At 37.0% G+C, this 144,179-nt stretch overlaps 1 protein-coding gene across 2 annotated transcripts; it reads right to left on the bottom strand.

The window, feature by feature from the left end:
• Nucleotides 1-34,042: 34,042 nt before the first annotated feature.
• PRKX (protein kinase cAMP-dependent X-linked catalytic subunit) lies at nucleotides 34,043-95,477 on the bottom strand. Of its 2 annotated transcripts, XM_074907674.1 has the most exons (9): nucleotides 95,010-95,477; nucleotides 65,095-65,263; nucleotides 60,669-60,932; nucleotides 54,288-54,407; nucleotides 48,057-48,152; nucleotides 44,038-44,095; nucleotides 41,442-41,519; nucleotides 38,321-38,469; nucleotides 34,043-37,795 (listed from the first exon to the last, which is right to left on the bottom strand). In XM_074907674.1, the coding sequence occupies exons 1-8, from the start codon at nucleotides 95,191-95,193 to the stop codon at nucleotides 38,344-38,346; spliced, it is 1,095 nt and encodes a 364-aa protein (XP_074763775.1). In that variant the 5' UTR covers nucleotides 95,194-95,477; the 3' UTR covers nucleotides 34,043-37,795; nucleotides 38,321-38,343. The 2 variants fall into 2 exon arrangements, with proteins under 2 accessions (XP_074763775.1, XP_074763785.1); XM_074907684.1 differs by lacking the exon at nucleotides 48,057-48,152.
• Between the last annotated feature and the right edge of the window lie 48,702 nt (nucleotides 95,478-144,179).

The following is a 144,179-nucleotide window of genomic DNA, read 5'->3' as shown; positions in this document are numbered from 1 at the left end:
GGAAATTTAAACATATACAAAGAAGGTCAACAACTCAAATATTTTTCCCACTATAAATAAAATAGATGATCTGACTTTTTAATAGAAAAAGCTGTTGTCTGTATGACCTCTGAAACAAGACTTTAATTCATCAAAGTCCTTACTTTTGGATTTGGGTCTTCTTTAGGGGTTGGAGAGCTTGATAACTGGGATTACTCAACAGAAATCACTAACTGGGTTCTACTTCTTTCTTATCCAGCCATGTTGTATTCTGCTTATCTAAGAGCTGTGGAAAATACATTGATACTATTTACTCCCTCCAGATTTGAAGACATGAATGCTACTATAGACCGGCAAGGCTCCATTTGTCACAGTCCTCTTAACAGGCCCACTAATTAAAGCTGAATTCTCTCCAAAGCTATAGGATTGGATAATACAGATTTGTAGTAACTAAACTTGTAGATTAAGATTCTAAAAATCCTTTAATCATTTTAGCCTTAACCTGCCAGAAGATTTCTCTTATTCAAAATAAAGAACCTGCCTGGTTCTTCATTCCTGGTAAAATATATTATACTTCTGAGGCATGATTTGCCACTTTTTTGTGCTACATACTTATACTAAATTATGCTTGTGTCAGTAAAGATATCCCATGCTTTTCAGGCTGTGAAATATGTAATTTTATTTTTCTGGTTTGATTTGGTTTTGTTTTGTTTGGTAAACCCTGAGAAAAGGAGGTGAAAAGTGGGTGGATTTGTTTAATCCACAACGAGAATGGACAGGAGTGCACTGGGATCCTCCGTGGTAAATATTTGACCTTAACCTTTAGAAAACAAAAGATAAACCAAGTGGCAACCTGTGCACCTTGGAACTTCAACAGACCTTGCTAAGGTGACAAAAATTAGCCCCTAGTAAGTTTGTGAGAGCTGAGTCTTTCACAATAGCTGCATGTCTGTTGGAGCTCTTTACTTCAAGACGTGAGTGCCCTGGCTGCTTCTGGAAGCCCACTGGTGGCCACGGTAGGCTGCCAGGCAGACACTTTACTTGCTGCTGGTCCAAGAGCAGAAGAGAGGTCCCAGTGCTGTGGTGTGGGCTTAGTCACCTGCAGAGCCCCATGCAGGGGAGGTCTGCTGTCACATCTCTCCTGCTATCCCCCTTCCCACTTCCCACTCACACAAATGGGCAAACTGGTCCCAAATTTTGGAGGAAAAGAAACTTGAGAAGTCTGTTTATATCTGCACAATTACATCATTTAGAAGATTAAATCTCTTCTCTTTTGATATTTGGTATATATACAACTAATTATAATTGTAGGCTAATACTCTTCTAGAATCAGCTCTAACATCTATCTATATTCCATGTCAATTTCTCCATAAAAACATCTTCCCAAAGAAACTCACCATCAGATTCCTAAGCCCTGAACACTCTACAATGATCATCAGTTAGCTGTTAAAACAGAAAAATTCTCCAGTTATTATGAAAGATATGCCTTTTATGGATATAAACATCTTTCAGATTTATACATACACTCTGTCATCCTGTGCCACATCATGAGGAAAGCCAATAAATTATGTAACAATCCCCAAAAAACAGTGGTGTCACCACAGTCCCTGGTGTAGCTACCTAGAATTATTTGCAGAAACAGTTCCAGGGATGGTATCCAAACTTTTTTAAGGAATGCAGGAAAGCAGTTTTTGGACATACCTCACATGAAATTAACACCACTTACTGCATGACAACTTCATATCTTCCAAATAAAAGATTGGAATTGATATGGGAAAAGCTCAGATTCAGAAATGTACTAGTAAAATATATTTCTACTGCACACTGAGGCATATAACTCAAAACTGGTCTCTTACAGTATTTAGGAAATATGGAAAGTGTTTCTGGCATCCCTGAATGGAAATTCGATTATTTCTAGTGAGCTTACTCAGAAAAATAGCTTGCTCCAAAGTGTCTGGGTGTGCCTGCTCGTACATGAATTCTGTACTTGCAAGTGGCCACATGTAAGTATCCAATAACACAGACCTATAAATCCTGAAACACTGAAGACTCATATGCAAATCAAATTTCCACTGTTATTACATGTTTAAAAATATAAACTTTAGAAAGTACTTATGAAAGAAAAACCCTTTGTTTTTTGACCAATTTACACAGTTTCTATGGACAAATCCATGACCAGGCTTTGCAATTTATGCACCTTGAAAATTTCCTCCTGGAAACTATGCACGTGGAAAAAAAGGAGGTGATTGGTGACTAAGGGCAAATCATTCCTAACAAATTTGGTGGCCTTCTACGATGGGGTTACACTGTTGGTGGATAAGGGAAGAACCACTGACGTCATCTACCTGCACTTGTGCAAAGCATTTGACACTGTCCTGCACGGCATCCTTGTCTCTACATTAGAGACATGGATTTAACAGAGGGATCACTCAGTGGATAAGGAATTAGCTGGATGGTTGCACTAAAGACTTGCGGTCAACATGCCAATGTCCAAGTGGAGTGCAGTGACGAGTGGTGTTCCTCAGGGGTCCGTACTGGAACGGGTACAATTTAACGACTTTGCTGGTGATGTAGACAGTGGGATTGAGTGCACCCTCAGCAAGTTTGTTAATGACACCAAGCTGTGTGGTGTAGTCAACACACTGGAGGGAAGGGATGTGCCATCCAGAGGGACCTTGACAGGCTGGAGAGATGGGCCCATGAGAACCTCATGAAATTCAACAAAGCCAAGTGCAATGTCTTGCACATGGGTTGGGGCAATCCCATGCACAAACACAGGCTGGGAGATGAGTGGTTGAGAGCAGTGCTACAGAAAAGGACTTGGGAGTATTGGTGGATAAAAAAACCTGACTATGAGCCAGAAACGTGTGCTCGCAGCTCAGGAAGCCAAATGGACTGCATAAAAATAAACATGGTCAGCAGGTGGAGGAAAGTGATTCTTCCCTCTGCTCTCATGAGACCCCACCTGCAGTACTGTGTTCAGCTCTGGGGCCCCAACATGAGAAGGACATGGACCTTTTGAAGCAGGTTTGGAGGAGAGCCACGAAGGTGATCAGGGGACTGGAACGTCTCCCTTATGAGGACAGGCTGAGAGTTGGGTGTTGTTCAGACTGGAGAAGAGAAGGCTCCAGGGAGACCTTATAGCGGCCTGCCAGTCCTTGAAGGGGGCTACAGGAAAGGTGGTGAGGGACTCGTTATCAGGGAGTGTAGTGATAGGACAAAGGGTAATGGCTTTAAAATGAAAGAGGGTGGATTTACATTAAATGTAAGGAATTTCTTTGCAGTGAGTGTGGTGAGAAACTGGAACAGGTTGCCCAGAGAAGTTGTGGATGTCCCTCCCTAGAAGTGTTCAAGGCCATGTTCCATGGGTCTTTGAGCAGCCTGATCTGGTGGAAGGTGTCCCTGTCAATCTTTGAAGGTCCCTTCGAAACCATTCTATGATTCTATGATTCTATGAGCCTGTCCTCTGTAACTATTGTTTGTCTTACACCTAAAAATACAAACCCAGTGATTTAAAAACAAACCAAAAAAAGGGAAAATATCATTTAAACAAACATATACATTGAGGTTGTGATGGATTATATCTATTCTAGTGGAGATGTTTTGTTTTGGATGTGTTTTTTTACTTTGGAAATACTGTTAAGTCTTCCATAACATAACATTCATAGTAAATGGAAACACAAAGCCTGTTTCTTCCCGGCTTTCCACTTTATGTAACCATGACGTAAAATGGACAAGCAGAAGGTGTCAGACACCTCTTAGTCACAATGGGAGCACAGTGAACTTCCTGCTGAGTGCTGTAATGACTATTCCAGGTGTACTTTAATGGAGAATCAAATGAACATCAGTCCAACATGCTTATTTGAAATATCTCTAGAGGGATTTTCTATTAGCTATTTCTTTGTCATTTTCTCCAAGTATCATTAACACCTATGCTGTATTAGAGTACAGTTTATACATATCTCTATCAGGCATTTTAAAAGATGTGGAGCCAGATAAATTTTCTGAGACAATGTCATTTCCACTACTTTCAACAGAAGGGTAGCTCACCTCAGGGAGCTGTGGGCCATGGCCAACCCAGCTAGCACCAAACCACAGTCTCTGTTACATAATTTGAAATACAAATGATGCTGGGAAGAAAATTATAATCACTATTGTCTACCACAAGTTGGAGCGCAAGGAGAATCCCATGGAGCCCATTCTCATCTATGCTGGTTATATCACCTTCACAATTACTGAAGTAGTAAACTGGACTACTGTTGCACATGGTCAGCTTCACTGGTTTTCAAAATCATGTGCTAGCCAAGATCACAGAAAAATGCTTTTGCAGAGTTGCAAGTGTGGACTTGGCAGGATTGTGCTGATGAAGATTCAAATTCGGCATCCTTAGAATGAAACTCGAATTTCAGAATTTAACTTAAGGAGAAAATCTGATTTGCAATTATTTAATTTAGGTCCAGTAGAATACAGTTTGGGAAGAAAGCACTTAGGTTACATTTTTAGCCAGGTATATACGTGTGTGTGAGTATGTAGATATATATAATTTGTGTATGTATATAAAATTACATTAATTCGCCACCTACCTCTACTGTAAAAAATGCACACAGCTGGGGTTTCAAATCTGCTGACAGATAAAACACATCTGTTTTACTACATGGCTTGACTGCTCAAAATATATCTATGTTTTTACCCTGCATTCATCATTATGCAACCTAACCAACTCTGTTTCCTTTACATATGACATTTTGAGTGTTAATATTGAGAAGAACTAAAAAACATGTTTATTTCTTCTCAAAAAAAAAAATTATGACCTTTAGGGGGCATAGGTCCCTCTCTCATTCTCTCTCCCGGCTCTTAGCAGTTTCTTAAAAACCAAAAATTAAAACAAAACCTCTCCAGAGATATTAGAGTCTGAATGCTGCAAATGATTTTATGAGCCTTGTGCATTAATATGCCACAACTGGTGCTACACAGCTCCTCCACAGAGTAGTTATAACTTTAATAACTTCTATCACTCTGTGGGAGGATGAAAAAGGAGAACAATGAAAATCGCTTATGTCTTCTCAAAAAACACCACAAAATATTTCTGAAATATTTTCTGTTAAGAATATATTTAACATCTACTCTTTTTGAAGGTAATCTCATTATTCCTGTTTAGTCAATTTTTTGTTGCACAGTCTGTAAGGTGTAATGTGCCAAATATGTCAGACAGCCCTATAACAACACAGAAGATTAAGAAATGACACCATCTTTCTCAGATTTCTTCTAGGTTAAATCTCACCCAAGTGCTGCCTAGGCTTCATCTAGCCTAAATCACGAGTTTGTACAATGTGCAACTCCAGCTTTTCCTGACAGAAACACTTACATGTAGGGAACCGGAATTCCTAAGGTCTGCTTACAGGACTTTTTTAGTTAAATTTAATCCAGGTTCATCAAGATCACCACTTTGTGAACTGAAAGGTTACACTAAAAATGTGCTTTGTCCTCTTTGTAGAAGCCAGTCTCCAATACATTTAACATGCCATTGTATAGCCAGGCATATCATGAAAGAATAATCGGCTGTTCTGGAGAGAGCTTCAGGTGATACCGAGATCAATCTGCCTCCTCAAGCTGTTCCTGGTTTAGTTTTATCATATCTAACTCGTTCTAAAAACCTACAAACTCCTTATCCTCCCTCAGTAACTTACTCCAGTGCTCCAAAAACTTATTATTCATGAGGTCTGCAGAGGTATGGGAGTGATCTGAAATAATCACTGGCAGGTACAAAAAGTAACAGGGAAACTGGGATGCAGGTACAGCCAAGTGCTCACCAGTAGTATGTGCAAGGCTTGGAAACTGCACACCTCTACTCAGACCCTCTCCTTTGCCTTTTTGTATAGACATGGACAAAAAAGCCAGCTGGAACAGCTTGTGATTTTATGTAAAATATCAGCTTACAAAATACTGATCTGTCAGATCTCTGCCAGCAAGGCAGACCTCTGCTGGGTCCCCTTGTTCTAAGCTATCATCACATAACAAACTTCAGAGAAAACTGCAGTTTGTAAGGAGTAAATACGTTTTTCTTTGTTCCAGAAAGATGCTGAATAAAAATAATGAAACAATTATTTACAATTAACTGCCAGAGTCTGTGGGAAAACTAACTTGAGGCTTCAGAAAGTAAAAACAACCACCAGAAAGTTCATAAATAAAGACTGAGAAAAAGAAAAATGGTTTATCAAGTCAAGTAATATATTTGTCCCTTTGAAACAATTAACTCTGCACTTACAGCTGCAGTAGGGAGAGGAAGAGAAAAGGAATGATCACAAATAAAAAGGAAGAACAAGAAAGAAAACATAAATGAACAACTGATACTGCTGCAATTTTCCTCAGTCTGGGCACTGAATCCAAACCTGTATCCAGATTGGAAAAGAAATCAGTAATCCAACAGGTCATTAAAAGAGAAGGTTGATAATTTTTAATGCTGCTTATTAGAGGTTTACTTTAACTGGTTCACACTCACACGAGATACAGTCTGATCTGTGAAAGTAACCCTGATGTTTACAGATGGAGATCTGCACCAACCAACTCTGCAAAGGGTGTTTACTGAATGAATTCAACAGATTTGGACTTGGTCCCGAGACTGAAGAAGAGTATTGGAAAAGGCAGTGTGACTGCTGGCTTCTGGTGTTTTCTTTTTATTTTCTTCTCTTTCTTTTGCAAGGTATGGAAGAGTTTCTGAGTTTCCATATTTCTTCTGTCTATGAAGTTTCTATTCAGAAATAGTAAAGGGACAGCATTTGCCTGAAAAATCCATTCCCTGGTCTGAAAGATTTTTTTCTTTTTGTCTTTTCTTCTTTTTGCCTTTTTTTTTTTTTTTTTTTTGAATACAGAAATGAAAAGGTTGTCTCTACAGTTTATTACAGGAAAAAAAAAAATCAGTCATAATTCCGTAATTTTTTTTTTTTTCCAAATAAAACCTGAAACATGTTTACTGTCCTAAAAACAAATTACTCTTTTTCTCCCAAATGAAATTCATGACATTACCTTATCATAGAAATGGGGCTGAGTTTCAAACATTAGTACAGACACCAAATTTCTGAAAATGTATTTTTTGCTGGATTTTTTGTTTTATTCTTTTTTCATATAGATGCCAAATCCATATGGAAATCTTCCCAGAGGTTCCCCCTCTAAATACAAAGCTGTCTAAGTCATTCAGATCCTAGCTGTGTTTTGGATGTTAGTGATGTCTTCATTTACTACAGGAGAACCCAAGAATCCTAAGCCCAAATCTTAGCCAAGTAAAAAGACAAGTATATAACTTTAGTATAATGTCTTCCACTCATAGATCATCTTTCTGTATCTGTAGATACAGTAATGTAAATTTGGGCTTTAAAAACCTGTTCTGTTTGTATGTTTTGATTTTCAGTAAAAATAAAATAAAATTCCACTACTGATATTTATTAGGAGAGGAAGTAGGATTTAGTATTAAAAAAAAAAAAAAAAGACTGGAAAAATGGATAATAAAACTATAAAAGAAACATGAAAACATGTGACAGAGAATCATTATCTTGGTGATTTAGAATTTGTGGAGGAAAACTGCTAGAAAGATGTGGGGTGCACCTAATAAGACAATGGCCTCAGCAGTAGTGGTGCAATATCAGTTTATATCTTAGTAGCTTTCTCTTACTTCCCAAACAGATCCCTGGAAGTGTAGACTCACACAAAGAACTGTTGGCCAACCTCACAAAGAAAAATTATCTCTGCAAGTTCTCTATGTTTCTGTAAGTAGGTTTATGTGGACACATGATTTTCATATATCAGCTCTGTGTACGGATAGGGATTCCCAGTGTTTTTAGGCTCAACCCACTTGGCAAAACTTGTAGTCACTGGCTAAGTGGGTGTTGTCATTTCTCCAAATTTAACAAACCATTTCACTTGAAAATATTCAAAACTGTAAAAAGAAAGACTGCTTCATTTTTGTAAGAATCAATGGTGATTCTTTTCTAGACAGATAATACATTAGCAGGCCAAAGTCTTCCAGGAAAACTTATACTGTCCAGCTTAAGATCAAATCAGCTGCCTTCAGCTTTTCCAAAAGCTTCACGGTGTTTTTAAACACCTTTTCAACAGATAACACATCATCCACATTCACTGCACTCATTGTATTTGACAAGAAAAAATCAACAGTGGTCATGCATTTATATGATACATGAAAAGAGAAAAAAAACAGTCCACATGTCAGTCAGGAGAAGATTATGCCTTATTAAAAGAGATTAAAACTATCATTTGGCAATGAAAGATTATTTGCTCAAATACTAAACCAAAGAGAACAACTAAATTGTAGGAAACCAAGAAGGTTTAGACATATACATCTGTAGGAAGTTTGCTTCTGCATCCTTAATTAAATTATTGAGTTCAAAGTTCTTTTTAATAAAATACCTCATATGAGTTTCAATTGTGTCTTACAGATTTTAGCTGATGTGTATGTAATACTTCACACAGCTCTAACCAGAACAGATGAAAACAGGTAACTTTTAGATTGCTAAAGTATTCAAAAAAGCTTCTAGGATGGAAATAGGTTTTTGTTTTTATATCCTCAATTTTCAGGAAAGGAAGACTACTGAAATCCAATTATATATAGTTGTGTCTCTAGGATGAATGTCAAATAGTGGCTCTGTCACTTCTCTTGTCATTTGACTTTTAGGGTTTTAGAATTATGTCTACAAAGAATTAGTAAGAAAACTAGCAATATCATTTGCATGCTTTAATCTAGTCTTCTATTTATTTCCCTCCAAAGTGCTACCTCTGAATCATACCTGTTTTCTCACACTGCTATAGTGGTCCTGGGCTGGTAGGAAAAAAAAAAAAAAAGCTCTGTTCTTATTTTATTTAGGCCTACTTCCCTACTCCTAGCAATAAGTTAAGCAAAACCTCCAATATCCATATCCTTTATCCTTTCTCCCATGTATTTTCTAAGATATTGATCCTTTTTAAAAACAGAGAAAAGAAAAACCTCAGTTTAAAACCTTCAGAATCAAAAATACATTTCTGTCTCCTGTAATAAATCATTTGAATACAAAACTTCAGGCTATCAAAGCATGTGATACTGAAGAAAGTCAATATATAAACATCCTAAGAAACAGTCTATAAAACAAGGTATTATGTTTATTAAGCATGACTCTTGGTAAAAATAATTTTAACCAAAGTCAATACCAAATGGAAAAACTGGAATAAAGTCGGTCTGGTCACATACTTTTTAACCTGGAACACAAAACTTCATTTTTCCCCAAAGAATAAAAACATCAGTACAATTTTGTTTAACCTGATATCAGTAGAGGTGCTCTTGGTGCCTAACCACACATACAGTAAGAGCAGCTGAAACTGTAGTACAGCTTTGCAAAGAAAAGCACTAGTGTTTCTGTGTTTCTACAAATATCTACCTTGAGTCCTACTAAACATAGGCCTACAGAGTTAGCAGTGCCCTAAATTTGGGGGAAAACAGTTGTTTTGCCTGTATAACACATTGCCACAGGTAACCTGGATACTATAAAAACACAAGTAATACAAAATAAATGTCATCTGGTCTAGAAGATCAGGGAAAGAGACAGGACATAGGTGGTTACATCAGCTGTGGCATGAAGAAGCTCTGAGCTGGGAGCTGAGGAATTGGAAGCCGTGTTCCTTCATGTAGGTGTATGAAGTGAAAGGTCTCTGCATGGATAATCCAAAATCCATATGATCCCACCCTAACTAATGCAGACTTGGCTATAATCTTTCCAGTAATCATGGTCTTAATGATGCATTTCCATCAGAGTATCTCAGGAAGGCCGAAGAAAGCTCTCAAGTCAAATGAGCATTGATCGGTGCTCTTGATCTTATTTCCATCCTTAAAAATATAGGTTTCAAGGAAGGTCAGTTTTGAGTAAGTTTAACTGTGAGCACTTCAATGTCTTCAGTGAAGTTCAGCACGTTTACAAGAGCAGAGAACTTGGTCATTGAACACAAGTCAACAACCCTTGTGTAAATGGAAAATAGTTTTAACTTTTTTTTTTTTTTTTTTTTTTTTTGGATAGTGTAGCCTTCCCCACCCCTTATTTATGTATCTGTAACTGAATTCACAAGGAATCATTTTTCCTTAAAACTGAGAAAGCTAAGACAATTAGAAAATTAAGATTATTTTTCCAGAAAAATGGTCATAAATAAAAGAAGAAAACTGCCTGATGGTTCAGAGATGCCAGGTGGAAGATCTTAGAGCAACTCCCCAGGGAACCCTCTCAGAAAATCAACAACCCCCCTAATCCTCAGAGGTAACTGTATGAAAATCATTGGATTTTGAAGAATGTAAAGGCTCTCACTGCATTTGTTAATATTTCAAAGGCCTTGTTTCCTCTCTTTCCTATATCCCAAGTTTCATGGAAGGAACATCAGAAGGCGAAGCAGTAAATTGCATTTAACTAAAACACTGTTTTCTGGAAGACTTCATATAAAACAGGCAAGAACATATAGTTAACAACAATATCCTAACAATGGACACTGTTATATGTTCATGCCCCTAGTTTTCCCCTTTATGTAGCCATATTCATCTGTCAACCAGCTATTCAAAAGGGAAAATTCATTAGAACATGCTTTATAATGCATCCACTGAGATCAAATTCATTACTATTCTTGGTAGCTATTTCAGCAATATAAAGCAGACATCATGTGACTTACTCTTCTCCATTATGCTTGGGGGTCTATTGTATTATTAAAACAGTGGAAAGTAGTAAAACCACACCTATTTTAATGTTCATATAAAATATTGATCTCTTTTGGGTAAAGGTTTTCCTTTGTAATGCATAAAATAACATTCCTGACTTTAGTGGTGGAGCTTACAGTTTAGGTTATTTGAATTTATTTGTATTTCTCATATGAAAAGAGATTTTCTCTCTCATTTCTGTGAAAGCAAGCAAAACCATTGAGACATCTATATCTTCTGGGCTCAATAAAGAACCAAAATGTTTGTTTAATAACAAATGTTTCATTTCTTAACTGGTATATTGGCAAACACAGTTCTCCTTAGTTTCCAGGTATAGAGAGGTACCTTAGCTCCCTTCTGGAAAAAAAGCTACAGGTATGCGCTATTTCCCAGGAGTCTGATTTCCATAGGAAAGTACAGCAACATCTCCAAGAGGTCCCCAGGATCAGAGGACCAAGCCTATGAAGCATGCCAGTGAAGTCATAGCCTCACTCAAGTGTAATTCTTATTAAAAGTATATCCTGGGGTTGGGAGACTTAAGCACTTCTTTCTGACTCTTCTGCCTCTCTGATTTTTCCAACTTCTTTCCTTTTCTTTTGATTTAGAGCTGGTACTTGATATACATTAAGGACAGACATATTTTTAAAAAAAAGTCAGTGGCAGGAAAAAGGAAGGGAAGGCAAGGCAAGGTCTATGAAAAGTTTTCTCCAATTCAGAAATGTTTTTAGAAGAGAGGAACAATAAGACAGTATTGCACTTTTGCACAAATGCTTGGTGGCATTGTGTAGAGAAACCTGGTGAAGTACTATGAGTGACAGGTAATCTGCATAGTAATGTCATATGTTGGACTAAACTAGGAATTCAGCCCTTGGTCAGGGCTAGAATCCAGGTTTTCTGAACACCATGCAAGTACCTAGGCAAGAAACCCTTGCCTCTGTGTGCTTGAAGCTGAGGACACCTATGCTGCTTGCTTCTCTCACATAGCCTAAGGATGGAATGAGTTAAATAACCTCACTTGGCAACCAGACCACAGATATAGAGAATCTAGTGAAGGCAATGATAAAAATCCTCATACTGTGAAGTTGTGCCCCTTGCAACTTATTCCCAATATCCTGATCAAGCTTTTGGAGCCTTTATGCTTTGCAGGCTCCCATTCAGACAACATCAGCCAAAAATCAGGAATCAAATTATAAAAATATCAAAGGAAATAACTGGTTTGTAACCCTTGACTGAGTCTATGAATCATAGATAATGACAAGCAAGGACTTAGAGCTAATGCTTGTGGAGAACTGGCCTCCCCTTTGTATTCTGTTTGTTTTCTCCACTAGCTTTTCCATATTTATTCATTCCCTTATGTGGCTTGCTCATCTGAAAGGCGGAGTAGCGTCTAACCAGGATTTGTAGCTGTACTGCAAGGAAAATAAATGTGATTAATAAAAGGATTTACTTTTACTGAACTTTTCCAATTTAAGAACCAAGAAAATTATTTAACAGGCTGTTCTGTTTACCAAATGTCGTATAACCACAGATATTTTTTTTTTTTTTTCTCCTCTGGAAAGTATATTCCTGCCAGGATTCCAGAAATACTACGATAAAGGACAGGTATTTTGGATTCCTTCATGTTATTTAATGTGTTTAACCCAATGGGACAAAAAGAATTTTTTGAATTCTGAGATATATGTCTGGTTCTTTACATAAAACTAAACATCATATGACTGCATTTAAGGAATTTACAAGTTAAGTGGGAGTTTCAGAAACTTCTTCTGAGATAAAGCTGTCATGTTAGGAGAGAAAGACAGTTCAAGTGCACACATATATGTTGGAAATGGGACAGTACATCTGGAATATGTCCTTATGCATATTACCATCCTCAACACCACTTCTGTACCAACTGTGTGAAAAACCCTACAACATCAAGGTACACTGGGAGAAGATTATCGCTTGGAAAGAATAGCTTACTGAATATGGAGTTTAAGTCCCAGAAAAAAATGGCAAGATGGGAAAGGAAATTCACAATACCTTGTAATGTACTTAGAGCACCTAAGCACTCCTGTTCAGATAAAAAACCCTTTTCAATAGGCTTGATTTGCCTATACTGACCACCTTTATTTCTTTTCACTGCATATTCATCATAGTGGTCATTTCTATTTTTAAAAAAAACTGACATGGAAGAGTCTGGTAACAATATGTTTAATTTGCATTTCATGTTTTTTACAGTGCTCTTCTTGCGGAACATGATTTTCAAAAGAGGTTGTTGGAGAGCAGGTTAAAAGTGCTCCGGGACAGGCCTGAGCAACTCAAGCACAATGGGGTCTCCTTGGGAATGATGGTAATATAAATAATATTAAAATGCTAACAATTCTGCCTGTCAGGGTTCCTTCTTCAGGATATTACTGCAGTGCATCTGAATGTGCTTTGACCTGGCCAATGCTTTTTGCTTCCATATTCTGGGAACTCTGTTCCTTCCTACACATTTGTGACTTTCCATTAAGAGAGACATTAAATGATTGAACAGATTTAACATTACTTTTGGTCAGCAAAAGTCAATGAATTGCTGAAGATTTCTTTTTAATTCTTGGTTTCACAGAAGCTTCAAATCTGCCAAGACAAAATACTATAGGAGACTTTCCTTCTCAAATCTTAGGAAAACCATACCTTTAGTCATTTACCTAAGTGTTAAGAAACCATCCAGATGCAGTTGCCATAAAATTTATAACCAGAACCTACCTTTAATTAAAACCTTACTGCAACAGCAGAGAAACAGTAGGCTTTTTGACCCAGCCAAGTGGAATCTGCACATTCTGGTTTATAATTCAATTTTTACAATGCCCTTTTCAGAGGAGAATCTCTTCTCCTTCCTGTCTGTCTTCGATTATTGCTGGGCTGGTGCCACTATCATGGCCTGCGTGCTGCAAGTCCAAATACGAGTTTACGCAACACAAAAGAGCTGGTCCAGCTCCTCAGTCATTCCAGACTTGCATCTGACAGCACTCTGGAAGCACAGACCTTGCACAAACTGCCAATAAAAGCCAACCTTCCCAACTGCATTCTTTTAAAAGCCACTATTGTTCTCATTCATGACTGAACAGCTCAGCCTTCATTTCAAATGAAAAAAATAAGGCCAGGCTGCACTGAACAACTTCCAGACATTTCCTCCACCCTCAAAGCATTTCAGTCCTATCATAAGGCTTTTGTGTGTAGTACCCCTGAAACTGGTATGGTTGTTATTATTCTCTCTGATAGGACAAAATCTCTCCGATTAATGCCAACTCGATATTTCTTTAATCTTTTAAAAGAAAGTTTCTGTATGCATTAACATGCAGAATTGGAAAAGCAGAGTAGTAAATACATGCAAGGCATAATTTTACTGGCAGACAAGTAGGTGATGTTTTAAATCTGGTGATAGTTCAGCTTCTTTGGTAATAAGCCATTTTCATTGTGATCCCAAATTGATATTCTAAGTCACATTCTGGGCTTCAAAACGCAAAATGCAAGCGGCTATAATTTATTTTCATTTTACTCAGTGTTATGCTAGAAAAACAATGATCTCCAGGAAGATGTCAGGAATGGAAGTGTTTTTAACACAAAGACATCTAGATAGCCCTTTTCACCTATTTTTGATTATGTTTCCTAATTTATCCCTTTAATATAATTACTACCTAAAAATATGCTGCTAGCTTTCAGTGTGCTAGAAACCAAAAACAGGGCATGGTCATTACTCAGGAGACATAACGATCTAAAATACAAGGCAACTGGACAGTTAAATTGGTGAGCTATAAAACAAACATCTGCCAAAGTACATATAGTTTTTAAAAAAAGTCGTATTTTACCTCAGCTGCTTTCATTTTTTGACACATTTATATTAGGAAAGGAAAAATAGGGATATAGATTACTTATACTGCCTGATATAAATTTAGATTTGATACCTATAAAAAATAAAACTGGGTTCTCTGTGGTGAACCAGCAGAGATGGAAATGCCCAATATCTATGTGCAGGTCAGACAGACTTTGGTGCTTTGCTTCTCATTGGAGCAGGAAGCAAAGCACTGAGGCCTCCCTCCATTGTGCAAGGGAAAAATTAGGTAGATTCAAATTCAGTTATTTAAAAAACATCCAACCTTGTGAGTAGGAAAGCATTTACGGGAAAACGCTAAGTAGAAGGGTGTCTTCAATCCTACCTTCTGGTGTTTAAGTGACTTTTACTACGAGGAAAACCTCCTTAAAAAAACAGAAGCCTCTGCTAAAGGTGAGTCCAGGAACAGTTTTTATTAAGCACTGCTCATGGAGGATATAAAGAAAGCAAGCTTCTGTTGAACACACTCCTGAACAGAATTAATCCTTTGGTGTAGGAGCATCGAAAGTCTCCTTCCACCTGGACGGATTCAGACCCAAAGTACCCATGAAGCTGGGGTGGGATCATGGCTCAGGCCCCCCAGTGAAGCTGTGCATAAAAATCACTTAAAGCTCACTCTAAGAGGAAGCGTGGAGAGATACAGTGAAAGTGTGAATCTATAGCACCCTGATTAGAACATTCAACTGGAAGGCAGGAGAGCAGTTATTAATTTATTTTTTGTATCATGTTGCAAAGTCAAACCCATATCCCCAGCGAAGAGCACTCCTATGAAGTGCAGGCACCTAAGCAGGAGATCCATACAGCCCTGTGGTGAGCTACTTCAGCTACCTAGTATAAAATCCCAACACTAAGGAGGTGTCCCATGTCATTGGGATATGATGTTGTCCCAAATCACCAGTGTTCATCCTCATGAACAGGCCACCTGTCCCAGCTATCTCTGGGATCCTTTTCTTTTTTTTTTTTTTTTTTTTAATTAGCTGCTTGAAATAGCCCCTTTTTACACAAAATGAAGCAACTAACATCTCTGATATCTAATGATCTAGTTGTTCAGCATTTACATTGGAAGTCATAAAGGATAACATTGCAGACCAGCTTTCTTCCATAAAAACAGATAAGCTGGGTTCCATTCCCCATTTGCTCGAGTATTAAAGAATTTTATACATAGTGTAAGTAGCATTAATTAGTAAGCAGAAAAGAACTTTCCTCAGTGTTACATCCACTGGAGAGAAGGTGATGTTGGTTCAAATTTTGACAAGCAAAGAAGAAACTGAACTGGATCCTGCACAAATTGCATGAATTTTCTCTCCAATGAAAGGCTGGGAAACCCAGGAACCACTATTTTGGGCACAGTCTAATTTAGTCTAGATACTCAGAACATATCTGAGAAACCAGTCCCTTGGACAACATTAGCAAAAATCAGTGATTACTGTGTCTTGCTGGGACAGTGACAGACTAAATGTACCTACTCTGGTTTGGCAGTGGAAGTTACATGCCTGTGAGATAAATTGGCAGCTGAAGGAGAGTTTTGTGTATCTCACAAGCACATGATGCTGATGTAAATTCCTTCATGGTAAGGAGATGCAAGTTGGCTGGGAAAATCTGTACATAATGGAATGAGTAAGATCTGCTGTCCTAATCTCTCTAGAAGAATAATATAGTAAAGCGTTGTCTATCTTCATTTAAATTTAACATGAGAGATCCTTACTGGTTTTATTTAGAGGATTAATAATTACCTTATCCAAACATCCTCTCTCACTGTTTCCTTCCCTATTATCTGTTTCTCGTCTACAGCTGGGAGGAAGCACCCTTGTCCCACAGGACAGTCCACCAGGTCACATTGCATTCAGCCAGTACCCTGCACCCCAGTTTGAGTTGAACACACATATCTTACTAGTGCCAGAAGCTTAAAATATATGGGCAATGCTAAACAAAGATTAGGCACCAGGAAGTGGGGACAGAGAGAGGAAGCCAGTCATGAAATAGTGAGTTGGGAAGTTATCCCCTCCACTTGTCTCCTGCTGTTAGGAAGGAGAGATGCTCAGGAAGGTTTCTCATTCAGTACAAGGCTCTCAGCGCTTGTACTGCTGGAAACGGGTATCTGATAAACTTCGATCTTTGTTTCCCTTTTTTGCCATCCACGCTCAGCTCAACTCTAGGTGCTACAAGGGAATGAAGTCACTCCTTCTCCCTGCTTCCCTTCCTCCCTGGACAGACATCCCTTGGCTGCTCTCCCACTGGAGCACCCTTCAGCAGCTCTGCTGATGATCCCAAGTCACTGGCATGTGTGAGGGACTGGCCTTTTTCAGAAGAACCTGGTGACATGGGGCCAGCCGTTCTGCACACAAAACCCTGGAAGGTCCTAATGTGTTCAGCATGTGCAAGCTGATTAAGTTCTGGCTACAGGGAAACATATAATCGTCTGCATATAGTTGGAGGTAGTAAGAAGAGAAGTTATTAAACATGGTATAAGCGAGTTTATTAGGAATAATAGGATGGAATTGAGAAAGCAAACACTTGAACATATGGAAAAACTGCGTGACAATGAGATCAAGTTCAAGTACAAAAGGCTAGCATAAAGAAGTGGTAGAGACCACCTTTAAAATTAGACTTAACACTGGAAAATGTGCTGTGGTGAACACGCCTGCCCTGGCAGAGAGACGTGCAGACTGGTCAAATAAATCTTTTCTCTCTGCACCTAGCATTCCTGGATCTGAAAACAGGTTCAATCACAACAGACCCAGACTCTACATTTTGAGGCTTCATGCCATCTCTGCTATGATCAGGAGAAAAATGTTGTCTTCTGAATGTATCTAATGAGCTACTGGAAATTGTAGCTGAACTGAAAGTCACAGAGAAGGTGGGGAAAACAAACAAGGGAGATGAGGCCATCTTTGCACTGATAAAAGCCAAAGAGCACCTTACAGGACTGTGATATTTATTTCCAGACTTGCAATCACCTGTGGCTTTGTCTAAAGATTTTATTACGTATCTAGTGTTTTCTGGATGGAGAGGGAAGTGAAGGGAAATCAAGCTGTGTGAGATTAAAAAGGAAAATGTTTAACATTATGTCCAGGGTGTAGGAAGTGCAAGCAATATGTTTTGTCTTTCTTGCTTTCAGCATAAGGGGAAGAGAGCTGTTGGGGAAGTCTGGCTTGGTTATTTTTACAGCTATGCAACTATTATTAAACACGTATGTAGACGCTGCCGACTGGAAATACCCACCCACCACCTATGTATTTATTGTGAAACCAAGGCAATAGCAGAAGGCATCAGTGCTGCTGTTATCAAGTCAGCTGGGAATACCAGCAATTTGCACATCCTCTCAGCAGCTGGGCGATTCTGCAGCTCCAGTTAGGGAGCGAAATCTCTTTTTTCAACTGATACGACAGTGCATATATGGGTCTAAGAAGGGTTGAATTAAGTGTCAGACATTGCCTCAGGACACAAAGATGCATAGATTTTTCCATTCTCCTTTTTTTGCAATTTCTCCGCTTAATCCCACACAGCGAAACCTGATAGGTCACTGGTGGGTTGCTTCCTACAACTCCTGTTTTCTTCCTCTGCAGACAGTCTTAAATGGAGCAGCTAAATCAGGTTTAAGTGTCTGGCAAGCAAATGCCAGAAAAGGGCAGAGGTTTGTGTGGATATACTAATCGGCATATTGAACTTAATGACTGAATAGTGCTTTTTAGGAGGTAAACATAGAAATGGCTACAGCTATTGTTGCAATTTGGTATTTTTGCAGGGTATTCTGGTTTTAGGACTAAAGGTTTATTTTTGAAAAAATTCCTCTCCTGCTCTACTTTATCCTATGTTGCAGTTAAACACCCTCATATATGGACTCTGGGGTGTCTTTGGCCTCTTGTACAATTTTTATGTACAAAGTATTTCACGGTGTAAACACACACACAAATGAGGCAAATTGAACCATTTCTGTTCTCAACCTGTTCTGTTCTTTATCTCAGAGCCCCTACAAAGCAATTACACAGCTGAATATGTCTGTGGAATTTCATGCTTTTTCATTACAAAATCCTGGCTAAGAATTTCTGAGTATCTATGTATCATCATAATGGTTACAGACTGTGGCAGCATTACACAAGGAAATCAGGTAAGGTCAGTTGTATTACTTCATTCAAACGATACACATTTTCATCATGTGGTTGGTAGAAAACATTGTAAGTAAAATGGTGTGGGGAGTTGATGAAGTACTTACTAATCAATATATCCAAAAACCAATGGCAGGTGGATGCTAAAAAAACATTCAGAAATTATGTAAAGAATTCTAAAGCTGTGTAACATCACTGTGGAAAAAGTCATTAAACTCAAACGTTGTTTTTGATATTTCTACTCGAATGCATATATAGCCAAAAAAAAAATCAGGAAATCCTACAAGTTTGTGTTTGCTTTCTGTAAGTGAGAGAAAAGACCAGTGTGTGTTTACATCATTCTTTTAAGTTATGTCTTCAGTCAGCCTGTATGTGCAATGAATTTGTCTTCGCTTCCATGCAATCTGAAACTCCCCATCTACATTCCAGATCTGGCCTTTGACATAGGTGCCATGATGTGAAATGGCTTCCTCTTAGCCACTGCAGAAGGTGGCTTCTCAGAAGCTTGGCAAGAATTATCTGAGCTGTCCTGAAGTCTTTGGTAACTCTAATCACCATCATATCTCTTGCTTTTCATTTTAATGTAGATGTATGAGAACAGAATCTACATGGTAACTTTTTCTCTGCTGTGTTCTGTGTCATGAGGTATTACCAAGAGATTGGTTAGAAAAGAAACAGGCTACGACAGGCTGAATTTAAACTTTTAATTGAGTGGCCCTCAGCAAGCGATTTCATTCTGCACATCAGTTTTCCCTCATGACTGTCATTTGTAATACCATGGATGCTGAGATTTCTGCGTGGGTGGCACTGTTATTAATTATTTGCATGACTCACATCTCAGAGCCCTGGTCACGGAGACAACCCATCTGTGTTGAACACAGTACGAAACTGATCAACAGACATATAGAGATTGTAAAAGTGTGTGTTAGGGACAAAGTAGAAATAATCCATAATGCAAACAACATTAACATTAGCTGTCTTTCATGACTCTTGCAATAGAAAATCCTGAAGGAAGCAGAGCTTTGAAAACAAGACAAATGGATGAAACATTCACTAAAAATGACTTAGTCACAAGAAGTTCACTGCTCACCAGCAGATTGTTTTGAGAAGCTGACTATCTGGATTATTTGAGGCAAAGCAGCTGTTTCCAGCCACCCTCTCCACAGTGAACTCTGCATAGAAGGCATACAGTGAGGATACGTGGAGGCAGTTAGCACCTATATGATGTTACCCTGATGCAATCAAACACCCGAGTTTTGGTTTATTTCATAAGACTTTATTCATTAACAAAGCCAAATATCATATTCTGTTATCCTGGTCCTTCCCACAAAAGGATTATAGCTGCCTAGTTTATCAGGATTCATATTTTTGCTAACAATGCCCACATTTCCTCTTTACAGAATGATAAGACACTAATCTTGATTTTCTACTAATCAGTCCAAGGGTTTTAACACTTAATACCTTATGCATGGAAGGCAAAAGAACTGCCAGCATGATATAATCAAATTCTCTCTCACTGACCTTTAAAATGTTTAACAGCACCTCTTGCAGTCACACAATTTCAGTAAATTGCAAGAAAAGCATCCAAATTCAGTCAGATCTCCTGAATAATAACTGCATTCTGCATTCCTGAACCCACAGCTGTTAGCATTGCCATCAAGATGTATTTAAAGAACCTTGAAATGGTAACAACTATATACCAATAGCAATATTAGGTAGAAAATCCTACTTAAATCATTGATGATTTGTTAGATATCAAAAACCTCCTGTTCAGAACATGGTATCTAGGTTGTAACGAAAATAATTTACTACTGTTGTCTCTCTGCCCTACTTTCTCAGTAACCAAATGTACACAAACATACAAATTACAAATGTTTCTGATTATAGGTACACAGAAATATCTCTAGGAAGAATCAATGTCCTAGACCGTGAGTTTCAGAAAAATTAATACCATCTCAGGTCATTTAGAGGCAAGATTCAAGAACAGATATATGAAAAATTAAATATCAAAACAAGCTGTCTGTCACTCTCACAGACATGGAAAGGAAGCTAGGGTAGCGACTGCCTGAGTCCTGAGACAGTCCACCCTTTATGTCTGAGAGAGTGCACCTGAGATTACTGTCACAGACACCCTAAATGAAGATTTTTCTTTTTGGTATTTGTTTAAGATAACTAACTCTCTTTTCGAATCCCTATACACAGACAATTTTGGACTGGAAAAAAAAAAAAGAGGGTTTTGTTTACTCAAATGTTCTTTTTCACAATGCAGAATTTCCATGCAGTAACAGCCAGGATCATGATACACACTAAACCCCCCCTACAAATATTGTCATTTAAAACAACTCTGAGAAGACATTGGTTTTCCATCTGCATCCTCTGCAGGTTCATTTTCTGGCTATTGATTTATCAGAAATTCCTTCCCTCTCTGAGTCCCCCATGCAGGACCGACCATGCACAACTAATTCACTGAGCGAGTGAGGCAGAGGACCTGCATTTCAAAGGACCTCAGTGCTGAGTGAGAGCAGCCACCCTTCTGATTAACACCAGCAAAGCTATGTTCTCCATGAATCTGATTTCCCTAGACTTTTCCTGCTGATCAAAGTATCACCCAGTGATAATGCAGAGCAGAAATGGAGGTTTCTTGGCTGCTGGATGCAGACACAACAGCACTCAAGGTTAACAGATGTTTTTGCTTTATCAGAAAATGATCTCAGCTTCCACCCCCTAAATTCCTCATGCTAGGGGAAAATCAGACGAAATCAGTGGAGCAGATATTTGAGGAGTGGGAGGAGAACTATATTTCCTTTAACCTAGGCACCATCAAAAGCCCCAGCCAGTTCTGGCACATCCATCTCCCCTTACTGCTGTGAACGCTTAGGATAGGCAAAAGCCATTTTCCCCTCTGTCCTACTTCACAGCGTGTTCAGGGCAGTTTTCAAGGCTGCTATATGTTTCCCCAGCCAAACATAGCAGCTGGGCCTGTGGCCAGGAGTCCAGCCCGTTGTCCAGAAATGTGATTCTGATTTGGACTTTGTGATGGGTGAGGGAGCAGTGCTGAGCTTCCTTGGGGAAGAAAGGAGTTTGGCCAAAGCTTTTGTAACACAATGCAAGTGTAAACCCCAGAGCTGAGGAATCTATAGTGATAGAAGGAGCTTTGGCCAGCCTCATTTATACCATTTGCAGTACAGCTACGACTTGCAGCTGTACCTCAACTGTATTACATACAAATGCTAATAGATCATCACCATGTTCACAACTGTGAAGGGGCACAGGAATCCTTTGACACATGACCTAGAATAAATGATTCTCACTGACCTCACAGCTGTTTGCCCCTACTTTGGAAGAGGATTAAAAATACACAGAGAGCAAGGAAAGGGGCTCTGTGCTGGTATTCTACTTGTGTGGGGCCCTCCCCCTCAGAAACTGTAAAATGTGGAAGAGCAGAAAGGCAGGCAGGCTTTCCATCCAAGAGCACTGGCTCTCAGCAGACTCAGTAGGATCTTAGGTGGATGGGGACAGCGAAACTCAGTAAGACAGCTTGTCAAAGCTTGGCAATAGAGCTGTAATTATTCGAGGTGTTTGCATTTTGTTTTCTTGATTGCTATATGATTATATAAGTAATCTTTTTTTCAATATTTATTCCTTATCTTTTCAGTTTCCTCAGGAAAGAAAGGAACAAAAGAAATCTAATAATCAAGGAAAGGAACCTGAAGTATTTCCAGGGTCTTCTGTCCTATAGGCTCAGGACTAGTGAGAGACTAAGTTCCTGAGCATATGATTACAAACTACATCTATTACAAAAGTAGTTAGGATGCTGAGAAAGCAGGGATACATTCTTCCCAGCTAGACTAGTTTACATTGCATAGAAATAATCCCTGGTGCAGGGGTGAAACCCAGATGCCCTACCAGGCTGCAAAACCCTGAGCTTTTGCTCTCTTTCTCATCCATTTATACTGGATCCTTGCCCCTATATCACCAAGATTCAAGAAAAAGCATGGTCAAAGCTGAGAAAGTAAATGGTGGTGTCCGAACTTCTGTTTTCATTTTTTGGGTAAGTAATCACTCTATTTTACAAAAGATGACAGTAGCACCATTTCCTTGGGAGACTTTACTTTCATGGTTACCTGTGCCAACCTGTAAGAGAAGATTTGAGGCTTTCACGCAGAGTGAGACATCTTGTGATTTCTGTGCGTGCCTGCCTAAACTCAAGAAAGGAGAGGAAATTCAGCCTCACAACAGCAGCCTGCCTATTATTTCTAGCAGGAGCACTTACTTGCTTTTTCACATATACCCCTAATTTTTGCCAGTTCTTACTATGTGAGTAACTGAGTGTCCCATTTTGTCACCTCTCCTAAGGCCAAGAAGCGGTGGCCCTGTAAGTGGGCAAAGCAGCATTTCAGAGAATCAAGACTCTTTCCTTAGTCACAGAAATCTCTAGGAAATTCACAGCTCCACTTCTGCAGGTTGAGTCTTCTACCAGTTATCCTGTCAAGCATCACACATCTCTTGTCATACTACTGGGATCTTTCTTGACCTTGCAGGGCCCTAAAAAAAAAGATCTTTCTTTTTAATTTGTCAGGATCAGACAGGATCTGGTTATAGCTCTAGGCAGGATATGATACTTTCTGCTTAAAAAAAACCAACCAACCAACCTTTATGTAGAGCAAGTACAAGGTCTGGATTAATTTACACAGTGAGAATGTAGGTAATTCTCTTTCTAAGCTTATCCTATTGGATCTTCAAATCTCATTTTAAATTCTTTCAAATAATTGCCCTATAACTTCTGCTGATCTTTGCTTCACTCCTCCTACCCATACTGTTGCTACCAGACTATCATTCTGTGAAAAGCAGGCACAGCAGTATTTCTGTAGGAAGGTCAGAAAAGGGATAGAGAGACAGAGCAGGTAAGAAACAGCAGAAACTGTCTTATGCCTCCCAGAGGGGTTTTGTTTAGCTAACAGCAAAACTAATTATTAGTAATTAGCCTGCAAAACCAGTTGCCTCCTTACCTCATACCATAATTTTTCTGGTGTTTTCTCCATCTCTGGCTGCAGAAAAAGATTCAGTATCCTTGGGTCTAAATAATTTTCTCTTTGCTCTGACTACAGTATTTCTGCATAATTTTATTCCAAGAGTACTGAAAAACATTCGATTCTCACATGGCAGTCAAAACTCTTAAGTACATGAATGCACTGCTAGGCAAAGGTACCAATCAGGCAGACATATTTACCTATAGGAGATACAGCACAGGTAGCAATAATATCTGGTGTCAGTATAAAAAATTATTAGAGCTAATGAGATTAAGCGATCTATTTATAGTAGGAAACAAACCATTAATTTACAGTTCTGGTGCTGCACAATGGATAACTGATACCTAATAAGAAGACTTGGTTTTTACAGGAAAATCTGTGAAAGTGAAGGAGAGAAGCATATGTTATTACATATCTAACTACAGCAATATATATGTTTAAGTCACCCACAATATAATAAAACATTATTTATTAAAAGCAATCAAGAGAGAGGACTGTAAGGAGAAGACAAACAACTGTGCATTTGCAACCTCCAAGGACATAGAAGCCAGGGGTTCCCTGCAGGGCAATTAGCTTTGCTAAGGTGGTAGCAGCAGACACCAGAAACTGAAGCCCTGCCAGCTGAAAGGAAGAGGATTACACCGCTGTAAACTGGGTGGGGTGAGACAGGTCTGTCCTTGCTCCCCAGCTCCCCTCAGGAAAAGGGGATTTCTCTGCAGACTGACCTATGCAATAGGAACAGGCCTACTCGTAGGGAGAAACACGCTAAAAACTCTTTAAAAATATTTTCCTTTTCTAAGGAGGTTGCTTTTTCATCCAAGAAGAGGCAAATGAAATCTCTCCATTCAACTCCTTTCAGCCTCATTTCTTTTTAGTTTTGGCTTTGTGACAGTTTCCCTTTGCTCCCTCAGATTGTGCCTCTTCCCCCAGCTAGTTGTCAGAGCACTGCTTTCTCTCTCTGACTGCTATTTAACATCTTTGTGCAAACCCCAGACCACAGGCCCTACCCCCACAAGTTGTCTTTTTTTTTTTTTTTTTCCTTGGACTATGCTTACAGACTCTCATCTTACTAAAATACAATGGAAAAAGACCACTCCTTCTTTTGGCTCCCATATTTATGCTACCGCTATAGAAACAGAAGAGACATGTGGGTGTTTGTGTGTTGCACAGGGGGATGCTTTGACACCTCCACTACAGATGTAGTTACCAAAAATACCCTTTTGGGTTGCATGCCTGTGGTTAGCAGGTACTGGCAGGTGGAGGGAATCGCTCTGCATCAGCTGTCAGGTCCCTGTCACTCTGGTCCTCCCTGTGTCACCACTGGCAGGCTTTTACCCTCCCCAGTGACTTCTACTTCATTAATGCTAGCAGACCCTTGTGGAGATAAAAGTATCAAATCATTTAAAGTACCAGTTTGACCCCAGAAGGTCATTTACAGTGACTGCTCATGGCAGAAGCTGGATAACCACCTGGAAGGTACTAAGCTTTGACTCAAGGTGAAATACTTGACTCTGGGTGCCAGGATCCCTTCAGTACAGCATCCAACATTGTGCAAAAATCCAGCGTACTTCAGGCCTTCAAGATAATTTTTACCAACTACTTGGATGTATCTAGGATATTGTGGGACGCTCAGACTCTAAATACCTGCAGAAGCTCTTTACTAGATCATGCCACTGTCATTGTACATGGGGATGATACATTTCCAGCCTGTTGAATCACACTTTTAATGATCATGTATAGGACCTGGATATGAAAATATTTCAGTGTATTAGTAAAGGTTTTTCTTGTCTGTGAAACCTTGTGTTGAAGCATTCTTATGAACTGAATCACTTCATCCTTAGTTTATCTCCTAGCTACTTCTCTAGGAGACTATTTAAAGTGAAAACCAGAAATTTTGACTCAGGTTTAAATATTTTTTCTTCACAGTAGTCTGCTGCTAGCTTGAGTACCATGTATTTTACCCTTCAAAATGCCTGATTTATATATTCAAAGTTAATAATCCTTGTTTCATTTAGTTAAAACAGAATGTTATGATGTTAACCCACTATGACTGGTTTAAGGGGGATGGACTCGCTGACATGGAAGAATTTTTTTATCTTGTTTTGTGAAGTGCTTTGAAACTCCTAAACCCTGACAGGAAAAATAATCTTTCCAATCTTACTATGTCAAAGCATAAGCCAAATTTACATAAGCCATTAATGTGATGACAAATTCTATTTTTCAGTGAGAAAAGGCAAGGATAGCAGAGCATAACAATGTCACAGCCTCCTTAAATCACATCAGAGCTACTTGTATGACCTTGACTTACTTGAATAGGGAATCTTTAGTGATTACTTGGTTAAACAGCTGCATAGTTTTCATCTGAATACACCTATGATTGCCACTCTAGGTTAGAACTTCTTAGAAAATACTAGAAGAACAAATGAAAAACAAAATTACCTTTGTTTTTGAAAATGCTCCCATTAGATGCCTCCCAGTTAAACAGACTATGTTTTGTGAGTGGTCTACCACACTCACTGACCCTAGTGATGCTGTCACTTTCAGAATCACTAGTATTTGCAGACATAAATATCACAGTATATGTATTTCAATTATAAAATATCAAGTTTGGCAGATTCACAAGGATACAGTAGAAAAATCTTGTGACTGAAGTCTGAAAATCCTTGAGCCTCCTTATATTCTAAGTCCACACTTAATGCTTCAAAGAAATCCTTGATGGTCCATGTGAGCAGACACAGCCCCTCCAGTCCATGCAATCTCCTTTTGTCTAAGGAAATTTTGAAGCTCCTTGGCCATTTACTTTGATTCCTGGGACAGAGTCTGCATCTCCTGATTCATTTATACCACTCATTTTTGAATCAGGACCACTGGGAGGTATCAGAGCACTTGGTGCACAACAGCTGATGTTCTTGTTATCTCACCGTGCTTTGCTGTGCTTTTGTCGTGATCAGCAGTATTAGAAGGCAATACATAATGTATTCAAAACACAGCAAGCTGAAAGTAGAATCACTTCTCTACACAGTAGTATAAAACCATTAAAATGCTTTTAATAGTGCTGTGGTTCATTCTTAAAGAAAAAAAACCAAACCTTTTATAACATAAACTGGATTATAAATTCATGCTTTTCATATGAGAAGAGGACATTCTGTGATCCTTGACTAAAAGGACAGTTCATAGGGGAGTAATGCTTGCCAAGTTCACTAAAGAGTAGCCCGAATTCTCATCAATTCAAACAGGAAATGAGAGAGGAAGAGTGTTCTGTTTTCCTGCACGTCTCTTCAATTCTTTAACTCCAAATTTAGTACTCTTTGGAACCAAGCCTGGTTGAAACAATTGAATGATTTACTATTGTTTAAAAATAAATACAATGACTCTGGAGTATACTATAAAAGTACTTCTGTGGTTATTTCTTTTTTTTTTTTTTTTTCAGAGGGAGAACAATTCTTCCTCTATCCTCCTGTCACCAAAAGGACATGGACAATTCAGGTTCTGTTAATTAAAAGTGCTCAAATGTTTCTTGACTTTGGTCTGGAATGTTTTTCTTTTTCATAACATGGCATTTCAAAAAAGGGGAATTAAAAGAATTGATTGTGTTATTACTGTACGTACATAAACTGATAACTAAGTAAATGAGAACTATATCACAAGAAAGACATTACTTGGAATTGGCATCAGTCTTTGTTTTCAATTAAACATATTCCAGCCCAACTCCCATGACACAGTTTTCAGTGGAGGGGGAGGGAGATATACGCTCTGTAATAGTAAAAGCCAAAACATTACAAGGAATTATTTTGTTGACATGAAGCATCCTGCATGAGGAATATAGTAGTTATACATTTGGGGTGCTGGAACAAAGCTGGGTGGGTGCAGACAGGTCTCTGTCTTTAGACATATCACATAACTGTCATCCAGCCCAAGGAACAGATGTGAAGCTGCTCCAGCCTTTGCCTTAAATGCCTTTCTGCCCAAGGTAACATCTCCTTTTCCGAGAGGTCTTGCTGTGCTCCATTCCTGTCAGCCTGTGATGAAAGAGTTGGCTAGCAAGTCAAACGCAATCATGCTTGGGCTCATGGTTCCTGGAAGGGCTTTTCTATGTGACACATTCTCTTTCCACACTCCAGCTAGCCATACAGAAGCTCCTCGGCATTTATGAATCATCCAGACAACCACGTCTGGTAGAAATGCAAGCACAATGATACAAGACTTTGTTATTTGCCAGCTTGTCGCATCACCACAGAAAGTACTGAGTGGAAATAAGGTTTCACCAGAAACTGATCTGACAGAGAGGTATTCTGAGCAGCACCCAGTACTCTTTTGGATTCAGTGCACATCCAGCAACATGTGAACACACTGTTTTTCTGCCTCTCAGTTTGCAAAGAGCTGGGTCCACACTGACTTCAACCCCCTTCCACAAGCCAGAGAAAGGCCACTCTAGCTTTCTAGGCTTGAGAGGAATGAGGTAAAAAAAGCTTATGAACTGCTGGAAACTTGGTTCTACACATGGAAGTCAAGGAGGTAACACTGTTTCTATTGTGATTTGGTTGACATACTAAATCAGTTTTCTTCCAAATGAAAATCCAAAGCTGTCTATAGAGACAGCAAATCAGCACCACCTCCAAAGAGAATAAAATAACTTGCTTGTCATAAGCAAGCAGCTGACATTAACACATAGTCCACTTCATGACTTCAGATGTCCATTAAGTCCAGAGAGGTTAAATAGTCCTTCCACAGCATTTGACAAGACATGGAACTGGAAAACTTCTTTAGCTTATTATTTCCACTCTGCTGAAGTTGAAGTTGTGAGAACAATTAATTTACTAGGCTGGTGGCTGTTTGGAAAACTTTAAAATGGGCAAAAATTAAACTAAACCCAAATTATTTATATTTTCTTGGGGAAAAAAAAAAAAAGAGCATTGTATATTTTATTTTCTTAACTTTTGAGGACAGTTCCAAAAATGTCATTTGGGATGAATACAAATACTATTTTATTATTTTGGCTCTAGATGGCCCTGCGTGAGCAGGGGAGTTAAGACTAGATGACCTCCAGAGGTCCCTTCCAACCTCAACCATCCTGTGATTCTATGAAATGGTCAAGTGAAATTCAAAACTTTAAGTATTTCCTCCCCTCCTCCAAATTAATTTACTTAATTTGATCTTTGATGTCCTGAGTCCCTCTGGTGTAACATAAGGCACCAAATACGGGATTCAGATAGAAAACTTTCAAAACCAAGGAAACAGCACTTCCTCTCCCATTCTTGAGACGCTGCTATTCTTTAGTTTTAAGTACTCTCTCCAGCCCTAGAAACTGTATCTGCCTTAAATCAACTACTTCATGGGTGGTGAGTTTTTTGAGTTGGTTTTGGTTTTATTCTTATAGAAGTAATAGGATACAGTATCAAAGGAAATAGGCGTTGAAGATTTTTATTTTGAATAGTCCCTTTTCCAATCTGAAAAAATTAAAACCCTGACCAAATAAAGGAACACTGTCTAACTGCACTATGGTGATACCAGGAAACAAATGCAATGCAGATTTCTTTTTTTCCCTTTTTGGCACAAGTAAACATTTGTTATGCAGTGTAACATTTCTATTAGAGCAGTTTATAGAAAATATTTTTTTTCATTTATTCCCTTACCCAGAGATCCTATTTTTCCAGCCAATTACATACACCCCTACTTAACTGACTTCCTCCTATTCAGAATGTGCAAAATCAGATCGATTGGGTAGATGGAACAAGTGACATTAATAGGAGAAACTGTCTTTGATCCTTAAGCTTTGTAGCTTAAGACCTTGTTTTAAAGAGTTTTAACTTAATCTTATTACTGGAAATCCTTTAACAGACTCTAGCATGATATGACTTTTTCTCTCTTTTGTCTGTCATCTACTCATTCATAGTCTTTCATGTGACTCAAAATAATGCATTGTTTCAATCTGTAATTTATTGCTGCTATCTCCCATAACACCTTGTGAAGAAAGAGGATCAGAGATATTTTTTCATAGAATAAACAGAAGGGAACTCCACTGAATGTTGCCCTCAGGGGAACAGGGAAACAAGCGCTTCCAAAACAATGCAGTAAAATATAGCTATGGATGTCTTTAAAGGGAAATAGCTAAAAGAAGCCACTAAATGCAACAACTTTTTGGCAATATATGAAACTTATACTGTAACTCAAACCTGATTTTCAAGGTGGCTTGTATTTCTCCTTCCAATACATCATACGCTATGGCCCTATGCAGAGAAAAAAAACCCCACACTTTTGGATAACATATGTTCTAAAAGTCATTGACTGTTTCTCTAATCTTTTTGCAGCTTTTCTCTTTCTAGCTGCTTGAAGCTATGCCAATCTAAGATCAACTAAAGAGATGTAGAAAGAAAAAAGTTATGGACTGAATTATTTCAAGCAGGATGAAATCTCTACTCGGTGTACAGAATACACTAGAATCTTAAATGCATTACATGGTGAATGTCTCCTCATTTGAATTTTTATAGTATTAATTACTAATATTGTTCACAGTTTGAAATCTGAAAAAAAAAACCCAGCACACAGAGACTTGTAACAAAGGTAAATGAGGAGGATATATTTCAGTACTGTTCATGATTTTCACACTGGCACTCTAAGAGAGTCTATTTGTTTTTATTTTTCAATTACAATGACAAAAGTCATCACTCTGCTGTTTGATCACTGAATCTTCTTATTTTATACTTGGAAATTAAAAAAAAAACCCTTTTGCAACCCTTGTCTATCACCAGAAGTCCAATGAACGCTTGTTTCCTAGGCTGATAGATTATCCTTAATGTAGGCTATTTCACTCCATCCTCTGGTAAACTTATTACCTACGAAAAGGTATCTGTTATGCAGAAAACCCAGAAGCTGAAAACTTGCCTGCATTTGCAACTTCACTTTTCATTTGACATCCATGTGCATCGCTTAATACACATACAGGGAAAAAAAAAAACCACCAAACACCCAGTAAAAAGCCCCATATTTCAAAGCTGCAATGCCTTGCTTGCCTAAAAAAATGAGATATGTCACATGTGGAACAAGTCATTTAATGTTTCACATAGATACTTAGTAATTTTGAATGTTAAAAAGAAAATATACAGTTAACACTAATAACTCAGCTGCTCCTTTTCCATCCAAGTAAACAGTGGGTTTGGGCATAAGCCAGATTTTACGATTCTATCAAAGACTTACACTTTAAAGTCATACAACAGGCATTTAGAATATCAATGAATTACAACAACCAACAATTTGTTTTCATTAGGTGACTCTCAACGTGTCTCATCAATTTCTGAAAGCACCCTAGCAAAATCTGTCTAATACAAAACAGAGGACAAGTTGAGGAGCATTCATCACGACCTGGATTGCCCTTTTGAGAAATGCCTGGTAGATATCTCTGCTTCACTCTGAGACATCAACTAGTGCTGTCGCTACATTTTTTTCTACTACATGATTTTTGACACCTGAGTGGAAGAGAAGAATGGGTGCCAACTTCTTCCTTTCATTACTCATTCAACAGTTTTGTTTTAATCCCCAGCTGAAGAATTGAAATCAGCCCACCTTCCTGATATCTATTTATTCAGACAATACTTCCCTATTTCCAACCTTAAAATATTTTACATCAAAAGCTTTGATATTTTTAAATATATTGTTCTTAAATTGAATGCACAGGTTTTCTTTGACTGCCAAGCCAGTGTATTAAAGTATTAAAATTAAAAAAAAATTAACATACTAATTTCAAACTTGTCATATTTTGCATGTAAATAATCACTAGCTGTAAAAATAAAATTAAAAATGGTAAATTACTGGCAGAATCTACAGAGTCTCCAGACTTCACAGACATTTTCACAATCCAAAGATTCATTATCTCAAAACCAAGGGTCAACAAGAAAATCTGACTCAAGACTAATAGTCACTGATGTACTCATGGCCTGCCTAGAAATAATAATTAAAAAAAACCCCAAACAGAACCCCCTCCAAAAAAAACCAAACCCGAACACTCTCCTTTTCAATACCCAGACAGTGAAATTAAAGAACATACTTAGTCCCTAACAACGCTTACTTAAGTGATCCACCATCACTTTCCTTCTTGCATCACCAAGATTTTGCTGGGGATTACATGAATCACAGGAGCTTTATGTAAATATTGTTAAATGGGTTCAAAACATGCTGTTTGAATTTTGTGTTACTTTACAGCTTACTGCAAGTCTTGCTCCCCAAAGGCAAATACCTGCAGAGAGAGTAGAAGGACTTCAGCTACACTCAGTTTTTGGAAATTCCCTTTCAGATCAACTAAGCAGAAGTAGAGCTTTTGACACAAAGTTCAGTTGACCGTTCTCATAGATCAGTTGTGTAATGGGCTCACTTACTGCTGCTACGTGGATGATGGCAGACTGGCAGCAGAAAGCAAGTGTCATGACACAGGACTGTGGCGCTGCTTTGAGAGAGACCAGTAAGAAAAACCCCAAACCTGAATACGCTCAAACCATGAACGCATTAATCTGGAACAAACTTTGCTGTTCCTTGATAATGCATTTATATACATGCTCACATAACACAGTTTAGTAGCTCCGCTTCAGTTAAATATTTTTGAAGTAACAATTAGAAGAGGGTCCTAAATAAACTTAAAATTTAATTTCTCAAAAGAAAATGAGGTCAGAGAAAGTACTAGATATGACACACAATTTGAAACACTCCATATTTATGACATTTGTTCACTGAACTTCAGAAGCACTGAAGAGTTGAGAATTTATTTTTTTTTTTTTTATCCTGAATCAAAAATTAAGTTAATGCTTAACTTCTGAAGAAATGTGGACTTAAAGAAATCTGCCACTGGAAAGCTCGGTTTAAATAGTTGCTAAGTTACTCGGCTACACTCTCACAAAGCTGCTGAATGAAAATAAACTTGGTCCTTCAAAGTGAGATAAATATGAAGCTTGACATACATTCATGCATAGCATTTTTTTGAAGGGCAGATGAAAAGGAGGAGTGGAAGACAGAAGGGAAACTGAGGACAGTAGAAGAGTCTTTTATTTTCCCTGTGAAAATCTGCCTAAATTCTGAAACTGAGTTTGTAGCAGCTATCAGGAGTTTGCAAAGGAAAGAGCTCGATATGTGGATTATATACCAATTCACAAAGTACTGTGCAAGACTGAGAGTTGCATCAGTGCCAGTTGCTTTCAACCATTTCTCATCATACTGTTACTGGTTAACAGTAGGTCACAGAAGGGTGGGTTCTTGTAAAATGCTGCTTTAACAGTGTTTTGCAGTAAAAAGGGCTAATGAACCATGGAAGTGAGGCAGATTTGGGAGTAGTGAGTAATGCTATGTGAGTATGGTCCTGAAAGTCGTTCACCAGCAAAACTTACCTGCCCTGCATGAGTGAAAAAGCATATTTAAAATAGTCTTTGTTGGGTAAGATCCAGAGTTACATGTGCAGCCAAAAAAGATATAGTACTCACATTAGAACAAATGAACAAAAAACTCTACCACATGGCAAAAGGCTAGGGTAAGAACAAGAAGCCAAACCCAATTCTTTACAAACACCCTGAACACTTGATAACATTCAAAAATTTGTTATAACTGAGCAGTTCTTTTGATTCATGTCAATGACATGACTAAAAGCTTGCCAGGGCTCACTGCAGCGTTCCTTCACTTTTCCATCAGCAGTTTCTTGAAGCACATGACATCGTGGTTTAGAGAAAAACATCAATGCACAAAATTTAGAATTAAGCCAGACAGAAAGGATAAAGTTCTGTGTTAAGAAAAAAATCAACCCTGAACTCATCTAATCTGTATCCAATTGGTTCTATGCCTACGTAATTATCTCTGCAAGATTAAGCTAGTGGGTAAGAAATAGAATAAAATTGACCCAGGCAGAGTAATTTAACACCAACAACTAAACAAATTTTGTTAAAAGTGGACTTCTGAAATTCTTGATGGAAGATGAAATAAAGGTTTAGTTAGGTGTGCCTGACATCATAAGAACATTTTCTGATGCTCAAAGAAAAAGAGTGAAATGAGTGTTCTGGATAGTGTTCAGGTCATTAAATTGTGAAAATATTGAAGGAATTAGGGTCATATAATCAAAGTTTAATGAGAAGTCTGAGTTAACACTTTTCATTATCAGTGCACTACCTGAAATGAATTTGAAAATATGCTTTCTGGTGTTTCCTCCATGCCAACTGAAATAATGTTCCACCACTTGTGTCTTGCTCTGGAAAGACTTAACTCCTGAAAAGAAGAAACAGTTGTTTTTCTACTTCAGACCTCTTCATCATTTTTTTGGATGAAGAACTTCTACCTCCTCCTAGCATAAATGGAATCAAACTAGGTTTAAACATTTAAAAAGATATAAAGGTTTATTAAATGAATCCAGATTTGACAGATATTACATAAATTAAACAGCAATAAAATTTTAATAGGGTTTATGTACAGATCACAGTGATTTTCATTGTGCAATGAGGGCTGACTTTGTAACTTTGAACAGTACTTATACATGTGAGCTACAACAAGCAACCAGCAACACACAACATTAGTCCAAGTTAACCTTGCAAATCTAGCAGTTCAAACTGATTATGCAGTACACAAATTCCTGCTACCACTATCACTACTTACTACACAACAGAGTATTTATAAAGCAGTCAAGGTTTGCCATAGAAAAGTGCAAAACATGGAAAGTCTGTACACAGTACAGTACAAGAAGGAATCATGCTACAGTCATTGAAAGCTGAAAAATAGTTCTATAGCATAGGAAGCACTGCATCACAACTCTTCTGAATGGCAAGCAGATGGGCTGAGGAACAGCCGTTATCTTAATTGCTTTCAAAACTGCAAAATCCCTGTTCATCCATTTAAACATAGTTTAGTACCTATATTTGATCCATTAACAATGACTGTCTACAGTGGAAGATCACATCAGTTAAAGCTCAGTAGCACACATATTCATTGATAAGCTAATTTACAGGAAAATCTACAGCATGTTCTCCATTGAAATCATGAAGCATTTACATCATTTGGTTACAAGGCAATTGAGTTTGCAATGCACGTTTATCACTTAAAACCTCAAACTGGGCAATTAAAAATATATATATATATATATATAAAACTCAAAAATAAAGGTTGTTTTTTAATGTTTAACATTCTTGTTCACTGAAGCAGAATAACAAAGGCCTATGGGCTCTTGCAAGAAAACAGTCCTTATGCAACAGTCTATATGCAAAAACACATGTTAACAGAATCAACCAGAATAATCTGAACTTCAGAGAATACCATACTTGAATAGAAAATTAAAAAGTGTACTAGTCTGCTTAAAAAACCTCGTAAATCCAGAGTCCTTAGTGCAGTGTGGATCCAGGGGCTTCTGCATGAACACTCAGACAGAACTACGTTAGTGGGCCATGAAGTCCCAGAAAAGACTTAAAATAAACCAGACTCACTTGTGCAAATAAATAAAATGGGCAAATAACAACAGCTCATTAGGCTCAAGACTGTAGAGAAAAATAAATGATCACTTAAAATAATGCTTTAAAAATGTTTTGTTTTTTTTTTCTAGTTAAGGATTTTAATTAAAAAATTTGAAAGCAGTTTTGTACTAGAAAGCATGTTGACGAGGTCAGTAGTTAGGCATATGTACACATGGCTCTGGAAATAATGTAAAGTCAATGGATTAGCATTATTCGTAAGATTGTATTTGTTTCTTTCGTCTCTATCATAGTGAGTGTCAGTGCATCCACTGCCAGCAATGGATAAGATTTATAAAAAGAAAATCCACTATCTCCTGTTGTTCAAGCACTCAAAACTTCTAACCATCAACGTGGCACACTAGTTAAAAGCAACTTCATTTCCTCAGCTTTGAAGACATAAACACAGTGCAGTTTTTTAATTTGAAAAAAAACAGTCTTATATTTAGCACACTTGCTTGTTGCGTATGTACAAATTTAAATAAGAAACTGCTTTTGCAGTACTCAGATTCCATAAAATACTGTAAGCTTACTCGTTAAAAAAAAAACCCCAACCCTGAACTGTGCTTCCTTCCCTTAGACAAAGTAAGCTGTGTTTTATGTGCTTCAGTTTTTCTGTTTGATTTGGAATAATTAATTCCACAAATACAAATACAATGAACCAGATTCATTTTTTCTAGAGAATAAGGTATTTTTACCAGGTTAAAACAATAATTTTCTATGGATTTTCATGTATTTCATTATACATTCCTACACAGTATTTACTGAGAGACAGCTGGGGTCATCAACGTGGGGCACTTCCGTAACATCAAGATGACTTTGTGATATTCCAGAATTACCACTTTGAAGTATTTTGATTTTGTTACACATTTTGCATTTTGGCAGAGAGTTATGCAGTCTCTTAAAAGTTAAACTTGCTTTATGAAGAAATACATCTAATACCCTAGGATACTGCAAGTTTTCAACAGCACTTCTGTACTGTTTAGAACTAAACAAAAGCAAATGGAAGTCACTTCTCCACAAGGAGACTCCAGCTGCAGATCTGTCATAAAATTATAAACATGATCATTTCGTCAGTGATTACTAGAGTGTCTAATTCATAAGCATTCAGGATTTAGTTCAGAAAAATGAATCTTTGGCCTACATTTCTTATGGCATTCCAGATCAAAAACATGGAAAGCAGTTTGTGGGAGAAACTGTCTATATGATCTGCTTCATCAGTTTTATGTAGAGCCATCAGTCACAGCAGTAGGACTCCAGTGAGCTAATGCGCTTTCGAATAAAATATTTTTGGTCTAAACATTATAATTTCACTAAAAGTTATCTAAAACCACAACTTCTGAAAGACTGCAATTACTTTTTTGAAATCGAAGCACTTCAAAAATCAATTCCCTATACTAACACAAGTATCACGTAACATGAAAAAACCCTATAGTTTCCTGACTTGTTCCTACCTTCGCGTTTTTGTGTGTTTATATACACAGACACATACATATGCACATACTGATATTTGGTGTTACTTAAAATGAAAATAGTTCCTAAATACAGTGTACTTAAGCTGCTAGAAAGATGATAGTACAGAATGAAAACTCCTTACATCTAAGGTTTGAACTCTGTACATATGGAATTCCTGGCAACTTTAGGACATTTCCAAAAGTAGGAGGCACAAAAATCCAGCTCTGATTTATAACTCAGTCTTCCCTCTGATATGCTGAAGCATTCAACACCAACTATTTCAATAATGAAAAAAAGTCTGTTATGGCTCATGCTTTACCTTTGGAGAAGACAGCAAACTTGAGAGAGAACAATTCCTGTAAGAGCTAGTTAGAGCCCTTTTATCATATGCACTGAATTGCATGTTTACAGAGAGTCTTCACATGAGGAGTCTCATTTCAGACAGTGTATAATCACTCAGTATCCTGGTTTGTAAAGAGACATCACTGTAACAGAACTTCATAAATTAGCCATTAAGATGCATCTTAACAATAAAACATGCCCTTGTCTTTCTGCTTTCAAGTACTACGGTTGCAAGTGAGGCATTGGAAATTTTAGGTACAAATCTTTTTTAAAACTTAATTATTTTTATTTTTTACAAAGAATTATAAAATGTATATAAGATGATGAAAAACTCATTTATCCTTTTAAGATTTTTATTCCTAGAGAACTTCTTGAAAAACATTATTTGAAAAATAAAAATCATAGACTCTGCAAAGTACAAAAATTTACATCTCTGCACAGTTCCTGTGCTTTAGTTGTATTGTATTCATTATATACATATATACTAATTTGTGCTTTTAATTACACAAGTTTAGTATAAACTTATAAAATTAAGTCTATGAGTTAACTATGCAAAAAGGATCTGGGAATAGCAGGAAACTTAACTAAACCATAAGTTAAAAAAAATCCTAAAATATAATATTTTAGTGAGTCTACTTCAGAGCAGACTATCAATATTACAATTTACTAAACTAATGTCAGATGTTTACAGCAAAAAATTATTCTTGCCTGCCTCCAGCTCTTTAGATATCTCTTATATACTAATATGCATATCTGAATGCAGTATCATTCTTATCCACAAAAGAAGTCTTCATTTACATATGAACTCTGCTTTCTTCAGATTTGTTCTTAGCACTGCCATTTCCTTCCAGTTTCTAAGATAAAAAAATAATAAAAAAGGAATACAAAATACAATGTAGAGCATGTGAATTGAACGATAAGTATCAACCTATGACAGTTATAAGACAGAATCCAGGGTACAGAACTAATCTGACAATCTTATTCCTCTAAAGTCTTCATTATTAATATAAAGATCTTACAATCATGAACAATCACATTTCCTTATCTGTCAAATCAATCTAGATATTTGCTTTTGATACACTATTTTAAAAGTTTTAAGGACAGAAGGATTTAAATATCTGTAGGCGAATAAATCTTCATCACATTGTAGAACACCAAAACATGTGACTTAAATTAACTTTGTCATTCCATAAGCCTGCTTTACAATATTTTATTTCAGCAGTTTACTTTGTACTATCTATTACTGTGATTCATGTTGGTTTTACAAGCTCTAAGGAAGTATCAGTCGCTGTTATGAATCAGAAGATGTAATTTCTGCATACAGCTCTTGCTCACAGACCTGTAATGTTGTGAAGAGGTCTCCTGACATTTGGACATACCTCATCCAGTGTAGATTTCGCGTTCAGAAGTTCTTGAAAATTTCTAGATCTTTAGGGGGTACCGGAGGCATCTTGTTCCAGTCATCTTCAGGATAAGCTTCAAAATTGGAAGTATCCCCCTCATTGGATACTTTTGGTACTATGGGAGGCTAGTCAGAACAAGTACAACAAAAATGTTAGTACAGTTGCCTCAATGAGCTCCTCTCATGGGAGCAGAAATTCTGTAAAAGACTGATTAAACAAAATGAGTATATATTTATAAAAGTTTACTTTTTTCACTAATAATGAATGGCATGAGAGAGAGAAGCTTGCAGTGACAGACATGTTCCAAAGCTTTTTCTATATTGTCGTTAAATATTGTGATTAAAAGACGCTTATAATACAGACAGTATTTTATTTAGCACAAGTTCTAGCTGCTTTGAAGACTGAAGGTAACTACTGCAAAAGACTATTACAACTACGCTTCCAGGCATGTGCTATTACAGCATGATCTGCCACTCTCCTTCCTCACTCCTCCCCTCTTTTGTGGCCTATGTGCAAAAAGGAGTGTAATCGCATTAGGTTCCTTTCAGCTAAGAATGAGTCTTGATAACAGTGTGGGTAACTACTTTCTGATGGAAGAAAAAAGCTTCCTCTTCATTGCTTTCCAAGAGATTGATTATTTTTAAGGAGGCTGAATTGACTAACCTGTGTATGCACTACGTACTATGCTTTTTCCTAGGCTAGCAATAAATTCAAACAGGTATAGAAATAGCTGCACTGTAAAAAACTCATTTCACAAAGATGTTTGTAGAAGCATCTGAATTCAGATGGACCTTTTTAAAGGTAACTTGGAGGTGCCACGAAAAATATTTGTTTCCTATTTCTCTCCTCAGAGGATCTTTTGAATTGCTAGTATTGCCCACCAGCTTCACAGTACCTGTAGTTTTTTCTTGTCTTGTATCTACCATTGAGACTACTTTGCCCTTCTGGTCACAGGCTATGAGATAAAGCTCCTTTCTGGAATATTTTATTAGTTGCAGAGGTTAATGTGGAGCAAAACCCTTTTATTCTGTCAAGGTACATTCATCTATTCCCTTCTCAATAACAGAGAGCTTAATTATTGTCATGAACCCAACAAAACACTTTAGGATGAGAAAATCTTACAATCACCAAACTGGTTAGTCAAAGTCATGCCAGGCAGAACTATAAAGTACAGCAAAAAGTTACTCTGCATCTCCTCAAAAACATAAAAGTCTTGCTTCTGGTAGCTCTGAGATCTTATTTGATCTTTTGGACTTCTCAGTTTGGAACAACACCATCAGCAAGTTTTCAAAGGGAAAGAAAGGGTCCTAAGCTTCTAAGTTTCAGCCAAAAAGCATGTGGCAGTCACAATATACTGCCCAGATGCTTAAGCAAACATGCAGAATGTGCTCTACCCTAAATGACTTTCTGCTCCCCTGTGGATAATACCTGGTACCCCTACTTCCCTATAAGCATTCTGGCAGGAAAGACAGTTTTGTGAAGTGACAACACAGAAAAATTAAAAAAAAAAAAAAAAAAGGGAAATCCTCTATTTTAGATTAACAAATTATTTTCTCTCAGCTATTACTATTATTTATATAATACTGTTATGTAAGATCTTATCAGGACGATGAATCAATGCTTCATTTGTACAACAGGTCAATTCACACTTTTTACAGGGAAAATGGAGCACTATCCATTATTTCATATTTTCAATCTCTTCAGTATGAAATAGAATGAGATTATGAAATATAATTCTGAAGGGTATAGTTGCCTCCAGAAATAATGAAGTAAATTTCTGACCCAATTCACATCCCTGCTCTGAAAAATAATTAAGTAGCATCTCATCTTCTAAGAGCTTAATGTAGCCATCCCAAAGAAACAAGTTTTGGATTCATAATAATCTGAATGCCATGGTGACTATCTTTTTAAAACAAAAATGCAACACAAAGGATGTTTAGACCTGAGGCTTTGATTTGTATCACTAAACATCCAGTTTTTAGTACTATGGGTTTGTTTTATTTAGTAATACAGTAGGTTGTCATAAACTTCAAGAATTTAAATACTTACAGAACATATTATCAACAAGTTTGTGTTCTCTGCAGATTTGTGTGACCAGAATTTACAGCAAATCATTTGAAAAAAGTGACTTCATTACAACAAATCTATATAAAATATGAACTGGGTGTAGTAATGATTAAAACAACCCTAAACCCACACATTTAAAACAATGTTGGGAGTTTTTTAAAGAAAAAAATCACCTACAGCTTTGTATTAGGTTGTTTACAATAATACATCAAGAACGTTTTCATATCTTAGCTATTTTGCAAGAACTCAATTTAAGATACCTACCCTGAAATGCTTTGTAAGAAACTAATGCAAAGAAATGGAAACCAAACATCTAATTGGTACTTGACTGAGCGCACATGGCAACCTATATTACTGAAAACCACTGCTGTAAAAAATCATACTAGTTAGAACTTTGAGGAAGGAAAGAAAAAAGGCTGTTTTACTACTAAAGGACTTTAAAAAGCATTTTGCAGTGTTGATAGCTTTTGCAAACATCTGCCATCATATAATACTAGAATTCAGTGGTATTAAAAAGTATGTTAGAATTACATTCATAAATCCTTCTCTCTCACCTTCCTTATTCTTCCTACTCCTGTATGCTTTACATTTTATTAAAGCATTTACCCGAATTGAACTTGGCCCAAACATTTAAAACCCAGAGTAAAATAGTTCCACAGATATAAAAACAAGGAAAATGAAAAAAAAAATCAAACAACAGGCCACCAATCCCACCTCAGACCCCCAAACAAAAAAATCATCTACAACAAGTAGTTACTTACAAAACCCTAAATCTGGGAATTAAATATTAACTAATCAAATTCAGCAAAACAAATCAGGGATTTTGACAAAAATGCAAGTAGGCATTAATTTAATTAATTCTGCATTGTAAAAGATCAAAAATGCATGTAATTATTGACATGTGCATATACACATGTGCTTATATACACATATGAACACAGAGACACAACAGGCAACAAAACATCAAAACACCAGCTTAAATGAATGATTTCTTGTGGTGATGTCCTATACAGTATTTTTCAGAATATACCTTCAGTCTCCTTTGAGGTACAGCGTCCCAGTCTATAGACCTGAACCATCGATGTCTCTTCACATCATCTGCTCCATTCTTTAAAAAAAAAATAATAAAAATTTCAAAATAAGTATTTAGTAACTTATATGTATCCCAAACCATGCATTTCATCATAAGAACTGTGGTATCAAGGCAGACTAATGGTTTGTCTAAACTTTTTTTCCTTTTCTCAGGTGATAATCATTAAGATTCTATAGGGGAAATTAGTAGTGTTATTTTCCTAGCAGATCCTGAGTGACAGCAATAAGATCCAATTTTTATTTTTTTTTTTTTTAGCAGCATTCTTCCAACACAAGGGAGATGAAGAATAGGCTTTAAAATACCCACAAAACCATTCCAACCTCTTCCAATTTCTCCAACATTTTAGAGAATGCCTCTTATTCAGATACACTTTTTAATTCTCATACTAACAAAAAAAATAACTGAAGGTTGATGGTGTCTTGAATAAAAATCGTTGTCTGGGAAGCACATAGTTCTGTCAAATATTACAGACATTTAGTGCTGACGAGGTTCTCAGTACTGTGACAAAAGTATATATATGAAAACATTTGTTTTCATTTTCAATATACAGTTAAAGGCGTATTTGTCTTGTAATGATTACTCTCTCTGGGCTGACTGCTTTGATTATGTGTATAAAGAATGAAAATGTCTTGGTTTTTTTTTAGCTAGGCTGAAGCATGGTTCAAACACAGACTCATTCTCCAGGCATTAGGCAGTGGGGAAAACCAGCTGTTTCTCTGTCTCAGGCCTGATCACAGACTGTTTTAATGCACAGCGCTCAAGCTCATGCAGCTCCATGGAACGAAGCATACCACCCATTTTTCTTTTTTTTCAGATTTATATGCAGTGGGGCTATCCATGCTCATATTCAAAGAGGCAACAGAGAGTAATTTATCACCTATTTCCCTCAAAAGCAGATCTGATTGAATGCTTCACCAGAAAATGCCCAATGGGATTTAAATCTTTTTAAACCAACTGTGATTATGGAAAAGGATCACTTAGAGGACTGACCTACTGCCCCACTCCAAATCCCACTTCTAATTAGAAGTATTTTTGATTTTGACATTTTAGACAATTGTAGAGAAAAACCCCAAAACAAACTAAAACCAACCACATAGGAAAAAAACCAAAACAAACACCACAAAAGCCAGACAAACACATTTCCCAGAACCCATGCTTAAAGGTTTGGTTTTGGTTTTGTTTGTCTTCAAAACTATCAAAAGACAGTTTTCACTGGTCAGCAACTTTCTACATTTTCAGCTTATGGAAATTTGTTTTTAATGCTCCTGCTGACCCCCTGAAAAACACTGCAAAGAATTCTGAAGGATAAGGAAAACATTTATTTCCTAGCTTTTCTTACCACTCTAAGTTTGTGCCATAAAAGGCTCTGGAAAGGAATTTTGGACAGCAGGTTCTAGCACTTATAATTATATCAATATGTTCAAGGAACCTGGATGACTGTGCATCTTTTACCTTCTTCACCCACGTGCAAAAAAGCAATCCTCTAACCTCCCCTGCCCAGGGAAATGGGAAGTTTAGCTGACTCTGAAGAACTAAAAGATTATACAAGCTAATTTAGGTACCTACAACACTGCAAAACCAAGTCAATTAATAAAGGATTAACTTATTCTGCCACAGGGCAAATTAAACTACACTGAGTTTTGTATGGTGCTTTGGTTAGCCTGTAAAAGTACCTGAGTTAGTTCACATGCAGCTGACTTCTCACTGCACTACCAAACCGTAGCTACAGCTGTTATCTTCTTGGCCTTACAACTATACATCAAGACATCTCACAGAATTCACACGATTGCTTGGTGTTCCTCACTGACATATCACAGATACAGAGGGTTCTGAGGTAGGCTGGAATGCTACACGAGACACGTGAGCATATTTTTGACTAGTAAACTATTGTTTTCAGAGGTCTGTTCAGAATAGGATGAATAATTCTTCTTGGTAAAAAACTATTTGACTGTGCTTAAATCAGCCCCACCATCAAACTATCAGCACAATGACCAACCATCATGGTACAACAATGCTTATACTCTTTAAAATAATTTTTAAGCTTCCAATCTGGTTAGTGCTCCTTCTGGGATTAAACAACTCCAAAGAAAGAATCTGATAAATCAGCTGGTGCCATGTCCTACAGGACTGAATACCATGTTTCTGGTCTGATGTAAGTCTTCAAATTAATCAGTAAACAGGCAGGGGTTTTTTGGGGGGGTTGGGGTGGCATTTTTTTTGTTGTTGTTGGGTTTTTTTTTTGTTTGTTTGTTTGTTTGTTTTTGGGGGGGGGGCAGGGGGGGCACACATAGGGAGGGAAACTATCATGAAAGATAGTATTAATGCAGACAAACAGAAGTATGATATCCAGAAATACACACCACTTAAAACACTGCTTTTAGGATTGTACAACTGAAATACCGTATGGGAAAAATATATCTCAATTTCATACTTATGAAAACAAAAGTTATGGAAGAGTGGTTCTAGATCTCTCCTACAGAACTCTTTCAACCTTGTGCTGTGTTCTTCACTACACCTAACATTTTATACTGACCTTCATATTTCCTAATCGTCTTGTCCTATCAACCACAAGCAGCTTCTTAATAAGGTCTCTGCAGTAAAGAAAACATGATCTCTGTTAAACAAAAGTAAATTTATATTTGACTGTCATACAAGTGTTACAGAATATCAGCATACTTCCCTTTGAATAGTTAAAATTGTATATAATTTACCCATTCATTTCCATCATATTTTATACACTTAAGTGTGAATGATAAAAAGGAATAACCTGCTCAAAAAGGAAATTTCAGAATTCTTGCAAGTTCCTTTTAGACTCTCTCAAGAAACAAGAAAAACTTTCTCTCCTCCCCTCCCCAAGTAGTACCATATCATTGTATTTTTGTATTTTCCTGGGCATTCAAAAATCTCAAAATGGATCTCAAACCTATTTTGCAGAATATAACTGTAATATATATAAAAAATACAGATAAAGCTGCACCCTCAACTTTATACACGGACATTTGAATTCTGCAGCAGCTAAATATTCAGAGAAACTATGGAAGATCTAGTCATCTGCTTAAAACTCCTAACATCTATAAACTTTAATTTCTTTGAAAATGAAAAGTCTCCCCTGAGATTCTAGTTCATTGAACAGTTCTACATAAAGCTAAATCAACACTTTAAAAGATAAACCTAACTTCAGAGACATAAAGTACTTCCATTTTAATAGCAAAGCATTTTAAATATTAAGCACCAAAAACCTAACATAAATCAGTTACTATCACAATTTCTTAAATTAGCTTGATTACTTATGAATTCAGAGAAAAATCTGGCTTCACACTTCACTATAAGCAGTTACTTTTTATCTCAAAGATTAATTTGGTCTTTATTTTTAGAATAGCACATTCTGGTCTCATTACATAAAGTACCAATGACAGGAAAGAAGTTTAGCCATCTTTCTTTTTTCTACAGCTTCAAATAGACCTGAGAGATACAGTACTTCATTAAATGCTGGGGATCTACAGAATACGGCCAATTCCAATTTTAAAATTTGCTGAAGGTTTAAGAAAACCTGACAGCTTTATTTACAGAAAAGAACGCAAACATGTGACACACCTGCCTCTCTTCATCCCTAACTATAACACCTACTATCACAAAACCAAACCAGTGTTCTGTCATCTATCCTTGAAATCACAAAAGCATATGCACAAATAATATATGAACTGAGAGTGAATGTGCTAGACTGTTTGAAAAGCTGCTGCATTTGGCAGGGATATAGTTCTAAAACTGAACTGGAAAAATATTCAATAGCTAGATAAAAAGGAGAATAAAAAAGTCAAGGCAGAAAGCAATTTTTAAATTGTTCATGAACATTCCAGCCCATCAATGTTTGGATTAGATTAAGTCATGTGACTGACACCTTTTACAGTCACCTTTGCAGATATACCTGCTTCTAGTTCTTCATTGAAAAGACTACTCCTTACAGAGAAGGCTACAAGAACAGCTATAACCAGACTTTAGAATAGAAGTAGGACTGAAAAGAAATCCAGAAACCCAGACTAGATTCACAGGTTATATGGCCAAAGATAAATCATGGAGTTTCCTATTCTTATATAACCAGAAAACATGCAATGGATCATTCTTGACTTGCTTCAAAAATTCATCTTAGGAAAGAAACTTAAGGGATAAGCTTGCTCAGTGATGTGTTATTTGGTATTTTCCAAAACTGTCCTTGCAAAGTAAAGCTTACAAAAGAAAAAAAAAAAAAAGAAAAAAACCCAAAAATAAATAACTTATAAATTCATTAGTGGCCAAAGAAATAGGTGGAGCATAATTAATACTTAATGTTTCATCAGAAATGAAGTAACACAAAGCTCTGTTAACAGTCTTATTTTGGCATTTCTAGTTGGTTAATTTATTGTCACCATCACCACGGCAGAAGCTCCTCTTCAGAAGAGATCTGAACTAATGGTCAAATACGTCAAGGACTTCATGTATATAGGACAAAGGACTTGGAGAAAACATCTGATCAAATTGCAAGATGGCTAATACAGTAGAGAGCAATGTGAAGAGACGCTAGCTCAGGGCAGAAGGAACAGCACTTATACAAGACACAGAGCAGTTACACAGCACAAGAGGCAGTGAACATCATGCAGCAGGAGGGAAAGCAAAAGTGGTACAAATACAAAAGTGCGGGAGGGTGATGGGGGTAGGCGGGTAGAAAAACGTCAACCAGTAAGTTTATGTAGTGCATCTAGGTAAGAAAGTCTTCTCAGAGTTCAAAAACAGTTTTGCTGCCTAAGAGCAGAGCTAAAGTTCAATTGTTATAAACACTGTATAGCACTAATATTTCAGACACAGCCTGGATGTGACAGGACCCAAGATAGTCTTCATCCTTGCTGAAGTACAGACTTATAGGAAGAAGAGAGAGAAAGCAAATGGGATATAAGTAAGGTATGAAGCAGACTGTCTTCTTAGGTCAAAATAATCTTGGCACTTTCTTTAAGCTAATGGTTAGAGATGTCAAAGACTATGCAGTTGTGCATACTGTGACTAAAAAAAGAAGAGGGGTTGACAGAACAAGTGAGATAGATTATGCTAATGACTCACTGCAGGAAGTAGGTGAAGCTATGCAGATGAATGAGATCACCCAAAACCAAGGTGTGAAAGGAGGAAAGCCCAAGCTAGAATCTCATGAGAGCCCTTAGAGGCAGCAGTGTAATGGGAATAAACTGACAAGCACACAGTAAAAGAACTTCTAGGAAAGCGGTGTATCAATAACTATGTCGATTAAGGTATCCTACAATTCATGGGCAGTCATGTCCAGACTGAAGAGCAAAACCTGCAGAGAAATCAGTGTTGGGTCTGTGAACGTCAAACACAAACAGAAGCTAACAGCCTCTCTTCTCTACTTTTAAATGCTTTCACCATGTTAAATGGGCTGCTAGTGATAATAAGCTAATTTGAGTTACTTCTGGTTATACTCTTACACTTTAGTCAATACAATACTATGTGAGATACTCAGTTTTCTAAGACAGTCTCAGGTATATCAGACAATGAGACTACAGCATCAAGATAGTAAGGGAAAACTCTGTTAAGAACAGACACAAATATGAGATACTCATCAGCCTAAGGTGATGTGGACATGCTTGGATCAGAGAGCACCTGATGATTCAGTGGAGGCTTGAAAAATCCCCTTCAAATTATTATTTTTGCAAAAGAATTCATAACAGTTCAGAGAAAATTGGACAAATTTCATTAGATTTGCTCTACAGCATTTTATCTATTTACCTAATTGTGACAGTAAGCAAATACCATCTCTAAGGTCATGTCTTCAAAACACCTTGAATGATTAACCTGGGAATGTTAAGAATAATTTCCTGTCCTCGCTCGCTCACATCATCTCTGCTTCTGAGGAGAAGCTACACAATTAAAAATTGCACTTACTCTGTTCGAACGTTTACTAACAATTACTTCAATTATTGAATTTCAAAACAGAGAAAAAGGCATTTAGTCTGCAATATACCTGTAGCAATTTCAAAATACTAGAAATAAAACCTACAAATGCATATAAGACAGCATATTGAACTGGGGCCCTACTATCAGAAGTAGAAGTCGATTTTACACTGGAACTTCTGAAATATCAGAAGTTAATTCAAGTAGTTACATTGAGAGCGATTTGACTGGTATGTATGCATATAAAGGCACAGTCTGGTGTTTGCGTCCTGCTCTCCTAATTTTTACTCATCTTTAAGTCTCTCCTGATATTTTTCCGCTTTTCTTTCTTTCAGGCACCAACCTGGTACCAGAGAGCTTTGTACAAGGTGGAAAATCATTTAATATTCCAAAATATGCAGAAAAGTAAGAGGCAGATACTATCTTAGAACTGTATCTCCAGCTTTAACTCTACCAAACACATCATTTTACTTGGACTGCAAGAATAAACATAATCTAAAATATGTTTCCAACATGGTGTTTTAGAAAACCTGATATCTGGTCTTCTACGAAGATCCTTTAGAAACAGTGCTCAGGAGGTGTTTAGAATATAAAAGACAGTGGTAGTCGTGGACTTACTTTACATATAAATCCAAATGCCTCGGGAAATCTATTTTGCCAGCAAGAATCTTCTGATATATACCAAATGGATTGTCATCAAAAAATGGAGGAAACCTATACATATATATACACACAGCAAATTTTTAGAGGTTAGAAAAATACTTTCTAAAAATCTTATAAACAGTATTATGCTATAGTAATTCCCTTCAGAAATCATTGATTATATAGTTCTTTTTGGTAGGGTATGATCAATCAAACACTAACTTGAAGAATAACTTCAGGCTGCTACTTCAAGACAGAAAACATTTTTGTACACAACACATTGAATAAGGAATTGAACTACTACAAGAGATTGTTACAGTAATACAGTTAAAATATCAATTATGACACAAATTTTCAGTGGTAAAGTAAAAAATTATTTAGCCTTATGTATAAAACCCAAGGGTATACTTTCCAAAACAGCATTACCATTCTTGATCTTGTCCTGTAACTGCAGACATGTCCTTATTCACTAGTTTCTAGCTAAAGTGTCAAAGGACCCTCATATGAATTGTCCAGTTCAGTCATTTATTGTACCTCTTGAATTCAAGTATGTTTTGTTAGAGAAGATTTGAAAGAGAGACTGTTCAGGACCTGAAATTCTGTTGGAAGTGCAGCTGTCTTCCTATGTCGGACAGATAAAGTACTTATTTCATAATCACAGAATCATTCAGGTTGGAGAAGACCCTTGGGATCATCGAGTCCAACCATCAGCCTTACTCTACAAAGTTCTCCCCTACACCATATCCCCCAACATCTCATCTAAATGACCCTTACACACATCCAGGGATGGTGACTTCACCACCTCCCTGGGCAGCCTATTCCACTGTCTGACCACTCTTTCTGTGAAAAATTTTTTCTAATGTCCAGTCTGAATCTCCCCTGTTGCAGTTTAAAGCCGTTCCCTCTTGTTCTGTCACTGTGAGAAGAGACCAGCACCAACCTCTCTACAATGTCCTTTCAGGTAGCTGTAGAGAGTGATGAGGTCTCCCCTCAGCCTTCTCCTCCTCAAACTGAACAGTCCCAGCTCTGGGGATCATCTCCCAAGATGATCAGTAAATCAAGATGCAATTAACATTCTACACTTGCTGTTTTCTAGAAAGTTCTTCATAAAGTTATGCACTAACAGAGAGACTACTTCTTGCCTTACAGCTACAGTAAGAATGGAATTTTCTGTTGTGCTTCCTTCTCTAGTATAATACATACCCGCATTACTGCAAGAGGCTCAGAGTATGGGTGCATAAGTACGGTTGGTATAAGTAAGCAGTTTAGCCCAAGAGCCAGCAAGTTTTCCGATGGCAGTCACCTTTTCACAAGTTACCACAGGAAACCTTTTAGAGGAATACAATAACTAACTACTCACTCACTAGTCTCAGTCCCACCTTGACTTCCATAACATGACCAAAGCAACCCTCTTACTATCCTTCTGTCTCAAAACACTACAGAAGAAAAGGGATCTTGGATTATCAATCATACTAATAATGTCTAACCACTATTATAGTCCCCAATGTTTTATAATTACTTTCTAAGAGTAATGTATACACACATGCATACACACACAAATATAGCGCTGGTGGCTTTGGAAACCATTAGTAGCATAAACAAAGGGTGAAAACAATATTTCTTCATTTTACATTCTTTCATTAATTTTATGCTACTCAGCTTATTCCTCAATAAGTACTACACATTATTTCCATCATGTGTTTACAGAAGTACTAATTCCTTCAATATTCAGCTGATGGTCAAGTGGATTAGCATTTCCTTTGAAATACTGTAAAATTCAGCCTCAAACAAAACCAAATTCCATCTTAATAGTTAAGTGAAGCTCTTGGTATGCATAAGGTAAAACAAGTAATACTTCAAAGCACAGAAAAGCATGACCAAACTATCTGTGTTAAGGAAGACTGAAGAACATTTGTTGGTGTTGTTCAGAAAGCCAGAGTAGTTTATTTAGTAATTTAGTAGTTTAATTATGAAAAACTGAATAGTCTCAACTAGAAAGAAACTGGAAAATATAAGAATCTCAGGAAAAAAAAATATTAGTGTTTTTTCTAAATTCCTGCTTTGACACTAAAGAACAAGGAAAACATGATAGATATTTAACATGCTTAAAATTTTTCCACACCAGAAAGCCTATGATATGAAGTTTCTTTTTCAGTCAAGGCAACATTACATTCCCAAAGTTGATAGTATATTCAATTCCAATTTTGTATTTTTTATTACATAATAGCATCTGTAAATGCATAAAGGAATTAGAATGAGACTTTTTAACTGCGTATTACAAAGGTGCCTGCTGCTGTAAACAGATTGGTATGAAATGCAGGGATTTCTTCCTCTATCTCCAAACATTCTGTATACTACCAAGGTGTGAAATAAATAAAAAGTATGTACAAATGTACATATTTATACATGTTTAAATTGCTTTTTGCTTGCCCAATTTGAAAATCTGAAATTACTATTGCTTGAGAGAAATTTAAATCACACTTGGCTATATAATAATTTAATGTAAATACTGCTTAAAGTGCATTTGAACTGAATGCAAAAGGAGAATAGCTTGGAAGGACTGCATGGTTTTCTTATGGACAAACCAAACAACTTGACTTTGATACTACCTGTAAATGTCAATCCTCAACACAGTACAGATTTCAGACAACACACAACTACTGTGCTGGAAGCTAGCTAATAAATCAACAGACCCCACGCTGAGTTTTAGACTGTCTTCACACTGTAACACAAACAACTGCTTTTTTTTCCACCAAGTGAAAAGAAGCTTAAAAAAAAAGTCTCTGTATATGGAACAACAGCTGCAAACCATTCCTTTTGCTAACTGATGCATAACAATGGCACTGACACTAGTCTCAAAGATAACTGATAGTTTTATCACTGAAGAAGAGAAGCTGTAAAACCTCAAAGGAAAACACACAGGTCTGAGAATATGAAACCATAGACAGGAACTATTAGCTACCGAAGACCGGTACATCACATATGACCACGAAAACAAATCTGAAAAACACCAAGTCCTCATTAAATGAGAAAATTCAGGTAGCTACACATCTAAAGACAGTACAATTATGACCTAACATATCTAATATTAAATAACAAGTTATTTTCCTCTATGGTAGATTGTAACAGAACACATTTAATCAAAATAAATAGAACTTTCAACTCCTGTTTAGATTAACTCTATGAACTTGATATTACTGATCTATTCTGTAAAAATTTTTTCTCATCCTTAGTTCTTCCGTTTTTTCCCCTTCCTATATTTTACTATGTTAATCCTAAATGGGCCTTTGCCTTAAATCTAATATGCGCAGAACTAGAATTCCATGGGCCTCTAGAGATTAAGTTAGAGAAATAAGACACTGCAGAACAGGAAAGTGTGGTTTTGTTTATTTGTTTTTAGAGACACCATTTCCTTATGCATACATCTACCAATTCTTTGGGGTTCAGAGAGAGAAACTTCAGGAAATAACTACCAAATGTCTTAAGTAATTTACTTGCAGACAATAACTTTGTCTTGAAGTCAGGTTTTGTTCACCTTCAAATAATTTTCCTATTTCTTAAATTTTCCTTGAATTTAAAGGAATTAAGTTACCTAGGACTGTTTTTACATCAAAAGCCTTGTTAGTAAATATCAAGCCATGTCTTGAGTTGGTGAGTAAAAGTATTTTAGAACACTATTGTCAGCAACAACAAAAATCTGATTAAATGCTAAAAGTGTATGTCCTATGTGACAACCTGCCCTCCTAAAGAAAACACACACAAGCCACAATCCCTGCACCCCTCAGCCACCAAATCCCAGAATTTTAATAATCCTAAACAAGTAGGATCAATCCATGACCTGACCTGCCCCACCCCCTTCCAAACAAAAAACAAAACCCCAAATAAGTAACAAAACCAACAATTCAAAACCAGACCAAACCTCCACACAAAAACCACCCCAAAACGAACAAACTCCACCTGAACAGCAAAGAATAAAAAGCAGCATCCAATCATTAGGAAGAGCATGTCTACACATGTACTGTAGTAAAAGCCATTATCAAATTACTTGCAGTAGACAGCTGCTCTGTCAATCAGCCTTTTAGAAATGTGTAATTTATCTCTATTGTTTAAGAGTCTCTATAGCCAAAGTGTTTATATGAAGCTTGGGGGAACCCAAATGTCATCATTTGAGCCAGACAGTGTCAGGACACAGAAGATCCCACACAGAAATGACTGCAGCTACTCCCTTTTTTTATGAAGAGTATCTAGTCGTACTTCAGTAGAATACATAGCAGTCATAATTCAGTGCCCTGCAGTCTTGAGGTCTCAGTGACTCCAGAGATGAGATCTTGCTTGGCTATCACCTGAAGTCAGTATGTTAACTTCAGAAACCATGTTTCTATTACTGTTCTAGTAGAGAGAACGCTAATCAACATCTCTGTAAGGCACGGAAGGGAAAAATGCCCAATATCCACTTACACTGAGACCACAGAGACCAAACAGAAAGTGGTTCCATCAAAACCCATGGTGGGAAGGTAAATTTACAGTTGGGAGGCTGCAGCACCCGTGCTCGTGTTACAGCACCAGACACTTTTATCTATAGTCTTTATGATGTGTTGGACTGACTAGTGGCAACAAGGCTGCTGGGAATCTCTTGCTCCTTTCATCCCTTTGAGAAGGCTTCCCTTGACTAACTTAGGCCACTCACCATTACAGGAAGCAGTGGAAGAAAGGTGAAGCCTGGCCTCTGCACAGATCAACTACATAAATAATGACTTTTTATTAGACCAGTCACCTGAGCCTACTTGGGTCAGTAGGGAACGATTAGTAGATTTTTATACTTTTTCTGTCCAAATTGCCTCAATACTCAAAGTAACTGCACATGTAAGCCTTCAGAACATGAGGAAAGCAAGCAGTGGGCAGCCATGCTGTCCTGGGATAAAGTTTTGATGCTATTGGGTGGACTTCACAGCAAATACATGCGATAGATTGGAACTCTGAAGTGATCATCCATTGGGGAACTGTCTGCTCAGGCAATCTGACAAGCTTGTCCAAACACCAGAAGAGTCAAAGTTACCCTGAACTGACAGTAATGTATAGAGAAAAGGAAGAATAAGTCCATGCAAGGACATTTTTATTTTGACCACTCTGTGGGGCTGCAGATCCAGAATGAAAAGTGATAGACGCAATCCAACACACACTCCCAGAGCAAGAAGGCACAGAACACGCTGGGCCTGGTACTGAAAAGAAGTTTTAACGACTATGAAACCAAAACTCATGAAATATAGTATGTTTCTTCCGAAGCTATGAAAGCCTTGCTTTTGCTTGCATTTGTTCTAATGTACCAACTATGGCAGAATCACTGTTTTTTTCAAGATGTCCACTTTTTTTTTTCTGCAAGTACCTTCAAAAGATACATCCAAGACAAAAAAACGAGGAAAAACATGCAGATTTTCAGTGCACAAACAGAATTTCACATTCTCCCTAAACCAGTTATTTTACTGAAAATAGTATTTCTTTTTTAAATCAGAGAAAATTCCAACTATCTACCTAATACTTAAGGTCAGAAACAGTTAATTATATTGATGTCAGAATTATCTGCAGTTTAAATTTGTATCTTTTGGAAAGATTACTTAACAAGCAGATTTCAAAACATCGGAAGTAGCATTTGAGCAACCTGATTTCCAACTGGATTTTTTAAGCTTTTCCCTATTCTTTTTTCTTTGGTTTAAAGAAAACCAGTTCTCTGCAGTAATATAAGCTCTACTAATAAAAGTCTTCCTATGTGCCACTATGCACTTTTACAGACTAAAGCTCTCACTGCAAATATTATTTCACTATGCCAGGAATTAATTACAGAAGTTTCAAAGAAAACCAGTAGTCCTCTTCACCCTTTAAATATAAAGATTTTATGTATAAAAATCTAGACTTCAACAAAACCTGAATTTCCAAAACAGATAAGGAAAAGAGCAGCTGCTAAAAAAGTTAAGACAAAAACTCAATGAAAAAAATCAAACTCAAAAAACTAAAAAATTCCCATAACAGTGATATATGTTCATTTTGTACAGCCTCCCAATTCCTTTCTTCAGAGACAGAAATAAAACTGGTGTATCAATAATAAATTTAGCCCAAATTTGCTATTCCGAATATCATAAACAGAATTAGTAAATAATCCTGTATTACTGTATTACATAATATTGCTCTAATATAGTAATCATTATCACTTACCCTGACAACATCTCAAATATAAGAATTCCTAGGGCCCACCAATCCACAGCTCTTCCATGGCCTTTGCTTTGTATAACTTCTGGTGCAAGGTACTCAGGAGTGCCACAGAGCGTCCATGTCCTGGGAGGAAAAGAAAGAAAACACCCCACAAAACAAACAACAAAACCAGACTGAACTGAAATGGAAATAACAGCAATAGGACCCCTCCCACACGCACACATATAAAGTACACAACATATATGTAGATATTTACTGTATATAGGAACAAGAGAAATAATAAAGACCTCTACAAGCTCTAAAAAGACTGCTTTGATGATCCTCTCCAATTCTCCCATAACAGAGATATGTGAAAATTAAGAAACTTTCTGACTGCAGGAAATATCTGTACGCTGAGTTTCCCAACTGCTGATATGGTACCCTATCCATTAGGCTATATGTTGCTCCGAAATTATTAACAGTGGTTTTCATCCTGCAAACTGTGGACCCTGAGAGTTCACAGACTACTTCTGATAGGCCCAGCAAAAGGCAAGCTTATTCAATTTTCCCAGCAAAAGGGAAATTTTTTTCTTTAGAAAAACATCGAGAAGAGGGGGGAGATAAAAAAGTAGTAGTTTAAATAAGTAAATAGCTGCAGACATAAGATTCCTTTTACAATCTAAGTAACTTTTTTCAAATTGTATTGAAATGTAACTTATCATCACTTCCACAGTAGCCATTAGAAGTAAAACATTTTGTATTTTTAATTATTTAAAATATTTACAAGGTGTTTTTAAGCAAGGGTGAGATATGTAACTAACACTATTTTTACACTATTAAAATATATATTTTAATGTAATTTTTACTGATAGCTTTCTTAATACAAGCTCAGGATATTAAGTGTTACATTACTACCTAACTGAAATGTGTATTTCAAGTTATATAAATTAATGAAATAAACTCAAGCTAAGCAGTTAGTGTTTATAAAGAGCAAATTACAATTTGAAAAAAAGTATTATGAAATGATTTCTTTCAGAAATGTGAATTCTTCTTTGTAAAACTACTCATGTAGAATTTGCCTGGCTTCACTACCTTGACTTATGTTTAACTAAGTTCTAGAGAAAAGAAGATTATTTCATTCTAAATAAATTACACTTCCCTGGTAGCAAGTCAGAAGATGAAACTTTGAAAAGTGCTCACCAATTCAATAGTGGATGAAATAACAGCACAGAATAAGAAAGAAAAAAGCATACTGCATTTTAAGAAGAGTTCTAGTAAGATATGACAAAGAATACAGTCCCAAAATTAATGGTCACTGCACATGATTTTTATTTTGTAGTAAAAAAACCCCAAACTCTAATTGGTTTATTTGTGAGTGCAGGATGAATCTTCTCCAATCAAACTGGTAACATGGTCTCAAACAAATGTATTAAGATGAACAAAAATCACCTTCAGAAGTAATACATACTCCTTTCATGTTCTAGTTTTTCCTACCACTGTTCTGCTAAACTTAACAAACCTTCTTTTTCCTAGACATAACTGGATATTCAAGATGTACCTTATGGTATCTCAGACTGTCAACATTTTCTTTTTTTTTTTTAAAGATTAAATAATACATTTCTCTGAGATTGCAGGATTATTTTAAACAGAGCTTTTGGGTGCTTCTTCTTTATTTCCTTTAGTTTGGTTGGGGTATTTTAAGCCTTGGCTTTGATTCATAAAAATATTTAACATCAAGGAAGAAGAGCTGTACAGTCAATCAAGACTCTAAATCAAGATTTATGATAAACACGGAATTTCTTTAAACTTGATTTTAATATGGCAAAAACTAAATTACTCCAGCTAAACTGCCAGAGTGTGTTAAGACACACTATGCACGCATGTGCTCCACAGTTCTTGAAACTACATTAATTATTGTAAAGAATACATCTTTAATTTTTTATCATAAAAGGTTGGCATAAATTTTTATTGTTAGAAAATCTAAACTCTCATTTTCCAAATCAAGCATATTAAAGATAACTCTTACATACACCACTGCTTTACACACTACTGCCATCTAGCAGTTGCATAGATCAGGACTAGGTAATTAAGAAAAGCTGCAGAGTCCTCCCTCCAAGTTAAAAAAAGCTGTATTACAATCCATTGCATGAATTTTTATTCATACTGATTTAGCCAGCTCTTCAAATGAAGCAGCTATCAGTTTTACTGTATTTGGGAAGGAGGGCTGTACAAATAAAGCAGACAGGGCAGGAACATTCATTTTAATGGTGAAGCTAGATTTTCAGGACAATGCCCCATAACGGTCATCCTTTCCTCCCCAGAAACTGCCAACTCTACCAATGAACAAGCTCAGCAAGGATGCAGTCTTTGGTGGTTTTCATCCCTTACCAAGGTCATTTACATAAAAAAATCCCCAACCAAAAAACCCAAAACAGTCTAACATTTGACCATGACTTTCAGGATCCACAATAATTTCCTGGTGACAATGAAACTAAAATGACCCTCAAGCTGTGTATTTGTGCCATAAGATCATGACTTTTATTTCCTCTTTTGTTGGTTATGAAACAAACTATTTAATATTTTAGAAAATGCATCAAATAAATTCTATAAAAGATCAGAATTTTTTTTAAATCATTACTATTTCATAACTTGCATATTCATCAGAAAACACAGATAATCCTCTTCAAGATTAATCATAATGCAGAAAAATAAGAATAGACTGTTTCCTTCAAACTCCTACAAAAGGTCCACTGATCTGGGTTTTCAAGATAAAAGCTGAAATACAAGTAAGCAATAGCTGATATGAGTGAACATGCAATTTTAAAACATGAAAATAAGTTTACTCTGGTCACAAAGATAAGCTATAAAATAGTATTTGTAGGACTTGTTAACAATATTATTTGAAGAAATTAAGTCTTGGTGGTTAATATTTTATGTTCTACACCATTCAGTATCCACCTCTAGTCCCTGACAGGTTTCTTGCATATGAGTGAGCCAGAGATTAACAACAATGACCTTTTTGTTACTCTCTTCTGGAAGTTTCTCTATAATTAAATCAGTGGAGACTGCTTTGCTTCCAGCCCACAAAAGTTTGTTCTGCAAAATATTCTTGCTTCTACAGTGATAATACATTTTGCAAACAAGACTTGCTGTGTCTTGTTTTGTTTTTTCTCTTCAATCCACTCTGCAGAACAGTCATGAAGCACATCCAGCTTAAGCAACAGTACAGAAGTATCCCCAGTATCTTTAAGGTTAATCACTTCTCAAGTTTCATAGTTCAATTTTATTTTTTTTTAACTAAAGTAATGCAGGAGATGAAATTAACAGTGAATAACATTCCTCAAAAAAAAAAAAATCTTGAAAGTCCTAACTTCACCTAAAACTTTCATAATATTGAGTGAAATCTGTGCATGAAAAAGAATACAAAATTCTATGAACTTTACTTTTGTGCCTCTCTGAAACAACACCAGAATTAAAATTAAAAAAAACCACAAACAAACAAGAGAGAAAGACCAGAAACGTGTTTAACGGATATACTACACCCAAACAGTGGTATATGATTTCCAGAAAAGTCAAGGTCTAAACATGTAATGGATATAAAGTTCAAAGAAAATCCTTTCAGTACATGATTGTTACCTGAAGGATGTAAACAATCTGTCCCCATCTTTGTTCTTGACATTGCCCTTTTTTTAAAGTTGTGGCACATCTATTTGATGTGAATATACTTACAAAAGTTATTAAGTCTTCAGTTAAGCAACACCAAGGTGGAAAAGAAAAGAAATAAACAGCAGCTGAGGCAAAGACACACTGTTTAAAATTTAAAATATTTTTAAAAAGTATACTATGACCAAAAAAGAAGGACCAAGGATAAACAGAAGGACCTATCAACAAAGAACAGAAGGAGACAAGAAACCCTCCTTGCTTTCCTCTTTCTCTAGAAAAAAAAAAAAAATTGGAATGTCACCCTTTAGAAAATAAACTAATAAGAAGGTAAATGTGCAGGTTGCTTCCCACAGTGGGAACATGAGCTATGAGACAGCCCCCTCCCTAAAGAGCAGCTTAACTGTAGATGGACGTGGTGAACACTTCACCCTCTCCAGTGACATGTGTACAGAAAAATCTCATTTAAGCAGCTACAGAATAATTCATGGTAAGTATTATCAAGAATGTGTAATTGTATTGAAGGCCTCCTAGAGACCATCTTTTATTCTACATGTCATGTCTTTTCTTCTCTAGGAATACATTTGTTGGTCCTATGTGGCAGGCTTCCTCACTGTTTGAAAAACATCAATACTTGGTGTTTTATTTTCACAATTCATATACACTGTGTATGCGTATATCTGTATACACATACATATATACACACAAGGTTTATGTGTACAGACATTTGCCATGCATGAAAATGGCAAAACATCTCCTATACTTTTGATCAAATAGTGTAAGAAACAAAATAACCTAGTGGAATGCATTAGTGGATAAATTGCTGACAACTGTGTACTTTTACAGTGACACAAACAACATTGTGAAAATGACTACTGCTAGTGGGGAGAATGCTGGGTAGTACCAAAAAACCCACAAACAATCAAACAAACAAAAACAAAACAAAAATCCCCCAAAAACCCCAACCTCAACCAAACAAAAATCCAGATTTGCAAAGATAAACACTTGTGCTCTAACTGATAAAGTCCTTACTCCTTCCAACTTCATGTTCTGTATTTATAATTACCTGTTGTATATTTATAGGTAAATCAGCTCTGACTATAAAACTATTAGTGTTCTATGATACAATTCAACACAAACTGATCAACTTCACTGTTCTCCCCAGCAATACAAGAAGCAAAAAAACCCCAGTTAAAATCAGTACTGATAACTTGTTTTGATGTCCTAAAATGTATTTGAACAGATTTGCTCTAATAGATTCATCTTCCAGATTGAAAAATATACTCCGATGTGAATTATCACCTTATTTAATGAAGGGTTACTTCTGTTGTGCCTTAAACTGAACAGATATCCAAATTAAGAATAACCACTAAGTGGCAGTATTTGCATGTAAAAAAAGTCATAAGAATTTTATGAAAATGTCTTATAAAGAGAACATCCTGCTTGCTTACATGGAAGTAGCCTTACCTCTTCGTACAAGTAGTTATTTTGATTTAAAAACATTAAAAAAAAGCCAATGTTTGTAGACCTATCTGCTTGCCCAGTGGAAACTGAATTCAATCAAACATGTTGATATTAAAATACTGTTAAAACTGACTTGTAGACTTTAAGGGTGAATAGAACCAGTGTAATTATTAGTCGTGTACCATTCTGCACTGAGACAACCCAGCACTGTGAGAAAGTAACCCACAGGGAAGGAACCTTTATGACCTCTACAGCACAATTTGATTTGTCTCATCTGACTTCTACTTCATAACAGATTCATTAAGAGTAGCTCCCTCAGATCCATCTTAATTTCAAATTGATCTTGTAGAATTTCACGCACACAGAGTGAACTGCTGCAAAAGCAGCACCAAACAGGTAAAGCAAATGAGGGAAGAGGATGAGCACACATGTAATGCCTAACTCACTCACTAGGCTGCCTCAACCAGAACAATAAGATACGGTCTCCCTCAAGAGTTGGCATAAGGGCATAATACGAAACCATGTCACACCACCTTTCTAATATGACAGACGATTTTTTTGGATCCTAGTGACAGCTCTTGCTTCCTTTCAAGAGCATGTGTTACAATCTTGGAAGAGTAGTTCAATCAGAAGAGAACAGAAAAATCACTTGGGAAAAAAACCTCTGCATTATCAAAAAGTTTCCATATGCTAGTAATACGGACATAAGGTTGATAGTATTGTAGAAGTTACAGTTAAATAAATCACTTCTGCTGAAGCTGGCTGTATTGTTTCTGTCTAGATTTTGCAGTTTGATTTTAGCAACAGGCTAGTAAAAATGCAGTATCCAGTTTTAAAATGTTATTTGGAAATAAATAACATGTCCAAAATCCCTCTACAAGGAGAGCAGAAGGAAGCAATATATACAGAGGATTCATGTCTCACTTAACATACTGATGTACATACACCAATATATGCTCAAATCACTTTGACACAATTTGCACAAATCACTATTTAGAAGATGACTGCTGAAAACTTAAATATCCAAACCTACTTATACAAAAATATTTTTCTACAGTAGCTTATCTGTAATACTGCTTCTAGTTATATCTAAGGTGTAATGCTGGTTTCCATGCAGCCATTTTAAGACTATAATTTCCCTTGTATTGAAGGATTTGACATGTGTGAACCACACAGAGTATTAGGTAAAATGCTGAGCTCTGAAATAACTTTTTTCTGAAACAACTTTTTTCTTCCAACTGTGTTAACATGCAATAACATGCATAACAAAAGCCCACTTACCTATCCACCAGTTTTTTAGCAAATCCAAAATCCGTAAGCTTGATATGTCCTTCTTTGTCTAGTAATATATTTTCAGGTTTTAAGTCTCTGTAAACTATTTCTTTGGAGTGCAGGTATTCTATTGCACAAATAATTTCCGTTGAGTAAAACAGTCCTGTGCTGTTGTTGAAACGTCCCATGTTGCGCAGGTAACTAAAAAGTTCTCCTCCTGGCACATATTCCATTAACATATATAAAAAACGTTCATCATGGTTGGTCCAAAATCTGAAATAAAAAGTGTTTATTCAATAAACAAATTATCTCTCTGATTTGTTTTAGAAGTAGATTTCTGTAAAATGATCTGTTGTCCCAGCTATGTACACAATTAATTTATAGTTGCTATTCTGCAAATACTAAACCCCCAAGAATCTAGCAGAATTATGTAACAGACATTCAAGTAGCTGACTTAACCTGAAAAGTAAACCAGATAGTTAAGGATGCATGTAGCACAGGCCAAGAAAATAATCTTTCAAAAACCTGATACTCAGTTGTGTTGTACAAAACAGGTCACTGCTAAGCACCTAACAACTGACTTACTACACTGCCAGACTTCTAAGACCAAACAATTCTTACACACCTGACATTTTATTTAATCAAATATTGCCAAAGTGGTGAGAGGAGTCTGCTTTTGTAACGATGTTTATGACAGTATGTTCAAAAACGGGACACCAGAGTTCTTCCCCTCTCCTATACATCCGTCCACAGAAATACACAACCCCAACTAAAGCATCAGATCACAATGCTTGCTCTCCTACAGTACCTTCAACAAAAGCAATAGAAAAGCAAAACTGAGAGCAAAACAAGATTAATTTCTGTACCTCGGAATTAACCTAATGTTAAGTACCTTCCATTCCTCAGCCTGTTGCCTTTAATTTAAGAACTATTATTGTGGTACAATCATTACTAGAGTGCAGTAAAGAGCGGCTAAGAAAGAAAGATCATTCCACAATTACAGTATAAAGGAATTCTCTCCCTGCCATTCCCCAAAACTAAGCTGTTTTTCTTTCTACCCATATTAAACAACTCTTATACCACACACCCAAATGTAACTCAACAGTTAAGAAGAAAATAAGTATCTGGTAACATCTTGATTAATATTCTACCATTTTAAAACAAACAGCTATCCCTATTACTATGATAATAGATAAGGAACACTGTACCCCTACCTACTTTATTGATACAAGAATAGAAGTTACTTTAGCTTCTGCATTATCACAAGAATGGAAAGATCAAGTATCCTTTTTTTTTTTTTTTTTTCTTTTTCCTTCATTAGCTGGTTCCTACCCAAGGAATAGTCTCTTGAGATAGATAAGCAGAGCAAACTGAGCTTCCAACCCATGAGTGACTTTTGCTCGGTATGATTTTGTTGGTACAAGCACTGAGGCAACCAAGAAAACGAGACAATCAGACATCAGCAACAGCTCCTCCATTTCTTCAAAGCAATGAAGAAAGCTGAGCCCAGGCTCGCCTTTTGCTTTTATGGCACTACTTCTCTATCACAAAGTCATCAGTATCATGAATTAGTTACTGATGATGTTCATAGTATCTTTATTGACTACGTAAAACAACCCTCTTGGGATGTATTTTAAGTAATTAGGCAAAGTTACACCTCCAATAAACAAAAAAAGAGGAACAGAAGTGGGCAAAACAAAGCAAGCCACATATTTTAAAACACACATACAGAAGAGAGGAAGGGCAAAATCTGACAAAGAATACAGAGGGAAAAAATGGAAGGCCTAGACCATTAAAACACAGTATTTTCACTGGAATTAATTTCTTCAAGAACTGACTTTTAAAGGTTTGTCAATCCACAGAAAAGTGAATACATTATTTGGTATACAGGAGAAATAGGAAAATAAAAAGAACTTTATTATTTGCAATGCAGATTGCTTTAAATGGTATTTGAATAAAAAAAGGAAAACATCACAGAAGCTGTGATTAGAATAACATGCATGGTGTCATGCAGCTTTACAATTCAGCTACACTACACAAACTTTAGATGCCATTGTGCACTCTTACAGTCAAATAACCTATTTTAGTTTATAGGAATACAGATATAGTTAATTTTTATTAATTCTTGTTCTCTTGAAAAAAAATCAAAGGTACATGTCAAAATTACAGCACACCCGCAGAAGTATGATACGTCACTCAAAAGTATCAGTAAAGATTGCCTAGGAGTCCTCCAGTGACCAGTTGTTGCAAGAGCACCAAACAAGCACTTCCAAAAAACAGGTTAAAAAATAAGTAGATAAATAACTTCACTATCTACAGAAAAACAGGACCTCATTATATGCAGGAAAGGCATTTCTCAAAAGTAACAGGGACAGAACAAAGAGATTCTTATATAAAATTTGTCTTTATAAATAGAAAGGTATATGAAGGAAGAACACCAGAATTATGTGCAGCATTACTTTAAAATTCTCCATTATAAAGTGCTAAAAAAATACAGTATTATGCTGCACTGGCATATAGTCCATATTTTGCAACCAGAGAAAGATACTACCTATGTTTAAGATGGTGGCGCTAATTAAAAACATAAAAGCCAGACCATCTAGATAACACGGTTCAAAGAAATACATAGAAATACATAGAAATTTTTTCCCCCTTTTTGTTGATCAATTATAGTCAGAAAAAAACCAGGTATTGGGTAGGGGAGGAGGTGCCTGAGAAAAGTTGTTAGCCACACAAAAAGCTGCAGAAAGTTTTATTTGTCATACAGTGATAATCGTCCATGAACGCTTATTTAACACACAAATATTAACATGACTTAAGATTTAATTGCCTCACTTCAGCTAGGCTGCTCTGAATCTCCTTCGCCAAGGGACAAAGGCATCTCACAGACAACTAAATGAACATAGCTGATGCAGCATCTCACTGAACACTAACAGAAAAAGGCAGAGAGCTAGAAGACATGAAAAATATTTGCCTTGCACACAAGTGAACTTCCACTTGAATTGCTTCCCTCCTTCGGTGATTTTAAAACCTGACATTCTGGAGATAAGGGATGCATGAAATCCTAAAGAACTTATCAGTTTAGATTTTTGATCACTTCTGTATGGACATGGACTGTTACATCCCTGTCTCTGACTTCTCACCCAAGTCTGTTTATTTCCACACTTGATGCATGGTTCCAGAGTTCACAGACATACTGTGCTGGGTTTTTTCTTTGTTGGTTTTGGCAGTTGTTTGGTTTTGGGTTTAGTTTTTTAAAGAATTTATGTATGTACATAGATATAAAATCCTGTTCCCCCTGTTTGGTCCATATTTTAACCAATCTAACCAGATGCACTCAGCCTCTCCATCTTGCTTTCCTGCACGCATCTCAAACTCACATACCATAGAATTCATCTTACACTATGCCACGCACAGGATTCCTGAACACTGGCTAGAAACTAATAGCATCACGATGCTGGAAAAAGCAACAACGTGCCAGGGAAAAAGCCTCCTCCTGCAGGACTCTTTCCATCTTTCGGCTGACAACCATGTTTTTGCCTCTTCTTTTCCCTCTGATACTTTCTTAGCCCCATGAGAAGGCTGTGCTCGCTTCAGCTAGAGATTAACCAAGACTCATTTTTCCCAATTTTATGTAAAACTGATTAAGGTCAGTAAATACAAAACAAATCTTGGTCAATGCCCTGTATCCATGCATGAGAAAATATAAATAGAAATTAACTATGCAATTATCCACAGGTTTAGTTATCACATCAATAGATAGGGACTCAGATACATAAAAGGCCTTGTGGTGCTGTGAACAGAAAAGTGTGATGCCTCCTTTCCATAATAAGGGAATCACTGGGATCACTAGAAACTCCATAATTCCATAAAAAGAAGCATTCTTTATGAACTTGTGTTTAAATCATATTTTGCAATTGGTTCCATCACTTAACCTCAAATATGGGAATAACAAACCTCAAGAAGTGCTGCAGGCATTTAAACTCTTTAAAGTTTGCAAAAGTAAAATTCACAAAAGTTTTCAAAAAGCAGATACTTTAACCTAATTATATCTTTATCTAGATATCTACAGGACATATGTAGAAGTAGTTTTTTTCTTGCCATTCTAACATCAAGAATCATTCTAGAAGTCATTTTGATGAGACAATTCTAACATTACTTCATTAGTATTTTCCCCTCACTTAAGGAAATTCTCTTCTGCAGTAAAGCATCTAATAAACTATTGCTTAAATGTTTAAATTATGCCTCTCGATTTTAAATTCTTGATTCTTCTATAATAAATATTTTGGTCTGAAGTCTATTTTAGTCTAGATTACATAACAGAAATTAAATGCATGGTGTTGGTTAAGTACACAAGAACTTTCAGTGAGACTGGAACACTTTAACTGTACTTTACATACGAGTTAAAGGAATTAAAAAAAATACAACCACTTACAATCTAATCAAAAAGGGGTGGTTGACTTCTTTCAAGACTGACTTTTCATTGTGCACATGTTGCTCTTGCTTCAGTCGAATGACATCAGGAATGCTCATTACTTTCAGTGCAAAGTAACGTTTGGCCATTTTTTCCTTCACCAGATGAACACGCCCAAAGGTACCTGTGCCTGAAAAGTTAAAGAGAAAAGATTTACTAAATTAAAACCTACAAGAACTCATTTCCTGGTTTGTTTCGTTTTGGTTTTCCCCCTTCATCAGTCTGCCAGTATTACTTTTTTTTACCTGTTTTCAAACTTTTTTCTTGAGATTTCTCAGGTTTTAGTGATAATTTAATAAAAATAACAGTGTTGTGATACTGCCACTCTTTGGACAGATAGTGTAAGCTTTTCTTGCAAAGAAGAGAAGCGGTCTGGAGAAAGGGTAAGGGAGATGGGAAAAAAACCCCCTATGTAACATGTAAGATTCAAATGTAACTAATATAAATACAACAAGGAGAACATTCCCAAGTGCAGAAGAAAGTCTAGGAAACATTCTCTTAAATTCCAGAGATCAGTCTTAATTTAGATTAGGTGGGGAGGGCTAGGATAAACTCAGCATTGAACTTACACATATACACAGTGTGTGGCATAAAATGAAAAATAAAATTAAATCATCACTGATCAAGAATGTAATATTCAATGGTAATGGATTTAATGATTCCTCAACACAAAAAAACCCACTGAACTTTCCATATATTATTTATTAAAACAAAGCTGAAAATCAATCAGGACTTAAAATGTAGGAACTCATAATACAAAGAGTACAGAATATACAAAAATAATGAGAAAAAAATAATTCAGAAGTCATCTACCAAAGTTCAGTAACGGAGAACACCTGTCTGCAATTATTCAAGTGAGGAGGGAGATTATTCTCTTAAATGTACACAGAGAGATGAAGTGATTCAGTAAGGTAGGAGAGTGATGGGTAAAAATACTTAAAAGTTGCTGACCCCTCTAAAAACAATTTTTTAAAAATATGCTTATAGTGCTGTACTGTAGTATCACATGGAAACAGCAGATCTCAGGCACCCTTTTTTTGTAGTTAATATATACCTTTTTTCAATTCATTCTTAAAAATACCAAAGGAAAATTTAAACATTAAATAATGTATTATGCATCTCTACCCGATACAGCAGTCATTAAAGTTCCTTTTAAGCGCATTGCACTCCAGACAATTATACATAAGTGAACTGAGTATTTCTTTTAGTTTGAAATGAAAGTTAAAACTAGCACATTTAGCCACACTGCTATGCGTACTGCAGCACAGTGTTATACATTTGAAGATGAACACATATTTCAGCTCATTGGGTGGTTACTTGTTGTTGTTTTTTTTTTTCCATTAAACAATGCCATGTATGTTCCATTAGAATAGTACACCAGATATTTTTAATCCTCTTCTCTGGCAGAAATATGTCCTGCTATAAAGGATGCTTGGCATCCAAACCAATTGCTTAACTTGTAAAAGGTCATTCTCTTGTTGAGAAATACCTTCCAAAAAAGTAAAAATCTTATGCTCAAAATTATCCCCTTTTTTGCATATATCCTAGAAAGGCAGCCCATAGACCTGTTTCAGTATTATTAACTAGTATGTGAATTGATTTCAGATTGTGCTGACTGGTTATGATCAATATCTACAACAAGACAATTTTCTAAGACATGTAGTGAGTGCAGGAAGATGAGTAGGTATGTGAAAGAAAACATATTTTGGAGAGAGGCAGGGAGTAGAGCAAAAAAATCAAACTTCCGAAACTCCATTACTTTGGGAGGGGAGAAAAAACAAGGGAGTTTTTGCCTCTAGTAGGTTCAAGAAACTTGAGAATTCATAAAAATGTTTGTTTTCTGTATGGTATTCTCACTTAGAACATTTACATTCTATTTAACAGTTGTTCTTTCCAGTCACTTGTAATATTGTTTAAGAGTATGGCATTTACTAACAAAGAAAACAAAATATATTACAAACTAAAAAGTAACAACTTCAGCAATCCAGTTTTATGAAACTTGCAGCTCCATTACAGCTTTCAAACTCAGCTTTCGAGATAAAACTTCTCACTACACAAACCAAAGATTACAGTTGTCCAAGCACAAAAGATTCTATCAAAGCAGTTTTACATTCCCACCTGTCCTGAGTTACAGTTCTTTAATCATGAAAACTGTAAACAGGTCTCAGATAAAGCCTGCTGTTATAGTGAAGTAAGCCATCAGGTTACCCTGGAAAATTTATCATGCAATTAAATCCCTTAACAATGCAGACACATTACATGACTATAACAGTAAACAACCTTATTTGCAGGGGGATGGACTTTTGCAGTAAAAAAACCCTATATAAAAAACAGCCCAAAAGCTTCCAAACAGAGCCACCTGCTCAAGCTACTTAAAATACTGATTGTTTACATCTATATTAAATGCATAGAGAAAAAAATAGGTTATTCAGAATCAAGAGCTGAAGTTTTAGTTCTGAGTAAAAAACACAGTCAAGAATCACTACAGTTATAATGCACACCAGAACTAAAAATCATCTTAAGTTTTTAAGACTTCCAAATGTGGACTGGGGAAAATTAACATTACCAACCCCATAGGTAAATGCTGGTTTTATATGCATTTTGATACTTGTATGAACAAAGTGCTTCCATGGACATATTCAACAGGAAAGTCAGAAATGAACACATATCTAATTGTTACTAGGTCTCTATTGTTCTCATGTTTCATGGACTTGTTCTACTTGTTCTAGAAATTTTTATTTTAGAATGCTTTTATTTTCCTTATGCCATTGGTCTAACTTTACAAATGGTGTTGCTCAGAAATAATAACAGTAATAAAACTAGCAATCACAAGTTTAATCCATTTTCAAAGAAGTACCTGTCAGGGACTTACTTAGCAATAGGTCTAACTTTGGAAACATGGCCTCTTTAAAAACGTTTCTGCCAGGAACCACAAAGCCTGGCAGGCTATTCCAGAATAATGGTAAGCACCTAATCTAGAGAGCCTCCAGGAAAACCAAAAGACCACACAGACAGGCAAGAACATACAGCCTCCCTAACCAGTTTCATTGTTGAATTGGTTGCAGGCAGTCTTTTCTCAAACATCTTTAGCCCAACTTCAAGCAACTATGGAAATCGAGAAGACAATACAGACCAAGAAGCCATGTAACATTTGTTTTCAGACATCTTTTCTCATAATATGAATTTTCTCCCATTCAAGTTTTCTCAGAAAATCCATTAGGCCTACATCAGTTGGTAGTAACATTATCCAGACACACAACCACCACCCTTCCAGCACTTTTGACAAACAATATGCTCTCTTAAAGCCCTAAAGAAAAATAATAGTGATGTTCTGGAATTTATGTACACCATTTAAGCTGTTCAGTCAAACTCCTCTCACTACAAAGAGAAGCAAAGAGCAAACATGGTGAGTACTATGTATTTTATGAACCAAGAAAAAAAAAAAAAAAGGCTTTAACCATGGGGGGCCATTAACAAGGGGGAGCAGGGGAACTTGCTGAAACTTAGAAACAGTTGTATAAAATATGCAAATAGTTTAATTTATGCCTTTGCACAGTCACATACAGAACTAATCGTTGAGTGGGTTTTTTTATTTAATCCTTAGCCAGGTTTCAGACAACCAGATAAAGTCTGCATACAAAGATGACTACAATTCAAACATCTCACTTCAAACTTTTGGTCTGGATGTTCTGCTCGTGCTTTTACCCGTTTCTGCAAAGATTTTAAAATTTCTCTTTTTTGCAAATGGGGATGGGAGGGAGGAATGGGATGGGATATGACAGTCAAGGTGGGAGGCTGCAACAAGGCGTTGTGTAATGGTTGTTTAGCAGTCAAGAATCCAGCTGTTTCATCAAAACAGGTCTTATTGTTGTGACTAGGTGGTAATTCTACCCCTCACATTCATGGAAAGAAAACTAAAAAAACCGAAGGAGCAAAGTGGCAGCATGTAAGATGGAAGCCAAGCTCCAAAAACTTGAGAGAAAGCTTTTGCAGGCAGAAAAAGGCAGGGTTACTAGTCTTCTATCAAAGCACCACTGCCTTCTGCCCTCCAGGAAGGAGACACCAAACTCATGGAACAGTTTCTGTTAATTGCTGTGAAAGAATTGTTCATTTTTTTTCCCTGATCGTCTCAGAGCTCAACTGTATGAACTGGCTAAATCTGACCTTCTGTGACAGATTTGCACAGTATTCTACTAACAGTTATTCAATGTTTAGTTCAAACCAAGAGAACTTCAGAGACTGTGTACCTTTCTGGATGAGTCCTGGGATCTACCAAGTACCACTGCTGAAGGAAGAGCAATAGCTACACACACACATGCATATTCCTACCTGTCCTCTCTTTATTATAGCACGTAATGAAAGAGTTTTAGAGCAAATATGTGCTTACATCAGAAAATTATACCTCGTGAAACACTTGTTATTAGAAGGTCTGAAGGAGGCTTTGTAGTTTATTTGCACAGTCCCCTTCTCTCTGCTAAGGCATATAGCAAATTATGGTTTCTGCCTACCAGTAACGAAAGCAAGTGAAGAATGCCTGTGCTATTTGCAACATGCAACACAATTCAAGATTTTCAGGACTAAATGGGCAAACAGAATAAAGCATGCAAAATGCTAACCACTAATCCAGTATAATCTGTTTACAACAGAAACAAAATTTCTCGATCCCTTTGCAAATTTAATGTGGTTGCAGAACTTGAAGAAATGCCAGTAACCTTCTCAATTAGGTAACCTTCTCATGTTAAGCACACACAAAGGAAGGAGGCCAAAAACTGCAGAGGACCAGCTTGGCCTAGGTATCAAATTCAAGAAGGGCATTCTCAGTCCTACAAAACAAGCTGGATTCCCTAACACCACGCCAAAATATCATAGCCAGTTTCCACAATTTTACTCTCTTTGAAGCCGGGTAGTAAAGAATCAAGAATGTGGGAATATTTCTAATGCAATTTTAGATACTTTTAATGCTAGGAAAACAAATCCTCTGACTTTTGATCAGCTGAAACAATAGTCATGCAGTGACTATTTTGTTATTGATGTAGGTGACTGATTTAATGCTTAGTTTGCCTCTTTATTTGCTCCCATTAATTAGGCCCAGATGTTCCAGTTTCCTATCCTTTTAATCTCCAGCTCTTTCTTAAAACCAAGTTTGCCTTGCTTAGATAGATACCATCTGTTTTAATGAAGAATAAACTAGGTCATGTGAGATCCATGACCTCAAGGGCTGTTTCTGCATCCCAGAGGGGTTGGTCCTGACTTCCACAGATGCCTACAAAAAGCATCAGATGTATCTGCTTTTATTTACAGCTAGAAGAAATGTTTCCTACTATGCCACATATTAGTCTTTATTGGTAGTCACAAGCACAACAGACTTAATTTTGTTGAGTATCAGAGATAAACTAAGTGAATTGTATCAGATTACAAACTCACTGCGGAATGTGAAATTTGTCTGCCATTTAATCTCTGTCTCATTTTGGGATGGAACTTGACTAGCCTAGCAATACCTGTCTTAAAAGGGAGAGTAGTGGTTGTCAATAATTCTTGACAAAGAAGGGGAAGAAGTGGCACAGCAAATGAAACGAGACTACCCAAACAGACTGATAATCAGAAAATTAACACTTGAAAGAAGGATATGGGGAAACCCCATGACACAAGCAGCTGTGGGCTTCTACAACAGAAGTTGTGGTTGGAACATGAACAGGGCAACACAGAACAAAGATAATGATTCTGGACATCATAGTAGCCAAGATCACTTTTTAAAATTTTTTCAACCCATAGACCAGCATCAACTGAAAATGCCTTGCAGACTACCACTCAACCTTTTCAAATTCCTCACACTGTTCCAAAAACCAGCTGTGGATTGCTCACTTTAACTCTCAGACCACTGCTTCTATACTTTTGCACCACTCTAGGGGGTTCTGATCTAAACCTGAAAAACATGCTGCATAAATAATTTAGAGGAGATTTTACAGGCTACGTATTGTTCTGTCCAGAACTGCATATCTCATACAATTGAATATAAGAAGTAAATGTCAGACAATGCTTTTTGCAAAGCTTTTGTATATTCTTTCAATGATCATATATCGGAGGAGACAGTCCAATTAAAAGAGCTTAAAAGCTCTTAAAATAAATTAGAGATGCTTTGTTTAGTGTTCACCATATGCAGTTCTGCCAGAGCAGCTCGCTTCTACGACTTTGTTCATTATTTCATTGTGCTATGATTCAGTTTACAACAGGAACTCCCTGGATAGAGAAAATGCCTTTCTACTTAGCAATAATGTGAAATACTTCACAGTAAGAAATATGCCCGCTGTATTTCAGGCAAGATCATAACTTTTCAGACTAATTGTCCCAGAAATATTACTGCCAGTGTCATACCAGTGGTCCTCTCCCACTTCTATTCTGGATTCTAGACTCATCCCTTGTCAACCCATTTTTCTGCTGAAAGCTCAGTATCATTATTTCTTTAACCCAGCTGAAATTGGAAAGAACGTACCAATGCATGTTTGAAGTACAGCCTAGCTTTTGACCCAAAGATGCTGCTGTGAAAAATTGTTACCTCTTTGCCACTTTCTGATTCCAAAGATCTGACATACTTTCAGGTTCCTTCTTTCCTGGTATACCTAGAACCTATAACAACACACCACTAAAACTACATTTAACAATCTGGAATTTGATACGGTCTCTTTTCAACTTCGCACAAGATTTGATATGCCAAAGAATACTAAGCAATTGTGTCAACAACTCTTGTTGCTGACCCACCCATTTAAATCTTACTGAATTACAATCCTCAAGAATTAAGCACACAGGAATCATCAGGCTAATTAATGCCCATCAGTCAAGCTTCCTGTTTTTCTCATAGTCCAGAGACAGGTTCCTGATTTCCAGTAAGTGCTGTTCAACAGAACCCCCATGATGGGAGTTCCTTTCTAATTCCAGGTAATTACTTATTTTGGCTCACAAATTATTGGGTCTCTATAAAAATACTGTAAATATCAGGGTGTCTTTAAACAAAATAAGCAAAATGCCTGAAAGTTTCTCCTCTCCCTTTATTCTTTACTTATTTTGAAATAGCAGGGATGAATAAATGACACCAGAAGGTCATCAGCCTGTTGTTGATAAGACAACCTTTAATTCTTTAAATTTCTAAAAAGCTCTTAGAACACTGAATTGAAATGCATGTCCACGTCCTTTCACAAAACTTTAACATCCACACTCTTCAGAACAATTCTCATAAAACTGGTATTTCCCCACTTGATTCAATGGAATTTTTGTAACTCTTCCCATGCCTCTGCTACCTGTGATTTGTCACACAATGATATGAAGAATATAAACAGATGAGTGGATGAAAAGTTTTTCTTCTCTATCGAGAAGAGGACATTGCAAAGTCATTACTACTTTTTTACCTAAATATGGCATCTGAAATGTTAATGGACCTCAACTGCAAAACTGTTTTTTTATAAAAACAGCTGCAATAGAAACCTTCAAAAATTTATTCCTTTTTCACCTACAAACTAATTCCTATACTACTTTTGTTGAACTAAATTTAGGAGGCCTGTTGAAAAAGCATAATTTAAGTGATACCAAATCCCTGCTAAAAGTGAAGTCTATCAGTCTGTACTGACCCGACTTGAAAAAAACTTGGTCTATCACATTTTAGAAGACATTCAAATCCTATTCACAGAATTGCTTATTTCAGGCAGGGAGAGATGAACCAAGAGCTCCTTGGAATGAAAATATTAAAGTATTTTTTGGTGGTTTTTTTTTTTTTTTTTTTTTTTTTAAAGTCTCTCAACAAAAGTCAGACATACAAAATCCAACATCTAGCCACCTCCTGTCTATTAACTGGTGCTCAAAATTCCCATCAAGTTTAGAGTAATTCAGGATTCTTTCTAAATGAATTTGTGCTCAAAGTTCATATTTTATAAGTGTTTTATTTATTTTTTTCCTTTCAGTGTTTAGAAATACTATGTAACAGATCCCTTAAACTTAAATCTAAAACAAATTGATGGAAATTTAGGCTAAAAATCAGTATTTTAAGTGTGTTATGTTTTTGCCTACCACAAACAAAATAATAAATGAATGCATCACAAAGTAACCAGACTCAGGCAAAGAGAGGGACAACTACAAAGATGAGTACAGTATTATTCTAGGTATGATCAAATCCCAGATGGTAGGCTACAAGATTCCTTTTCACTGCCTAAAAAAAAAAAACACACCAAAAAATGCTATGACAGTAACATTTTATTTTATAACACAAAACAATGAATCCTGATCTCTCTTCAGATACTGTTTAATTTTAGGTCTGCTGTTGCGAATACAAGGCTCCTACTTCTTGAGTTGAGATTAATACTATATTCAAAATCTTGAACTGCATGTCCTAGAAGCATTCTCAGTCAAAAGGGATTGACATCTAAGTTTCTATGAAGACAACTAACTTGCACTTTCTCTCTGGCACTACATAAAGAATCAATTCCAGTAAATCATTAATATACCATTTTCCACTTATTCTACTCTGATGACGAGGTAGAAGTACTTCCCAGTATTTTTTTTTTTTCCCCCTCCCAACGAATATGTGAAGATAAATGGTGAGTAAAACCTATGCAGGGACATACTAAATTGGAAAAAATAGCTCTGTTGCTAAGTTTAATTCCCACAATCAAATCTTTACCCAAGAGGACAGTAAAGTTTCCTCTCTCATCTTTTGTCAGTACTTCCACCTTCACTTTCAATTTCCCTGTTTATAGGAAGCATTTGCAAAACTGATTTGGCTAGCTGCTTTACTCAAATTCAGCATGGACATATTTAGTTTGGTTTTCCACAAAACCCCAAAATTAAAACCAACACAACCAATTTGCTGTGTGACAAAGTCAAGGGCAGACTTAAAACCTTTTCAAGTAACTTCTACTAAAGGAAACAGTCATTAAGGTCTTAAAAGTTTAAAACAGCACCTCTGTAGAACAATTCAGGTACAACCCAATTCAGGTACTTAATAGGTGGTTCCAGTAGCTTTTGTTCTGTCAGTTGCTAGAGTTGAACATATTAGGCCCTATATGGTGCTGCAAAACTACTGTATGGACAAAGCTTACAACTATACCCAATGAAAATGGAAAACCTTAAAATAGTTGACCAGCTAAACAACTAACAAAAGATGGCTGTGACCAAAACTCATCTAGGAAAAATAAAAATAACGTTTTGATGACTAAGAAACACACACTTACAAATGCAATAACCCATGAATGATTTAATGAGTCACTTTGTACCCTAAAAGTTAAAAGTTAAAGTTACATGGAGCCTGATAAAGATCAGAGATATATGCAGCAGCATGGGTCGAAACTTTAACAGCAGCCCCCTCTGAACTATATGAGACTAAATAGGGGTACTTAGTAGGTATAGAACTCCTGTTTAGCCACTTTCTTTTTCAACCCAAAAATATGTGCCTCTACACACTTCTGGGATTTTTACGTAATCAGCGTATTTTTGCCTGTCCTGAAACTCAGCTCCTGTAGATTTATTCCTTTGTTTTCTCGAAAGAACTACTTGATGCAAGTCAGGCCCATATTAATGCAAAGAAAGTATCAGGCTTAATATCCTTGACTGTGTCCTTTTAAAAAGCAAACAAAAAAACCCACTTGTTAAAGTACAAAGGTTTATTATTGCCAAACGAATGTAATAAAAGCCACATTGTTTGTACTTGTCCGATTTCCTCCTTCACCAGTGCTGGACAGAAGCCTTTGAGGGACTGGTACCTCTTATAATACATTCCTTTCAATTACATTTCACTTCCTTCTTCATCTAAAGTAGTGCTAAAGGAGAAACAAAGTGAGAGGGACATTTCACATAGTGCACAAAACCAATATTTTAGAATACTTTTGAAACAGCTTGTCCATTCACTACTTAATATGGTATTTCTACAGTGCTTTTGAAGTATAAGATCGAAGAGTAATTTGTGTTGAAGAGTTTGTGGATGAAGACAGATCAAAGATTGACAATTTAAACACACACAGCACTTTTCAGTTCTCTCCTGTGTTTTAGGAAATAGCTAAATAGGCAAGTAATAGAAAACTGTTCAAGATTACCTATTCCCTGCCATTTTGTGTCACCACGGCATTAGGAACAGAAGGCCCTAGCCTAGAAATGCACTTCCATATTTATACGTATGTATACAAGCATAAGTGTGATGTAGCTAGAAAGGTCAGGATGAAATCCAGATACACTTCTATTCAGAAAGCAACCTGCATCAAATTAGCAGTGAAATTGAAGTTCAGTGGTGGCCAATACCTACTTATCCATTTTTTTAAAAAAAGTTTTACCTTTTTTCAATTAGACTTTTGACTTTCATTTTTAAAATTTCACTGATCTAAGAGCTAACTCAAGATAAGAAAGAAAAAAAACAACCAACCTCTGGACATTCACATTTAAGACAAAGCCCGTCCACTGAGTAGTAGTTAACGGCCTCAAAGCATCAGAAGTTTGTTCCTCACATTATACCTTCAAACCCTAAGTTTTTTCTTTTTGCCTTAAATTCTTTCTTCTTTCAAACCTAGATTACCACAGAGGACCACATAGCCCCATATCATCTATTTATGGCTGGACATGAAAAGATACAACAGATATTATGTCCTGAAAGGCTGCCATTGTTCTTGGCCTGTTGCAATTTATGCAGGGAACTTTAAAAAAGTCTTTTCACAATACTAAAAAGCCAGTCGCAGGCTAACAATGTACAAACAGTAACTAACCAGCTCATTTGTATCCCAAACTGAGAGACAGAACTTCTCCATCTTTTAGGCAAACAACCAACAGCATCCTCAGACACCTTGAGCATGAACTTCCTCACTTATTACAGAGCTTACTTTTGAACCAGCCAGGTGGAATCCCTTCCAAGTCAACAGAGGGGAAAAAAGGCACTTCTTCAATTAATTGAGCAGTTTTTTGCATCCAGTTCATGAACTCAGAAGTTCCTATTTCCCTCTGATGATTATAAAGTGATTCTACACATGCAGGTTTGATAGTCATTTATACTTCATAGCTCTATATTCAGAGAGAAGAAACTAACCTAAGTTATACGGTCTGATAAGTGCACATGGGATTTCATGATATGGAAATTATTGACACAAAATAATTCTAATTTGTGTAAGGAAGTATACATTTGGGAGGTTCAGAAAAGAATTGTTAGAAACTCACTGTATCGTTCACACACATCACCAAAATGATGCCAATGATACCTATAAAACTTCATAATCTTTAGCACTGTGACCCAAATAAAACTTACTAGCACAATATCACAAATGTGCTATTAATAAAGTCAGATCATTGATCTAGCATTTTTTAAAAAATACTGATATAGTTAATAAACAGATATCATAAACAAGAAAAAAGATAGTTTTTACAAACAATCACAGGTCAAACTACATCCAATTTGCAAGCTTGTATTTACCCATATAATATGAAATTTTACTTATGTCATTCAAGTTTACAGAGCACTAGAGAATCTTAGAAGGTACTTAAAACTATTGTTATGTTTACCTTACACTTGAGCTGTTAGACAAAAATAGAAAAAGATTTCTGATACCACTAAGTGCTTTTCTGGAAATTTCATTTAGTCTGATCTTTGTTATAAATGGGTTGCACTGAGTACTAGAGATATTATAATATGCACAAAGGACTTGTGTTGGAACTGTAGCCCAAAGAGTGTGGTGAACAGAGTTAAATCCAGTTGGTGGCCGGTCACGAGTGCTGTCCCCCAGGGCTCGGCTTGGGGCCACTCCTTTTTTAACCTCTTTATTGATGATGTAGATGAGGGGATTGAGTGCCCCCTCAGTCAGTTTGCAGATGACACCCAGTTGGGTGGGAGTGTTGATGTGCTCGAGGGTAGGGAGGCTCTGCAGAGAGACCTGGACAGGCTGGAGCCATGGGCTGAGGCCAACTGGAGGAGTTTCCATAAGGCCAAATGCCGGGGGCTGCCCTTGGACCACAACAACCCCCAGCAGCGCTACAGGCTTGGGGAGGAGTGGCTGGAGAGCTGCCAGTCAGAGAGGGACCTGGGGGTGTTGATTGACAGCCTGATGAACAGGAGCCAGCAGTGTGCCCAGGTGGCCAAGAAGGCCAATGGCATCCTGGCTTGTGTCAGCAATAACGTGGCCAGCAGGGACAGGGAAGGGATCTTACCCCTGTACTCGGCACTGGTGAGGCCGCACCTCGATTCCTGTGTTCAGTTTTGGGCCCCTCACTACAAAAAGGACATTGAATGACTCGAGCGTGTCCAGAGAAGGGCAACGAAGCTGGTGAAGGCTCTGGAGCACAGGTCATACGCGAAGCAGCTGAGGGAACTGGGGGTGTTTATAGTCTGGAAAAGAGGAGGCTGAGGGGAGACCTCATCGCCCTCTACAGCTCCCTGAAAGGAGGTTGCAGAGAGCTGGGGATGAGCCTCTGTAACCAAGTAATATGCAATAAGACAAGGGGTAATGGCCTCAAGTTGTGCCAGGGAAGGTTTAGACTGGATATTAGGAAGCATTTCTTTCCAGAACGGGTTCTTAGGCATTGGAATGGGCTGCCCAGGGAGATGGTGGAGAGTCAGGTCGACTTAGCTCTGAGGGATATGGTGTAGTTAGGAACTGTTAATGTTGGGTTGATGGTTGGACTGGATGATCTTCAAGGTCTTTTCCAACCTAGACAATTCTGTGATAGCAAAATTAATAGCTTCCTGAAAGACTCAAGTAATTTCTTCGCATCTATAAGCTATGAACAGCATGCTGGGCCACTGAGACACTGGATGCTATCTTCTGTAAATAAGTTCTACACATCAAGCTACAAGCCAGGAAGAATCCTCTCCTAAAACCCTATTTCAAACTGGAACAAGCACTGTAAATGGATTTATTTTTGGTTAAGGGTTAATACACTGAGAATTCATGAGTGGAACAAAGTTTTCCTCAAAGGGAAGGCTTTGTTTACATTCATAAAGCAGTAACAACTAATATTCCTGAGAGACTACAGAGTAAAGATGCATTATGCATTCAGAATTTACTTCACATGTTCATTACCTTTCACAATTTTTCTCATACTATACCATACAAAAACTAGTATAACACTGTCTAAGGTGAGGTGATGAAATCACTGTTGTTTGGCACTAGAATGTACATCAGAATATTCTCCACATAAAGAGCTACTATGCAGGAAAGAGGAAGCAAGTCTAGAATATCCAAATAAAGTTATATCTGATATGGAACTGGAAGAAATACACTAACACAAATATTAAGTTTCAAAATCCCAGTCTCCAAAAATATCAATCAAACATTTCAGAAGAAAATGTCTACAGTGCCCAGGAATTACATTATTGATCTAAGAAAAGACTGAAAATATTCTTTGTATTAATACCTAATGTTACTGATGACATGCCAATGTGAATTTAACAACCACATTTAGTGTAAACACTTAAAATACTCTAGCAGAAAAGGTCTGTGGTCTTTAAATTTTTCATGCTATTCAGGACTGTATGGGCCACCTCATTGTTTTTTCTGTATAATACAGAAAAATAAGTCTTAACTCAATTGAAATTCTGCTCTGTTTTTTAACTTCATTTCAGCCTACTATGCAACCAAAACACAGAGTGGATAGATTAGCTTTTTTTATTTTAACTATGCAGCTCCTAACAGGAAAGAAAAGTCACTCTACCAAGTTAAAAGACAACTGCCCTTGTTAGTTTTAAACACACAATTTCCCTTCCCTCTCATGTCCAAACTGGGATCCAGTCTCTCTCCCATATTATACCTCTGAATATCATACCCAAGAAACCCATCCAAGACAATAAATAAGACATTAAATACAAGGTGGTACATAACTGACAATTATTTAAATGGACAAAGATGAACCAGGATGAGAACATTTGAGAATTTATGAAACAGACCCAAACAACCTACAAATAAATTCCTTTCACGAAATAATCTAGATTTTCAAAGTGACTCTCAAGAAACTAATTGTACAAGAAAACAGAAATTAAGAGGTGAATGGGTTGCTACAGTCAAACTAAAGTAAGTTTCAGAGGCTATGGCATATATCATAACAATATGATTAATTTTGCAACAGTTAAGGATAGATTTTTAGCTGATACCAGATGGCATTTTTGTGCTGGACATTATTTTTTTTAAAGCATAAAATCATCTAAGGTACAATATTTATTTTAACACCATTTGCATTAAATATAGGTTGCTAATTTCACACTGAAAACATAGGTGGGAACATGCAGTATGTCACAAACTGGCAAGTATATAGGTAAACTCCCTAAACAATAAATTTCTCCTCATTCAAAACCAAGATTAGCATACTAGGTTATGGAAATAAATCTCATTTGCCACGACTATTAGCTGCTCCTGAACAAAAATATTTAAACGGTAAATATGTATGTATAATACAGAATTTATCATACTTTAAAGTATTCATGAGTCACAATATGAAACTGACAATTCTTCGTACAGTCACATGAAGAGCAAAGAGAAGTATGGTAAGGTTCAAAATTAAGCACCAATGACATAAGGAAATAAAATATCCTACAGTACATATGCTTCAATCACACATAGGCCAAGGCTTTTAAGATTCCCAATCAGATGCTTTGTTTGGAGAGGTAAGCACAATTTAGCTTACTTCAATTTATCCTTACCAAACTGCAATATTCACTCCTATATTTCCAAGCTAATATAAACACTGGAGAAGAGCTAAGCTCGTTATTTCTTAGAATATTTATATGAAAATGCAGGCAAGTGGTTTCAGACCTGTTTTTCTACTATTTGATAGCTAGTTTTATAGAATGACCAACTTACCCAATATCAAAGTTTATGTAGTGCAAGAAGACTTAAATCTAAGAAAATCAAAACCTGTATCACAGAACACTACTAAGTATATGCTTCTTTAAATTGTATATAATCTTTCAAAATACAGATCTCAAATGTAATTTTTGTTGACAATTGTGTTCAAATTTATGATTTCTAAATCATTTATGAGTAAGACTTTCTTAAATATTATCTGTCAATTCAAGGACAGGCTCCATTAAAATAATAAAAATTAAAAAGTCACCTAATTCTCATGTTGTAGAATTGGAACAATATCACAAAAAAAAAAAAAATCCATATAAATCCAAAAGAAGGAAAACAGTAGGCACATACCCTACACAAATCCTTCCATAAGACCTGAGAACCTGCCATGAAATCTGAAAGCACTTCAAACACTGTCAAACAAATTTAGTTCAGTTTTTAAACGCACTGAGAAGAAAAGATCACATAACTTCACATGTATTGAGTCTGGGTCATTAATAAGGATGAAATATCAACCCAGTGTTCAAGACTCACCTCAAATTGCAGAATCTCAGCCCAACAATTCACTGGATTCACCCACGAACCTGAGGTGACTAAGCTCAAAGTAGTACAGTGGCAAATCACTTAAGATATGTACACAAGAAAAGTCAATTGAGAGTTTAAAAAATGCATTTCAGGACAAATGTTTGGACAATACACTAACTCAATACACGTGCACAGGTCTCCATACTAACTGAACTGCCTAATCTAAAGAATGACTCAAATGGAAGACAAAGCTGAAAAAAACCCCAAAACCACCACACAACAAACCAAACAAAAAAAAAACCCTCTCCATTATCTGTGACAGTCAAAAGCATCAGGAGATCAGAACTTTGAGATCTAAAACCCATCTGTCAGTCATTAGTGTTACCTGGTTACACCCTTTCTCAAAAAACCCTACTCTAGACACAAAAGTTTAATTTTTATGTATAGTTTATTCACAATACTGCATGGAAACCAATTCTCAGCATTAAAGTTTATCAATTGCTCTACTCCATAGGCCATAAGGAGTTATTTCTCTGATCTTAACTTATAATGCTCTGTACGGTCATAGAGTATCAAGTGTATCATATAGTAGTAATAATAGTGGACTACTACATAGACCTCACAAACAGAATTTCCAACCCATCATGTCACAGTTACAGTTATGAGCTAGTCAGCCACACGCAGTCCGTTTTTATATCCCCAGAATTCTCACTTTCCAGTCACCAAAAGCTATTAGTCATTAACAGACAAACCTTGAAAATAAAACCAAGTTCTTTTTTTTCTAAGAATCAGTATTTTCTTTCAGATTTTCAGTTATTTCACTCTGCTTTCCTATGTATGACTTCATCATACCTCAAATTTCTTAGCAACATATACGCAATATATGGGCGTATAGTATATACGCACACATATACCCATTTACCCAACCACAGGTTAATTTTTTTTGTTGTTTACTGATATAGTTGCTTCTCACTTCTACTCTCTCACCCATAAAATCTCAGAATTAATTATCTGAACCTAGTGTGATATATTTAAAAACAGGATCACAGTCTGCAGTAGAGAGAACAATGAATAGCAAATCCAACACCACTTTGATAGGATAAATTACAGCTAATTGAATTCATGAGCTGTAGGTCACATGCCAAGAGTACTTGACATGCCCTTGTAGACCGTTCCTCCAAAATTGTAGCATCATTGCTTACTAAGAGGATCCCTCACTATTAAGGTTGACATAGCACACCTTTCAACAAAAGGTATTCTAAATTATTTATTTTCAAGAATAAGCATGTCAATATAATTTATAATTCAGGACTTACTCTTAAAGAAATAGCACACAAGCACATATGTGCTGAAATTAGAAGGCAGGGGCAGATATAAAGATCAGAAATGAACACAAACCCAGTTTATCTGGGGCAGGTCATCGGTTCAATATAACCCAAATCAGTTTTAACTGAAAGTCACTGGTATCTAACAGTTATTAGTTTATCATCCATTAACCTTTTTACAGAAGCTGAAGCATTTTAAGTTTTCAGCAGCAAAGATAAAAGGCATACGTCTGCCCTGAAGAGAGATTAAATATGCCTAATAATTTTTCTGATTTGGCATATTAGATAATTCCTGTTCTATAAACTGCCATTTGTTTCAGGTGCTTGCATGTTTCCTAGGAACAAGTAACAGTCTCAGAAGACAGGACAGACACCGATGAAATTATGTCATATATAAGAGGTTCTCCTACATCACTGATGAAAGAGGAAATTAGCATTGCACTATCCAAAATATATGTCCCCAGGAGGTACCAGAAGAAAGCCATGCCAATGATCAATATAAACATCTTACTTCTTGACATAAGAATTAAATATAAAGGATTTGCCAGTACACAAGTTAAGTACCATGAATGTTTGGAGTCCCTAAGCACCTGTTTTCACTGTACAGTTCTTTTTAGTGAAGTTTACTTAGTTCCTCAGTCTTTAAAATGAGGTCTGTGTAAGACATGAAAAACTCTTTAGAGACGAATGTACTTTATGGTAAATTATTGAAGAGCTTGCACCAAACAAAGGACTTGTCTTGCTTATAAAACTAAACCAACTATGCTAGGGAATGATCTCCAAGGCAAAGTGATCAAACAGCACAGCTTTTTTTTCCTTCTCTCTGCTCTCCTTCTCCCCCAAGTGTCCTCACATTTCTAGGTTGTTTTTTCGTTTGTTGTTTTTTGGGGGTTTTTTTTGAACTTCCTATTACTACAATAATTGTTTAATTTTATTTCAACAATCGTATTTTAGAGAACCAAGGGAGGCCAAACAACAAAGTTGTGTTTGTTCTCAAACAATGCAGCTCCTAACTTCTTTATCAAAAAGGAAAGCCAATTAGGCTAGAAATCACAACTAGTCTGGGAGTATCTGGAGTTTTGAATGTCTCCCTAGCTTTTACATCCAATTGCCAGCAGGAGAAGTTTTTCCTCCTACAAATACTTTAAATGCCAAAACACGTGAAGATTAGAGAGGAGTTTATCAGTGTATTTTATTACAGGAGATAAACTGGCAATATTTCATGCAAGAGCACCCAACTTCAGGATATCAGTGAATCCATAGATGGCTTATTTCCAGATGAAGCAATAACATAAAGATGCTGATGTCGCACAACAGTGTTAACTAGCAACAAATTCAGATCTACCTACCAAATCAAGCATTAGTAACATTAGTTTCTCCACATACAACCATTTAGGGTGCTCAACCATATTCCTAGCCAGACTTTCACACTATTCTACTTGTTTTGCTCCAAAAAGACACAGTATGAAGTAAACACAAACCTACCTAAACAAAATGGAAGTGCGTCTCAAACCAGTGTTAAATCCCCTTGCCCTACTTTCTTTTTCCGGCATCATTTTTAAGCAGGAGTTCAACATTATGAACCACAGGTATAGCTTCAACTATGCATTCATCTCCACTACTGCCTGCCAGCCTTCTCTGACTTTTCATCCACTTTGGTAGTCCCCATTTCACTAAGAACCCTCTTTAAAATATTAAAATACAAATAGCAACCATGCAAAAAAAGTAAAATTCAAGAATAAGTAAAATTAACACTGAGGTGTGAACCCTCATCTCCAATTACATAGTGTCAAAACATTTTGCTTCCAATTAACCATTTAATAAGAACAAGATTCAAAGACAAAATCATTTATATTGCAGGTTTTTATCACCAAAGTATGCTCCTAAGAAACTCTTAAAAGCAGCGTGAAACAAGCATACTCTAAGCTATGAAGCCAGTAACTATGTAACCAACTCCTGCTTTAGTTTTAAGGTAGATGGGTTTACCTACAAACCTCTCAGAAAAAAAATTAAGATTGCTGAGGGACTGGCTAATTAGCCACAAACCCAGTTGTCTTCTGCACCTCCCATTTCACAATGTTGCTTCTCTCTTTACTATTAGCATGTATTGCAAGTTCTTCTCAACAGATAAAAAGAGTTCACTGATAAGTAGTATCACCTGCAGTATAGTACAATTCATACGTATTTCATGTTAAAAGAAATCCCTACTAAACAGGATCCAAAATACCTTTTTAGATTTCACATGTTAAATACTGTTATTTCACAAAACACACAACCTGCTCAAACTGTCCTATCACAGGTTTCCAGAGCATTGTTTTCCCAGAATTATCCCAAATCAAGGCAACAAAGCTCTACTCTGCCTAACTTACAATAAACAGTACAGTAGGAATACTGACAAATTTAGGCCTACTTAAAAACAAAGGAAAAAAAAAATTATCTCCACCACCACCCAAATAAATCTTTTAGCTTACAGTAAGTGTTGCAGATAAAGAGTTAATTCTAAAAACTCTCTTCAGATAGACATTCAGAACAAACGGTATAGTTTATTTTAGTAAAAACTTAACAGGGATAGCTTTCATAGGTTTTTCACCATCAGGAATGGATGTGCCCCTATTTGTTTCTACTTTTCAACTGATGAAGGATGAAATGTATACAGCTGAAATCCAAAAAAGTAATCTCAAAACCCACGGAGTTTTTTTCACAGAAGAAATATATTTCTATGTCTTTTAAATTTTTTTTGCATTAATTTCGGTGTTACTTCTTTTTTTTCAAATTCTTCCTAAATCTCTTCTCAGTTACTTTGTTTTCCTTCTAATGGTTCTGCCTTGTAGGACACACTGTCTTCCTCACAGCTTCTTCCCAGATGCCTTTTCTAGCAGAAAAAAATAAAAAGTAACAAAACCAACTTTATTCAAGGAAAATTTTCCATTAACAGATCCAAGGAATCACAGCTACTCACTGTGAAATTACCAGAAGAGATGCAGAAAGCTTGTAAACAGAATGATTTGAATTTAAAGCTGTAATACTGGGATATTTCTAAATATATAATTTTTATTATAATTTATAAAAAAAGTATTTTTAAATTTATTATATCCCAAATTATATTATTTCCAAAGATGTTAGAGAATGAGCAATTTCTACATACATGGTTGCTAACGTGAATTTATTTTAAGTGGATTGAACTATGTTGGTCACTAAAAAAGAAGGAAGAACAATATTGTTGATTCAGTGTAACTTCTATATCCACCACTTGAGTGTAACAACTGAGTGGGTTAAATAAAGGCATACTGCAGAAGTCTTCATAGGCCTCTGAAAGTCACAAAAGTCAGGGAGAGTTTAGTGGCTTCATAACACAAATTCAACATACCAACATGCAACCTCAAATATTCCGATGGAAGAGGGGACAAGAATCCCACTTCAGAAAGAGACTGATCAGCAGCTGTCCTCACTGTTCATTCTCCAGGGACAGACAAGGAGTTACCCACTAATCTTCCTGAAAACAAACTAAGATTTTACAATGCATACTCTGAAGTTATTTTTGGCAGGTCATGCAAATTAAAACTGTACAGGCTATCATCTCCTGCACCCAAGAAGCTGTAAGAAGCCAATACAAAGCTAGGGGGAAGAGGTCTGAGGCAAGAAGTCTGTCATCAGTTTTGGGGCAGGTGGCTAGAGGAGTCTGCTATTACAGCACCCAGAAGTTTTACATAAACACAGTCAGCTCCCAGTCTCTTGTTTTATATATTTGCCATCCATATAGCTATTACAGTGCATCCTAATTAGTAGATAGATCAGCAAAGTAAAATTTTACCCATGGTTTAGCCTGTTTTTGAAGAGTCTACGGAGGGATAGCTCTCTCAAGTAACATCTACCGAAACCATTTTGGAGCATTCAATTTACTGACTGGAAGCACTACTGGAGAAGCACAAAAAGCAACAGTATGTAGATGTTTTGCTTTAATCCAGAGAGCTCCCTGCACCTTTAACAATAATGGCAATGTCATTACCGTAAATATTTCAGATTGCTCAGAGTCCCCGTATTTCCCAATACAAACAGAACAACATTTAAGCAAATGCCATGAATGCTGTGTAAAGAAGCTAAGTTTTAATGAAGAACCCTAACAAAACTCAAATACTGCATGGTGGGTGCCCTAAACAGTCACTTTATATAATTTTGGTAACAAAACCTCCTATGTAAGAGTCACATAAAAAAAACTAAACAAAAAAACAAACCTTGGCAGGTCCACATGCTTTCCTCTTCTATTAGACAATGTAAAACATTATATAGTCACTTTTTCCAGGCTAAATAATGTATTGCATTGATAGCTTTAGTGCTTTTAAAAAATACGTGTAAGACAATGCCAAGTGTACACATGAAAAACAAATGCATGCTTAAGTCACAGGTTACAACTGCTAATAATAGTTTCTATTATACAGCTCATCTGTCTTGAGTTGCCTTTTCCAAGTACTCCAATAAATACAAAATACACCCAAATTCTTGCAAATTGTATGGTAGAATCTAATAAACACCAGCTATGTGAGCTTTCATGAAAAATTAGTTCAGAATCAGTCTTTTAAGGAAGTCAAAAATATCCTAGTTTGAAAAAAAAATGCCACATGCTGTAGATACTGTATGAATAGTTTGCAGAAACAAAGAACTACTAAGAGCAATAGATAACTAGTTAAAAAGTCCTATATATATGCTGACAGAGAATGAGCAGAAAGAAGTTTTCGTATTCTCTTTCTACATCAAGCTGTAGAATTGTAGTACTTGTTTTATGAGTTTATATAAATGTACATATATACGCATATATATAAAATTTATAATCCAATAGAGAAAGGTGTAGGTGATATTCAACCTGAATAGCCAGAAGAGAAACAAAAGCAAAGAAGATTTTATGTAAAAATTAGTCTGTTTCAGACACCATAACCTGTTGGCATAAGGGCTATGAAATACACTGCAAAATAAGTAAAAGCATATAACCAATCTACTTTTACTTTGGTATTAAATAAACACTACCCAACAAATAGTCACAAGACTAAAAATCCAGATACTTCACAAAGTATTCTCATTGCCGAGGGTGCAGTTCAGATTTACTTAACTATAATGTAGGTCAAATTGAGCCAGACTTCCCCGCTCCCTCAGCAGACTAAGAAAGTTAAGGGTCAAAGCAAGACTTTGGGCATGGTTCCACTGACCAAATCATCCCAACAGACAAGTCGAACATTGCCATTGGCATTATACAGAAATATGTTATACCATGCAGTTTAGTCACATGGAGATGATGCTTCCTTCATTAATTTTTATGTGTTTCAGTTATAAATAAACACACACACTAGCAATTTGTCAGAGGTGAAGTGTACAGAAACAGACCAATTGATTCTCTGCGAAAAAAATGACAACACATTTACACAAAAGTTACTGTCAATCAATTAATAGACCAGTTATCAACCGCTCCAAGCTGGGATGGGAAAGAATAAAGAGGGCAGCCAAGTGGAAAGTTTTCATGAACAAATGCCACAGATCACCACAATTTAAGAGTGGATAGGGCAGCTGTCAGACTTCACCAGAAGAAAATCTGTGTCCACACATTTGAAGCACAACTCTGCAATGCAAACACCCTCAAACTACCTTGAAGTAGGTATAGATATTAATACAAATCCTTCAGCATGAGCATTACACAGCAGCACAGCAAGTTTATTTCATGAACCCAAAAGCACAAGCATATTAGCAATACAACTAGCAGTTGTATTGAAATAAAGTGAAAACAGTTTAATTCTAGTTTAGGTGTGTCTGAAAAGGAGAACTGTAATTATATATTCTACAACACAGATATGTCCAGAAGAGTACATTCCAAACACTTCCAGTATGCTAGTTTCAACACTATTTTCCCTGCTCCAGTCATCTTTTGGCCTGTCAGTGAAAGATCTTGGGTATTTACACAGAACAGTTAAGTTGCTTAAATTGAACTGTAAAGCCACAATATTTAGAGCTCAATAAGACTGTGGCCCTTAAACTGTGTAAAAACAAATGCTTAAATTAATCCTTGTAATGAGATTGCTATTCTAATATTTTCAGAATGCTCTTCAGAGTAGAACAAGATGTTTTCTTTAAGTTCAAAGAAGCTTTCCAAAATGATAATCTGTATTATTCTTGGATTTTTATTTTTTTGTTTAAGATTATCAATGGGTTCAGGGCAAAACTGGTCACAGAAACACTTATACCTTGTCCCTCTAAATCTTTAATAAAAGAAAATAAACATCACTTACTACTTCAGAGGTAACAATTTCAAACACCATCCCCTTGAAACCCCTCAAGAAGTCGCTAATTTGCCAATTTAAAGTCTTACCATCACAACTGAAATCATTTCAATACCCTTAAAATATATTATTTACCCAAAATAAAATGGTAATCTACTACAAAGGGAAAAAATCTGAACTTTTTTTTTTTACCAAAATTAACAAAGCAGGACTATAATTATCCACAGAAATACCAAAACGAGACTGACATAAGTGTTTTTTGAATATTTGCTCATTCTGTAACATTCCAAATATAAGTGTTTTGTTAACTACTCTCACAATTTACTCACCTGTCTCCCAGGTGAATTTCTTTAGCACTCTAAATTTACACCCTATAGAAGAGGCTGTACTACGGGAAAATTTCTAATCAACCTTCACTATTAAAAAATAATAAAACCAATGCAATAGATATTTCAAAAATAACTGAACCACAGCTCTAACATGAGGTTCAAACAGCGGTTAAAGGAATGATGTGTCATATACCTCCCCTCTTTTTAATTAAAAAAAAGACACCTTTGTTCATTCATTTGAGAGATAGTCTTTCTTTGGGAAAACAGAAATACAGTCTAATTTTGAGAACTGATCTTCCCTAGCATTTGAATATCCCAGGTGCACACTAACACACAGTACTCAGCAAAATTTTACTTACCAACATCTTTGAAGCTGCTAAAAAGCCTCTAAAATTGTGTAGGAATGGGAGGATGCTTTCCCAGCTAAAGACATCCTATTAAACAACTCTGAGTAGTGCAAGTTAATGCTGAAGATGTTTCACACTAAGTATCAACAGTAAGGGAATGGTATTGTTTAACGTAAACTAATTTGGTCAGCACCCAGACAGCTTATGCCCAGACAGGCCCCTGCAAGGTTAACACAGAGTTCCCATCTTTTATTTCACAAAAATTCACCCTTTGTTTCTGTACACGTCTGTGCCTCTCATAACCAAAGTGGTACATAAACCACCCTTTCCCTTCTGTTTACATACTGCCTATCACCCTTAAAGTGGATCAAACCAGGACCGAATGCACTTCAGCTTGGGATTTGTTTCCCTAAGTTTTCATGATGTAAAAGCCAAAATATCAAGACGTCTATCTCCAAAAGGCTGCTATCCCTGTCCACGACAAACAGTCCAGACATGTAAACTCAGGAAACTAAACATAGAAAAGGTGAGTCAAGCCCTAAGAGCCTACACGCTGTCAGCCACCAGTACTTCAAGTTCATATTTCCTCCCTTTGAAGATGGGAAAAGATAAAAAACATAATTCAAATTTTTTTTTTTTCCAGTTTGTGCTGACACACAACACTTTTCATGGAAGAATTTTTCAACAGTATCTTCACCTGGAACATCAGTTGGTTTTAAACATAAACTTGGCAGGGGGAAGGTGTGATGTTAGATGCTTTTGATTTTGTGGGAGACGAGTTTAGCATCCTTCTTATTTCTGAAATATTAGCACTAGTTGAATTCCAGATTATTTTTGACTATTTGCATTGCAACAGGCAGTTCTGAGCATCTCTGAGCTATTTATAGGACTTAACAAATCGTTTATCTTCAAGAAAAATATATTAAAGCTCATTCTATAACATACCATCAAGCCCACAACACCAGACAAAGTATTCTGAATTTCTTTCCACAGTCAATTAGATACCTAAGTAAGATTAAGGCAAAAGAAACAGGTGATTACACACTAGCCATCTACTTGACACTGATTTTAAACATTAAAGATAGAAAAGCAGAAATGTGAACTTTCAGTTTTCACATGTTCAGACTTCTTCCATATACACTCACTTTTCTGACCTTTCTGAAAGATAAAAAGGAATATTTGTTTCAATCCATTTTTCCAGGCTAATGAGAACAAGAACCTTATGGGAAGGGACCTGTTGCTGCCTACTCCACAATAAACGTTATGCTACTGAAATCCACCTCAGCAGTGGATAACAGGAAAAGCAAGAGAAGAAAGCTGAGTCACACCTGGTCATTTTCTCTCTAAACATCAGCTATAACAATAGTAAGGACTTATTTTGGGACAAGTATGATCTTGTAGGAGCAAAAAATGAAGCAAGAAAGACATTCCACAGACAGAGAGTGAAAACAAAATCCAAGTCATTCAGCTTTATGACTAAAGTCTTAAAGATGTACAAGTGTAATGGTGAATTCAGGTCAACATTACAGTCACAACATTCAGACCATGTTTTCTTTCAAAACTTGTGGTAAAGACACTGCCAAGTAAAATCATGAATTATTATTTATCATTTCCGTATCAAGAAAAGGTGACAAAACAGGAAAAAAATGCTCACACATCCCTCAGAATATAATATTTTAAAATAGGTGAGGACCTTGGTAGTGAAACCAAAAATAACACTTGGTAAGAAGCAAAACTAATCCAAGCCCCTTAAAAAAAAAATAAAAAAATAAAAAAAGGAGAAAAAAGCCACCAGTGTTCTTCACTAGCAAAGAACTTAGCTATTCTGGCACAGAATTTTTTACTTAGATTATACACAGGGAAAATTGCACTGTAATGTCTTCTATGGGAGCAGATTCCTTCTTTCAGCATCAGACTGCAGCTCTGCACCTACTGTCCTGCTGATATGCCATTTGAAATATATTTGGCTAGCACATTTTACGTGTGAACACAGTGAAATTAAGTATTTAAAAACATGTTGCACCTCATTTTTCTCATGTACTTTGTAAAATTTTCCCATGCTTATAAAAATTAAAATACTGGTTTGCCCAATTTTTTATTCTGCATTTGTTTAGTGTAATGCACTTCATGGGAACAGTTGTTTAAAAGAATCTTTTCGAATGAAAAGACTATTATGAAAATATTTCAATCAATTGAATAGATTTAGAAAACCCAATTTACATTTATAACGCCTGCTATGGAATTCATTGCACTTTGAAAGATGTGCAGGAAACATCTCACAGGAGAGAGGGCAAGAATAAATTTGTCACCTTTCTCCTCCTAGAGTTCTCTTCCCCTCCACCCCCCCTTCCCTAGTTCCATACATCTCATTCAGGAGCATAACATTTGGTCTCCCAACTTCACCTACACAAAAGTGAAGGAATATCTTCTGGTTTTCTTGTACTTATTTTTCTAGTTTATCTGAATTATACTTCATCATGGCATAATTAAAAATGTAGTATCTCAATTTCAGGATATATGTCAGGTGTTCAACTGCAGCCCCTCTGGTTACTGAATAAGAAGGTTGTTCTTGTTAAATGTTCATCAAAACCAAAGATGATTCAGAAACTATGCCACTAGTGCTCATAATCTCTCTCTTTCACTGACCAGACCTTCAAAAAGTTTGAAATGTGTTCAGATAAGCATGGGTGGGCCATGAACTTTCAGCAGTTAAGTTTCAATGAACATGGTGGTCATAGCATATTAATTTTTGCTTCTGTACAGCACAGAACTACTTCAGTCTTGCACAGCCGAGCACGTAAATTCAATTGAGATTCACATAATATTACAGCCTGGTCCAAGCAGCAGTTTCCAAATGTGATGAGCAAACATTTTTATTTCAACCCCCTTTTTAAGGAAAATTAATTCAAAACCAGAAGTGGTCATCCAGGCACTTCCAGCAGCAAGCAAGAGAGCAAGAGCACTCACCTTTCATATAAGAGGACTAGTTAAAAAAAACATACACCTCAAAGGTTCAAAGCCACATCTTCAACATCCCAGGAAGAACCCTCAAAGAAATACTCTTCCTGTTAAACCTCTCTTAGTGCCAGAAATAAGTATGTATCCCATTCCTGTGCCCTCCTCCAAACCCATAGTTTCACTTTACCAGCTAAATATTAGGGCACTTTCCCCAAAAGCATAACTGCACACTAGTCTCTGCTCCCAATGCCCTTTACCAAAGGGCCCACAAACACCAAAACAAAGGTCAAGTCCTGGGATGTTTGAGGAAGGTAAGTGCCCTCTCAATCATTATGCTGACCTGTTCCCGCTCTTGCTCTTCCCTCACAGTGAGTTCTTTGCTAAACCAGGCAGAGTTTTCAAGAGAAATCTCAGAGAACATGCCAGATCCAGCCTGCATTATGGTGACTGGGTTAACAGAGAGATTTTAAACCTCTTTGACTATTAAGGATATTTAAAACAATAGGTATTACACGCAAAGCAAGTACTGCTTCCAATTATTTTTTTTTTTTTACATTAATTTTATTCCATCCTCCAAGAGAAGGTGCCTGAAGTCTGGGATGACCACAATCTCACAGACACCAGTGTAATTTTGTTACCTTAAATATTACTCATAAACAGCAGTAAGAGCATGGAGGTCACCTCCTTATTTTGCCACTTTCTCAAGTTGATAGTTTCCAAAGCCATACTGTTTCTAAGTCTGGGTATGTCTACAAGCAACAACAATTCTAGTAGAGAAGTTACCAGAACTTCCTGTCCTGGGTATCCCCCTCCACAAACATCTCCAAGCATCTCAGATAGAGCATGTAACTTTTGAGAACATCAGCAGAAAGAAAATGGCTATTCTTATCACAGCAATCAAACTGCACATGACTCTAAATTGCTGTAGTGAAATTGATGACAATACATTAATCTCATCTGCATTTGTGTAGGGAGATCAAAATGGAAGATAGGATAATACTGACTTTAACCACTGCTGAAAAGAAATTCCAGATATACTCTTCCAGTATGTGAGATATAAACGTAAACTATACTTAATTAATTTAACTAAAAAATGTTTAAGCCAACAAAAGAGGAGTTCTTTCAAGCTCAAGTTACACATCTACGTATTATTCTGCAGTATTCTGCACTTACTTAACTTGCAGCCCATTTAACTCAGGAATGCAATGCAGCATGTTAGTAGGTGCATACTGAGCAGCCCAACCTCATGCAGAGTTGTTGGTTCACATCTCAGATGCACTACAGACACATTAGCAGGACACTGCATCTTTTATGAACTCTGCCACTCAGAGGCAGGTACCAATGTGTTCAGTTTCAGTATCACTTCGAGGCTGCTGTATTGCTTCCTGGTCAGGAGCGAGATCCCTTCCCTCCTTGCAGCCTTCTACTGAGATCCATATCCATGTCACATACTCATTTTAAAACCAACTTAGAATTAGCCAGCTCAGCTTCTCTGATAAGGTAAGGTCTTATAGTATTTATCTGTGCACATTTTTATACCCTTCAAGTTTTTCATTTAGTCTTCCTTCTCTCTATAAAACAACCAATGGCACCGTTCATAAGAGATGCAAAGAACGGTCATCTTCTCAGACAGACCTATGTGAGAAAAGAAGGAAAAAAAAAAAAAAATCAAGCTGGGGAAGACAGAAGAGGAAAGACTATTCTTTAAGTATCTTGTCAGTTCCCCGATAGGCAGCTATCTGCTCCTTTTACATTTTATTCCCTTCATATCAAGCAGTCTCACTTTTTTAAAATCTCTCTACCTTGTGGAATTACAACTTTCCTCTTCCTTAATCTCTAAGGAGCACCTTAAAGAACCTTCAAAAAGATAGGCTGTTTAAAATTTGACACCAGGATTATTTCCACATTTCTTTATTGGCCTCCAGAACATTTCATGACTGTTACGCCTTCTCTAAAAACTAGCATTTTTCTGCACCCTATGCTTCACTTGAAGTCATAATCCTCTGTGATGACATCTGCATCACAGCAACTAGTCATGATGTAAAAGATCAACCGCTTCTGCTGAAAACAAAACCATCACAAACCTTTCAGGCAGTCTAATAATAATCTCAATTAATTTCTCAGTAAAATGCCTGTTCACATTTCAAATTGGAAAAATTATCTCAAAAAAAACCAACGCACTTCAAGGGAAGTTAAGATGGTCTTCACCAATCACAACTTTCTCAGGCCTTTCCAACTCCATTTTTAAAGACCCATTAACACTATTAACTTCACTGAGAAAGGGTTTAAATTGCACCTTTTTGGCTGAAGAGAGCTTAGAGGAAATCAAGAATTACAGCACTTCCTGGAATAAATCTATCCAAAATAATTTCAGTCCTATAAAGAAAAAAAAAAGAATAAAACTTTCATATAGTTGAACATACAAGCCTTCAAGCCAGGTGCTAAAACGTACGTGTACTACGATATGTACGTGTGCTCAAACACAATGCACTGACAGGTACAGCGGCTATGAAGACATCACCACTGCTGCTGTCCGAAACACCAATTTATTAAACATACGTGTTTAGTCTTGCCACGCCGCTGATCACAGGCAGCTTTCGGTAAGTGTGGTCGATGTGAGACGCAACCTTGCCTTCTACCAAAACGCCGCACACGCGAAGCATCTTTGCATCAATACCCAGGGCGCTGAGGTTTTGAAGTACACTTAGCTGTTCGGTTAACCCGTCCGGTCTCTTCACCGGCCCGACAACCACATTTAAATGATGACTTTTTTATCACGATGCAGGTAAAGGAAGTTAAACCATATAAAAGAGGTTTCACACCAAAAGGTCTTAAGGCTTCAGCAGCGACCGTCCCCGCCTCAGCGGGAGGCCAAGCCTCATTTCAGGCTCGTTCAGCCGCAGACCAAACCCCGCGACCCGCCAGCCCCAGCCGAGGCCACGGGCAGCGCGGGGCTGGGCCGCGCTCCGCACCGGGACAGACAATGCCGGCGGCCCCGCCGGCCCCAGGCGCTGCTCCCGAGCTGCGGGCAGGCGGCGCCTCCCCCGCCCCGCGCAGCCCCCGCGGCCCCCGCTCCGCGGCGGGGGATCGCCCCTAACGGCACCTGCCGGCCGCTGAACGGCCGACGGTCCGACCCCGCGGGCTCAGAACGGGCCCACAACCGGAACGAAAGGAACGGGCGGGGAGGGGAGGGGCGCCCCCCGAAAAAGGAGGGCGCCCGGGAAGGGCGTTCGGGTATCTCCCGGGGCCGCGCCTGCCGGTCACGGCCGCGGCGGGCACCTGGGCAGCTCCTTTGTTCCTCGCTGTCCCGCCGCCTCGCCCCTCCCGCACTCACCCACGGTGGCCAGGGTCTCCAGGTCCTCCAGCTTGTAAGCGGCGGGCTCGGGCGCGGCGGGCGAGCCGGGACCGGCAGGGCTGGGGGCCGGCGCGGCGGGCTGAGGCGCGGCCAGCCCCGCCGCCGCCGCCTCGCCGCCGCTTTTCGCCCCCATTTTGGCCTTGGCGGCGCTGAAGGCGTCCATGGGGTCGAGCGGGCGCCCCGCGGCCGCTCAGCGCATGGAGAAGGGCGAGCCGGGCCGGCGAGGGGAAGAGGGAGGAGAGGGAGCGGCGGGGACGCAAAGTTTCAGTCTTCAGCAGGCGGGGTGGCTGCTCGCCGGGGCCGGAGCCCGTTCCCGCTGCCGGCTCTGAGGGGGCGCGGAGCCCTTCAGCATCGCGGCCAGAGCCGCCGCCCGCCCCTCGCAGCAGGGACCGCCGCGCAGGCAGACAATGGCGAGGGTGAGCCCGGCCGCGCCGCGCCGAGCCGAGCCGCGCCACACGCGGGGCGGGGTTTGCCTTCCTGCCGCTGCGGCACGGTCCCGCAGAGGGCCGGCGGGGCGGGGACAGGGGAGGGTGGGGTGGGGGCAGGCGCGGCCCCGCCGCCGTCGCACGGCGGGAGCGCGGAGCTCGCCACCCGCCACGGGCACAGCCCGGGGGTGTCCGGTCACGCCGGTGCCCTTTGCTCGCCCTTCCCCCGCCCCGTGTCCCGCCGGAGAGGCGGCGCTGCCGCGGGGGGGATGGGGGGATGGGGGGATGGGGAGGGGGAGGGCGATGGAGCGGGGCGGCGGCGGCCGCGGTGCCCGGCGCTGCCTCGGCGCTGCGGGGGCCGGGGGCCGGTCCCGGGGGCAGGGAGGTGGCAGGGGGCTGACGGGGCCCCGCCGAGCGGCGCCCGGCCCCGCCCGGCTTGCGAGCGAGCGTTGGGGTCCCTGGGCTGGCTCGTGCTTAGCGAGTGCCCCTCACCCGCGCCTTTCAAAGGGTTTCCCAGGCGTTATTTTACTCCCCGTTTTCGAGTAGGTGGGGGCATCGCAACGGCCACGGCCCCCCCGTGTTCCCTGCCCGAGCCTGGAAAACACCGAGGTGGCTGGAGGGGGCTGGCGGGCGCGCCGGGCTCCGCTGGGAAGGCACCTCACGTAGCAGCAGTCGCCTACCGAATATAGCTCCTTCCCCAGCGGCCAAGAAACTGTTGACAATTATGCTGAAAGACAGGGAAAATGGGTGTGTGAGCCAAGTCACTGAGAAGCGTTCGTGTCAAAATTGGGACGGAAATCCTAATCTTTTCCATGCCTTGTTGTGGCCCGGTTTTACACCGTTCTCAGCCCCTACCCTACGCTCCAATAAGCAGGATATCTGCAAAGCTCATGTGTAAATCGAGTCACACAGGTGGCATTTTACATCTTTTTACTGAATGCGAAAACGTGGGGATAGAAGGCCTACTGGTTTCTGTGTGGAGTAGGTTCCATAACAATGAGAAATAGTTACGTCTACGTATACAAAAATGAGTATAAATATATAAATTATAAGAATTACAAATGTATGTACATATGTCCTGAATTTTAAGAGAGCCTTGCAGCAGTCTCTCACGATACTCCGAGAATATAACATGTATTTTTATCTTTTTGCTTGTTGACATGAAGGGTTATGATTAATCTGGAAAAATGCTTGGTCATCTCTGTTTCCTGTCAGCCTGTGAAAAGAATCACCAGTCGGGGAGGATGACATCACTTTTGCTACAAAATTTCAAATTTCATTTGTGTGCTCTTTGGAAGTTTTGTACTTCTGTTTTGCTTTACTACGTTACTTAATTTCTTTTTGCATTATGTTTTGTGCATTGTGTACAAAAATTATCATGATTCATGCCTTGAATGGAATATTTTACAGATTCTGTAAATTGCAAATTGTAAATGTTCTGGCAGGCTGTAAATTGAGTTCCTATTTGGTCAAAAGATGAGCAAGCCAACAAAGCTCTCTTAATAAATAACAGAAAATTTTGTTTAAAGTAACAGTTTGAAAAATAAACATTCATACTTTGAGGAAACCTCAGTGTATATAAAAATGTAACTTTTTTAGGCAAATAATTGCAAATTGAGAGGATTTTTTAGGAAACGGTACAAGCTAATTGTGGTCATAATTTTCAAGAGAGTACCTTAACTTCAGTCTGTCCGAGAAGATCCGTATATGATCTTCCTGAAACCTTTATTTTTTCATAAAAACTAAGAAATCATTCACTACTCGGATATTAAAAAGGACAGAAAATACTTTACAGAAGATATTGATTACTTTCAACTGATATTTCAATTTGTTCTGTGAATTGTAGTGATTAAATTACTTGCATTCAGGAACTTAAAGCTTCTTTGAAGAGCTTCCTACGGCCGTGCTTCAGCAGTTGGTGGCCTGTATGACAGCACACATTCAAAAAGGCCGTGATTCAGCAAGGTTTGTAAGCACAGGATTAGCTCCCTTCAATGCAGTGTCTCTTTTCTTATGATTAAAGTTAGCTTCCTACCTTACTGGACTGGCATCCAAAGCATTCGCTAGTTGTAGTTATAGCAATATAATTGTAGTGTTTATATTTAGAATGTCAACATATTATTAGTGTTCTTTAACCCTTCTGTATAACCTACTTAGAATTTATCTTCCAGATACTGATTATTATTCAGAATATTTCAGGGAAAAAAAATGCCATTCTTTCTAAATATGATGAGACTGAGAATCAAAACTCATAACTTCATAAATTGCACGTGGAAGTAGAGCTGGCCGCTGGTTGCAATAGTGGATATGAAACCTATTTGCTTGCCCAGTTTGGTCACACTTCGTAGGAAAGTCTGCAGCCCTGTTCTCCTTTTTTCTTTCATTTTTGCCACTACTGTAACTGAATATGTGAACATTTGGTCACAGGTACTTTTTGAATAATCTTAGCCTTTCTCTTGCCCTTGATAATTCATAGTTCTCATCTCTTTCATTTTCTCCACACATGCAGTAGGTTCCTGCACCAGGTTCCTTTAGCTTAAAGGAGAGTTGAATGCCTTACGTTTCTATTCCTTTATCTGGCAAGTGCTCACACCAAGGGTAAGTTAATTTTCCCTTGGAGGTATCGGGTGATTCTTTCCAAAGACAGTGAATGCCTTACTAAAAGAGATTGTATTAAAAAAAAAAAAAAAAAAAAAGGAGAAAAGTAGTTTAAATAGCTTTCTCAATACTCATGATTTTAGATGGTGGGGTTTTTTTCTTCCATTTCAGCTGCCAGAAGTGTTCGGTGTACTTGTATTCCTTTATAAGGTCAGAATTTTGAGAGGCCAAAAGGTCCCTGGTGTCAGTTTGGTTACTCCATGCTGCCTTTCATGTACGTACATTTGCCGAACTTCAGTCTGCCACACATACAGCCACACCGGTAGTTCAGTGATTCTTTGGGTGCTAAATTACTAACCTACCTCCCATTCCTTCCTTTATGTTTGTTTGTAGGTTTTTTATTTTCCCCCAGGAAAACTTTTGTTAACAATTTTAAACTCATGGAACGGATTACAGACTTTCTACCTGACTATATTAAATGATATAGTGTTTCTCTGTCATTTCAAGGGGACACTGTGATATGCATATCATGCAAATGGAATATGATTTAAGCACGTAACTCTTGGTCTTTTGGTTCTCTGAGAAAGGAATCAGTCATTTAAATGTCTCCATGACTGCAGACAAGAGAGTGTCTCCTGTGGTCTGAGCAGGTTTGCGTTTGTCTACCTGAAAGAGTGCTTTTTTCTTCTCTGCAAATATATAATTTTCCTTACAAATCTTAAAGCCTATCTTTACCATCACTCTCACAGTAAAACCACTATAACAAGTTTGCTAGCGAACCTGTTCCAACCTGTAGGGAGGAAATGGAGAAGTCCTTCAATGGTGGTTATTACTAATAAATAGCTCAGTATCTTCTCGTTTTGTCACATTATGTACAGTGCCTAAAAATGTGGGACTGCTCTGAGGAGGAAGAATAACTAGTAAAGATAATTACTACTGGTATGTGTTTTTCATTTGTTTTGTTTTGCTAAAGAAGCTCGTGATGGGACAAGTTCTGTGAAGTAAACAAGCACCCTTTCGCGCAAGAAATCCCTGCCTGTGACAAAGGAAGGGGGAAACTGTTCCACCTGTCTGAAGTAGTTCCTTGATAATATGGAAATAAGACCATTCGTATAATGAACGATCACACATCATGTGAATGTATCTACACATTCATAAGCAACTATCACACTTGTATTTTAATATGATTATATTTAATGTCTTTTAAAAAACATTTAAATGATGATGAGTATAGTGGCTGAATCCAAATGAGAATTTAAGCACCAAGAATATAACGCAGATGCCTACCTCCAAAACTGTGATTCTGTCGAGTCTTGCTGAGTTGATGCCTCGCTTCGGAAGTGCATCGATTTAGCCAGTTCAAACATGGAAATGCTGTTACTAGGGTGTCTAGACTTCTGCCCAGTCTGAGCAAGTTTTTGCCTAGCTTCTGCCAAAACTAGATTGAGATCTGGAAACAAGATGTTGCTTTGCCTACGTTTGCAGAGGAACTTGTTCTGTTAAGTGTTCTGAAAGCATATCTCACATACATGCAAAACTGCTGCCCTCACAAAATTAAGTCGTGGCCAAAGATTTAGAAAAAATTGTTGGATGAACTCTGTGTTATCTAATAGGAGACACTGAAATACTGGTGTGCTGGACAAGCTCTTCAAAGACAGATGGGGATGTTTTCTTCAGATGGAAGACAAAGTAGAGTAGCAATGCACTAGGACATCTTTTTGTTCATTCTGTTCCCCCCCCAAAATATGTATATTCGTACCAGCACATCTCATTTTGAATGCTCAGGATAGCATGCTGGCTATAGCAGTCATTCAGCAAATGGAATATCGGGAATTTTTGACCTTAATTGTATGAAAGGAGTTCTCATTCCAGCCTCCTTCCTTAAATTACATCAGTCAACTGCAGGACAAGTTCTTCCATATTGTTCATTCCAGCTTCACGAACACTCCTTTTTTACTGTGCCCATGAGATGAGGTGTTTGGTTCACTGCTCCGTGGAATGCTGCAAGTCGTAGAAATTATATACAGTACAAGTCACATTTATTTATACAATTTACGGTATGTACCTGTGGTGTGGTTTTATGAATTTTATCAAGGTTGTGCAGAGATTACTGTAAAATAATAAATTCTACAAATTATTAAATTGGTATGGGCTTTTTTTTTTTTTTTTTTTTTTTTTTTTTTGTAGCAAGACATGCATTACATGAACTTCATAACATTCAGGGTAGTCAAACAGAATAATAAAGCCTGTCTGTTGCTACCAACCTCAGGGAACTAAGCTATCTCATCAAGGAATCCTCAGATAAATGTAAAATTTCTGTGCTAAACCATTTTTTCCACTATATTTAGAATAGTTAAGGGATTTTTAAAGTGCAATTGCATATAATGTCTTTTCTAAGGCAGACGCATATAAGACATAAGCAGAATCAATCTTTTAATTCAATATTTTTCAAAATTCTGTTTGGTTTCATGTTGGTATCTTTGTATCCAAGACTAAGGACTTGCACGAGGAAAAAGAAACAGCTAAAATATTCCTTTAGTCACAGGCATCAAAGTGAGAAAGATGCCAGGCTTAACAGTCCATCGTATCTTCTTTGATTTAGTGTCAGGTTTTCCCCGTATCACAGTTTATGCGGGCTTCAGGCTTGGAAAGGTGTGGTTCATTTTAAACTGATCCAAATCCAGGCTGCCACAATTCTGTCCTCCCTCTCTCACATCAGCAGTCCCACCCATGCCCTTGCTTTTGCATTTGGCATTTAGGTAGCTCCCTGGTGAGCCAGTTCAAGACATAGTTCAGGGATTTTTTTATACAATGAAGTTGTTAGGGTTTTTAGCCACAGCAGTTCCCCAAGTCATTGCCACGCACAAGGTTTTAGGGCATTCAGTGCCCTAATCACTCAGCTGTGGGGAATTCTGAGGCAGGCTGTATTTCCATCAAGCTGGTTTCAGCTTCACCCTTCACTTTCTTCTGCTTATGCCTTTGCTGTCTCTCCCATTGCCCCTTGAAATAAAAAATCAGCCCTTTGAATACTCTGTGGATGTACATGGCTGCAGCTGAGGTTAGTGTTTCCTATGAATGTTTTTTAAAGAGACCTTCATTCAGTGTTCTGGGCGCATAAATCACTTCACAGTAGCATTGAGGCTGGCCATAAAACCAGAGGAAAGAGATGGTCACCCCATTTAGATTATCAGGATTTCTTGTATTCTGGAAGTATCTGCCTAGCTCTATCAGGAAATACGTAGTTAGATTTAACCCAAGCTAGCTCCAGGCAAGAGGCTGGCATTCTCTCTTACTTCTGTAGCACTTAAAATCAGCTAAGCAAAGTCTGACCCATGCTCCAAGTGTAGGCAAATCTCTACAATCTTTGCAGTTTATCTCTAAAACGGAGACGACACCACAGTCCCCAAAGTTTTACAGATACTATGTAGATATGTTTTATAAATATTTGTCTTCATGGTCTAAATGTAAGCAAGTCTTGATACTTTTTTTTTTGAAAGAAAAATGTCTGCATGCATGATAGCTGCATCTTTAAAAATAGAATGGAATTGTGAAAAGAAAGGACATTATCAGTTGAATCCAGCAATGTTAATTATGCCTTTATTATCTATCTCTGAGATATTCTGCTGTGACAATATATTATTTTCTTATTCTGTTCTCTGGTGTTCTGCAATTCATTAATTTTATTAAAATACAATAAATTCTGTAAATTCATTCTGTAATGACACACTACTTTAACACTCCACACTGGCCTGATTTATACTTTTATCTTTCATTATCAGTTAATATCCTTATAGAAACATGAGCTAAAGCAGATTGAAAAACCTTCAGAATATTTCTGCTGATACAATTGGATCACTACTGAAGATGAAGAAATAGATTTTAGATTTCTTAGAATTATTTTTTATACTCTTATGTATGAAATAAAATTTATGTATGATTTTCAAACTCCTTTTCTGCTAATCAAATATATATTTTGCCAAAAAATATAAAGTGATATAACTGTGATTCATTCTTCTGTTTACAGTTCAGTTCATTAACTGTTCAGTACATGAGAGTCACTGCAGACTCTTTAAGGAAAGTATTTAAGCACCTACTTAATTTCTATTAGTTTTAAGCAAGTGCCTAGATTCTGTTAAAGCAAATGGAATTAGTCACAAGGGGTAATGTTTTAGTGCCTACGGTTGAGTTTACATGCATACTTAAAGTCATGCATGCACTTACGTGCTTTTATGAACAGGAGCATAAGCCAAAAAGCATAAAACTGGTCAAGCAATGAAACTGAGAATGAATCTATTTTCAAATATAAATTGGAAATACATTTGACTCAGGCATCTTACCCATTTAACTATGAACTTCAAAAAAAAAAAGCATTGTGGCTTTTTGGAAAAGTCAAGTTCATATATGATCATTATAGATCTGTGCAAACCCTAGGTGATGTCCAAGCATATATACTACATAGGTGGTCACATTCAGTCCTGAAGAAGGACAATTTACCGTCAGAGGCTTTATACGTTAATTCATTTAGTGCTTTCACAATTTTTGGTAATTTATGGTGCATTTTATTTTTCCTTGTAGACTGCTTTTGTGTAGTATAAAATCTGCAAAATAGTCAACGTGACAAATACATAGTGCAGTGAATGTTGTGCAATAGAGAATATAAATGTAGATGAGTTCAGGAACATATAAGCAGACCAATAGTTCATTGATCTTGCAAAATACCTAATTACATAACTCCCCTACTCTACTTAGCAGCTGATCTATGGCCTTTGAGCTGATCTTGTTTCCAGTGTTTGTTGGAAGGCAATGGATCATTTCTCTGGAGAGCTGGAGTGGATGACTTTGTCATAGTTCTGTTAAGGATGAGAACTTTTAGAAAGCCAAGGTTCAGTGCACAGCCATTCTGTTGTCCAGGTTTCAGACTGATGTAATTTTGCAAACTATACAGATGAAATTAGGATTATTTAATTAAATGTAAAATCTGACAGCTGGAATTCAAGCTAATAGCATTTCAGGAGAGAGATAACTGCATTCAACTGACACACTGTCAATGCAATTTCCTGCAAGTCCGAGGAGAATGAGTAAGACAGTGGCTTGATTCAAAGGAAAAATTCATTTAGGAAGAAGAGGTGCTTTAAGTCAGCTAAAAATAAATGGAAGCATTCTTTGCCAGCTTTGAGTTGAGTATATCTAGGAATCAGATCACATCCATCGTGAGGCAAAGAAGTTATTCTCATCATTAACAAATCCACTTTATTAAGGCTTGTACCCAGTGTTTTGGAAAGTTTCGTCACATGTTTATTTTTGCCATGATTATTTTTCTTCATCCACGTATCTACTCCTTATATGCACAGACGACTGTGATGACAGAGGCTTTTGTATCGGGTATAATCTACACACACTTGGGGCTGGTTGGTTGGTTTGTGTTTTTGCTGTGATTAGTTAATAATGACACAATTCAAGTATTAAAAGATGGTTGTTTAGATACTGATTCATACCTGGTGGCAATTAATGTGAATCTTGCACTTACTGGTGTCCAAGATTAGTATATAATGTCATTTTGTAAAAGAAATTATTTTTGGGAGTCTCATCTTACAGGAAAAGGATCATTAGTTCTGTTATTTCCCTCTCTCCATTTTAGTAAATTTTTCAAAATGTATTATGTGTTTATTCACATTTCCTATAATTATATACAAAAATATGACAACTTTAAGTTGTATTAAAAATTTTTTTATTATTGTAACTTGGAATCCGATTTTAAACAATTACCATTTAAACATACCAAGTGCTTTCCTTGCCATTAATAAGGCAATTGTTGTAATACAAACAAGTGTGTCTGAAATGCTGTGGATGCCTTTTTGCATGCATGTGGACATTCCTCTTGTGCAGAAGGCTCTCACTGGCTCTGACTGTAGCTTTTTTCCTGTTTCGGTGTATTTGCAGGTAAAGGGAACTGCAGGTAGAAGATATGTTTAGGAGATTGTATTGGAACTGCAGATAACCTTTTGTACATGCTTCTGTCCTTCATAAATGTGATGGGAATGTGCTGCTCATGTTGAAAACAAGAGGAGTTTTGCCATTGATTTCACCAGGCTCACCATTCAGGTCAGCACACTACAGAGCCAGAGACACCTCTCATTAATTTTCTGTTGGAATTAATTGTGAGGTTTTGTTTTCAGCCATGGCTTGTCTCTTCACAGTGCCCAGCTGCTCCCAACAGGCTTCACAAGGCAAACACTTGGGTCTGCAGCCTCTGTTGAACATCCTACTTTTCCATTTCTAGCCATGCTTGAAAGGGGACACAGCAATCCCCTAGAAGCCCTGTTCCTTTTGGTCTAACGCAGCGATGCATAAATGGATACTGAAGAATAAAGCAATGACCTTCTTTTTTGGCATAGTATAAGGTATGACATTCTCGTATTTGTGCACCCTTAATATCATGTATTAATCTTTTAAATATATTTTAAATACATTTTACATAATGTAATCTATTTTATCCAATATTGCCGTGCTGACTTTTTTCAATGTATAATTTTAATTCTTGTTGCTGTTCTGCTCTCTCAGATGTGCCTGTGCATGTATCTAAGCTATTAACTAGAAATATAAGGGGGAAAAAGAAGGATTAGGGGTGGGGGACAGGACAAAAACCATAATAATGCTCTTTCTGCACTTATTTCAGAATTATTTTTTTTTTGCATTGACTCAAATTATTTTAATTTTAAGCAGTTCTATTTTCCTTTCTCTTTTCTGTATGTTATATGTGTCATGAAAGCCACACAGATTTATATAATCTTTTTTTTACTAAAAAAACATATTCTGACTATATATATTTTTATTAGAATATATTTTTTCTATTACATATTTTTGTTAACACGGTTTTTAAATTGGGCTGCATTTAACTACTTGGTAGATCCTGTAGCATGGGGATAAGGTTTTAATCTTTGTTTGGTTACTCCTTTTTTGTGGCTGTTATTCTTCAGATACTTTACTGGCTTAACCACTTTATCAGTGGTGCTGCTTTCATGTTATAAGAAACTCTTCTCCTCATGTTTATATACTGTGGGTTTCTTATCTGCTTCTGTTTTTACACACCCTTTCATCAGACAGCCAAGCAGTCTCCTTGATTAGAACAAGGTTCATATCTCCCAATGACACTTATACAGCCGAGAAGTTTACTGCTCAAAAATTAATAGAAAACTGTGCCGGATGGCTTAATGTTTTTCACATTGTCCATTAAAAAGGATACCCAAATTTGCTGTAGAAAAGCATGGTATGTGAAAAATAATGTAAATAGTAAATAATAGCACACATATAGGCCAAGGAGAAAGAGTGTTCCTGTCTGAAAATGGAGTGAAATTCAGGGTGGGTAGGGTAGGGGAATCAGGGCAGCACTTCCAGGTGTCACTGCCGAGGAGGAGGGCTGCCAAGGACGTGAACCTCAGAGACAGCCTCTCGAAGGAGAGCATTTGTCAGGGTTTCCTGTTTCAGCTTCCTTCTGAAGTTCTAGTTGGGAACAGCAGATTTACATTTCACTGGGGACGGAGAAACCCCATCTATAGAAACTGCTGAAGAGATAAATTGGATTTGAACATACCATGGCTCATGACATGACTTTCCTGGCCAGCTCTGTCCATATCAAATCCCATAGATGGAACGGGCAATAAGTGCACATATGGAAGCACATGACCTTTTTTTTTTTTCCTGTGTGAAGACATCTGTGCTGCCTATAGTTTATGTAAGCTTTGGTTGATTTAGATTCCAGATATTAAACTGATTCTAAAATTGATGGGAGAAGGATGAAGTTCTTTAGCAATGACTTACCTGGGTTCATCAGTTGTTTTTAGTATCTGAATTTGAACAACTGGAACTTGAGGAATATTGAAAATTACCGTAATTCAGAAAGAAAGGTGGGTAAGGAGATGCAGGGATTTCACAAGAAACAGTGGTGAAGAGACAGAAGTGCTTCCCTAAAAATGCAGAGGTACAAGTTTTAGAGTACAGGTGACTAGGGGAACACCTTGCAAGGTGTTTCTGAATGAGCATATGCTCTTTAGGCTGGACAGCTGACCACCGCATTTTTCTGTCAGTGGTAACACCTGACTGTGCCAGCCTATGCCCCCAGTGGATGTCACACAGGATGAGAGAGTATCTTAACAAAGGGACATGCAGGCAAGTTTTCAAAAGTTAGGAAATCGAGCTGAATATGTGGAAATCGTATTATGATGGTTTTACAGATAGTAGAGTAACAAGGCTAAATTGGAAGATGGAGACATCAAGTGTTTCTTCAGGTTTATTCACTGCTCTTCTACTCTTTTTTGTGGGATAGAGTAACTTTTGCGTGACCATTGATAAATATTTCGTTCACTATAAATATTCAAGTCTTCAACAGTGTAGCCTGCTGTTCTACCAAAATTATTTTATTTATAATATTTGATGGGGAAAAAGAAAGACAGCGCAAAGATGGCTTGTGCATATGAGATGTGAGAATAATTGGTGACACTTTCTGAGATTCAGTGAGAAGTGGTTATCACTAGCTAATTTGAAAAGCGCTACTAGCATTTATTTGGCAATATTGCAAATATTGCTTATCTTAATCTCATTACATCATGGATTATTTTTATTTCTTAAAAATCAGTAGCTATTTGCTGAACATAATATGAGAACTTTAATACTTATTTAAAGTTTTTTGACAGAAACGTTTTAACTTTAGATAAGGTTTCAAAGGTTGACAATTTAATCTCTCCAGCTATACTCAGGGATTTTGAGCAGGGTAAAATTAATGAATTTTAATGGACTCATATGACAGCCTGAAGCTTTTCTTGGATAAATCCATTTAAAATGTATTTCTCAGTTTAGCTTTGTTCCATGAAAGCAAATATGTGTGTTTTGATTTAAGTTTATATATGATTTGAAGTCAGTAGGAATGAAAGAGATGTTTAAGTGCTTTGTTGACTAACAAAAACCTTAGCACATACTAACAGTAAGTGCTTTACTAGATCGAAACTCTTATAGTTTAAACATTTCCTCCAGTTGTGATGAGAGTAGAGTGAAAGGAGAAAAATTACCTTTGATCTCACTGAACCATTTAAATTATAGGCATGGCTCTCTAGGAACCATTTGTACCAAATCAGGCCAATTCAGCAGAATGAAGCTTCAAACTACATATTCTTATTACACGTAATGCTAAATTCACTGGGTGTGAAATTATTTTCTGCTAATCCAAAAGCATGACATAATCACAGAGCAAGGAATAATACCTCATGAAGTACCACACTCATAGTTTCTGAGAGTGGGTAATTGTTTGACAGAGGAAAAAGGTGCACTCATGACAGGTTTGCTGGAAACTCAGAAATTCACTTTCAAGTATTTCTTTAGCATTTCAGTTTACTCTGGTCCAAAGATGTACTAAATTTTAGTTTCAAAAAACAGGGAAAGCATCAAAAGTGGAACTATTAATACAAAGGAAATACAATATTATAAATGTATGTTTTTGTGGGTTTATGCATTTCCTGAAAATACAAAATAATTTCTTGCCAACTGAACCCTACAGTGAAGTGCAGAAATAAAAGACTAGCAAATGGTACATCACTGACACATGTAAATCTCCGTGAAAAGGGCTTCCAAAAACCGAAAATGTTTTCTATTAGTCCACATGTGTTAATATAATCTAAAGAAGTGGGTTTCCCCGTATTACAGAAATATCATAAGTTGTCATCAAAAGTGATTATGCGTTAGATACCTCAAAATAAAACTGCAATGATATAAATATCCTGGAAAGATTATTCTTTGCATGAGAGGAAGGTCTGCAGCTGTTCTGAGACATGTTCCTGCTGAAGCTGTGACAATCATTCCTTGAGAATACCTCCTCTGCAGTGAAGCCTTGTAAGGTCTAAGTAAGGAACTGTTTTAAGATGGGGAAAACTATATAACCTCTGGGGCCCTTCAAGACCTCTTGCTATACCACAGAAAGTTTTTCTGATGGTATCTGTCTTTACTTAGCAAAGTTTCATATCATTACAATAAGGAAGTGCTAATATAAAAACTGTTATGAGAATTTTGTATGTTGCCTCCAAAAACCAAATTATTAACTCAGCATTTTATTCTTTAGTTTTTGCTTTTGTAACATGTAAACATGAACATAAAGTAGTCTACCATTTACTTCAGTCTATTTCAGTATTCCTGGTTTTATCTAATGTTTATATAATGATTCCTGGTTTATGCTAATGAAAATCAGCTATTTACCTGACACAATTCATTTATGTGGCACAGGGAACTTTAAAACAATGTTAGAAACAGAATTTATATTGCCATATTTTAGTTTGAAACCGAATGTTTTGAATGTAAACCAAACTTGCTTAAGGGTCTAACATTTTTCTTCTAGAGACACATTTGATAATTACCTGAGTTCCTCTATGACAGTTATGCTTTGCACCTTCTCAAAAGCATATAATTACAATATAAAATGCCATGCTGTATCTTTGATTCTCTTTTATAAATCTCATCTAAAATTGAGTTTTTTCTCTGTTTAAATTTTGAAAACAGGCACATTTATTCAAGATAGCACACAGCCTTCTGAACAAAATTCCATTTCTTGAGTGCAGGGGAATTACCTGGCTCTTATTTTCACTCTGCAAAATTCTCTTTCTCTCTCCCTGAAGAACTAAATTATTTGTGTAGCATAAAAAGAAGAAAGAGTGAGCACTGCTAACTACACTAATATACTACTGAAACCAGAGTTGCGGAGCCTAGTGTACTGAGTGGCTAACTAGGAGTCACCCATGAGTGAGTGGAGATGTGATGAGGCAAGGGCAAGTGCTGCGGTGTGGGTAAAGCTAAGACTTTACCTTTGATATGCAGATTAGTAGTATACAAAATCAAGATGGAAATGCAGATGCCTTATCACCTCAGTCATTGGGGAAGAATGGGATTCAGGCCAAGTTAAGCTGCCCTCAGCTGACTGTTTCTTCTTCCCCCAGCCCCTTCCACTTGTCCCATCAGTTGCACAACCACCCAGTGAACTATCCTAGCAAAGTCATCAGGCCGAAAAATGATGTAATAGAGAGTGCTTTATTTAGCTTCACCAGTTCCTTGGTTTGGGTCACCACATAGCTGCAAAAGTGGCTTTCCCGGAAAAACACAAAGAGGCTGTCAGAAACCATTCTATGGTTCTTTGAATAGAGGATGTATGTGAGCCATGTGTGATAGTGCTGCAGCGCAGCTGAAGAAAACCATGTAAGATGATGACCTCACAGATGTATTTTTGTCAAACAGTTTCTTACTATTGACTCACTACAGAATATAGTGGAGTCACAACACTTATGTTTCCTCCTGAATCTAGATATCATCTAAAGCTGTTTCATAAGACCACTGTTCTTCAGAAAAAAACAGCTTGCATTTTCTTACCTACATTTAATTATGAAATTAGTTGCTTTACCTAAGAAATAATCTGATTCATCAGAATTCATGAGAATAGTCAGAAAAGACACAAAGATAGTGAAACCTGTCTTTGGTGATTTCTAGCATTCTTTGGACTGCATTCATAGTTGAATCTTAAACTGTAGTCCTTGACAATATACTCAATGAGTTGATTCCAAGTGATTTATTTTGTATTCCTATTTCTTTTCATTCCTATAGTGTGTTATCTACCTTCTATAACATAGACATGTCTTTTGTTGTTGTCTTTTTTTCTTATTTTGGCCTTATCCTCACAAGTATTTGAGAATAAACCCATTTTCATACAGTTGAAAAAGAAATCTGTCATTCTAATGTCTGTTTGTTTTGTTGTAATCTTATTACTTCAGTCTCTCATCAGAGCCTAATTCAACCCAAGTTCTTACCAATCTTAAGTTCTTTTTATCAGTTATGGTTTTTTACTATCTTTATTTGAAACACATTGCCACAAATATTGGACAGGTCCCCATATGAATTTCTCAACAGTGATTATCAAGGTGCCATATCTTCTCTGATTTTTGACATTTTTTCATTACTTTTTCCATTATTTCTCATCTCTGTTTTTCCTGTCTTTAACAATCTCTTTTCTTTGTTCTGTAATTGCATCTCAGCATTTATAATATATGTGAAATCTGTCATGGCTATTAGTTTGAAGACTAGACCTTGTGCTACTGAAAAGTACATCTTAAATGTGTTAGGTTTTGGTTTTCCTCATGACATATTTAACATTTTATGTCTTCATATTCCTCTCTATCTTTCATCTACTTAATCATTCTGGATGGAATACAAACTGTTTTGGAGCTCTTGCTACTTTTTGTGGTTTAGTAGCCTACAAACCCTCCATTCTTTCTCATATTTATTTCTGTAAAACATGTAACAATTTCTGGCATATTTCACTCATTCTCACTCACAACTATCTTCCCTTCTGCTGTTTGAGATTTATTTCACCTTCTGTAGTGGCATTTCTACCTATTCTGTTTATGTCTTACATATGTGTCTTAAAAAAGTTATTGATCCCTAATGATTCAATTTTTTACTCGTTTAGTATTGTCCTATGCCATTGTTCTTCCCTGTCCTTCTCATCCACTTTGCATATATTTATTTTATCAGCTGAACCCGTAATTTTTTTCAAAATCTGTTTGACAAAAATTCCCTTTGAGTGAGTAGTGGGTTGATTAATTGTTGCTGTGATTGGTGATAAACAAGCATAAGGTAAATACAGCAGCTGGATTTCCCTAAAAATGAAATAATGAAAAAGTTAGAATTTGTTTTCACTGTGAAGGGTGGAACCAAGTACATAGTTATCCTCACTCAGGATTCTGGAAGCAGTGAAGTCATGCAAGTACCCAGCTGACAGAGCTTTTTAACTCAGGTGCAATGGTGGCTAATGCAGCAATGATGCTTCTATGTTGTACCAGGTGAATACATTAACACTATTGGGCCCTGTAGCTGTGACCTTAGCATGGTAATGTTTTTAAGAAAACATCAGTGAAGACCATATGGAAATAAAAATTCAGCCAAAGAGGAGAAACATGATGACAGAGTATGATATAAGCTGTATAAATCTGCTGCTTTAACTGAACCTCACAGCCCAAGGTATCCATTTCCACCTCTGGCCTCACTGTGCTCTTCACTGCAATATTGGAGTCATTTCACTGCTAAGCTTTGTCTAACAAAAGACCCTGCAGAAAAGCCCTGCAGAGAAGGTGTAAAATATTAGCAGAAAATTAAAAGAAATAGCTTCAGGCTTCCTAATCTGTTTTTTTGGTGTGTGTTTTTGGTTTGTTTGGGTTTTTTTGGGGTTTTTTTGGGGGGTGGTGGTGGTTTTTTTTGTTTGGGTTTTTTTTTGAGGTTGAGAACAGCCCTGTTTTTGATCCCTGCATCACTAGCTCCAGAAAATGGGCTACTCAGTAACCATTTCTTCTCTGTATAATTCCTTGGCCCATGACATTTCTGTACCGGTTTAAAGAGTCTGGATGATGCCAGAGGGGCAACCAAGTCAGTCTTCTGTGCTGCAGGAGGAAGAAATGTATGTGCCAGGTCTCCTCCCAAGCTGACTCTCAGAAGAAATCAGGCAGTTCTAGTTTCAGAAATAATTCTTGCCTTGAATAACGAAAGATTCACAGAGCAAATGCTATATGTCCCGATTCTGTAAGTGCTTTTCATAGTTTATGAGAACTGCTAATTGATAAGCAGAATTCAGCCTTTGTGTAAGAAAGACTTTCTGAAGCATCTCCCATAGGGCTAAGCAGCACTGGACGGTTTAATGTTCTCTAGCACATTCCCAGGTCCTTATTAATATGAGGATGAAGCATGCTATGTCAAATTGTTCACTTGAGAACAAGTCTTTTGATCTTGTTTAGCATTTATAACTAGAACTTAAAAGTCAGGCTAGTTTAGGCAGCTACAAGAGTATGGTCCTCACTCTTCCCATGTTATTTCTCATTGGATGTTCTTTCTCCCACAGTTTATTCTTTTTACTAGCGTTTAACTTTTCCATTCTTCTAATTACATTCTGCTGAGTGTATGCTTTGTTCTATTACCTCTCTTGATCTGTTTTCATACCTGTTACAGAGTCTCTATTGATTTTAAAGGTCATTGTTACTGTTTTGGATTGCAGTAGAAAGCAAACATTGATAATAAATGAAGGAGTGGATATGGCAGTGGATGTACAAATGTTCTCTATTGCCCAGAAATTACCCACTCTTCTGGTTTTCCCAGGAAATAAATTATCATTGTTTTACAATAATCATACTAAAATAGTGCTGTATAATAATTTCTTCTGAGGATTGTTTTTAAGTCTGTCTAAAGAGTGAAAATTCACTTTTGACTCTTAAAGTCTGAGTTTCATTAATGCTCAACCTCCAGTAGTTTCATCCAAGACAGTTCCTGCATACCCTACCACATCAGAAAATCATACTATTGGTGTCCCTATGTGGACACAGGAAGCCAGTTTTATATTTGGTTGAATTAGAAGATTTCATAATTTTTTTACATTTTCAGGAAGAATTCACATTATTTTTAAGTTCTTAAGGATGTGCTTTCATTTGAAAGGACAGAGATTGTCCTAAACATTGCTCACTAGAATGACTTAGGAGTGACAGTCACAAAAATACCATGTGTCCATCATACTGCTTAATCTTTCAAATTTTCTTTGAATTGTCCTTTTTCCAAATTAGTGAAACTGCTGCAGATGTTCATGGTGATTCAGCAAATCATGAATAATATTTTCTACTAAATCTTGTGCTGATAATCTACCTTGCGGTTCTTCAAAAATATTATTTAGACGCCATATTTTTTTATTATTTTGGAGAAATGGATAAATAATGAAAAATTTTTGTTAAATTGATATCCATCTTTCATCATGTATACAATATTAGGACATGCTACACCTTTAATTTATGTACTTTTTGCCAGATGATTCCATGGTCATTAGCATGCCTTCAGATTGCTACTATAATTAGTCACCATGTAATCTGGAGCCTAATAATCATATATAAATTCCCTACTAATTACCCTGTAATCTACTATTTGTTGATTAGAAGAGCATCGAATGAGTATTTCTACTATTATTAATCTCAATTTACATGATAATTATAGGGCTGTTACAGATTTTTCTTGTTTACTCGCTTGGCTATGTTGTGTGGCATTTTGCTGTGTTAATAAAATACTGCCTTTTTATGTTCCTCCATTTTAATCGCTATTCAGCCAGCTTCTCCTTATATGCACTTCTAGTCTGCATTGTTCTTGGGCTGGTACATGCAGGTCACTACAATAGGTCATCCTTTGTTTTCTCCGAAAAGTACCTGGGCAAGTTTTGAGGCTTCAGGATATAAGTCAATGTATGTGTGAAATAGTTACAATGCTCATGTCTAGTTTAAATATAGGGTGAAACTCTGCCCATGCTGAAGGAAAAACACAGGGAACTGTTGCTCTGTGGATCAAGAATGTACACATACCTGCTCTGAAGTTCAGGAGGAGGCAGCGTGGTTGGATACTTGGGTGAAGATGAAAGGGGAAAAGAATAAGGTTAATTTAATGGTAAGGATTTACTATAAACTGCCAAACAGAAGGAGTAGGTGGATGAGGCTATTTTTGTGTAGCTCTGTAATACATCAAAATAGCAGGGTGTTAGTAGATGGTTTTAGTTAAGTTTGTATCTTTGAAAGAATAATTTTACTTTTCACACAAGGAATAACAACTTGTCAGATGGACACAATATTTTTGTTTAAATAAATGTTTACTCCTAGCTGTTTTAGACGTGATTTTAACTAGGCAGACAACACCACTTGAAAATACAGACAGAAGACATGTTGATGTAAGTAAGTGATTACGATGTTTCTGAGACTCTAGGAAGAGGATGCACCATGGAAGAGGAGGATAAAGGCTGACAGAAGTGTATTTCAACAAATAAGACAAAATCAAAGTGTTCTTAGGTAGGGTCTCTTGGGAAGATAAAATGAGAGAAGGATAACTATCAGGGTAGAAAGCTATAGCTCACTTAAAGAATTATTTAAATTTTGCAACAATAAAAAAGGTGAGAATTTAACAAATATAAATTAGAGAAATTATATGAAGTCAGTAAGATGAAATCCAATAAAGAAAAATGCATATTAAGGCACTTGGGCATCACACACACCCCACCCCCCCACCCCCACCCCCAATTCAAAATGGGGAAACACTCTTTAGGCAGAAGAATGACAAAAAAGGATTTTAGAGATATTGCATACCTCAACATAATAAATGTAAATCAACAGTGTGATGTGGTTAAAGAAAATGCAAATTTCAGTCTAGGGGATATTAGCAGACATGTTATACATAACACAGGCAGTAATTATTTTGTTTTTTCCAGATCTAGTGAGGCCTCAGCTAAAATGATGTGTCTAATTTTAGGAATTAGTCTTTATGAAAGGTGTAGGCAGGTTAGAATGAGTTCAGAGGAGAGCTAAAAATGCTAGAAGATTCAGACAGTATGATCACTGAGGACAATTTGAAAGCACTAAGTTAGTCTAGAAAAATAAGACTGTTAAAGGATACATCCTCCAGTGTACACAGGCTGTTACATAGTGGTATTCAGTTATCTTCCATGTACACTGGTGGACAAGGACAACATTGACTGAATTTGTAACAAGAAAGGTTTAAGTTAAATAGAAACATATTCAAAACACATTGATAATTACAGGAACAAGCTGCCTAGTGTAAAAAATAGTATTTCTATTATTGAAAACTTTGAAATAGAATAGTCTAGCCTATCTCAGTAGAGGGAGATGGACTCAGTAACTTTTTTGTTCTTATGCCATTTTGACATTTGCAGGGCTCTTTTAAATTAATGCAATAATACCTTGGACTTTGGAGAAGTTGTATGAAAGAGTGTATGTGGCTAAGAGTGGAGCTGCAAACTGATGTGCTACAGCTGGACCCTGTGGGGAATAGAAGGCTAGGGATTTGGTTCAATACATGGAAAATGTAATGGCTGAATACATGAGTGAGCTTTATGCCTTCTTACCTCTTACCAGTTTTTATACTGGATCACAGGATTTAGTGTATGATCCCCAGAAACTAGATAATTAGATGGAAAATACACTGAGTATGTAGTATGAAATTGCATAGCTCAGCTACATCACAGTATTTGAAAATTTTCATAATTATAGGGGTTAAGATTGATGCTAACAATTTAAAATAAAATAATTTCCACTTCAGTGCCTTCTTTCAGATGCAAATTATAAATTGTCACTATAACTGACTCATTCTAATAAGTTTTTATTCTTGTGGGTGATACATTATCAATCTTATTGGAATCATCAGGAAAAAATGCAGAAGTTAACATAAATAAATGAATAAATCCAAATGAAACTATACCTTTGGTAATCAGATAATGTTCTAAATAAAAAAACTCACCCACCTTAAATATTGAAGAGAGACTGACTTTCAAGAAAATACTTGGAAAATTTGAACGCTAGAGCCTTCCTCGTCTTAATTTTTTTCAGTGTTAAAAGAAAACTTTACTTACATCTCCCTATCAAATCAATGTCACTCATGAATTACAGAGAAGTCATTCACTCAAGACCTAGCCTTGTACAATGGAAGCCATGAGTACATAACCAGTGTTGCAATCAATACAAGGATTTAACAGCCCATTCAGATCATCATCTGCTTTTAGAGAGGGTCAGAGCCACGAATTATCTGTTAGTTTTCACACTTCTGAGATTGAGTGTCCAGTGATGCTGACTATAAGATACTTTAGAACTTTGCACCTGAAAAATAGATGTCGCCCAAACACATTTCAAATTACAACACTTCTCATGAAAAGAAAAAGCCAGTATAAACCAACAGTAAACATTTCATTACTAATGGAAAACAAAACTGTAAAGTGTAATGCCACAAATTGTTGATTTGCTCTGTATAAATAGTAAAATGATAGTTTCACCCAGTGGCAGTCTCTATGAAAGTAGTGATATACTAATGTACTCTTATTGTATAAGATGTGAATGATCACACTAAGATAGCTATCTAGAATAGTTTCCCATTAACTTCTGTTATGTAAAAGAAAACATTAGGGATATTTATTTTTATGATAACATAAATGAGTGTCTTTAAAACCAACACACTCATTAGTACCAGGGTGTGAAAGGAGCAAGAAGAGATGTATCCTTAAATTGCTGTAAAATCTTTTTTCCTGCAGGTAACTAATCCATATGTGCAGTTGATTGTTCAGATACGATAACAATATTCAGAATGTTCCTTCTTTCTGAACCATTGCTCATGAAAATAAAGGTAGTCCATTGTGCTAAGTTTCTATCATGTTTTGCTGTCCCTTTCGAAATCCAGCCATTCTAGGTTTTGAAAAACTGTTGTATGCAATCACTGGGTAGATTTCTTAGATTTCATCAGTAAAAAACTTAACATTATATCCTGGGATAAATAAGAGATCTGCCACTACTGCTGTCAGTGCCCCAGGCACTATGAATGATGTATATACTACCTAAAATTAGGCTTGTAAGTTACAAAGCCATTTTGCTCTAAAATCCTGTAGAGTTCATGAGGAGAGAGAGGCTTCTAAATTAGGCCTCCTCTCTGAACTGGAGGATCATTCTAGGAAAATCTCTCTGATTACCTGCCTCAAATATAGAGCTGGAAAATCCTGGACTGTCAGCTGGAACTGAAGGAGGAGGCTGTGATACACAGCTCAGCAGAACTGGGACAGGGCAGGGAGAAACCCAAGCTTGGTGGCTGGGATCATCAGGGACAAATCCGGTTATTAGTGAAGTATTGAGACAAGATGGACAAATTGTGGGAGTGAGATGCTGAAAGAGTGAAATCATCATTGTGCAGTCAGGAAGAACAGAAAAGGGAGAAAAACAGGTAACCCATGGGATAAAGCCTGATGTGGAACCAATTGGAGAAGATGTACAATAAAAGAGCAGTTAAAGACTGAAAAAGGCTCTGTCACCACAGTTACATGCTCCTATTCAGAAATTAGGGTTGAAGTAGATACTCTTTGAGTGCCATCAACTCTCTCTTGTAGATCCTGATTCTACTGATGACCTATACAGACCATCACTATGATACATCAGTTTCTGTTTTATTTTGTTTTACTTCAGTTTACACTTTAGAAAATTCATACAGAGAAGGACACATTAAGGAAATACAATGTTTCCAGTACTCAAAATTAAGAAATGCCAGACAGAGGCTTGCCTCTTACGCTTCGGCATTACCATTATTTGCATGATCACAGGACCTGGTCCAATAGGCCTGTTTTTGTAATGGAGATGTTTGTTATCACAGCATCTTAAGTTTCATTTTCATTGCAGTTGGAGGCTTTGAAAACAGTGTCTTGCTTTCTATTAAATAAACACCATCTACTCTGTGTACTGCAATTATTCACTGAATGTAGCAAAAGAATAATGAACGTGTAATAACATCCATGCTAATACAGACAATTTAGTGGCAATCTGCATCAAGGTGGCATAGGTAACCTTAATTTAGTTGCTTGATTTTTTCTGAGAGCTTGATTTTGTCCATTGAGTTCTAGTCTGGGCTGTTCTTTGCCTTGACTTTAGATTCAACACTCTAAAATTGCCTGTGAAAAGTATGAATTATCATGGTAAAATATCTCTGCAATCTAACTGTTTTTTTGTTTATTCTGAAGAGGAAAATTTGCTTTTAAATGCTGCTTTCTCATACAAGTTTCATTGGAGCTTGTTATCCTAATTTCTTGGCAGTTTTCTAGCAATATTATTCATCTCTGTGATTATTTCCTTTTCTGTTTATGTTCATCCCTGCTTGATGGGACATGGTTTCAGTTTCATTTTTAAGATATAGGTATTTTTTCAGTCAGGATTTCAGATTTATTTTGCAGTGTGTTCTGTTCTTGGTATTGTATGATGAAAATATTTTTCTCCAAATACAAAACATTTTATTAGTTCTCTTCTGATATTTTAGCTATTTACCTTCTCTCTATTCCAAACCAATCTACAGTAAAGCTTTTCAAGACAGCTAGAAACATTTTGCCTGACAGCCATTTTACCTCGCTGCCTGATTTGTATTATTCTTGCAGGTTTATTGCTGTGGTTATAGAGTTCTTATTAGTCACACTTTGGATGTGCATCTTGATTGTAACTAGACAATCAGTGGCAAGATTTTATTCTTATAAACAATTCATTAATACAAAGCAGATTTTTTTATTCAGTTGTGTTCTTTATCCTTTGTATTTTCCTTGACCTGCCCTCCTAAATCTTGGAGTGAGAAGTGATCTATTTGTATATTTAGGTAAAAAAGTTCCTCATGATTCCACCTCAAAATTTGGAAAATATATAGTTGATTCAATGAAGAAGTATAAGCATTTGAATGAAAATGTCTTTAAAATGTAAGAACAGGTAGAAAGTAAAAGTATAGTTGAAGAAAAGAAGATGAAAGAAACCTGGTGAAAAGGCGAAGGTGTCTCAGGAAGAGGGAAGAAAAAGGGGAAACAAAGAGTGTGAAGGACTCTGTCTCAATGTCTGGAGGCCTCAACATTTGCAGTGTGCAATTTTACCTTTTTCTGCACATTTCTTCTGTACACAAGTGGGAAATGACCCGTGTCCTTGGAGCTGTTGTGACAAGACAGGTAAATCCGAAACACAGTCTAGCAAAAAAAAAACTGGTCTCTGGAAGATGTATAAATTCATCCTCTCCAAGGCTTATCACCCTTCTCTTTCATCTGAATGTCTCTGCCTTCTGGGAATGCTGCTGCCCCGGGGCTGTAACTGTAATCCCAGAAGTTTGCTCCCATTGTGATCTAGTCCTTCATTTAGTGGTGCCTGTATCTAGCTTGTAAACTACTTTGTTCAATTCATCCTCCACAATTATAAGAGTTGCAACGGATGTGACAGGGCAAATGTTCAAAAATTCTCCGTGTAATGCAATTTCACTCATGGTACAAAAATAGCTACATGTAAACCCTGTGGACAATAAAGAAATGAATTATTAAATATTGCCAGAATAATTAATCTACTGGTAGATATGCTACCAGTATATATGGGAAGAATGAAGCTGACTGGATATACTGTGATAGCAAAACACTACTGAACAGGAGACAGACAAACAGACAGAAGCTTACTTGCTAATTATCACTACTAAGGAACTGTTAGTGAGTTGTCTATGTGCCAAATGCTGCTTTCAGAGGGTAGGGTACAGTTTATTCTACATTGCCTGTTCCCTCCTTTTCCCCCTCTTTCCCTTATGTTACCCAAATGAAACCAAATGGTCTTCAAGAAAAAGGCAGCATATGTTTTTAGTAAATAAAAGTGTTTCTGTCTTTCTTCTCCCACAGGCATGGTAGCACATTATGGGTAACCTACCTGGCTGTTCTTGAGGAGAGTGTGGTCATAAATTTGTCAGGTAACAGGAAGGTGACTATGGCACATTCATTCCATGCTGCAGTATTTGCTGCACATTAGAAAGCTGGAAAGTTCTCTGGGGAGGGGAGAAAGGTTTAAATGGTGTCTCTGTGGATCCAGCAATAATGTATCCCTGGAGCAGTGTCTATTCGTGGATATCACTGACAGTTGAGATACAATAGATAAACAGTGATTTCTGACAAACACTGGATTTTAAATGTGTGGTAGGCACCAAGAATTTAAGTAGTTGGGTCAGTCAGTGTGTTTTCCACTTTCTTGCACAGTCCTGTTGAATAGGTGCCTGTTCCTCTAGTATTACATTCATATTAAATATCATTTAATTAAATTCAGCAACACAAGACATTTGAGAAACTAAAAACCTGAAGGTTGGCAGTTAGAGAAAGGGTAATTGGCATCTAAACCAGCAGAAGACAATGTTTGGTTTTTGGTATCAGGGGACCAGTTTGATTCGGAGGAGACCTATTTCTTCATTCCCTGACTTTGCTGGCCAGGCAGGGAATTACTTTAAACATGCAGTGAGAAGATGTGAATGTCTTTAACCTCTCACAGTAAACATTTGCCAAAAACTGTAGGTAAGTCCAGTGTGGGTGATTACCTAGTAGTGTTCTAGTAGAATCAGTGAATCATCAAATAATTGATGTTGAGAGAATTGTCACCAGACTTCAGCAATAACATCCTGCCAGGAAATATGAGGCAATTTATGGCATTTCAAGCCATTGTTCCAGACTGTAAACTCGGAGAGACATTGCTGTATTGATTACATACTCATTTTATGTTTTAATGCACGGGGACTAGAGATGTTTTAAATATAAATCATGTATCTGGAAGATGGCAGTTTAAAAACACATCTGACATAGTACAGCAATATGCCTAGGTCTGCAATCATATTATACACATTCCCTGGCAATAAGACCTAGCCAAAGTGGATGGGATATATCTGCCAGTCATTACCCTTGGCTTTATGAGTGCGATAGAAAAATGAACATCATTATGACGGGTCTCTCTGGTCTTAATGACTTTGTGGATCTTGTGGCTAATTATTGTCAGGTCACTGATGACTTTTTTAATAAACTATATAATGTTTTGAAAAACTTCTTTACATTTGGACACTGCCCCGGCAACCAGAAACCAAATCCACAAAATCAGATGCTTGTCTCAGTGGAGGTCCTGTGACCTCAGTAACTGGTGATCAGGTTTATTACCTGTCTAAGCATGGATTTAAATCACTAGTGTTAGGTGCATGAGCCTGACATTTTAGAAATGTTTGGTTTTTCTCCTGACTTTGCATTTCACTGTGGTATGATTTTTCTCTGGTGGATCAGAACTATAGTAGTGGCCAAATACCAAGTGACTTTTTCATTCCATTTGCTTTCTGCAACCAGGAGAGAGCATACCAGTATGCCAAAGCTTATTATCATCTCCAACTACTCCTAAAATTATCTAGTTTGTAGAAGGATTTAATGGGTAGATTTTTACACTATTAAACAACATTACATAGTTAGATATAAATCATGTACTGAGATCTATTGCTTGCAAGTAGAGTAGGTACGGCACGTACCAAGCTGGAAGGTATTTTGGACTAAGAGCTCCTGTTTTGTGCACCTGCAGGCCTGGAGCAAAATAAAATCAAGTCTGATAGCTAATACCAAAGAACAGGAGGCACTGTGTTTTGATGCATACCACATGGCAGTGTCACCCTTCTTGGCCTTTTGAAGGAGCACAAAGTGAGCTGCTTCCACATCTTTGCTGGGCTGGTTCTTCTGGCCAAGGCAGAGGCAGGCAGAGCCAGGATCCTGACCTTTATTTCTACATCCATTTCTTTGTAAGAAGTCTCTGATTGTTTTCAGTATTAGCTTTAAACAAGCTTCATGAGGGGGAAAACCACCTTGTATCCTGACCTCTATGCGTTTTATGGGATTGCTGTAACTTAAGGTATGATGTTAGGTTTATGACTTAAAGCAGGAAAGACTGGCAATCTCAGAAGCACATGTCAGAATTTAGAATGAAGATATGTTATTATTAGACATTTTTGTATTCTCTTAACTACAAGTATGTTGTCTTTCAAGGCTGATGTTTACATTAAAGCTCTATCAGTGCCAACAAAAGCAAGACTTGCCTCTCTAACAATAGGAACCCTGTTATTACATCTTGATGAGTGCTAGGAGAAGAATGTCTCCCTGCTGCCATTGCTCAGTTGGGCAGGAGCAAGCAGTGTGAAAGGAAAACATGTGACCCATCACAGCTTATCTCTGAACGTGACCATATCAGGGAAGTGAGGATATTTTTTGCAGACTGTCACACAGAAATACTCCAGCATCTCTGCCTATTGTTAATTTACTGTCAGCGCCATGGTAGCCCAGCTCCACTGGGTGGCTGCCTGGAGAATGTTAGCACTAAGGGGTTAATGTAAAAAAAAAAAGAAAAAAGAGATGGAAAATGAAAAACAAGATGAAAGAAATGAAAGTAACTAAGTCAGCATAAATGATGCTGAGCCCCTTTCCAAAAATAGCAGATTTAACATTTCTTACAAGCAAGAGCAGAAATATCTCAGTGACATTGGCTTTGTGGTAGGAGAGATATAAATAGAATCAGGCAGTTATGAAAGCCATTGAAAGGAGAACTAGAAAACACATGAAAGACCTTGGAATCACCTAATCTGATTACAAAGAAGTAGGAACCTCAACATTAAAGCTAATGTTAATATTCTTAAAATTAATTAACAAAATAAAAATAATTAAGATGAAATAGGAAACAGGCAGCCTTACTAGTCTGTTAGCCTAATTTGGTTGGAAGAGGGTTTTTTTTGTTTGTTTGTTGTTTTTTTTTTTTTTTAAATGAATGAGTTACAAAAGCCAGAAGAATAAATGGACTTGACTTATTTTCTGTCTTCCTTCGTCTTATGTGGACTGTAAACCAGTTGTCTGATTACCCCTTCTCATTTGGGTCACCTCTTTGTTCAATGGGAAATGGTTTAAAAAACTCCTTCATTTTCTTTCTGTTTCCTGATGGATTGTATCACTGCAATTTTATTTAGGAAAAAAAAAACAAACAAAAAAAAACAGAACAAAGAGAAAGATGGTAAACACAATGCAGAGGCTTAATTTTAGGTCATTGGTTTGTTTTGGCACAGTTCAAAACTGACAGTCAAGTCTTTGGGTGTGAGCCAGCCCTTTGAAACTTTTGCTGAGGTCTAAATCTGATGAATCCTGCCCTTAAATGCTACCCACACACTTCAGTTTGTGCCTACATTTCTCCCATTATATCTTGAGGCAAGATCCAGCACCTATCTGGGAAAAAAAGAGTCTTACATAGAGCCGCTAGCTTCCCCACCATAGGAAGAGGTAACGCATTTTTATTGGTCTTTTTTGAACATAGTCTGAAGTTTGAAAAGTGATTTAACTTCAGATGGAAAGCAACAAAAACAACTTAGAGTTGACATGCTTTTGGCTGAATCTTTGGCCATAGATTACTTTGGCAGAAAAGCAAATGGCTCAGACATACTAAAGATGCTGTAGGGAGAGTATTCAACTGATCAGCATTTGTGGATGTGGGTGTGGTATGTTCACAGGAAGTATGGCTTCGGGTTTTTTACTAAGGTACTCCTGGGGTTTGGACTAATAAATTATTCAAAATAAAGGACTATGAGCATGTCAGTTTTCAATGCAAGAAATACAGTCTCTTCTGCCAACAATAAACTCACTTGTAATATTTAAAAGGCTTGCATTAAAAAAAGGAGAACCTAATAAGTAGTATGACAAACCTAAATAAAAACAGGGGAAAAAAATTACCCAAAATCCATTGCGGAAGGAAGTACTAATACAAGTAGCAGAGCAAAGAATTCAAGGGTATCCAATGGATGGAAAGTCACCATAGAAAAATAGCTCTTGTTTTCTCCAGTGATGAAGGACCGTCAGGCAAATGCAGCCTTAAACAGGAATGGAACCCAATATGAGGGGTGTGCTCTATGTATCATGTTGCAGAGAAGCCACAATGATTTACCATAGCCTAGATTTACTGAGACAAGCAAGGGTCAGCCTAGGGTCATGTAAGGACTCCTGCATTCACTAAAGCTTGGCAGACTGCAGGCAGCCAGCTAACTCTGGAAGATAGCTTCTCATGGCTAGAAATGAGGGGGAAATGCAAGTACTTACAATTGCAGAGAGATTAAAAAAATTAAATATTGTTTGAATATTTGAATAATTGATAAAATTATCAAGTAATTGCCAACGACTAAATTATAGGACGATGACCCAGAAAAAGTTCCAAGATTTTCCATTAAAAGTGCTGTTTGTGATTGATGAAAGGAAGCAGGCAAATGTAGGCTCTGTGTGTTTCTGCTCAGGTAATCCAGGTACTGCATTTTATTCTAGATTTGCAATTCCTTCTGACTGCTCTGACTAGAGCTGAGTTTACACCCTGTGCTGGGTGACTGAGGCAGTTAAAACTTGCTGCTGGGACAGGCCAATGTGTTCAGAAGGCAAAACTTTTAGGTTTTGTTCTCTGCTTCCTGTCTTTCCATAGAAAATTCAGGAAAAATTATAGGTGACAGGGAAATCCGTGCAACAAGTTGATGTTTAATAAATTGCTGTTCACTTGAATGAAATGGAACAATTAACCTCACTAGTGTGACCTGCAATTTGTCTCATTCATCCTGTCATCTAAAGTAATGCATTTTTGCTATTTAGATAAAATTAGTTCTGCTAAACTAAAATAGAATTTAGTTCTGCTAAAATGACATAGAACAGTACTGCTGGCATATAATACTTTATATTTTCACATATAGTTAATAAGAAATTTTCAGTTTCAAATAGTACAAATTTCACTACACCATCATTGCACTTATAAAGGGAAGTAAATGGTGTTCATGGACATCTGTTGCTGCCTTGTATTAGAGCTGCAATGCTCTACAATGTAGATAGCAAAGAACACTTTTACAGTAAATGTTTTGCTGATTAGAATATGTCCACTGTATGCAAATGGTTCTTTCTTTTTTCTCAGAGAAATATTTGAGGTATGACCTCCAAACTAAGTGACAAACACTTTAACACACTGAAGCCTTAAAAAAAAAAAAAAAAAAAAAAAGAGAGAAAACCAAATTTGTTTTGGACTTTTGTCTCCCGTTTCCATTGCTAGAAATAGTCATTCAGCATCAGTACATCAAAAGCCACCTTTGCATTCAATGGATTATCAGCTCAAATCCAATTGCAAGTTTCTAAGCCATTTTCCTGTTAAAAACTATCGCGGGCATGTAATCGCATTAGTTGTTGACTGGCTTCTATTTGGGCAAGGCAGAATGTCATGATTGATGCAGAAACTTGGCACATGCTAGCTTAGGCCAAAGAGCATTTTTAAATGGATTATCCACAGACCAGCTCTTGATACAGGATCACAGAGGAATCCACAGCTGTGTTTGCCCATCTCTATGCCTAATGCTTTTTCATGGCTAGTCAGTGGAGAATTACTGAAAAGCATTTTGTAGAGCTATTCTCTATCTCTTGTGTATGTTTTTTTTGGCTTTAGGCTTTCTTTGTAGATTTAAAGTGGATCTGCTATACCAGCAGATACTCTTTTTTAGGTATATCATTGCATGCCTTAAGGCAGGAAGAGCTAAGAAACTGTATATTTAAAATATGTAAATATTTATGTAAAATATACTTATATATTCACAAAATAGAGGAAAAGTTGAATTCATGATGCTGTGTAGATTACTGTCTAGAAAATAGCTGCATGGTATAGGGTAACCCACATCAAAGGTGCAGCACGGATCAATTTGTGGTCATACTCTTAAGATATGAGGGTGACTTAATTACATACATGTTTCCATACATTATTCCTTCAAGTTTAGTACCAGAACAAACTCTGTGAGCATATGTTAGCATATTCTGATACACCTCACACTAGCCTAACTCTAGCATTCCTTTGTAACAATACTTTCAGGGGGACTATCAGCCACATTCTCTGTTTTTTATGGTGGTGACTTACATTTGAGAACATCTCCAAGCTTCCTTCTCCTTTTGGGGTTCTGCATTAGTATAGTTTTACCTGTGGTCTTCATGTGGGTTAACCTAAATCAGATACCTTGATCCTGGCAGCTTCAGATACATTAACTTCCCAGGCCACACCTGTAGACCTGAAACTATAATGTGAGCACTCCACCAGCTCAAAATTGTCTGCATATGACTTCTACTTCAGAAGTGTGGTATGAGGAGAGTCCGTTCTATTCAAGGGAGCTCTAATAGGAATCAGGATGCAGCCTGTCAGGATGGATGACCCTCTTTTCTCCAAGGCACAGCATGGGGAAGAACAAAATTACATAGGAGACACACACACAAAAGAAAAAAGCAGGTCAGGAGAACATATGGAGCAGAGCAGTAGGCATACAGAACATCAGAGGCAGACAGAAAGCCAGTACACTAGCAGGATATTGGAATTACATCTACGCTTCAAGGGAAGTGTGTGAGAAGAAGGGAATTTTTAGTTCCTGTAGCAGTTTCCTTGTTGAAAGAGCTTTTATTATGCTAACTCTGTGATCACTGCCCTCTAAAAATTACCCAAAGAATGTATTTGGAATTACTGGGTGAACTTTGTTCTGTGTTGCCAGCATATTTTGTTTGAACTTCATGCATGAACATGCCCGTTTCTCAATATAACACTCTCAATTTTCTTTCTCTTTCTGTGTAATTCTGCAGCTGCTTGGGAGAAAAAGCAAAAAGCGCCATTTGGTCTTGACACTTACGAATGCCTTGTTCAGTCACAAGGAGAAAAGAAATCAGTGATAGGACACTCAGAATGTGTTTAAGTCACCCAAGTCTTTAACTAGATCTTGCCCTAAAAATAGCATCCAATCTAGTGTGTGTTTATGGGAATAATTTACATTATTCTATGTGTGTATAAAAGAAAACACTTAAATCACTGATTTTACAAGAATAGAAAACTTATTTTCCATCCAACATTGCACTTATTCTAACTATTTCTAAATTTATATCTTTGGCATAAAAATCAGAGAACAAAATTAGGTGAAAGGATGAGAGAAACTTGACTCATCCAGTAATGTGATTTTTCAAGGTTCAGCATGTGGATGCTCTGGCAGACAGAACTGGATTAAGTTTGTCTTTTGAAATGCTCTCCAAAATATTTTGAAAACATTTATGTTACAATATAATACAAATCCAAATAATTCAGAATTACATGATAAACATGATTAACTTTGTAGTGGAAGCTATTCAGAATGTTTTAGGCGAAAACTGTTGCCACCCTGCTGAATTAAGAAAGGGATAATATCACTGTAATGGATATTTTCGTATTAGTGTATGTCATAAGGGTTTGTATTTAAATAGTCTGTGATGAAATTGTGTATGTCTGTTTTGACAACATGTTGTTTTAAAAATAAATTCCCTTTCATCATTATCTTCAGACACCTACACACTGATAATCTGTAGATAATTTTCCCCTCTGCCCCTCCAAAAGGACCATACAGAAAACATATTTTTTCCTCTATCTTCTTGATCAAGACCGTATTTTATCCCCCCAAATTACCCTTTAGGTAACTGTACTTTTTTTTTTTTTCTTCTGAATGATTTCTGTTTTCTTTTGATATGCATACAGACAGATGGGCAATTTGATCAAAGATATGCTCCATTTAAACAATGAATGTGAATCAGAGTCAGATTATCCCAGGCTTTTTTGCCTGTATATATATATATATGAACTATTGTAACAGATTACAGCTAGTAAAACTGTAGAGACTTCTTTGCCCCAGAGGTACTTGTATTTCAAGGTGTCCTTGTGAGATTGGAGACCAATCTTGCAATGAATGTGATATTATCTGGTGCTAATAAAATGAGCTGATTATGAGCTTTCACTCATGTCAGTTCCACTGGGAAAATATCAGTGCAGCCTCATGTGGCTAAATCTTTCCATTCTTAACTGCAGAAAGAAAGATTTTTCCTTTATAGTATATATTAGTTTCTTCAGTTTGTATTACAGGGAGTTAGGTACTCTCTCTATAAATACACAAAGCAGAATAAAGTGAATACCAATTGCAAGTTTAACTGAATTTCTTTGCTGTGATGGTGTTATACTTCAATAACAGGTGAATAATAAATAAATGACCATGGATTCAGAGTGGCTAAGAATGTGAGGCTGGACCAGTTGCCCACTGAGGTTCTGGAGTCTCCATCCATAGAGATGTTCTAATCTGTGCTGCACAAAGCCAGAGCAACCCCACCTGTCTTGGAAGTTCACTCTGATTTGGGACCCCCAGAATTCCCTTTTCTTTTACATACAGTTGTGCTTCTATACACGTTTGTATGTGTATTTCTTAATTGTTCGTCATGACAAAATCAGAAATCTAATGATCAGACTTTTCACACTTCCTCTTTTCAATTATGTATGCATCTGGATATTTGTAATGAATACAGTTTTCCATAACAATTTTTATGATGATTTGTAGTCACTCATTTTCCCCACTACTGTATGTGTTCCTCCTATCCAAGTAGCGGTCAGTGCTAACAAATAATCTCATGCTATTTTTACTGACCATTCTTTTCAATTATTCCTATAGCTTTAAGGATCGTAATACCTACATTCAGTCACAGAAGAACACAGAGATATTTCGGCCATGCAGTTCAAAAGACTATTTCAAAGAAGTTACAGCTGGGGTTGTACAGCAGAAGTAGTCTACTTCTTACAAAATTCAGCAGTTATACAATGTTACTATCACTCCTGAGCTCTGTAACAGAAGTGCCATAGGACTATCCTTAGGGTTTGACCCAAAACTTGTGTGTATAACAGAAATCATCCCAAGCTATTCGATAGTTTTTGTATATGGCCTTATGCCAAGCTGGTAATCTATCCCTTTGTTGTAGTTCTGTTTCCATGAAAAGTGACAGAGTTATGGCAGAGGCATGACTGACTTTTTGGATGACAGAAATATTATCCTGCTGACTTGGCCATCACTGAGAAAGATATTCAAAGGGAAGAACAGATATTTCTTTGGTAATGTGAAGTCCTTGGGCAGAAGAGGACTGCTTCATTATTATGTCATCTCTTATGAGATGATGTTTGATTCTGCTACTTCTCTAAATTGTTTTCAGCACAGAATAAACTGGATGCAGTGCTCAGTGTTGGTACAAACCAATTTTGGAATAAAAATTTGTTGACAGGGAATAAGAGATGAAAATAAAGTACAGAAGTAGAAAAGGCAGTGATGAAGGTAGGCTGTTACTTCAATATTCTGCCTGCAAATGCAATATGATACTGTCTCTAATGAAATAAATACACACAGCGATATTTCTTAACAAGGCAAACCCTAATTTTGTTTTATTACAAATACAGGGTTTAATGCAGAAGTCTTCTCCCTCACTTCCTTGCTCCCTCCTTTCTCCCTTCCTCCCACCTGTTCTCCTGCTTTCCTTGAAGCCTGCACCTCAGTCTCCCCTACTCAGGACCCACCTTTCCTGCCTCCCTACATTGCTGGTGTCTCTGACTCTGTTCCTGATGGCCACCCTGAGGGGCTGCCCTGTCCCCCAACTGGGTTTGGCCTCCCTCACCAGCCGCCCTGGCTGCCCCCCCTGCCCATCCTCCCTCATGGCATGGCCTGTGACTGCAGCCACCTCTCACACTGATGTCCCTCACCCCAGCAGCCTCCCCAGGCCTCCTGACAGGTCTCTGCCATGGTGTCCCTCACCTGCCAGCCCCATCACTTGCCAGGAGCAATTTTGTCAATGGGATTTCATTAAGACATGCCACGTCGTGAGTGGACATTTAACTCCCTGTGTGCATCTGGCATGTTCAGGGGCCTGGGGATGGCTGCTGTGCCGGGAGCAGCTGGCTGGGGTGGCAGCGTGTGGCTGGGCTCATAACCCAGCTGGAGTGGGGAAGAAACCCTTTTCCTTGTGCTTGCTGTGACAAGCTAAATGGTCAAGGAATTAAACTAATTCTACTCATTAATTTCCTTGATTTTCTTAAATAAGTAGCACTAGACAAATGATACATTTCCACAACTTACTGCTTATAGTGACCTAGGTATGCATAAACTGGGTGGGAAAAAGGTAATTGTATGACAAAGTTTCTAACTACCAAATAAAAACTCTGCTTATATTTTTTATATTGAAGGCATTGAAAAACAGAATTACAGCTTAAAAATACAACCTCTTTTATAAAACAAAAGATGAAATTTAAGACTGTGACAATTGACTCTGCCAGATCAAAGAAGGTAGTTGTTGGACTTACTGTTCTTCATCACCAGTCTGAGCCTCCATGGACAGGTATTGGCCAGTGTTATATAAATGATACTGCCTTATTTTGGATTTGAATAAAAAAAGGATGGCCTCAGTCTAATATTTAGGGATGTATGCCCTTGTTGCTTGAATTTTAAGTTAAAATGATATGTCTTGTTGTATTCATTAGAGGACAATTACATCCCAATGGGATACTTTAGTTAAAGTAACAGGGTGATAATGATTATTTGGTGCCATCATTCCTGTGTTCTTGTTTATCTTTCTCTAAAAGTTTTAAAGATATTTCATACTGTTGATCTTTATTATGAAATACATCAAAATCTGATACCAGACAATTTTCAGTTCTGCAGTCCTTGTGACTGAATTGAGTTAGTCTGACCTCTAAAGATAAAAAACAAAGCAAAAAAATAAAAAAAATATATATTTGGAGCAGTCTAAAAGGGAATCACCTACTCATAAGTAATGACAATGCATCTGACAGTCTGACTACCCATCCCTAGCCTTGTGGTAGCCTTCTGGCAACAGCTGGTGATATCAGTTTAATGAGTTTGAATTGCACAAATATGGAGAGAATTTACAAACTTGACCCTTTCCAGAGGACCAAGAGGCAATAATCTATGATCACTGTGTTAAATGAAGTTGTCAGTGGCAAAGCAAGACTATAACTTTCCGCCTTAATCTGAAGAAATTTTTCAGAAGAAAAGACATAATAAAAGTGCAGCATCTTTCCTGCTGCTGTGAATGGGCATATGCAAGTTTTAGTAATTTTGTAGGAAAATAATATTGAATATTCTTACTTGTGAATCTACCTCTACTTGACTACTATTTCTTCTTTTCACTACTTCAGAAATCTTCATTCAGTGAAATTTGTATGAAGTAACAGCAAAATTCCATTTGACCAATCCAAGTATACAATATGATGCATAGTGCATGCCAGAGCCTGCTCTATTTTGCAGTCCTCTGTGCTTTGAAATAGGTTTTGCTCTTCATTTATTTCAGTGGTACAACAGACAGCACAACTCCTCACAGCTGTTAGAACATTTTCATGGCGATGCATATTATTATGGACCCATAATATATGTCTTATGTGCATGACAGATTTTTAAAAACATCCTCCATCAATAGGATTTTATCTACTCTACACAGCAGAGCACTTCTAATCCATGTACAGCAGGTATAAACATGCCTAATATTTTAATGAAAAATGGTCTCTGCACAGTGATCCTATTATTTCATTTAAACACAAAATAATTTTGCCCTTGGATTTTAATTTATGTTCTGAAAAAGTTTGCATTCTCTTCTTCTGGCTTTCTGTTCCTCATGTTAATTTTCTACATAATTTAATATGGAATTGCATTATTTAGTATAGCATTCTTAAACTTTCCCACAAAATTTTCCGAGACAGTTATCTACTACTTCTTGATTTAATAACAGCTACAAAATATGTTCATTATTAATAGAAACATATGTACTTAATTTCTAATACATTTTATCAGGTTTTCCTGTCAGGCACAGTACACTAGGGAATAAATAAACATAAAGAGAGGTTTATTTATAAACAATAAAGTCTAAAGCAAACACCAAAGTGAAACATTGATTAATTATTCCTTTCCACGTATTCTGAGCTCCCATAGGAGTATCTGCAGCTGTGAGGCATTTCTGAACAGACATGTAAATGATTGTTTGGGTTTTCTGTTTGTTTATTTGTTTTCTCTGGAGTCAAAAAGCTCATTTCAGCCTCTGTGCTGCTCCAGTGGAACCCTCTGTGTTTCTTTGTTTTTAATGGAAGCAAAATGGTGGCCTTCATATTTCAAAATACTTTTCAACTAACCTACTTCTAAAAACTACCCCTTCTAAATCTGTTTAGTTGTTTTGGTGATAATATGTAAATTCATTTTGTTAGGAGAAGTTTTAAAATAGTTGATATGCCCTGTTTATGACTGGAGCTGTATTTCAGGAAATATAAAAGCCCACAAGCAAACCTCTAAGAGGAAGCAACTCACAATTATAGTACTTTTATTTAGACTTACTGGATATTAATTCAAGTACTTTGCCTTGTGCATGCTTTAATAATTGGGCATTTAAAAAACCCGAAGATTTCAGCATCAGAAATATATATCCATACTGCTGTCTGACACAAATATGTGCAGCCGTGATTATTTTTGTTTGTTCATCCATGAAGCTCTGCAGATTTCAAATATGCAAATACTTTGCACTCCTGTAGACACAATGCAGCTTACATCTCCTCAATAGGCTGGTTTGTAGGGAAAATGAATCTACAGTGTTACAGTACTAGTAAAGCTATATTTCACTTTCCTTAAATAAAAAAGCCCCAAACTGGATAGCTGCCTACATTATGCAATTATATGTTTAGTTGATCAAACAACTATTAATGCCATGAATTTAAACATGCAGAGATAAAATGCATTCTGCTTGAATAAACTGCTACCTACAACAGTTCCATAGATGAGGAAATACTTTAAGGAAGTTCTAAACAATTTTTTGTTTTGTTTGCCCCTTTCTCTTATCCAAATACTTTAAGCATTTGTTACTGCAAGAGCTTGAAAAATTAGTGGGACAGCCTGATAATCTGTAAAGTAGCAGAAATTTATATTTAGATGACATATTTGTCCATCAGCAATCTCTGAGGAGATTAAGAGATGAGTCATTTACACATTAGAGTGCCTCATATAGACCGTTGTGGATTATTTTTCACTGTGTCACTTTGAGTTCATGAAAGTAAAATTCCTTTTTACTTTGGCCAAGTTAACTGGTTTAAAACTACATTCATACAGAGGGGATGCAAGTATACCATTTTGTATGAATGTATTGCTTAAACACAGGAGAACCATACCCATTTCTGGCTAATAGCAGCAGTCAGCTCTGCTACTGTCCAGCAGAAAGTTTGTAGAAATATATCTATAATCCATGGATTTTCACATGCTCATTTTCCTTTCTTTGTTCATTACTCTTCAGAATGAAGCTCATCCATACAGCACTTCATAGGGAAGCTATAAAACACTAACTTAAATTCAGTACAGCCAAACCCATATTTCTTTTTAAAGGAAGTCTGGGTATAATAGTATATTTCAAGACCAACTGGAACCAAATTGACACTGAAGCAACAAGGAAAATGATCTCTAAAAATGTTTGTATTTCATAGCTTCTGTAGAACATACTCTGGTATATAAAAAGCTCGTTCAAAAATCAGAATTATAAATATTTTGATACAAAACACAGGTGCTGGACATATTTTCTTACACAAATTTTTCAGAGATATCAGAGAAAACTTGAGAAAAATTTTAAGTTACGATTTTGCTTAGTAGATGCAATTGTTACTCCACTGCAAAACTGTTCTTTGGGTGTTTCACAGAAAACTTCTATTATTTGTGTGTGTGAATATCTATGTAATCAGCTGTAGCTGCCGTTAATGGTAAAATTGTTTGCAATGATGTTCAAGGTGTCTTTTTTATACCTGAAGGTATAAGAAGTCAAGCAAAAAGAGGCTATGAACTCTTCCATTCACAATGAATAAACCACACTGCGTGGCTAAAAGAAGTAGTGCAGATTGAACAGTGACTGCTTCCACTGGAGTTTTCATGGTCAGCTCTAAGAATTATCAAGATCTGAACCCCCTACCCCCCTCGGGTGGTCCTGCTTCAGCAGACGGGTTGGACCAGATGACCACAAGGCGTCCCTTCCACCCCCAACCATTCTGTGATTCTGTGACTCTATGTGTGTTTTCTCTACAGGATTTTGGAGTTACGGCTTGTTTTACTGAATCATTGTTACAGAGATTGATATCTAGCTCTTAATACCATGAGGCAGGGAGAAGTACGACCCAAAAATATGCATGCAGCACTATTTTTATCTTATAATTTAAATAAAGATATAATCTCAACAGTTGGCTGGGTTTCTTGGGCAGGAATGTATCTGCTAAGTAGTGCAATCATTGGAACTAAATATGCTGTGCAAGTTGGAGCAGGGATTAGGACAGGAAATGGGATGGGGTTTCCCCCTTCTGAAGGTGTGGCAAAGAAATGGTTTTCCAACCAGTATATTCCAAATTAATGAGATTTTAATTTATTTTCATTCAATATTTTTAAAAAATATTTTACATTAAATTCTTAAACATATTTGTATTGTATGACCAACTTGAGCTTTACATTAACCGTATTTCATTGGCAGAAGTCCTCTAATGTTAACCACTGAAGCATCATTAGAAGAGGCACAGTGTGAAGCTGGTGTTTGGTTATTGCAGGTTGAGCTGCAAACAAGAAACATCTCTACATTGCAAATGTCTGTGATTTTTGCATATAAGTATATGGCAATTAAATTCTATTACATATTTCCATCCCTTAACATGCTTTTAAATTTTTTTGAAGTATTTTTCATTGCTGAAAGTTCTGATCTCAAATACTCTCTGCAATTTCCTTGAAATGTCTTTGCTCTTAATTTGCTTGCATATATTCTTAGTCACAATTCTGTTTTGCCTTTAAAGCCAATGGACTATGACTTTTCTTCAGTGAGGATCAGTTGCATAAACTTTTCTTAAAACTACCAGTAAACAGGACAGAACTTTCAGACCAGTTTTTGGTTGACAGACCAGTAATCTACCACACTGAAGGCACAGACAGACCCTGATAAGCAGAGGATGTACCTTTTTTGTAAATACTCCAGTTTCAGTAATGTGGATCACAGTTTTTTACCATCCATAATTTTTCATTACTGTATTTTGTAATTGTATGTTTTGTGAAGAATGCAGTATTCTGATTTTAAGAGAGTGTATGACTGTCTAAGCAGTGTTTACTGGCTTTGGTGAAGTTATTTAAAACTCTGCAACATGACCACAAAATGAGAGTGATTCATGATAGCTCTGCTTGGGTAGAGTTTAGCATCCTGTCCCACCTGCTTCAAAGAGGCATAAGTGATCACAGAGGAACAGATTTACAAGCACTAAGGGATTAAAAAAATCACAGAAATTTTTTTTTTTTTTTTACTTAAATAAGACATGCCAAATAGGTGGAGATGTAACATTTAAAAAAGTTCCATTATACATGTGATTTATCACTAATAATCATAATTTTACGATGGTGATTTAAATAGTATTAGGGCATATTATCACTCTATACACTCCTTGCATATGTACACTCACAAACATACATGTGGACATCTGTGTGAGAATTGGAGGAAAAGACAGAGGAACACAGTTCTTCTACTGCATGAGAATGCCTAAGAAAACAATGTTCCTTACTGTGGTTCAAAATCTGACCAAGCATCAGACTCCCCTAAAGTCATGCTTTTTGTCCGCATGGTATTCAAGGTTTGCTGAATTCACAGTTAAGATATTCATGAGCAGCTGGGCTCGTGGGTGAGTGTGATGTGTGTTTCTACGTGCATGTGATTTACACAAAATGTGATGCAACGCAGAAAAATAAAATAAGCCCTCAAGAGCAACCAGCTCAGCAGAACAGGGTTGGTATGACTTTACAAGAAATGCACCTAATGCAACTGTTTCAACAGTGAGAACATTTCAAAACATTTGGCTGTGGCTTAGAATACTTGTTAATGAGATCCAAAGAGAAAGCTCTGGGTTTCTGGTTTTGTTTGTTTGGGGGTTTTGGGGAGTTTCAATCCCTTACACTGGTCTTAACAGAGACAATTGCAATACTGACATTGGACATGCAAGATTTTCACTTTGTGTGAAAATGTGTAAAGGTGTAAAAGAAAAGGAATACTATTGTTCCTCAAGAATAACATAATTTTAAGCAGTTGATTTTTTGCCTGTATTTCCTGGAAAAGGAGGAGGTGTAATGATGTAGTGACAAAATTATTTCTGTGTAGGGTGTGCTGTGGAGACTTACTTAATGGGTAATGTGCAGTGAGGTGAGAACAGAGCTGCTGCAGGTGTGCAGCTTTGCAAGGTGCTAATCAGAAAGCAGGAGAACATAAATAAGGAGCACAGATGGTACTCATAGAAGTGATTGGGAACAAAGGTACAGTGTAAACTCAACCTCTTATAACTTACAATGATAAAAGGGTCCTGATTCCTCTCTGTTTCCCTGAGTTAGCCATAGCTCAACCAAGTTGAGTCCAGAGTACATGTTCAGTAACTGATCTTAGAAACCAGTGATCCCTACCCTATTATAAAATTCTGAGGAGAAACAAAGAAAAACCTTCCTTGTTAATTCACATGTGGGAAAGAGTGTCAGATTTTAAAATCTGTTGGGGGAAAGGGAATGTTGACAAAATTAAAGAGATTACTTTTTCAAAATTTGTGCAATAGGCTGTTTAAGCTTAAACTGTCATTTGAATGCCAGCTGCCAAACAAATCTAACCTGATATTTCCTGGGAGAGAAAAAAAAAAAAAAAAAAAGCATTAACTGTATCTATTATTAGGAAAACTAAATAGGAAGAAATTCTCTCCCATACTTAACTATTCAAGTCTACAATGTTTCCACTGAGACAATAAATCAAAGTTCCAAACGTTTTCATGATCCAGTAACCAAACAGAAAATTGTGATTGGGCAATCAAATACTTCATTTTGATTGTCTGAAAGTCCTGAATTCCAGTTTTGATAGCTATTTATTTTTCATGAAAATAAAATTGACATTTAAAAATCATATTCTGAATAAGAAAAATGAACTTTTTATTGAAGATATGTCTTCTGAAATATAAAGTTCAAAAAATATGGAAACATGGCATTATTTCTTCTTTTGAAACTTCATGTACATCAGCATCTGTTGTACTTTTAGAGAGCTCAATTTTGAAATGAATGCTATCATTGTGCTTTGATGAGTAGGCAGAATGTATTTCCTTTGGTGTGTATTCTTTGTGTGTAATGTTTTCACATTCAACTTCTATAACAGGATTTGGTGAAGATAACACAATGCAGTAAAGCAATTATTTAGTCCTCTTTTTTTTTTTTTTTTTAAATATTATGGAGGAATATAATCTATTATATTTTGCAAAAATTTATTTGTTGCTGTCAACACAATTTGATTTACTCAAAAACCTGTGTGGCTTGGCTATGTTTGAATGTTTCAGAGGATTGTTAATTTGTGTGGACTGTTTGTAAATTTGCCAAATTGCAGCACTTGGTTTTGTTTAGTTATTCAAGTAAGTTGTTTTCAGCACCTAAACTCGATTAATGTAACTTTCTCAGATGAAAGTATTTTTATTCTTGCAACAGTTCAGTTAAGTAATAAAAGTCACCATTTTCTAAGTCAAGAAATGAGGCATGGAATGATTTAAATTCTGTGACATAGAAATCCATTTAAGGATAGGTAAGTACTGGAATAACTTTTTGTGAGAAGTAATTTCCTTAACGAACTATCTAATTTCCTAATGAACTGTGCAGGTCAAACAGGTGGCAATACTAAGCAAATGTCTGTAAGTAATGCAATAGATGTAGATGGTCTTTTTAAGGGAAGTAGGGAATATTCTGAGCTATCATAAATCCCCAGTTATTTTCATAAGGTTATTTTTAGTTCTATGATTTAGTCAGCTGACTGCGATTGAATGAGATTTTAATGGCAGATAATGAAATACCTTTCAGAATCTGTGTATATGCAATTCATACAAAGTCACGGGGGAGGAACCTAGAAAAGCAAAGAGCTGAGTGGCAGTCTCCTGAGGCCCAGATTAATGCTCACTCCATTGCACAGCATTTCCTCCTTCAGGTAAATTAACAGAACTGGTCATGTTTCTAATTGGAGGGACATTAAATCTTTGCCTTGTGATTAAGAGTACATTTCACCTTCAAGGTCTTGTAAATATGAATTTGAAATAAAAGCCTCTGAAAATTTTGTCTATGAAATCTATATATAGTTAGAGTTTGATGCAGATGTGTACTGCAAGCTTCCAAAAAGTGAAAAGTTTTTAATTCCCATTCATGCAACTAGTATTGTGTATCATTTTATAATCTGTGAAATCTGAGGATCCCCTTGTATTTTACTCTATTCTCAGCTTCTCAGGAGTGTGGGTGTGTTTGCATGTGTCTTTAAGAAGGTCAGAATGCAAGACTGAAGGGTCTTTCATTTTCAATGGACTAGAAATTGAAGAGAAATAAAGGAATGTGGTGCAGAGATCCATCCAGGTGGTCAGTAGCTGATTGTGAATTGCACCTATTGTGAGGTATGGATTGCTTTATGAACTTGCATGCTGTTCTTAGAGGAGAGTTAATATTGTGTAGCATTCCTTTTCATCAGGATGGGAATACCTACCTGCCTGTAAAGTAATATTCAATTCTTAAAAGTAATGTACCATGCAGTAGCGGAGCCTTTGGTTAGTGTGGTAATAAAAAGAAGCTTAATTGAAAATTCTTTTGAGAACTTGCATGTACTGTACATTACTAGCCTGGGGTAGGTCATTCTCACCTCCATTAGTTTTCTAACCGATAGAACACATTTACATTCTGCAGCATTCTGCAGTTTCTGTAAGTAAAGGATATATTCCCCCCCCCCCCCCCCCCCCCCCCCGCTGTTTTCCTCAATACACTTGCACTTTTTTGTTGCTCCAGTAAAACAGGCTGATGTAACAATCTAGTATGTATTGCTTAAAACTACTTCCATTGTCTTTAGACAGGTTGGCTGCCAGTTCAAATGGGTTTGTTGAAACAACGTGCTTTTACCAGGCTACACTCACTTCTTCTCTTAGCAACAAGAGGTTCTGACGTTAGCAAGCTTATTTTGGAAAGCTCTGCTCTGTTCGGTGTGGGATCAAAGAACCCCAAGGGCTTGAAGTCAAACTTTATAACTTGTAAATTAACTGACAAGCTACAGAATCCTCCTAGAGACAAAACAAAGATTTGCTTCCCCATTAAAAAAAAACCAAAAAACAAATCAAACCACAAAACCAAAACAACCCAAAACCAACCCAACCAACAAACTGTAAATATGGTAAATAAATAACTTAGGGTAACAATTAAGATGCAGTAATGGGTCAAAAATCCAGTTTGCTATTGATATACACTGTCACATTAAAATCAAAATAGTATTAGATAGCCTAATGGCACTGAGAAGTCTGTAGTTGAAATTATGCAGTATATGTTTAAAAAAATCAGTAGGACATTCTGGTAAAAATAGAACAGTTGTATAAAAATAATTGATTTGAAAAACAAAGGGGTAAAAAGGAAAGAAAAAAAATGGAAAACTGTATCATGCTACTTTACTGACCCCCTTTTTCCCCGTAAGAATCAGCTGAGTAAGATTTTATTTGTAAAAATGTTCACGAGGGACAAAGCTAGAAATGCCGATAAATATTCCTGATAATTCTCAGCCTGGGAAAGCTCCCAAGGGCTTTCAAAGCTTGTTCTGTGGGTGTCAGGGGAGGGGAAGGAGAATTTAGCTAAGAAAGGATAGAGGACAGTAATAGTACACATTTCAGTGTGATTTGAGCATGAATATTCACACACCTAAATTTAATCACTTGCCTCAATTGTTTTGGTGAGTTAGAGCCTGAGGACAGCCTTGAATAACTGAGGAATGTCAGACTGTACATGAAGGAAAATACTCATATTGTGTGTCTGAAACTGTGTTTTGGCTGCACCTTTGGCTTTCATAGATATTATTCATGTCCAAGTCTTAATAATGATTTTGACCATCAGTTTGGACCTCCCTTTGGCCAGGCTTTGATCACTTTTAGAAGCAAAATGCTCTTCAGTTCTCACTGACATCAGCAGGACTTGGGAGCACTGAGTGTTTTAAAGGTATGCACAGTATGGTGAAAAGACCAAACCCATATAGTGCTTATTCAAGTGGTGTTTTTTCAGAGTTGGAAAGAGGTGATCATTGGGAAGAGGAATTTGGAACCATCAGATGTTGCCTCTTGTGTGTCATCAGATTTGTTTCCCTTTTATCTCCAGAGTGTCTATATATCAATACATATGAGCACTGGACAGGGAGCAGACTCGATAAACCCTTGAGAACTCTATGCTCACAGGACAAATATTGCTGTAGAGGGAGACTTAGAGTCACTGTCTGCAAACAAAGCAAATTCAAGGGGAAAATCATTCTGAGCTAACCTTATTAAAGTAATCCTTTTAAGATTTAGTGTTACTTCTGTTTTACCTGATTTCTTTTTTAAACATGTAAGACTGTAGTTCTGAGAAAGTTATTTTATTATAAAATGAATAACAAGAGGTATTTCCAGGGCTTTTAATGTGTAAACTTCTGCACAAACCTACAGCTCCAGCTGCTGGCAGATTTTCCTGGATTTTCTCAGCCATATGAGTAGGAGAAAACATGAAGGTGAAAAGGCCCTAAGAAAACAACTTTTTCTGCATAGAAAAAAAAAAAAAAAAAAGAGTAATAAATGTTCCTAATTTTTCCTATGCCTCCATATGTTTAGAGACCATCACTTCCCTTTTCAAGGCCAGCCTTGCATACTGTAGCCAATGGATCAACAGGATGTATTAGTAGCGTGGCAGAAATCACAAGCTAGGCTGATACACTGAGTCACAATGCTGGTATACACAGGCTATGTATATGACTGATTTACCCAGGTATCATTAAAGTCTCCTGATTCATCTTTGTGGCCGCCAAGAGGAATGAGTGGATAACAGGTTTCAAACTAAAAGATAAAACAAAGCTGCTAATTTAGATAGAACTCATTGTTTTTATTGTCTCTTGACAAAATAAATATGCAAATAAATTGTTGGATATTGTAAGACTGGACTCATGCTACCTGTTCAAATGATAAAACAAAACCACAATTAAATCACAGAAGTTGTTAAATATATCAAGAGCAATGACAAGGAATAAAATACCTTTCTTGAGGAATAAATTAACAAATAATCAGAAACATTTTTTTCTTATATACTTATGATTTCTTTTGTGATTGATTGGTTGTTTTTTTTTTTTTTATAAAAGACTACTATGAATTTATAAACAAATGAGATATATTTCAGTACACAGAACAAATACATAGTTTTTATATGCAGGTAGGTATTTGTTGCAATTAATTTTAGACTAGTCCTATATCATTGCTTTGTTAGCCTGGTATTGTCTGTCAATAAAGAAAAAAGAAAGATACAGCAATTAATTCTGATTGTGTTAAGCACTATTTGTAGAATATGTGCTACAATAACACTGCAGATCATGCACTAACTTTTTGATCTTGTTTTTCATCACAAGATTGCTGACAAGCACTTCATTTTGCTTACTCAAGAACAGATATTTGTCTGTAGAAGTTCATTCAAAAGTATTCCCGGTAGACTTCTCTTCAGGGAATATAATGCTGAGTCCTAGGAAAAGAGAGCAGTGGGTAATGTGCGTGCTTTGCCAAACGTCCAACAGGTACTGAGTTCTTGAGAAATGTGCAATTTGTCCCAATGTAAAGCAAAGCCTTCCATAATTCAACACATAGAAAAGACTTCTTTTCTCAAATGGTCTATTTCCTAAATGAACTAGTTTTCCCTGTAATAGGTTAATCCTACAAATTACTCACTTAAACAAACAATCTCTGTTTCTACAAGAAGATTCATTAAGATTAATAAACTGTTTTATTAAAGGCAAGCCTAGCAATTTTTGGACTTGCCTCACTATTTCATTTTTCTGTGTTTTCATTTTCTTCTACATTTGCCAAATATGAATCATTTGGGTGCATATTTCTGAATCTGGGTTGATCCCGGAATGGGATTATTTTTTAAATTGAAGCCACAAAAGTTTGGCCATTATTGAGAAAAGCTAAGAAACAAAATATGGACCTCAGTCTCTCTATGAATAATAATAATAGTGCTTGAAAAGCCTTATGTATAATGGATTGTTACTATAGCAGTACGTATCTATATAACAATAAATGCTGTTGACCTTCCTTGTGCTTGAAGAATGAAATCAGTATGACAACTGGGTATGCAATGTTACCATGGACATGCCTTCTGAAAACCAGGCTAGAATTTGCAGACATTTGGCCATGTTCAAAACCCAAGAAAGAAAACTGTTTTGGGGAGTGGATGCATCTTCTATTTTCCTGTGGACCTCCTTGAACGCTCCATATGTGGTGAATGTGTGGGCTTGGACCCATCTTCCTGCAGTTCTAGGTTTTCTTCAGTAGCTATCCTGACCTGGATACTTGAAACGAGGAAAGATGTTTTATCCATTTCCACTGAGTTCTGAAGTAGATGCAGGATCTGTGTAGGAAGAAACAGTGTAATCTGAATGAAGATGGGATGGGAACCAGATCCTCTTTCATCTGCTGTTGAATGTGTTGAAGTGGAATGAGGAAAGGTGTGGGTGACGAAAGGTGTGGGTAAGGAGGTTGGGCATAACAGAGCTGACGATAAGAATCTGAGGAAAGCTTATGAAAGAAGTCCCCGGGAATAGTTTGGGAAAGGAGTAAACATTGAGTTGAAGACTGGGGATTATTACTTATGAAAATGATCAAGCCTAGGTAAAAAATTTGACAGCTAGATGAAAGTGACAGTAGGAAAGAAAGAGCTGTATCAGTAAGAAAAGTGGGAACTTTCTAGGTGAAACTGAAGCTGAATAAAATGTTTAGGGAGTGAGACTGTGACTGGAATCCAGTGAGCTGAAGAAATGTAGGCAGGTGAGTAACTGTCCAGCTAACAGAAGTGAGTATTTGGAAATGTGTGCACAAAAATATGCAGGGTAAGCACCTGGGGAGGAGAAAAGGGTCGAGGAAAATGGTCATTGAAATGGGAGCAAACTGAGATTAGGGAAATTATGAGCCCTACAGTACACTATGTAGCACACAACTACATTTATATTTCATTTCTAGTGTTTCCACAAAACTGATCTAAACATAAGAAAAGTAAGAAGAAAAATGTTTTAACTCAATTTATAAATATTGATCCCACATATATGAGGCCCAAACATTCATTCTGGGTTTCAGTATTTCCCACTTTTCACCTCTCCACAAAGGAATATTGCTCCAAGACATCCTGCAACCTTGAAATAGGACATTTAATCCTTTGAAAACCTGGCAAGCCACTCCAGCAGAAGAACCTGGCCAAGTCTTCAAATTAAAAGGCTTTATGAAGTTTCTCAGTAAAATTGCCAGAAGATTAAATCCAAATCCAACCACCTTAACTCTCCTTCCCGTATGCATTACCTGAGAATTCTGATTTTAATTTAATGAATTGCACATAGAGAAAGCAGTCTGCAGTATTTAATTAAGAACATATTAGAAACAGTTCAAAATGTATATGATCAACAGAGCCCAATGTGCAAGTGCAACATCAAGTGTCATATGTGGGAAACCGAGAAAATCAATACCTTTCTTTTCAAAGCTGGGAATAAAATTGACCATATATGAGTCTCTGATATAAAAAAAAAACAAAACCATGAAACCTGCTGATAAAACTATCTCAGAAACTAATACTCATCCACAAAAAAAATATAATACTGCTACTACTTTAGGTTGTGGTTTCATAGCACCTGTCTTCTATGGGTACTCACTGATCCCTCACTGATAATCCAGAAAAGAAACTGTGCGGTTGTTTTCCTCTCAGATTACGTTTTAGCTAGCAGCAGGTGGATCTACACCTCCACAGAAGCAGAGCCTGTGTCAGCCTAAGTATTGTAGGACTATGCCATGAGGCTGCAGGCTCATACCCTTCTGATGACTCATGTGAAAACTGGGATAATGAGATCTAATGAAATTTCCTTTTTTTCTGATTTTGGGTGTGTGTGTGTGTGTGTGTGTGTGTGTGTTAAATACTACGATTTGCAAATATTAGCTATATTAAAATAACATAAATAAGGACCAGAAATTAAGCTTGAAAGATTAGGAAATGTCAGAATTACAGCTGATTGAGTAACGTTCTTTTGACCCTATTGAGCACATGTGGTATGACTTAGTCTTTAATTACATGGTCACATACTATTTTTCCACAGTAACCCTACCTCATTTAGTTAATAAGTCAGCCCTGTTCCAAGAATGGTCCAAGCTTGTGTAGTTAAAGATGCTGATAGCTTACATGTGGAACCACATTTTCTCATACCTTAGTTCTCCACATCTAAATTGAGTATAATAATACCATGCTGTCTCACTGGTGTGTTGTGAAAATAAGTTAATTGGTGTTTGTGCATCAGTTGGTGACTACAGCAGGCTACAGGAAAGCCCAGGAGGAAAATAATAATTTTGTATCTAGGGAAGGCATTGAGTCACGTGCATTAGACAGGGTGTGGACCACATTTTGGACGATGAATAATAAACAAGATATGGAAAGAGAACAGATCAGCAGTGGCATCAGATATCACATGTTGGCTGCACCTGATTTTGGCAGGTAAGCCAATCCTGGCTCATCTACTTGGAAGGGAGAGGAGAGGAGCAGGAGCAGGAGCAGGAGCAGGAGCAGGAGCAGGAGCACAAGAAGTAAAACAGTTCAGTGTGCGCATTGAAAAAGACAGACATTAAAAGAAGAGAGAAAAAAAGCATATAAGGCCAGGGAAGTAGAAACTGCAGTGTAGTCCAAAATTAGCACAGGATACATTACTTTATCATTCTCTAGCTTTAGAGTGCTAGAGTTTATAACCTAACCACGCTTCTCTGAACATATCTTTCTTTTGTATACA

This window comes from Athene noctua, chromosome 1 (assembly GCF_965140245.1).
Source record: "Athene noctua chromosome 1, bAthNoc1.hap1.1, whole genome shotgun sequence".
Classification (NCBI taxonomy): domain Eukaryota; kingdom Metazoa; phylum Chordata; class Aves; order Strigiformes; family Strigidae; genus Athene; species Athene noctua.
Note: the sequence above shows the minus strand (reverse complement) of the source record. Positions and strands in the feature narration are given on the sequence as shown.

Excerpts from the sequence above, each read along its gene's own strand:
- PRKX (XM_074907674.1), bottom strand. The coding sequence starts at position 95,193 with ATGGACGCCTTCAGCGCCGCCAAGGCCAAAATGGGGGCGAAAAGCGGC. Across the intron at positions 65,264-95,009 it reads GGAGACCCTGGCCACCGTGG|GCACAGGTACCTTTGGGCGT; the intron begins GTGAGTGCGGGA and ends TTAACTTTTCAG. Across the intron at positions 44,096-48,056 it reads CATTTGGATTTATATGTAAA|AGACCTTATTAAGAAGCTGC; the intron begins GTAAGTCCACGA and ends TCTTTACTGCAG.